At 45.6% G+C, this 144,179-nt stretch overlaps 2 protein-coding genes and 1 pseudogene across 7 annotated transcripts; 2 read left to right on the top strand and 1 right to left on the bottom strand.

Moving 5' to 3' along the window:
- Window positions 1-5,174: 5,174 nt before the first annotated feature.
- Window positions 5,175-5,907, top strand: LOC143843453 (peptidyl-prolyl cis-trans isomerase A pseudogene; annotated as a pseudogene).
- A 40,903-nt stretch (window positions 5,908-46,810) lies between these two features.
- On the bottom strand, window positions 46,811-50,475 carry LBX1 (ladybird homeobox 1). The gene is made up of 2 exons (XM_077349508.1): window positions 49,497-50,475; window positions 46,811-48,689 (listed from the first exon to the last, which is right to left on the bottom strand). The coding sequence occupies exons 1-2, from the start codon at window positions 49,819-49,821 to the stop codon at window positions 48,205-48,207; spliced, it is 810 nt and encodes a 269-aa protein (XP_077205623.1). The 5' UTR covers window positions 49,822-50,475; the 3' UTR covers window positions 46,811-48,204.
- On the top strand, window positions 49,511-135,120 carry LOC143843452 (uncharacterized). 6 transcript variants are annotated; one of them, XM_077349512.1, is made up of 9 exons: window positions 50,469-50,845; window positions 58,721-59,528; window positions 61,371-62,504; window positions 75,219-75,315; window positions 118,933-118,990; window positions 124,347-124,388; window positions 126,576-126,693; window positions 133,654-133,721; window positions 134,588-135,120. In XM_077349512.1, the coding sequence occupies exons 4-8, from the start codon at window positions 75,281-75,283 to the stop codon at window positions 133,689-133,691; spliced, it is 291 nt and encodes a 96-aa protein (XP_077205627.1). In that variant the 5' UTR covers window positions 50,469-50,845; window positions 58,721-59,528; window positions 61,371-62,504; window positions 75,219-75,280; the 3' UTR covers window positions 133,692-133,721; window positions 134,588-135,120. The 6 variants fall into 6 exon arrangements, 4 of the variants coding, with proteins under 4 accessions (XP_077205626.1, XP_077205627.1, XP_077205625.1 ...); XM_077349510.1 differs by having other exon boundaries at window positions 118,933-119,005; XM_077349511.1 differs by lacking the exons at window positions 58,721-59,528; window positions 61,371-62,504 and adding an exon at window positions 49,511-49,647 and having other exon boundaries at window positions 50,819-50,845; window positions 118,933-119,005.
- Window positions 135,121-144,179: the final 9,059 nt, after the last annotated feature.

The following is a 144,179-nucleotide window of genomic DNA, read 5'->3' as shown; positions in this document are numbered from 1 at the left end:
GTTTATTGTTGTGGCGTGTCTGTATTTTATTTTGAAGGGATGTTTAAACATTACCATAGCGATCAGAGAGCGTTAGGGCAGTGGTTGAGAGTAGAGGAGTAAACTACCCCCCACACAGACACACATACCGGGCCTCAGTAAAAGGCGTTGAGTGGTCCCCAGTGAGTGGTCCCCGCCATTGAGTGGTCCCCGGTGATAAAAAGGTTGGGGACCACTGGTGTAAAGGCAGGACAGTCTAAATACTTTTATCACCTTATTTACAGATGCCATTTTATTCTTTCTTGTCAGCCTAAATCTGAACTTCCTGTTATTTTATGTCCCATTTTCCTTCCATTCTTCAATGGTTTTGGAAAGTTTGAAATGTTCTTTTAGTTAAGAAGATCACACATCAAACTAAAATGAATATGGAAGCAGATAAGCAGGAGGCTTTCCTTTGTACAGGAATACTTTCTGTACAATGCCTGCTTTCTCTCAACACATGCACCCCATATGTTCACACTAATAATTTGTGTATGATTGAAAATGAGCAACATTTTCCACATTTCTGTACCTGCACTGTTGGCAGAATTCAGCACAGCAGCTGGCCTAATAGCTGATGCTGGCACATAGTCACATCAGATGTTATTTAAAATCTGCTACATTTTGTGTGAGAGGGAAGGTGGCCTGCTCTAGTCTGATCTAGTCAGATCTCGGAAGCTAAGCAAGATCAGTGCTTGAATGGGAAATGACCAAAGAAGGCTTGGCAGACGAATAAACATGATACTCCCTTCAGAGCCTTGATCCAGACGGATGGTGGCTTTCCAGGGTCTCAGGTAGAGGTCCTTTGCATCATCATGGGCAGAGATGACAGGGATTGAACTTGGAACCTTCTGCATGCCAAGCAGATGCTCTACCACTGTGCCATGGCCCCTTCCCAAAGGAAGGCCGTGGCAAACCACTTATGCTTCTCACTTGTCTGGAAGGTCTCTTGCTGGGGTCATGACTTGACAATACTGTACACTCACACACATTAGAGTGCAAATATTGCTTTTGTGCCTCTGCATCTGGCAACACCCATCATTCAGTAGCATCCATCCTGTTGTGAACTTAGACAGATTGTAAATGGGTGGGCAGAAGGGACTGTGTCTGAGCTTGGCTCTTGTGGCCCTTTCTTGCATGCCCAGGGAAACGCTGATTGCCACTTTGGGACCAGAAGGTAAAATTCTTCCAGGTCAGATGGGCATAGGATTCTGTCTTTTTTTTGGGGGGGGCATCATCTAGATATGGAATTAGGGTCACTGTGGGTGGGCAGGTAGTTGTGAATTTTCTGCATGAATTTTACTAGGGATGGACTAGATGGCCCTGGAGAACCCTTCCAACTCTATGATTCTAGTGCCTGTTTGGAACTTACTGAATTGGACACGTTACCCAGACAATTATGCAAAAACATGCAAAAAGTTTGTGATCCAGGTCAGAATGCTTGATGAACTCACTTGATAGCAGGGAGTCAGACAGGAAAATATGAGGCTAGAATATTAGAAAAAGAAAGCATCTAGCGTCTCTCAGTGTTCTTCAGCAAGTGCAAGATAACTAAGGAAAGCAGGGCTTTGGTAAGATTCTTGCTCCCCTCTTGGGTGTTTGGGAAGACGACAGACGATGAAAAGCACAGACTCAGGAAACCACTGCAAGAATGTTCATGTGCAAAACATTGTAATATGATTTGTAACAGTTTTAGGTGGAGTTGGAATTGTTATTGTTAAACTCTCCATTTGCAGTCAATTTGCTCTTGCAACAGATCATGCATCAGAAGAAGAGTTCATTTTTGTATCCTGCTTTTCACGATCCAAGGAGTTTCATAGTGGATTACGATCCCCTTCCCTTCTTCTCCCCACAACAGATACCCAGTGAGGTAGGCGGGGCTGACAAAACTGCTCTGTGAGAACAGCTCTAACAGAACCATGACTAGCCCAAGGTCACCAGCTGATTGAATGTGGAGGAGCGGGGAATGAAATCTGGCTCTCCAGATTAGAAGTTGCCGCTCTTAACCACTGCACCAAGCTGGCTCTCTCATTGCTCCTAATGTCCATGTGTGCAGGGTTCACCTGCTTGGGTAGGGAAGAAAGTTGTCAGGGATTCTTTTAAATGTTTTGTTATTTGGCCATATTTCCTTGGTTATGTTTGTCTGTGTTTTGATTTTTGAAAGCAGAGTGATTCACATTAAACGAATTCCAGATTCACTATTAGGTGATTGATAGACCTGTTCTGGAATAAATTATGCAAAGCAGAAAAACACATTTCCTTCATCTACATACTTTATGTTGGTTGAAGGGAGGTTTGTGATCTACTAGAATCTAGAGTGATTTAAATCAGGCCTTGGAGTCATTGAAGGAGAGGAGGAATGCATCATAGCTCAAAATCAAGACTTAGAAACCTCTGCATGAAAGAAGGACTCCTGGAAGACAGAGGGTGTGGAGTCTTAATGAAGAGCCTCTCTCCAGACTATCGGAGCAGGCAACCACTGGGGAGCCATGCCATGCAAATGTCTCTGCAGATGAAGAAGCCCCAAGAAGCACATGGAAGAATACTATGAGGCATTGTGTGCAACAGGTACAGGAGAAAGAACTGGAGCCCAAGAGAGAAACTAGGTGGTGTAAAAACCATTCCCTGCCTGTGGAAAGCCCTAAGTCTCTTTCTCTGTCTCTCTGTCTCTCTTTCTGTCTGTGTCTGTGTCTGTCTGTCTGTCTGTCTGTCTGTCTCTCTCTCTCTCTCTCTGCTTCTGAGTCTCAAGATCAGAGGGGTGAAGTAAAAACAGGCATGATTCTTTGTTTTAAAAAACTAAGCACCATCAAGATCCTAGTACAGCTCTGACTATTGATGGCCTCCCTGTAATTTTGAACACAACCGTGTCTCCTTTCTTTGTGTTTTGCTGGAATCACAACCTCTTTTTTACTTCTCCAAAATTGTTCTGCCCACACAAAGTTGTTCCACATTAACACTCATCCATCATACTTTCCCAGATTTGGATGCTGTATCTATTAATGACCCTTGGCCCCAATCCACCTCTTACTGGATATCCTTCTGTAGCTTTTCTGTCTACCCAGACTTCACCAAACAAAGCCCCTCATCTGTATCTGTGTTGCATCAACTCATTTTGCATTCTGTGGTGCAGAAAGAGGCTCCAGCTGAATGTTCCCCTTAGCATTAAGTAAACTTCCATTGGGATGGGTTTGGGATTTGCAGCAGCAGCTCAGCATGGGGCATGCATGTTAATTCTCATCTTCAGCAAGTGGGAGAATGAAACTCTGGAATACTCTGTGATAAGGACAAGTCTTAAAATAACCATTAAATTAAGCTTAATTCATTTTCACTTAATTCCTTAATAATGTCCTTAGCAAAATGAGACAATCATTACTTCCAAGACGAGGATGGGAAATGGTAGCAGCCATCTATTTGCACTAGCAAAGTCCTGGTTAAAAATGCAGATGCAGTGAAAATGGAGGGAGAGAGGATGCAAGAACCTGCAGCTTCTTACCCCATACTCCAGTCCTATGCTGTACGCGATTCATATTTTGTCTAGAATTGGCCATTCATCAGCTTACAGGCTATGTGTGATTCTTATGCCCAGACTCTTGTGGACATGCCATGCATAAATAGGTTCAGCAGCCTTGCAGATCGCAGCTTGCTTATTCCTCAAGAAGGGCTGAAGGAACTGTGGCCTCAGGCTGTGGACCCTGTTTGTGGAGTGCTTGTGGTGCGACCGGCAGGATGGAGCTGTCCTGAACCACCAGAGCAGATCTACCACCTGCAAGATCACGTAGGTAATCCATGGTGATGCTGCTGCCCAATGTCCGCGCTGACAGGCAAAGTGTTATTCCTCTATGCTGAGTATGCTGGTGTTGGGGTCCAGATCAGGTAAGAGCCTGGCTCCCTGCTTCCTGCACCACTCAGGCTGCTCCTCAGAAGAGGAAACCAAGCCAGGACACTTCACAAGAGTCTAAATTCTTTCTGCTCCTGAGAAAAAGGTGATACCAGAAAGCCAAACTCATGATATAAACTCTCCAGACATCTCTGTTCCTTCAACCTGGGCAAGTTATTACTAAGACAGCTGAACTGCAACAGGTAGTTTGACTGCTTGGAAAATGGCGGTTGTAGGAGTTGCCTCCGCTGCTAAGATACCGAGCTAGTTCATCAAGCAGCCCTCTACCTTCTTGGCTCACCCCACATGCTGTTGGCCCTTCACGCATGTTCCTCCTTTCCCTTCTCCTCATCTATCCATGCCCTTTAAATAGTTTGCTCTCTCCTGCTTGCTATATTAATTCCTGCCTTTCCCACCCTTCTGTTTCTTATTCATTTTTAATTAAAATCCATTCTATTAATTGGCTATTGTGCTGTCTGTTTGCCTCTGTTGCGGCAGAAGGGTCCCTTGTCTTGAGTTTCTGGCAGATGATTGTGCAGCCTTATCCTAGAGGTTATTGGGCATGCAGCCAACAATGTCAGGGTGAAGTAACTCAGTGGCTGAGCACAAGCCTTGCATACAGAAAGTCTCAGGTTCAATTCTGGGTATCTCATGCAACAAGGCTGGATAGAAACCTCTGCCTGAGGCCCTGGGAACAGTTTCTAGTTGGTTTAAAAAGTACTAATTTAGCTGGACCTCTGCGTGGACATTAGGCTGTTTGGTTAGTGGCTGTCCTTCCATCTTGCTAGGGAAATGTCTGCCATGATCCACTGAAACAGAGTACGTGGTGTTCTACCTGAATGTGCTCCAATGTGTCCTCTGTTTCCAGGCTATGACTCAGCCATGGCTTTACTGAACATTCTTGACTAGCAAGTGTTTCTTATTGGATCTTCTATCTCCATTGTCATCTGCTGCTGCCCCACCCCTCCTAATTTTGCTTTTTTAATGGTTTTGGGCAGAGGCCTGCCTTGAGGAAATAATGCACCTGCTCAGTCATTTCTTGCCTAACACCAGTGGAAAATCATGCCCCTGCCCTCAATGGCTGCCTTTTCCTGAAATACATGCCCCTTTCTACCTTGTTGAGTGGGATAAGGTGGGTGAAAGAGTTCTTGTTATCTTCCCAGAGAAATGGGCAGCAGAATGAGAGGGTCAGAGAGTGAGTTAGGGAGGAAAAGAGTGCAGAATATTTTGGAAAGCTGCTGCGCCGAGCTCGCCCCTGTAGAGCCGTAGCTGCTGGTGCTAACACCACCTCTGCTTTTATTATTTTTTTCCCTCCTCACTCGATTCATTCCCGCCATGGCCAATCCGATCGTCTACTTCGACGTATGCACTGACGGCAAGCCTCTGGGGCGCGTCACGTTCGACTTATTTGCAGATAAGGTTCCAAAGACAGCAGAGAACTTCCGGGCCTTGAGCACTGGAGAGAAAGGGTTTGGTTACAAGGGGGGTCCTGCTTCCACAGAATCATTCCAGGGTTTATGTGCCAGGACTTCACTCGCCATAACGAAACAGGTGGCAAATCAATTTACGGTGAGAAGTTTGCTGATGAGAACTTCCTCCTCAAGCACACAGGCCCTGGCATCTTGTCTATGGCAAATGCTGGCCCCAATACAAATGGATCTCAGTTCTTCATCTGCACTGCCAAGACTGATTGGCTGGATGGGAAACATGTGGTCTTTGGCCAGGTGAAAGATGGAATGAAGATTGTGGAAGCAATGGAGCGCTATGGGTCCAGGAACGGCAAGACAAGCGAGAGGATCACCATCGCTGACTGTGGGCAGCTGTCATAAAATTCCTTTGTCTTAACCAATCAACCATTCCTTCTGTAGCTGGGGTTAGCACACCACCTGGAGTGCTTTAGTCCCCTGTGACCCTTGTGTTCCTGATTTACTGCTGCTTTTTTATTGGGTTTCAATTTCTGCTCCCTCACAAGTCCAGCTGGACTGAAGACAAGTTTGTTTGCAAAACCAAAAAAAAAAAAAGAATATTTTGGAAGAAGGAGAAGCAAATTTTTCCTCCTTTACTACATCATGTGCACTCATCCCTTTCACACATTTTGCAACAGCTGATTTAGGCCTCGTTCTCTAGATCAGGGGTAGTCAACCTGTGGTCCTCCAGATGTCCATGGACTACAATTCCCATGAGCCCCTGCCAGCAAACGCTGGCAGGGGCTCATGGGAATTGAAGTCCATGGACATCTGGAGGACCACAGGTTGACTACCCCTGCTCTAGATGACCAAGTTAACTAAAGCCTTGCTCTCAGTGTTAGTCAGTTTACTGCAGCAGGTCCCTTCAAGAGAGCTCTCCTTCACAGCTCAAATTGGATTTAGGTTTTCACTCCGTGTCGGTTTCCAGTATCTTTTAGCGATAACCCAAAGACCAAATACTTAAATTCTGAAAGATTTCGAAGGAATCAAGAATATGTTCATTCCACTGCCCAAACTCTGCTGTGCTTTGTGGAAATCAGAAAGCCCACCTGCCCTGAAAACTGGAGAGGAAATGAAGTCAGAGGCTTGGGCTTCCCTCACCATGACAGTAAACAGGACACATGCACATCTAGGAGACATAAGAGAAATGAGCGATGGCAAAGAATCCAATCATCTTTCTCAAGCTATTGTCACATTGTTTATCCGCCCCAGTTTCAGAGCTGTTAGGAAGCAGTTTTTCCCATTGCCCTACAAAATCATGATGAATTTGTGTACCTTGTTGGAACTTCCCTGGTTTTTCTTCTCATCTTTTTCAAAACTGGTTTTGTTCCTAAGTTTGTAAAATATCTCAGTAGTGCCTGAAAAGCTTCTGTCTGTGTAGGGCTGTGTGTGTGTTTTCTGTCCACATGGCATACATTTTTCCCTACAGTAGCCATTTTATCTTCCTGCTTCCAAGGGCATTTTAATTTTTCTTTAAAGGAAATGGCACTAGAATATCATTATAGTGATATGACATTATACCATTGTGTGTGTATCATATTCTTTGAATGGCTATCTTTCTTTTATTTTTTAAAAACTAAGGTTCAAGCCCTTTCCATTGTAGAGATACGAGGAGAAAGGTATATACCTGCTTTGGAAGGGGCTTTAAATTAGCCTTTTTCAACCTTTGGACTGTGGAGTGACCTCTGAAAATTTTTGCAGGCTTCGAGGTAGCCCTGATGTCCCTCCAAGCTACCCACACAGAGAGTTTACAAAAACACATCCAACCAATCCCAAGATAAACTATTGACAATCCTATTTTTCCTTATGTCTTTCAGTCAGTTTTATGTTCCAATAAATTCTTATCTCAATAGCTCTCTACTTTTTGGTCCTAGCGGCAAGCAGAGCAAGCTGTTGCCACTGGGACCGAGATGCCAGGCTGCAGTGGTGGGCAGGAGCTAAGCCCTGTTCCCCACCCACCCCCAAGCCCTGAAGCAGCCCAGTATCCTGCTGCACCAGGCTGGGCCTGAGGCCAGGGTAGGCCCCTCTATCTCCCTCCAACCCACCCAGAGTTGTTGGTTATGTTATTATTATTATTATTAACAACACTACAACAGCTGCTTGTTAAGGGACTTATCCTTTACCATTTCTAATGACACCAGTAAGAATTGTCATTTGGTTTCAAATCAAGAAAGGATCATGTTGCTGTAACCTTGCCATTGCTTCCACAGTATGAAGCAGAAAGCAAGTAATCAAACACAAGAACTTGTTTGTCAGCTTCAGGTATAGTGAATCCTGCTTTTCCTGCTATAATAGAACTGAAAAGATAGGGAACAGAAACAATTACCATTAAATTAAGAACAGGTGCACAATGACATCAGAAAAGTAGAGAGCTATTGAGGTAAGAAGTTATTGGAACATAAAACTGACTGAAAGACATAAGGAAAAACAGGACTGTCAACTGTTTACAGCATCTATGACTTTTCTAGAGTTTATGTATCTGCCTTGAGGGGAACTGACATGCCATTCTGCATTGCTACCATATTTTCTATAAAAATGACAGATGAGGGCAGAGAAAATAGACATTTTAATTTTTCAAAGTTAATTTTTAATCACAAAATTATATTTTTCAAATAAACAGTTGAGCTGATTTCTCCCCTGAGCCTAGAAGATGAAGGTATACTGTTAAAAATCAATAAAACTAGAGTTTTATCCATTGACATCTGAGTTGTATTATTGTATTCATAGAATCAAGGAAGGGATCTCTGGGATCTTCTAGTCTGACCCCCTCCAGGATGCAGGAAATTCAGTGGTCATCAGCATTATTTTGTCCTGTTGGTGTATCTTCTGTGCAGTTTACCAGATAATACATTTTCTGCTCACCAAGTTGTCCTGTCCTTGAAATGCAAAGAAGCTTTTCTGGAAAGACAACAGACAGAGCCTTACATATGGATTGATCAGGGTTAGATCTCTGACCTCTCTCTAAAGACTTAACATATGTTACAGTTCCAATGCCCTCATTGCACTCAGAATGTTTATGTACATTTTCTAGAGATGGGTCCCATAAATGGGACCCATTTAATCCATCCTTTCTCTACTTTTTTACTGTTGGGAAATCCCTGAAACATTCTTCAAGTTTCAAGAAACCTCAAAAGTGGTACAATCATGCAGAATATGGTTGGGAAGCATAGCTGTGTACATGCCCACCCAGGGCCCCTCCCCTTCTCACTCTCTCCAGGCCCATCACTGACCCAGTTTGAGAGAGATGGGTGCATTGACATGACCATATATGGCCATATTACCCAATAAATGTTTAACAAATTTAAAACATTTATATTAAAAACATAACTCCTATCTATTCAGGAAACCCTTCCAAGACCAACAAGAAACCCTGGTTGAGAAAGCCTGCTTTAATCCATACAATTCCTGCATAGTATTTTCCTTTCATCCTGGAAACTGCAAAACTCGCTTGGGATGTAACTTTCACAGACCTGTAAAAGGAAGATGATTGGACAGGGAGAATTCATGACATCAATTTTATGTAGAAATACCACTGCAGTGTGTGTGTGTGTATCTATATGGTATTTCTATTTAAAAACTACATGATGTGAAATGTAACCATCTCTCACCACTCTCCATTTGCAATACTATCTTCTGACCAGGAGAGAGCACTTTGGTAAAGCAAATGGGCTGTAAAGTTATTTCTAACATTTTATTCGCTTGAGTAAATGCCTTATTCACAGGCCACTAGAATTCTGCATTTCACGCCTCCTAAAAGCTAGGAAGCCCCCCCTCTCCCAAAAAAAAGGCCGTTAGAACTCCCCAAAATGCTGGAATTATTTTGTTTAGGTTCATTTCTACCTCCTTGAAAATGTCTAGTATAGTTGGGGTAAGTAGGTAGTTTGAAGAGGTATTGCAATATATTTGATTTAGGACTGTGCTAAAAATAGCCAGATAAATGCAAAATCACAACACATTTGGGAAATAAGCAATCAATAAGCAAAGCCCAATAATTCCTACTGGAAGCAGTTTCTCATTTCCTCCCACATCTAATCCCAGAATTGGAAACCCTCCCTTGCTTGTCATGAAGTGTCCCCAGAGTGACAGGAGGAGGAATGGAGTACAGAATCAAACCTCTTTCTAACCAGGACACAGAAATGGAAGGGAACTGGAGCAAAAGGCAAACAAATAGAGGGGTGGGGAAGAGGCAACAAGGAAGGGAGGACGAGACTGCGTACTTGATCTGGCCCAGCAGCTTAAGTGTCCTTTCAGAGTTCCAAGAGGACTAGGGAACTATCTGAGCAGGAATGTTCTTATTCTGGTGAAGGAGCAGTCCTGAGGATGGGACTGAACTGACAACACTAAACTTTGTCTCACCTCCTGAAGGTGTGGGGGAACAGGCCAAATATGCTAGCTCAAGGGTGCCCTTTTCATGCTGCTTTTACTTAGCATTTACTATTGGGGTCAAATGTCACTGACAACAAATTTTGCTTTCGTATTGTTCCAAATTCCAGGATCTGTCATGCCACCAGGGAATTTGGGGTTGCTCTGGTATTGGGGAAATATCCAAGTTCACCATCCATGTTCACAATGAGGAAAATGTCAAGAGCTGATCTGTCACAGAATTATTTGAATTGTTCTTTGTGGGAGATGCTAATATCAGATGGGTCTTGCTGAGGTTAGTGGATTATCTGAATGGCATGATCTGGTGTGGACGGGGGAGGAAAACAGATTAGTTTGATCCACCATCAAGGGGTGTTGCTGTTTGTATGGGGTTTTATTGTTTTATTGTTAACGGATCTTCCACTCCGTGCATAATGGGCCTAGGAGGGGGGAAATGATGAAATCAACCAAGCTTTGCAAGCAAAGGGTGGACTTTGTGTGTGTTTTGTTCCCGTCTGCTTCTCCACCTCCTTCTTGTGTAGAGGTAGATGCTCATTCCCTTTTGAGTGCCACACGAAAGGTAGAAACATCACTGGACTTCCAGTTCTCACCTACCTCTGCCATGCAGGTCATGTGCCAGAGGTTTTGGTGCCTCAACCAGGGGAACACTGCCTCTGCCTGCTTGAAATCTGGCAGGGAGGCCCTTCCAACATTAGAAATCAAAGTCATACATAGGCAGAAAGCTATTTCCCACTGAAATCAATGCAAACAAATCAATAAAAAGAGGAAAAATCAAACAGAAGGTGTGTTTTATATTTTTTTCTTTATTAAGAAGAACAACCAAACCCAAAACGACAGGATCAAATTTCTCTGCCTCTCCCTGGTTTTTATTTTGCAGTATTTAAGTAGTACCGACAGAGGGCCCTCCTGCCTAAGATTTCAGAAATGCAAAACTGCTGACTCAGGAATGTCAACAGCATACTCAAAAGATACCCAAATAAGTATTGTTTTTAATTGAAATGTTGTGGTTTTTCAGGTACATTTGAGAATTATTTCAGGTTGAATTTGGCCTAGCTTTTGGTGGTTCTCTAAGCTTTTGAGAGCGTAGAGAACCATATAAATACTAGCTTACCTTTGGAGACTTCCTAATCATTCCAAGAACAAAGTCTTTGGGTCATCTATCCACTCCCATTTTAATAAAGTTTGCTTCTCTTGTCATAAAACTATAAATTACCTCCAGGACTCGCTCTATGCAGGCCTGCCCTTGTCCATGGCCCAGAAATTGCAGCTGGTACAGAATGCGGCTGCTAGGGTCCTCACAGGAATACCTTGGAGGGTCCATATCCAGCCAGTGCTGAGGCAGCTGCATTGGTTTCCAGTTGCATCCCAGATCAGTTTCAAGGTTTTGGTGCTAATCTTCAAGGCCATCTGCAATCTGGGCCCCATAAACCTGAGGGACTGCCTAATTCCTTATGCCCCCTGCAGGGCCTTGCACTCTATGGGTGCAAATCTGTTAGTGGTCCCCAGCCCATGAGAAGTTCACCTGGATTCAACCAGGGCCTTTTTGGTCCTGGCTCCGACCTGGTGGAATGAGCACCTAGAAGATCTCAGGGCCCTGACGGAGCTTTCACAGTTCCATAGGGCCAGGCATTTGGTTGAGGCTGGGGCACTTAAGATCAGGGGCCCCTCCTCAGCTTAGTCGAGGCAGCAGGCCACTTTCCCCTTAACATCCCTCTGAGGCACTCAGTGGAAGGTTCTTGAGCAGGGGAGAGGGAGGTGAGGTTTTAGTATTCACTCTGTGGGAGGGTTAGGGTTTTAAGGTGGGAAACTGTTTTATTGTTCTATTATGGGGTTTTATTATTTGTAACCTGCTGCGAGACAGCTTGCTGAGAGCAGCAGGTAAGCAATCGAATTAATAACAATAACAATAGTGAAGTAGAGGGTACATGCATTCTGGAACAACTGATATTAACTTGTAAATATGGCATTCTAGTGTCGTGGTCTTCAACTTTTGGATCAGGTCCCTCAGATGGATCGTTGTGCACCACCTGCTGGTTTGTAAGCCCCCCAGAGCCATCATATTTTTGGTGCTTTTTGTAAAGATCTGCTGCTTGTGCACCTGTTTACCACATCTCCTGGCAAGAGCAGCAGGAGAATGAGGCAAGAGTGAGGTCAGTCAGAGGTGGGCAGGAGTCCTGCGTGGCTCTATCTGTTGGCTTCTTTCTCACTAAGAAGTTCCTACTTGGATTTGGCATGCTTCTTGATCCAACCACGCTTAGTCTGCTGCCCGGAGTTTTGGCCTTAATGCCAGTGAGGTCATAACAGTGGCTCTTTCTCTTCCTGCCACATCATCTGCTTGCCTCTTACTGATTTCTGTTCTGTCACCTGGCATGTATGTGGGATGATTGTGTTTCCCCATCTTTATTACTGTGATTAGTGTCCTTGAGTCCAATATGAAAATCTAAAATCAAGTAATATTTTAAGCACTGGGTGGTGGGGGAAGGTTGGCAAAAATGGGCTCTCCTCTATCAGCAGGGATTTTCTACTGGATCCAACCTTCTGTCTGATCCTGTTATGGCTATTCTATTTATCCCTCCTAGGGTTGTAGCTCTGCTTTTCTGCTATGAACTACTAACCTTCTCTCCCAGTAAATTTAGAGCTGCATGACCTGGACTCTTTTTCTTTATGCGTGAAGAATTGCAATCGACCAGTGTGACCTGAATATGCAAAGCAAGATTATAAACTCAGAATCTCTTCACACTTAAACCCAACTAATTTTTATTAAGTAAGCCTATCTGTGAACTCTTGTTTAAGAAGACAGGAGCCTTCTGTGATAGACCAAAGGCCATTTAAGGTGATATTCTTTGCAAGAATTCTAATAATCAATATTCAGCAAACAACAGGCACTAAGTGGCCAACTAGGAATTGCCCAGAAGCTCCTTCACACACCCCAGCCATGGAGGAAAGGCCCCTGGAAAAAGGAGTTGCAACACAATACTGTGCATACCTTGTGCCACTGACTTTTATTCTCACAGGCTGCATGTATAAAAGGGAAACCAGTGTGGCTTGTGGGGGTGTTCAGAACAAGTATAACTGATTCCCCCCCCTCCCCAATGTGGATTGTAGAATCATGAACTAATGGGCTGGGTACCACTGTCAAAGTTGTTAAAGCCAATAGCTTCCACCAGCAAATAAATTAAAGACTCCTGAACTAAAAATAGATACATTGTCCTGGAGAAGACTCTGACCTTGATGAAAGCTCTGTGCTCCGAGGGCTTGTTTACATGATGATTTGTTCAAAGGCAACAACAGACCAGCATCAGATTTATTTATATGATCTGGAGTTATATGGGAGGTTAAAGCCAATTAAAATAGTGCCATAGACATGCAGGGCACGTTTTTTCCCTTTGAGAAAATGATCTGTACTGCTTAACTTAGAGCTGTGCTGGTCTACCATTTGGGGCCCCCTATGTCTGATGCCTCGATGACATAATCTCTTCCCAGAAGTATACAACCAAACAAGGCAAAAAGTCACATAGTGATGCAGGTTTTTGACTTCATGTTCAGCATTTGCCACAGTACAGAAGGGAACAGTGATGGAATCAAAGTGTAATTACCTGCTTCAGAACAACCATTTGCCTAGCTTCTAATACTCAACACTATTATAAATCAAATGTTATTCCTCTGAGAGTTTCAAAACTGGCTTGTAAGACATTACTGCATAATTCTGCATATGCAGAAAATTTGCCTTTGGGTTTGTTTGGCTCTCCCCCCCCTCCAAGTGCTGGGTGGGTGCTGCTAATTAAAGCTCAGAACAAGATAAACAAACAACTTCTGAGGGTGATTTGGAAGACAATCACAGTGCAGTCCTGAAGACGCTGGGAGTAACCTGCATTACACAGACTTGAATACAACTCTGAACATACCTCTTTAGGATTGCTCTTTAAGAAACTGTGAGCAAGCCCACAGATACTTCAAAGCCTTGCAGGGGTTGGGGGAGCTCCGAAATCCTTCAGCATAATCCTTCAGTTACCGAGCTTAATCTGGGAAGCCCCGCACAGTCCAAAATGTTATGCAAAGTTTCCTTTGCAAACTGTTAAAGAAATGTTTCCATACATTGTTGGTCTATTTTTTCTTGTCTTTTTGTCTTATGATGAAGCAAAAAACATCCCTCTCCAAAGACTTAGTATTAAATGCAAAATGGAAGGGAACCCCAGTCTTTGTGATTGAGCGATAGAATTACATTTTCCTAGAAACAGAAATGGGGATGTTGCTCCTGTTACCTAATAAAAGAATATAACGTAAAGAAATGTATAAAACTTCAGCACAGTGGTCCCACTCTGAACGGCTTTGAATGGTGGTATAGCTAATGCAAGCAAATGTATAGAACCTTAGAGTTCTACCTTTTGTACTTCCACTGTAATGTCAGAAGAAGTGTCACACTGGGGAGATATTTATGCTTCACAATTCCCACATCACCTCCATGCTAACTTAACTGTAATCTTGACGGATGCTTGGAGACTGGAGTAGCAATAACTGTGGTGGCATGAATGAAGCAGGATGTGATCGGAGAAAGGTGCATTCTATGGAATATCTTCAGCAAGGGCTTCTAGGATAGCATTGAGGTGGTGGCAACTTTTCCTGGGCTGGTCCTGTATTGTGATTTGGTACAGGGTCTCCTGGAATGGAAACAGTCATCCCCAAGAGAATCTAAAGAGCTGCACAATTGTCCAAACAAAAGCAGTTTTTAAACCAAAGAAGTGCAAGAGGAAATGAGTGTGTAAAGGTGTTTGTGGAAAGAAGAGGACCTATTCAGCACACAGCAATAGGTATTGGTTTAATTTGTTTACTGATAATATTTATGCCCCAGTTGTATCCCTGAGGATTCTGAAGGATAAAATTCTACATAAAAGAGCCACAGTTAGATAAAAATTATATTGTCCATATTAAAAACCAATAAAAGATGTCTTACCTGCAGGATAGTGGGGTTTATTTGTAGATGCAGTATCACTGTGCTCAACATAGTAACCATTTAAAAGGACAGATCTGCAGCATACATTAACTGAGCTTGAGTCAGGGGCAATACCCATATTTCTCACAATGCAAATACTTATACTTGCTGTTCTATTCCCTTTTTTTTTCTTTACCAGGTCATAGGCTCATGTAGCACATGGCTGGATTCAGTAGGTGGCGCTCTACTCTTATCCCAACTACTCTGAAAAGGCAGCCAGGGCACCTCTGCCATGTACTGTTGGTATGATTCTGTTACATTGTAAGTCCCAATAGTATATTAGAGCAAAAGTGATACAAAGCAAGGAAATAATCTTAATGGTTATTTGTGTGTGCATGCTTAGAATCAACTTAGCCTGGAGACTGAAAGTAAAATGAGATGCACAGAGCATTGTTAAGCAGAGTTATGTCCAATGGAATTCAAAGGGTGTTGCTCTGCTCAGGATTATCCTGTTATATATTCCGGTTATATATTTATAGGTGCTTCCCCATAAAAACTCTGATCCCCTTGATGGTAGAATGTTCTGTTGTAAGTAGAAAGAACTTGCCATCTGCATCATAGAAATATTTTTTCTCTATAAGAGAACAGCTGGGTTTTTATACCCCACTTTTCACTACCCAAAGGAATCCCAGAGTGGCTTACAAAACCTTTCCCTTCCTCTTCCCCACAGCAGGCACCCTATGAGGCAGGTGGTATTAAGAGAGCTCTGACTGGCCCAAGCTCCCCCATCTGGCTGCACATGGAGAAATGGGGAATCAAACCCAGTTCTCCAGATTAGAGTCCTCGGTGTAGTCTGCATGAGACTTTTTACCCCCACCCCCACCCCAGTTTGAATGAATCCCTCACATCTACACTACACTGAATTCAATTTCCATTTTAATCTGGGGCGCTTTAAATTTTACCCCTGCAACATGCATGATTTATCTGGAGTTACCCTACCTTTCCCCTGTGATATCCAGAAGTGGATACAAGCCTCGATACTTGAAAAACCAGTATAAAACCCTTGATACTTGAAAAATCAGTCAGATTTTTGCTTTTTTTGAATTAACTCCCATCTCCGTGCCTGGTAGCAAATCAGTCTTCCCTGATTGGCCAGGGCATCAGTTCAAAGACTTCCTGGTTCCTGGTTGCAGGGTTTGTCTTAAGGTGACTGCACTCCAGAAGCCCTAACTTCTCTCAGCAGAGATTTGCCTCTTGTTATTTCCCTCTCCTCTGCTGTCTCCCATCCTCTACCCCCACCCCTAGTTCAAGAAAAGAGACTCCTACTGCACTTGTCAACCCTCCTCATTCTGAGCTTTCCCAATTGAGTGCAGAACACTTTCTGTTTCAGTAGGAGGGAATAGAGAAAGACCTGAGTTTAAATTGATCTGAATTCAGGAGGCTCCACACCAGAAAAAAACAAAATAATTGCAGAATCAGCCCTCCACTCTTAACCACTATACCACAGCAGGCTCTCACTGGCCTCATAATTTAAAACTGTTGGTATTTCACTGCATGATACCAGCTCTTGCCAGCTCTGCTTATGTGACCCACTGCAATTCAATAGGGCCACTGAACACCATGGAAAAAAATGTATCTGTAAACACAGAATAGTTACTATATGACAGCAAAGAAATGTTTTTTCATGGCAGAAAAGTCAAGGAAGTGACTGAGGTAATGTACCCCAACCACCCACAAGGAAATAGCTTCATGCCCCACTTCCTGGGCAGATGAGCATTCTTGGCTCACCAGCATTCTTGGTCTCTCATTTAAAGTTTGGATTAAAAAAGGAAATTCTGTATTATTTATTTATTATAATTATATACCACCCTCCCCAGAGGTTCAGGGTGGTTTATAGCAAGGGTAGTCAACCTGTGGTCCTCCAGATGTCCATGGACTACAATTCCCATGAGCCCCTGCCAGCATTTGCCGGCAGGGGCTCATGGGAATTGTAGTCCATGAATATCTGGAGGACCACAGGTTGACTACCCCTAGTTTATAGTATAAGATGTTGCTGGATCTCAGCAGGCAGTTTTGTGACAATGGAACCTGTGACAATGGAACCTGTCCCCAGACATGATGAAGAATGTATACATACTTGTGAGTGAAACAGAAGAATGCTAATTTGAAGCTCAGTTGATTGATGTGCACACAATCTGGGAGAAGTTAAATGAATTACTTGTAGGACATAGTGGCAGGGCCCTCATCCCCGTAAGCCAGTCCTGTCATTCAGCTAATAGCATGCAGGCTTTCTAGTGTAATCCTGAGTCCACTAAAGAGCTCAAGAGTTGGGGTATCCCTCACAAGGGTGGGGGGGAATCACTATTTCCCCTGAGGGATTAAAGAACGAGAAGCTGCAGGGAGAAGCCCTCCTTTCTACAAAACTGTATGTTGATATTTTAGTTATGAGAGTTTCTTATACTGAGGACTGGAGAGTAGGGTTATGTTTATATACATTGGCTGTTAGTCTGTATTTTGATTGCTGTTGGGACGCTTTGAAATGGCTATTATATGCGATGTTCCCTGAGGGATCGGAAGACCTGAAACAGCAGGGGGAAGAATTCCTACCTCAGCAGCACTCCTGTCTGACTGGTTACATGCTGATCCTTGCTGCATATGCTCCATGATTGTTCCAAATACTAAGATAGTATTTTTCTATTCCCTCCTATTGAAACAGACTGTTTTATGTATTGTTCTCTGTTATAATGTAAACCGCCCTGAGCCTCCGGGGAGGGCGGTATAGAAGTATGATAAATAAATAAATAAATAAGTCTTTTGAATAGATTCAAATGGGTAGCCTTGTTGGTCTGAAGTAGCACAATAAAATCAGAGTCCAGTAGCACCTTTAGGACTAACAAAGATTTATTCAGGGTGTGAGCTTTTGAGTGTAAGCACCCTTCCTCAGACTATCGTCAGTCTGGACTCTGATTTTATTATGTCTTTTGAAGTTTGTTTATTGCTGTTTTCATAAATGCAAGTGTCACAAAGTGGGATCACACTGCCGTAGACAGGAACTCTCAGTTCTTTAATTAAAAATATGTATCTGATATTGCTCCTTGAATTAAATAGAAATTATACTAGCAGTAACAGTTATTAATTCCTCCTGAAACCAGGAAACTGTTCTGTGTATCTTCCTTGTGAAAAAGAAATAAATGACTTTAGTGCTATTTGTTTCCTGGGCTTTGTCATTCCTGACCCACTGGGATTTTCCAGTGCCTATGACTCAGGGTAGCAGAGTGTGCGAGGAAAAAGTGCTGCTTGTTGTTGTTTTTTGTTTTCCTGTTTTAAATGCATCAGGAGTCTTCACAGTATCAACAGGCTTGTGTACATGTGTATGTGTAGAGTGCCATCAAGTTGCAACCAGCTTCTTGTGACCCTAGCAAGGGGATTTGCCTGCCCTTTCCTTCTTCTACAAAGTCTTCCTTGGTGATCTCCCATCCAAGTACTGACCCTGCTTAGCTTCCAAGATCTGACAAGATCAGGCTATCCCATGTCACCTTCCCTCCATCAACAGACTTCTGATAGGGCAGGAAACATTCCTGGGGATCAGCCCTCCTTAATCACTGAGGATGCCCAAAGACACCCAAGGAAAACTCTTCTACTGGCATGAGACGGTATTAGAACCCTGACATGCAGTGCTATTTAGTATCTGACCAGCTGCTGATGTGGTGTGTGTCGAAATCATATTGTTTAATAAATGCCAGTGACTGAAATTGCTCAGTTCGGGATGTTGAAGGAAAATATAAAGTGGAAAAAGCCTAAACTTGAAATTTCACAGTTAGTATTTGGGAATTTGTGTTTCAGTCCAAAACTGTGGGAATATCACTAGAGAGAAGGCTTAGTATCTGCAGGGTGGGATTACTGGATTAGATAGTTTTTGGTTCCTCCCTTCCAGCTCCAGGATTTCACAGGGCAATTATGATCAGAAGACTCAGAATTTTTTCTAAAGGGCTTTAATTCTAGGATGCAGGTGGACCTTTAATCACTTGCAAAAATGCTGGATTTCTTGAGAGCCAATTACTACCCAGCCCCCCTCAGCCGCCATGAAAAAAGGCCAACCCATTAGCAGTAACAAAGAAATGTGGCCTCTGTCTCTAAATTGCTATTTGGATGCGGAGCAGGCTGGGAGAACAGTTGTTTCTGAATTTTCATTGCGACTTGATGGCTTTTTAATCTGGTAGCTTAGCTTGCAGGGTGGTTTGCAATCCTTCCCAACTTCCTTTCCAAAGGCATCTGCCCAAATCTGGGCAAGCAAAAAGCCAGAGCCCCTTCCTCACATTTGGCTGTAAATCAGCCCTCTATGGGCCTGCAGTGTGTATACCTGGTAAATTGTGGAGAGAAGCCGTCACTCACAAATCCATCCTCCCAGACACAGCGCCCCATGAATCACAGCGGCCATAAGAAGGAAGTTATTTGTGAGTTATAAATTAGAGCTCATGCAAGCTGCAGACAGCTGATGCTGTATTACCAGGGTCCAGGGAAAAGCTGCTTTTGATTTCCCCTCCCTGTTCCTCAGCCCAAAGATTTCTGTAAAGAGCTCACCAGATTTCCATGCCCTCTATATTCCCTCACACTCATCCTAGGCGACCATCCTATCAGAAGTCTTCTTCCATGAGAATGGCATAATCACCTCCTTTTGGAGAATGATTCACAGTTGCCTTGCATGAATGCATCTGCTTTAGTGCATAAATAATTTCTTATCTTACGGATCCTGGGGCTCAAGCAGAGAGTGGTGGATGAGAGGCCACAGTTTCAATGCAAAAGGGCCCCAGAATCAGAAGAACTGGGCAAGTCAGAGCAGGCCATAATGAAGGACCAGTGGTCTGCCAGGGTAGTGATACTCTGTATTCTTGGTGCTTGGGGGAGCAACAGCAGGAGGGATTCTGGAGTTCTGGTCCCACTGGTTTACCTTCTGTAGACACCTGGATTTTGTCCACTGTGTGAAACACAGTACTGGACCTGATGTGTCATTGGCCTGATCCAACACAGTTTCTCCTATGTTCATATTATCATCCACATGGGTGCAGGGGGTGGTAGTGCCTGGATTTCTCATCTTAGGAACCAAAAATATTTTGGGTTGTCTCTGAGCCCAAATTTGCCTGGAAGCCATACTTTTTAATCCATATATTATGTGCTGTAAGGAAAAACACTTTGCACATTCTCAGGAGACATTTGTCTTTATTATTGTTTCATCTGTGTCAGAACTTGCCAGTGAAAACCAGTTCTGAGGCTCAAGCTTGGCATAGATTAATCTATGCTAAGTGCAAAAACGTGATGAGTACTGAATAAAATGTTTCTGTATCTGACAAAGGGAATGTTGACTCTCAGAAGCTTATACCCTGGAATTTTTGGTGATCTGAAAGGTGCTACTGGATTTGAATCTTGCTGAACCAAATGTGATATTGATAAAATTATTTTGGTGTTCCAGTGCTAGATTCACAGGGGCAAGAATCCTGCCTCTATCCTCTTGCAAAAACAAAAACAAAAATGCCATGCTGGTTTTCATTCTGCTAATATGGAGTGACAGACTAAAAGTGGTGCACCTTCTACATTTGATTTAAAAAAAAACACGCCTACGACAAGAATACACAGTACACCTCATATTTACTGAGCTGTTCCTTACATTTGGCAGGCATTTCTGGCACAGAGCTCCTGATTTGCTTTTGCTCTCTGCTTGTGGCACACTATAAACAGGAAGAGTTTTAGTGCAGAGAGAATGCTGGCTCAGGGTGGCAGATCACACAAGCAAATTGTTGGGGCTTTCCCAGACCTACAATTATAAGATAGCGAATTTCACCAAGGACAGAACTATGATTGCAGGTTTTATGCCTGGGTTGAGCAGCATCAGGAGTGGCTCAACTCTAACTAGATTTTCTGCTATCCTTTCTTCCTATGTTGATTTCAAAATGAAAAGTGACCTTAAGTCTTAGTTGCCTGTTAACACAGGCTGGAAGATCCCACTCCAAAAGGCCCATATCCTAAACACATCTAAGCAAGAATTAAATGCCACTGCATTCTGTTATGCAGCAATTCAGCAGGACTAGTCATTTGGAATTGATTGAACTGTAAAACACTTTTCTGAAGATTATTAAGCCCCATTTGTGGATGGATGATTGTGATGTCTGAGAAAGGGAATCTCTAGAACTTCCTTTGAATACCCACCCCCAAACAGGCCCTATCTATAGAATTATACTTCCATCACACATATCTTGTATATAACTACATGCAACTATGTTGTGGGAGGTTAGCATACAGAAATATTGACTGGAACCATTCTCGAACTGAGTTATCTTCATCTCATGCACTTGGTCTTTCAAGTGACTTGCAGGGCCCCACCTGCTATGAGCCTCTGTGGAATCACCATCTTTTTTCCTGCTTTTCAGAAAGACATGCTGCTCCTGCACTCATATTGACAACAAGACTGTCACACCTCCTTTTTTTCCTTTGCACTTTCTCAGAGTAGCAAAGGGATGGTAAGGACAGGTCAAAGGATGCTCAAAAAACAACTGGGTCTAGACACTGTGGTTGCTAGTTGTGAGCAGGGGGACAGTTTTTCACCAAGCAGTTTGGATTTATGAGCAGTTCAAGCCTATTCATCCAGTTATTTTCATACGGCATGATATAGGACAATAGGCATGATTTCATACTTGCACACTCTCATACAGCTCAGTGGAAGTCCTTGTCTACCCCCTTCCCTACTGACCTGTTACTGTTGTCCACCACTCAGCAGCCAATCATATCAATGCACTGGGAAAATCCATTGGTCAGCCAATGGTTATAATTGAACACTGCATTTTTTGTACAAAAAGAAGTTTTACCATTTGATATTTGTTTAATCCCATGCTATTGAGTTATTTTCTGCATGCATATTCTCATATACCCTTATGGGAGTCGTAGTACATGCCTCCATCATTTAATTACCTAATCCAACCATCCATGACCCTGCAGAAGAATCTATTTCATCTAATGTACAGATGCAAATGAAGCTTACAAGGCAGAAAGAAATGAATCTGAACTACCACAGCTATTGCACAGGTACAAAGCTATTTGGCAGCTATTTGAGGCAGATGGTGGCAAGCAGAGGAGAATCAAGGCTTAGCTCATGAGTGATTACAGCTATCAAACCATGTATGCTGGCTTGTGGAACCTGTTCTCCACAATGCTCACAGCATCCTAGCCAAGTCACTCAGGCTAGACAGGGTTCCTATATGGCTTGGACCCTAGGCTTGTCCCTCCCTGGTGCAACTCCAATTATTTAGCCTACGATTCTTCCTCAACTTGATTCAACTTCCCCCATTGTCCTGGCTCCCCCTATTTCTCTCATGTGATTATGATACCACATACTTGCAGCTCAGTGGGTCCCAAGCTACCACTGGCAGGTTAAGTGCTGCTCCCAGATCTGGAAATATTGAACATTACTGGCCTAAACAAGATGGCCTGAACAGGTGTAACCAACTCGGTAATGGAAATTCACTGGAAAGCTGAATAAAAGCTTTCCAAAGGCCCATTTAGGCAGTTAGGTGGCACCAATTTCTGCTAATGTACAGGATAACAATTATTCCTTATGCTATAGTTCCAAACCAAATTGGGACCTGTTTGTGCATTTTAAAGAAAATGTCATCACATCAGATCATGTCACTTTCCAGTAACATGTCATTTAACTCCTGGTCTTTCTAGCTCAGGCACAAGCTTACAGAGAGAAAGCCCAAATTTCCAGAATATAGCAAGCATTCATCTATCATATTTCCCCAAGGAGTTCAGGGCACCATACCTGCATCTATTTTGTTCACACAACAATTCAACTTTATTCTCAATAAAATAGTCCATAAAGCACAACAGCTTTGTTGGGCTTACCCAGGCTGGGCACACAATAATACTCTGAGCCATGCTGAGCAAGAGTAGCTGGTCCAAGTTCACCCAGTGAGCCTCATAGTTAAGGGAGGATTTGAAACCTGGTCTCCCAGTAGTAGAGGCAGATACTCTAAACACTCCATTGTGCCGGCTGTCAAGCAATAGCCTGGCTGCAGTCTGCATTTTCTTTCCTTTCATCGTGCAGCTTGCTGCTGTGCCTTATTCCATGGAATATCTATATAATTTTAGAAAACAAAGTGATAGTATAAAGCAGCAGTCCCCAACCACTGGTCTGAGGACTGGGACCGGTCTGGAGATCAGTCGGTACCGGGCCATGACTCCTCCTCATCCTCCTCCCCGGCTGCTGCCTTGGGGGCTGCCCTGCCACTCTGCCACTGGCTCACCTTTGGTGCTCTCTGGCAGCCGCCATGGCTGGGGCTCCCTCTCAGCGTGGCACTGCGCAGCTGCTGCTGGCAACACCTCCCAGCAGGTGGCAGAAAGTCAGGGGTGGCAGCAGGAAAGCAAGTGGAGTAGGGGCTCAGGAGGTGGTGACGTCCCTTGGGAAAAGACTAACCCCCCCCCCCGGGCCTCAATAAAATTGTCAAGCATTGACCAGTCCCCGGTGATAAAAAGGTTGGGGATCACTGGTGTAAAGGATATACAAAAAGGAGAAAGGAATTATAAAACATAATTACTTACATCAGAAATAATGATATCATAGAGTGTATACAATGGAAAGCATTTCTCCCCAACCATACCCTTCATTGTAGTTAAGTACAATGGTACTTACTTACTTCTGTTGGGGTATATTTATATTCAGTATTTTTTGTTTCAAATTTCAAAACAAATCTGTTTTATATCTACTGTATTGGTTTCATCTTTACTACATATTTGATATTTTCACTGCCTTATTTCAAGTATTTTTAAACAGCCTTCTTATTGTACTGTGCTGTGTGATGATTAGGCCTGATGAGGATTGCCTACATAAGTGGTAAATCAACCAATCAACATGGGAAGGTCTCACTCTTAACACCGGTGGTATTTCCCTTTCTATTTTCCCCACTCAAACCCATTTCTGGGTTTGAGATGGGAACCACCCAGTCACCAGGGAGCAAAAACCAGAGAAGTAAAGACCTGATAGGGTCTGGCTTTGAGCTTGGAACAGGTATGGCTAGAGTCCTGATCAAGACAAGCAGAAAAGTTTGAGGAATGACAGGCCTTCCCTAAACCTGGGCTGCATGACAACAATGATGGGGGAAAGCCGAAACTGCTTCCAAAGCAATTCTTATTTCTTCCCAGAAGAGTCAAGTACATTATGTGAAGGAAGAATCCTTACTCCATCTTAGTACTCTCCGTTATTGGTTGGTAAAATATCTTTTTTCATAAGCACATAAGAGACAAACAAAAAATAAATTGCATAATGGTTTCTGCCTTCTATCCTGGCTTCTTGATGGGATCCTAGCACTGTGAAATGATTGTTTGTGTCTCTGTCAGACCAATCTACAGCTTCATTCATCACTTCCAAACACTTAACGGGAGATCTTCATGTTCACATTTGAAGCAATGTGAATGCATAAGAGAGTTTATCTGTGGAGATAAGGATTTCTCTTTATAGGACTACATGTTATATAGTTTTGTATTTATTAAGGACAGTGTTTCATGCAATATTTTGTTATTAGAGAATTATGGGAACCATTCTTGTGTGACTAAAAATGAGTAGCATAATGAATGGGTTTTTTTTAAAGTTTCATGGGGTCTGATCATTGGGATTATCTAGCTCAGCACCCTGACTTTTACAATGGCTGGTTCTGGAGGCAGGATTTCAATGAAATATTTAAAACAGAGATCACAGGTAAAGTCATCCAGTTACCAACCATGACCTTCCATTCTGAGGAGCTGAATATTCTGAAAAAATGAAATACATGCTTAGGTTTAAGTTAGTGGCAATCATAAGCAATGGTGGATGGCCTCTATGCATTCAGGTCTTTGGTAGAAGGCTTAAAACATTTACTTCACAGTCTCAGCAAATTGAATCTCCTCAGAAATAAGCGCCTTACAACTTCAATTCATACATCATTTTCTTCTGAGCAGTCCCATTCATTCCAGTGGGAATAACTGGGAACCATTTGATGTCAGATTGCTAATGGTCAAATGGTGACCTTCTGGCATAGCAATGGCATTCTAGTAACTTTACCATCTGTTTTGTGGCAGAGTCGATTTGGCAGTTCCTATAAAATTTCCTTTTTGAAGGTGCTTCCCTTTATTTGACCTTTGCTGGGTTTAAACAGACAATTTAGGGAAAGGGCCTCTTATTTTTCTGTTCCTAAAGGTCATTACTTGTACTATGTAAATTAACCGTAACTTTAAAAGCATTAATAATGGTAGACAGATCATTTATTTAAAGTAATTTTTATTTTTCAAAAAAGACAGATCATTTTAATTGTGCAGTTTTGAGCGAGATATTTGTTGAAAATAAAATTTGTTTTAATTTTAGTAGAAAACTTGGTTTATAAAATGCAGACAGATTCCAGTGAAAGGTTGTAAGGCTGCTATGCTGTGATCTTCTGGAATTCTGGTCAGAAGAAGTGCTCAAGATGAACATGAAACCTCATATTTTGAAGCAACTAGAACAGAGTGATCAAACTGGTCTTTTGTGCCCTGTCCCTGTCATAGAAGATCATAGGAATCAAAGAGACATTGGAAAATAACATGCTTTTCTTCTGGCAACTGCCCACACCTTCTTACGGAGACCTACTTTGCACTTAGAGAACCATTGCTTTAAACCAATTAATTAATTGAGAGTTTAAATGCTACAGTAGATTATACCAGGTTATAATTAGAAACTATTTAGCATAGCAATTTGTCTTGATCATATAACAAGAAAAAAATCATTTGTCATCTGGAACAGCACGTTCAGCGCATTCTGAAGAGAGATTCATACATAGATTGTTTACAACAATGGCATCAGTACTAAAAGCCGTTCACAGAAGCCCCAGCCAGCTCTCATCATTAAAATCAAATTTTAAAATCCAATCTTTTAACATTTGATTAATAAACTAGAGTGCAATCCATATCCTGCTGAAGCAAATGCTTAAATTCCCATTGATTTTAATGGCTCCAGATTGTATGCCTATCTTTTTGGGTTTTTTAAAGTGATTAGATTATCGCTTCAAGCCATAAGATAGGTGATTGGATTCATCAGTTAATCTCCCCATACAGCTAAACAAGAGTTACGTACCCTTCTGTATCATTTCCCCCTAAGATTAATGTTTATGTTTAATATTTATAGCTGGCTTTGATTTTCTGCTGTCTATAAAGATCACGTGCTTTAAAATATGGAAGTCTTTCTTTTTTCTGTTACAGTACATGAAGCTGTTTTTTTTTTCCTTTTCAGCTTTTGGAGGGCTTTCACTAAACAGGCATCTGTTTCCAAAGGGTTCCCATAAGCACCTCCGAGACTCAGTCTTGCATTCTAAGGAAGGCCTCCTCCCCATCCCCCCTGGTAAGCACCCTACATTTTACAGACTCCTGAAAGGAGTATTTTTTGTGGGATTTTTTTCTTTAAAGCTAAAGTAAAGGACTTGCCAGTGAGGATCGATACCATGTGAAAAGTAATTATTGAGGCATAAATTTATCATAAGGGTGATCACCAATAAAACATTCTCTTGGCGACATCTTAATTTAAAATCAAATTCAAAAGCTGCAAAAGGGAAAAAAATCCTTAACAAGCAGAAAAATAACTGCAGCCTCTGGAACACTTCATTATATGTTCAAAGAGAGTTCCATCATATTCCTAGGGCTCCGCTCTCTGCTGGACCCAATACCCCTGATTTATGGAAATGACTTGCAGATCCATAGATGTGCTTGGCACTGACAGCCTTGCGTATCACTCGTAATCCCTTTAAAGTATGCAAGAAAAATGATTCATGTCTGGCTGGAGCTGAAGGACCCTGCCTTTTTCAAGGGTCGCTACTCTGAGTCTGTTTAGGTGTACTGGTTTCCATAGTGATATTTTATTAGTATTAATGATGTTTTAGGCTAAGTTGGGGAGGGGAGCTGCTGTCTGCTGCACCTGTCACTATGATCTGCTTTATAACCAGTGAAGCAAGAGTTAAACCCCCAAAGGAAACACTGTGGTTCAGTATTTTGTTAGTTTGTTTGAAGAGGAATGGAATGAGCTACACTGGTACTTACCTCTAACACGCAGTGATGGAGCCATATGAGAATACGAAGTGTACGCATATTCAGGGGTCCCAGACTTATGGGGACAGAAGTACATCACATATCTGAGTGTGTGTGTGGGGGGGTGAGAACTGTGCCTGGAAATAGAGCAAGCAATCTCTACAGAAAAACTGTGTGAGGAATAGTATGGCTCCTTAGAAGGGGGTCCATTGTTAATGTTCAGAGAAGATTAAGATGAAGCAAGCAGAAGGCCATAAAACTTTCCCCACCACACAATATTTCCTCCAAAGGGTCTGCATTTCAAGCAAAGTGTCTGAGCAATGTTTAAAGGGCTCATAATACCCCTTCCTACACTCTACAGTCAAGACATCAGGGACTGGAAGGAATCCCCCGTTTGGTGATATGAATTTGGCCCTACGTTCATGGAACTGCAGCTTTCTCATAAAGGGACTGTCACAGTTGTCTGAAGGGGAACAGCAAAGCTTCCTCACTCGTTGCAAGAGTCCTACACTACAGGTTATATGCATCTGTGGTATTCACTGATGGCAGTGGGATTGCATCAGTCTCAACCCAAGTATTTGGTACCACTGGGTTCTGGAGAGCACATTTTTCAGGCTATTCCTGCACAATGGACAAAATGGCTCCACTCATCCTGTACGCATACAAAATGGGCTAGAGCCTAAGAGGAGGATCTCAACAAACCATCGACATCTGATACTATCTCCACGGCACTGAAGATATCCTTGCACTTCCTTAGGCCCCCTAATGGTTGACAACGGCCTTAGATAGCAGTGGACAGCTGTATTTCTTTATCTGCTGTTGTCACAACCAACTTATGGTATGCCACTGCCTGCACTGGTGTCATGACATTCCTATTCCCTGGTGGTCTTCCATCCAAATACTAGCCAGAGCTGATCATGCTTAGCAGCACCAAATCTGACTAGATAGGGCGTTCCAGGATAGGATAGTATATAGACAGTTGATTTTTAGTCCTCTTTCTCTAACAGAGGAAAGAATCAAGTGTGAATAATGAAACAGTGGCATATCAGCTGTTTGAACCTCACAACCAATAATCATTTGAGGGCATTTATATAGTTGCACTTCCTCTAAGCTCAGTACTCTGTTTCCCCTTGTAAAACAGTTCAGCCAAGATACGGCTGCTTGACAAGGGGAGTGTCTGATTGGAACCCAGGCCTCTGTGCCCCAGTTGTTTCAAAGGAGGTATTGCTTTGTAAGTGAGCTGTACTGCTTCCCCAGACAATTGGAGGAAGAGGGTAGTGGGCAAGCATATGAATAATAAATATACTTGAAGGTTTGGGGGAGTCTTAAATTATCAACACCTGCTGGGTTAGTCACAGGCTCCATCACCCTTTCTACAAATTTGGAAATCACATATACTGTGTGTTGTTTAGTAGATGCTAAAACATGCCTTTTCAAAATAGTCTTTGTGTAACTATCCTAGATGGAGGCTATAAGACTTGGCTGTATTAGTGGTGCATGACCAAATCTCATTTCCAGTTCCAAACAAAACAGAAGACCTTTCCTACAAGACAATGACGTTTCCTGCTAATCCTGTTTAATTAGACTTCCAGTTGCAGCTAAGTAAACACCATCTGATTATAGAAAATGCACACAAATATTAGGAATCACCAATGGAAGTTAGTTTTCTTGTCATTGTATAACTGCCCTGCTTTTAATTAACATTTTAGACACAACTTGCTTGAAGTGAATATTTTGATTAATGGCTAATTATTCCTATTACAACTGTGAGATTTAAATTGTTTCAAATTGTATTGAATTGGGAAGTGAATATTCTGTAATTGAATATTCAACTGGTCAGATACAACCCCCCCCCTCCACCCTTATAGATACAAAGCATTTAATTTTAGTTTTGGAAAAACAATCCTTTGCCTTATTCACAAAATGCCTCTAAATCAGGCTTTCTCAACTAGGGCTTCATGAAACCCTGGGGTTTCTTGCTGGCCCTGGAAGGTGTTCAAGAATGGGTGGGAGTTAATTATTATTTATATATTTTTAAATTTTAAACATTTATTGGGTGATATGGCCATATGTGATCATCTCTACCCATTCCCTCCCACCCAAAATGGAGAAAGTGGGAAGGGAACGGGCCCAGGTGGGCATGTGAACGGCTATGGTTCCCAACCACATTCTGCCACTTCTGGGTTTCCCGAATTCTGAATAATGTCGCAGAGGTTTCCTAATGGTAAAGAAGTTGAGAAAGACTGCTCTAAATGCTTGAAAGTCAAGTAACAACCACCCCAACGGTGCCCAACTTGCCTAGCAATTAGTCCTAAAGACACTGCTAGCCCTTAGCACTGTCCAGTGAGCGTGAGCAACCAGGGCCTCCCGGTGCCTGGAGGAGGGCGCAGCTTCCCAGCCAGTCCGCCAGCCCCGCCGCCCAGTCTAAGGCCGCCCTGCCGGGGCTGGGGCCCATTCCTCGGGAGGCGAAAGCTCCCTCCGTCGCGAGGGCCCGGGCGGCTGGGGCAGGGATTTTTTGAAGGGCGCGGGAGGGCCCAGCTCAGGAGCCAGGGGCCAGCCGCCTCCCGCCGTGGCCTGCAAGGGGCGCTTGGGATCGCCGGCGTGTTTCTTGGCGCTTGACGCGACCCACCGCCCAGGGGCCGCCTTGGGTGTGAGCCTTTAAGGGCGGCCACATCCTGAGGCTGCGGGTCGCCGCGCCTCTTCCGGGGCCTGCCCGCAGCCATTCGGAAATCACATTGGTAATTACCGTGAGACATCACTAATTTTGCCAAGCGCTCACTCCGCGCATGCGCCCTGGCTCCACCGCGGGCCTGCTCGGCGGGGGCGGGGAGGGCGAGGGCGAGCGCGAGAGGGGGCCGGGGAGACCCCCCCCCCCGCCCCACCGGCCGGCCTTCCCCCCCAGGCGTGCCCTTGGCCCCGCGGGCTTGCTCCGGGGCCGGTCCCGCGGGCCTTGCGCCCAGGAAGGGCCTCCGCGCGCGCTGCCTCTGACCCCTCCGCCGTGGTGGTGGTGGCGGCGCCCCCTCCCCCGCGCCTCACCACGTCACGTGGCCTTGCCAAGGCAAATAAAACTTTCTTTCCAGTAAATTTAACAATTAAAAATATTTATCGGGAGCAGATTTACGTTTGTTGTGTCTCCAGTCTTGGGGCATATTGGTAGACTATTAAGACTAATTAGCATCCTTTTCTGCATGCAGATTTACTAAGTTGATTGCAATATAACTCATCCCTAAAAGCCCCGCTCCCGCCCCTCCGCGTTCCGCGCTGCATAGCTGAAGGCGAAGCCCCCTCGTCTCTGCCGGAGCTTGCCAAAGCAGCTCACGTTAGCCGGGCCTTTTGCTAAGTAAACTTTAAAAATGGGAAGCAATAACCGTTTGAGTTAGAAGCTTGCAATGTACTAAAAAGGAAATATTACCTCGGGATCTTCCACTCTCTCTGTCTGTGTGTGCATGCGTCTGTGTGTGTGTCGGGGTGGGGGGCGGGTGGGAAGCCAAAGATCTTCTTGGCTGCGTGGAACAAACCCGGCTGGCTGTATAATCCTGTATATTCGTTAAAGCCCAGACTGCTCTCCTCCTCCTCCTCACCGGGGGTTCCAGCCGCATAACCACCCAGGGCCTGGCGACAGAGCAGCGGAGGTATGGAAACCGTCGCAGGCCGGGAACTTTTGCTCCGCATCCAGCCAACCAGCCCGCCCAGGGCCTCAGCTGTGCGCTTCCTGAATCAGGAGAAAACTTGCGCCCGGTTAAATTGCCTGGAGATTTTATAGAGCTCCGCTAGGCAAACACCTCCTTCCCCCCCCCCCCCCCCGCGGTCCCTTTTCCTTTATTATTTCCTGTGTAAAGCTTAAGATTCAACGTGCTAGGTCTACTTTGCATTTAAAATATTTAAGCCTTCGCAAACAAACCAACCAACAAACAAAAAAACACCTCGCCCCGCGCGAAGCTCTTTCCAGGTATCGGGGAGGCCCGTGCGATTATGCTTGGTTAAAGCATCCACTTGCTGGGTTATTATTAACACACTGGGAAGTATATAAGCCCCACAACTTTATTCCCTTTAATGAGCCTGGAAGAGCACGCTGCCCTGAAGGGTTTTGTTCATTAAAGATGTAAGCTGTAGGAATATTGTCTCATTAATTATCTGGTTTTAATTACACTGTTACCCTTTGAATCCATAGATATGGGGAATGGGGGGGGGGAGTTTACATCGCCCAGACCCTCATACACTCTCTAGAACAAGGATGTGTGTCTGTGCGTGTGTGTTTGTGTGTCCCCTCCTTGTTTATAAAGGTACAGGGGGGAGGGAAACTAACTCAAGCAGGATGTGAGGGAAGGAAGTGGTGGGTGGGGAAATTGTTTAAATTAAAAAGATGCCATGATAATAGAAAGGTACAATAGTGAAAGACAGTCAGATATTTTTAAATAGCACTTTTGTATTTCCTAAAGGGCACTACTTGTGACTGGCTTCCTTTATGGCATTGATAGAGCCATGTTTCCACTGCCCCCCCTTCCCCCCCATAACCAATGGAGAAGATAAACTAGGTTAGCACCTCCCCCATTTTCATGAAACCTTATTGTGGCTTGCTGTCCCTCAACCTTTTAACAAACTGAGATACACGTTCTCAGTTCCCAGCTCGGTCATAATTGCTCAAGTCATGGCAAAGCAGGCTTTCTCCAGTTAATTTTATTTTACTGTAGGCGTGTCCCCTATTTAGGGACATGGGCTACCTGGACTTCTCCCTCACATCAGCAAAGAAATATGTTAATGTTCCGAGGGAGGCGCCTTCACCACCAAAAACAGAAGCACCTTTACTCAGGGCTCTGAGGAGGGGGGAAATATACTAGATTTGCTAATTTAATAGGCATATCTCTCCTCCCCCCCCCCCTCACCCCCATAGTCACATCTCTGCAGATACTTGGTTAACCCTCTGGGGCAAACGCAGGTGTTGCTACAATTCTAACTACCCAGGTAGTTTGTCATTAATTACTCAGCGCTAAATTGTGCTGTTTTCCCTTTAAATCCCAGACATTTTGACAGGACGCATTAAAGTGCAGCCTGCTCAGGCTGAGAACATCATAAAAACTGGACAGGCAATTTCTGTTTTCACCAAATAGCCAGGCTAACGCGTTCTGCATCTTTGATTTTAATGCACTAAACTGGCAGCTAAGCAGCCAGGGACCAAAAATGGAGAAAGGGAGGGGGTGGCTATGTGATGGGGGGGGGGAGGAGACCCAAGCATACAATAGAAACCGGAGACTGGCTTAGATCAATACACTTAAGCGTTTTAGCCCCACACCGCTCCCCCTCTTCCTGAAATCCATTGCACCAACTGAATTATCAACTAGAATTTGATTAATATGCAAATCCGAGGCAAACAGCTCCATATAATTCTTTCAGTGGAGAGTAATTAATCAACAGTTAAAGCAAATTAATACATATATCAATTTTGTCAGGAACATGCTTAGTTCAATAGCCCGTAAAATTGAAGTTTGAAGTATTAAGGGGCTCTACAGAAACGTTATGACTAAAACTTTCAAATTGATCCTATTTAGTAATCAATCAAGCTCTCCCCTCGGGTTAATCTGTCTAATTTTTCATCTCAAATCATACACTTTAGTGGCATGCCATCTAGCAAACAGTCGATAAAAAGTTAACAAAAATGATAACGACTTCTGCACATAGGAAGTTGGGGGGGGGCGTAGACACGGCGAGAGCCCCCCCTCCGGCACGACCCCCCCCCCGCCGCTCGGCTTGGGCCCTTCGCAGTCCGAACTGGGGCGGTTCGGTGGAGCGGCGCTCCCCGGTCCCTGCCTCGCCTTTCTCTGCAGCCGCCAAAGTGGCTGTGATTTAGGACGCGGGCCCGTCTGGCGCAAGCGGCGTCGGGCTGGATGGATGCCTCCCTCGCTCCCCGCCCGCGCCCGGGGAAGAGGGGGGCGGGAGGGGAGGGGAGGGGGCGGCCGGCCCCGAGCGCGGGAAGCAGCCCCTGACGGATGGCGACACTCGGTCGATGACGTCACCCCTCCTGCGCTCCTCTCCTGCAGCGCTCGCTCGGAAACGGAGCTGTCCCGCTCGCGCTGGGCGGGGGTGCTTGAGGACAAGCAGGGGCCCTGGACGGAACTGACCTCCGCGTTAACCTGGCCACGAACGGGCCACATCGTCCCCCTCGTCCGGGGGGGGGGGCTGGAAAACTCTCACGGAGCAGCCCCCACCCCACCCCCACCCTCACCCTCAGCGGGAGCCGCTGGAGGAGGGGAGAGGGGAACACGGGCTCGAGGAAACCCGCGCAGGCGACTGGGGCTGCTGCCAGCTGGCTCTTGAAGGGGGGGAGGGGGGGCTTGACTGTTACCCTGCCCAAAGAAAATGGAAATACCTTTTAGGTTTTTTATACACATTCCAGACATCATTACTTTACGGAGTTCGTGGCAACTGTTCCCAGCCAATAAATAAATAGTATATGTTGTGCACTATGAAGTTACACGGAATTGTCCGTCATTTGGGTCTGGCAATGAACCACCACTGGTTTTGTTTATATTTTTGCTATTTGCGACATTGATCCGGTGTTTTCTGTGCAAATATCCGTTTAATAAGTCGTCTTCTGGAAGTAGTGATCTTTGGTCCTCACTTCTCCATCTGTAAAATGAGAATATCGATACCATTATTACTGAACGAAAGAATAAGCTAATTATCATAAAACACCCTTCATGGTATCAGTACTGAATGTTAAAAAATGACCAGAAAATATGCATCATGTATTCATTTCTAAGGATTGAGTGCAGCTTAGATGTATTATTCTTGTAAATATTGACTTTGTGCAAATATATGCAGATTAGATGCATATGGGCCTTTAGGTGCCTTTGGCACATTCTACACACCTTGGATAATGCACTTTCAGTGTGCTTTCACAGCTGGATCTTCCTGTGTGAAACGAATGGAGACCAAAAGTACATGCATGCATGCTTAGGATCCCATACTAAGCAAAATTATCTTTCTAAGTCTGGTGTACAAGTGTGCATTTTTTGAATTAAAAAAAAACACTTGTGAGTGAATGTTGTGGTTTACATGAAGAAAAACTCCAAGTTCAGGATGAGGATACAGATGTATTTATAGTCTGGAGACTAGTAAAACGCACCTCTTCCTGCTAGTTACTCTTTTCTTTGTCACCTTTCTTGGAAGACCTTCTCTTGACCCACCCCCACCCGCTTCGCATCAATTCCTGCTTATAGCGCGCCTACAATCGATTGTCTGATTACTGTCTTGGATATTGATAGATAAGGGAAAGGCGGTATTGTGCATGCATGCACTAGGTTGACGGTTCAGCATCACCTTGAGCAACCTGTGAAATGAGAGGGGAGGTTTTGTTGTTATGGTTGTTTTTAAAGCAAAGATCAAGAAGAGAGAAGCAAGGCCTCACTAAACCCTTCTTCCGGTGGGGTTTTAACCAACGGGCTGAAATTATGAAATCTTGATGCCTATATCCATTCATGATGGGATTTAGAATAAGACCTTTCGTGATCACTGGTATAAGGATTTCTTGTCTGGTTAGTCACATCCTTTAGCTAGGTTGAGGCCCTGACGCGCTTCTCTCTTTGGGTGGGGTTCCATTGACCCTTGCTAACTCGGTTAGAAGCCTGGGGGGGGGGTTATCCTGGCCCCAGCATTGCTGCTGGCTGGAGAAGGGGTTTAATGCAGCTGGTGGGGAGGGGGCTGCTTTCTTTAGTCCAGACTTTCCTCAGCTAATCTGGGTGCCTCCATCTGTGGCTGGGGTAACACAGAGACCAGACTCCTATGATGCACTCTACACGGAAAGGTCTCCCCTGAAAGTCAACAGGGAGCCTCTGCTCCCTAGCAGAAGCTTCCATTGTCTGAGTCAGCCCTTCTGCAGGGACCCAAGACCCACAACTGCATGGACAGATGCCTTCTTCTCCATCGCATGCCAGAGGGGGCCTTACAAGAGCTTACAAACTTCTGTCATTCCACAAACTATGTGGGACAGAATTGTGCAGGAGGGCTTTTTTGCTAAAGGCCAGAGTTCTATATTGCAATCAAACAGTTCAGAAATATTATTTTTAAAGGGAACAGCCTGTGAACAATGCCTTTGTTTATGGCAGGTATTGGTTTACTGTGTGTACCATTCTCACCAAAATGTTTTATACTTGTGTAATACCATTTTTTGCACTGTGTAACTTATACTGGTATACTGTCTAATACTTTACAGTTCGTTTCATATTATTGCAATCCTAGTTCTATTACCTTGCTTATTAGAAGTTTCCACCCTGTTGCCTGCCCTGATGTAACCCGCCTTGAGATTCAATGAGAAAGGTGGTCAAATAGATGCAACTGGTCAGACACTCTTCCCTCTGAATAGGAAGGACTTTATTCTAGGCCTGATGGAAAGTGCTTTGTCTACACAGTTATTCTGGTGTTGAAACCCGGAATTCTAGTGATAAAACCATTAAAGAGACTCGTTCTGCGTTTCTGGAGATCTCTTAGCTGCCATCCAACTTGAGCTTCATGGCACCCCAAGAAGACAACAAATAAAACCCACAATGCTTACCAGGAGGCAAGGAGTGTGGATCCAGTCCAAAGTATCCTAACTCCAGTTGCTGTTCACCATATCCTCTGCGACACCTAGAAAATGACTCCTTTCCATCTCAAAAGAGACGTCAGCAGAAATTCTTCAACTTAGGTCTCATCAATCAAAGACAACCCAGAAGAGCATTTTTTAAAATATGGACTTAGGTCTAATTAGGAACGGGAGGAATGTTTTTTACTAAGGAGGAAGGATGACTCAAACTCAGTTCTGATTAAAGTCTGCCACTCTTCACACTACACCAGCCTGGCTCTTTAGAAGAAGAAGAAGAAGAGTTGGTTCTTATATGCCGCTTTTCCCTACCCGAAGGAGGCTCAAAGCGGCTTACAGTCGCCTTCCCATTCCTCCCCCCACAACAGACAACTTTTAACAACTCTAAAACTTCAGAGACTATCATCCATAAGGCCTGCTATTCCATGACGCCTTTATAATTGGAAGGGTTGCATCTGACATGAATGGCTAATTCTTCCATTGGGTTAAAAAAAATCAAAACAAAGGCAGCAGTTCTTTAAAGGGGATGTTAAAATTTTCAGCCTACACAGGGGATGCAATCCAGTGTTTTCACAGTGTGGCCTGGATGATCAGCCTTCCACAATGATCCAAGGCAAACGGGTGCCTGACACTTGGAATGAGCAAAGTCAGCTTGAGGGGCAGAGAGAACCTGGTTTCCTCACAAGTAGATGCAGCTGGACAATCATCAGGCCCATAGGAAAAGGGGAGCACAGTCTGCAAAACATCTGGATGAATTCTCTGGTGATTCTCCACTGTTGCACTTTGTCACCAAAGCCCTTCATCACGAAAAATGCCCTTACCTTAAATGTCAGCGGCCAATTCTCTGTCCTCTTCCATCCAGACCCCCCAACCTGGTATCTTTGTAAAAACAATTTGAGGGGCAAAAATCTGAGGTGGTCGCCTGCTTAAGGACCCCCCCCCCGCCTCGGAATTCCGGGATCCATAAGGCAACAATCCATAAGACAAGAATCAGAAACAAGGGGTTCTGAAGCGGTTCCCGGACCGGCTCGTTGGACCCGGGAATTGTTGCGAGGCTGTGATGCGGTTCAGGAGGCCGCGATCTTGCCCGGTCTGGGAAGCGAAGCAGGGGCAGCGCTCGAAAGGGAGACCACCGAGGGAGACCCTGCAGAGGGAGGCGAGGGAGAACCATGTCCTCTGACTTGCCTTGCAGCCTTTGGCTGGGGGCGCCATTCGACGGCTGCGACCGGACGGCACACCACACACACACGGATTGTTGCCTTCCCTTGCCTCCTGGCAAGCTCTTTCTCCCGTCTTCTTTCCTTGACAAACTATGATGGCAGAAGTCCGACCCAGTTAGGCGAGCCTCCCGAGGCCTCCCCTCCCCCTCCCCCTCCCCCGGCGGGCAGCCCGGGAACCTCTCGGCTTTTGCGGCTGGGAGAATCCGCGCCCTGCCCCTCACAATCCAGGCACAGATCCACATCACTAAGGTACCCTTTATCTGAATATCGTCATTGGGCGGAGAAGTGATTTCTGAAAAAGAACCAAGGGAGTCGTCTCTGGAGGCTGGGATTGGAGGCCATCCAATAAAAATACAGATGGGGCCACTCAAAAGCTTTCCCTCGAATCAGCCCCTGAAACAAACCAGCTCCGAAGTCTCTCACCCAGCTAAGGCGGTGGCGGAGCTGCCCCCGTCTCCTGCGGGCTTGGCTCGCCCATCCTCCAAGAAATCCAAACTTGCCAATGGGGCTAATACATTGGGAAGAGAAGACAGGGTTTGCTGTGTTTTTGGTAATACAGTCTGTAAGCCTCTTGGAGGACCTGGGATCGAAAAGCTAGAGGGATACTGAATAAGTAAGCACACTACCGTACTTTCTGTCATCTATCCACCTGGTTTCAACACAGCGGCTTTGACCCTTTGCGGTGGAGCCTCTAAAATCATTAAAAACAAAACCAAGAAGCTTAGCCAAGGCAGACTAGTGCCCGCCGCTTCCCAGCTGTCCACTCTATGTAGTCTGCTGCCAGTCACAACAGAGAATGCCCGATCAGATGGGCTGTTAACAGCTTCATTCATTCATAAACCAAAGGCTGGTTTGTTGAGTTTCCTGGATGAATTTCCCGCGTGCTGTTTGTTCTTTTGAACCGGAAACGTTCCCCCTGCCTTCAGGAAGGCCCCCACAGCCCAGCATCCCTTTTAAGCAAGGCTTGAGTGGCAGCACACACCCCCCCCCCCCGTTCATCTCCAGTCCTTCTCCCGCAGAAGAGTAGGTTTGGAGGGAGATAACCTGTCTCTTTCGAAGACTCTTAGTGTGCAGAAATTGGACAGGGCATTTTTCCCTCCACCGTGTGAATAACCCTCCCTATAGACTAGTACTTACAGATCTCTCAGTTCTAGTAAAGAATGAATCTGAGAATCCAACCAGTAAGGGACGAAGACAAAATTAAAACTGACCTTTGGGAGTGCAGATCAGGTGAAGTAGGAAACATTTCTAGGGTACCCATGCAGACACACCCAGGCAAACACCTTGGGGAGAGGGGGGGAGTTTGGGATTTAGAGATGCTGTCATACATCGCCTCTTGTGTTGTCTGCTTACCTTGTCCAGTTTTGAAGAATCGCTGGTTTTCTAGGGTGCATTGAAAATAACAGTCTTTACAATGAAGCCGGTTTCTGCTCAGAAGAACCAATAATAGTCCCCTGGACTGAATCTGGACCTGGACAGTTTTACCTAGAAGTGCATCTGACCGACTCTGTTTTTATGTATTGGCAGTCCTAATTTGCATTTTTAAATCGTGACCTTTTATGTGTTCTTTTAGCATTCATATTGCATTTATTGTGTTTTTAAATTATCATTTTACTTTACATAAGCCAACTTGAGTTCCACAAGGGAGAAAGGTGGCTAACACATGAGTGCCTGACTGGGCAGGCATTTAACTTCTCCAGATGCCACCCACATACTAGTGAAGGAAAATTCTCAGTGGTGGGTCTCTGTGCCACTTTCGTCTTCCAGCCAAAATCTTGCCTGAGCGATGGGTTTGTTGACTATGCAGAAGCGCCTTTCGACACGTGCTACCTCTGCCTTCACGAGAATTGTGGGAAAGGAAGAGTTAAACATATCTGAAAGTTAAGTGAGAATGAAAGGTAAATGAAGAACCATTTTAAAATCACATCGAATATGAAGAACAGCAACCACAGACTAGAACAAGATCACCAGCCTATGATGATGATTTTGGTCACCTTTAATACAAACAGCTTAATGGAAAACCGAGAACTCTACAGTGCAGCAGTCCTGTGCAGAATTACCCTGGGGAGGAGGGCCACTTATTTCTGTTGGCTTAGGCTGGAGTAAAATTTCCTAGGATCAAGCTATTACTATTAAAATCTTAAGATACAAAATAAGATAATCGTTTGAATAAAGAGGTGCAATAAGTAATCGAGTCAAAATCAAGGCAATTGCAGTGCAGTACTAACAGATTTACAACGCACTAATCCTCTGATTGGCAATTCATTCTAAGCATATTTATTAAGAACAAGGACATGTCCAAAACCCACTGATCTCAGTGTAAAGTCCTTTCTTCCTAGAAGATATTCAGAATCAGCGTGTTAACTAAAACGGGCGCACCAGAAACATCCCGCAGCCCGGCTTCTCCTTGTCTGCAGACGTCCACAGTTGGATTTCTTATAGTCCTGTGCAGTTGTCAGGGGGCACAGGAGCTTTGTCGAAATAAAGACTGGCACATACTTTGTCGCAGCCTGTTGTCCAGGTGCGGGCAACCCATAGCTAGGAGAAGTCTAGGGTTTCTTCCAGCTTTGGCCTTCCTAAGACTGCTGGCGGTTGTGCAGGCAGCCCTCCTGAACCTTGCAGTAAGGTGAAGCCAGAACCCGGCATCCTGATCCCCCATCCTTTCTTTCTGGGAACATCACTCAGCCCCCAGACTCTGAATTAGGATGGAGTTCCAGAGGTTCAAACCAGGTATGTGTGTTAAAACAAACAAACAAACGAACTTTGACTTCAGAGAGGCCAGGCTTTCTTGGAGCCATGGACTCGGCGGTGCAGCTCGATGTGAGGCAGGGGTGGCTTCTTTTACCATCCATGCAGCCGGGAGAAGCCTCAACTCCATAACTGCTCCTAGCAAGGACCCCCTCCAAGACAGGAGCCTGTATTCAGGAGATAGGAAAAAAACCCACCAGTGTCTGGAAGGAGGGATGGCTGGTGTTTTCTGCTCCTTTAAAAATAGATCCAAGAAGTTCAATTGGCGAAGCTTTTCCTGGCCTCAAATATCATCACCCTAACTGTCTTGTCTCTGATGCTGATTGGGGGGCAGGCCAGAACACAGGGTACCTGCCTGGCTACCCTGGGCGATGGGCTGGGAGAATGGCTGGGCGGCGAGGTCCACAGGGCAAATAACTGGTGGTGGCAAATAACTTGTTTTAAAAATGCTGATCCTTACACATTTGGTGTAAATTCCGCAGTGGGTTATTCACCCCGCACAACTTTTGGAGAACCAAATGACATTTTCATCCCTAAAAACAGTCGACTACTTCAGTAATGGGTACATCTGAAGGGCAGGGTCGTTCAAGTAAACGTCACTCTGGTCACATGATCTGTTGCACAGATTCTTGGGGAGAATCTCAGTCAGTCTTGCCACGGGTACCGAGAGGTATGTTTTGCAACCAGACCCTCCACAAAAGAGGCAGCTGCGGCTCACAGCTTGTTCGGGGAGGGTTGTTTGGCTTTTAGGGGCGGTGAACGAGTTAATCGTGGGAATCAGCCGGTCGATGTTTTCAGCCACGTGTGAAACACTCTTTGGGCCACGGCCACTCTTCCACCGACACAGAATTACAGCCCATTCCCATTTCAACATCGCCAAGTCTTTGTTGACCTTTCTTTCAGGGACCGCACTCCTCCTTTCCCCTGGGCGGCACTTGCCTGTCATCGCTGGGACAGGCCACTTCCCTTACCAGTATCCCTTGAAAACAGTGGGCGTCTTCTTCTTTTAAAGGGCTGTGGGAGCTTCTGAACGTCTCCAAAATCTGACACTCTGAAGAGCGAATCGCCACGGAGAACACGGAGAAAAAACAGCCTCTGCCTCATTCTGTGTGGCATCCTGTATCCGGGCCGTAGCGCTGCGTCCGGCAGGCAGGATCCCTCGAAGCTGTTTCTCCTCCCGGCCCCCAGAGATTCTCACGACAGAGGAAACGCGGTCTCTGTGAGAGGGTCCCAGCCCCATTCTCCCCACACTCCTCCTTTCCTGTGTTTTAGATTTTTTTTCCTTCCCCCATAGGGGAATGTGGTACAGCCCGGACACAGGTTTAGCATCCAAGAGACGCAGTTTGGGCGCAGCTGCTGTTTTTATGAAGGAAACAAAGTTGTTTTACCATTCGAAAACACCCATTTCCAGTCAGCAGCAGGGCTTGATCTGGGTCGTCCTTTCCAGTTTCCTGTTCGTGTGGCTAAATTCCGATATGTTTCTTAACCTTTTTGAAAAGGGATGAAGGAAGAAGCCGCTTTCCCCGAGAAAGGTAGAGTCCCGTGCCTTTGGGGAAGGTGTACTCAGGAGCAACCCAAAAACAGGGGAGGGGGAGGGGGAGGGGGAGCTCTCATGGCTTCCAAGGGGACTTACTCGTGAGCAGACCTACTCAGTCTTGTTCCCTCAAGTCCAGTCCCGTGTTTGGAAGCAGCTGTTGCAATAGCCTCGGGAAGCTGCCCGCCGGCTGGACTTGCTCAGCCTTCCCTCCCAGGAGCCAGATGGGACTGGCTTCCGAATCCAGCGGCCAGTCCTGCGCAGGTCCTTCCCAGCCAGGTGAGGGGGTGGGTTGCTCTCAACTAGCCATGGCCTCCTCTGGCAGCGAGGGTCTTGGCTTCACTGCCCTTTGGAACAGGGATGAGGTCGCTTTTCTTCAGGGAGAGAAGGCCAAGCCCAGATGCTACAGAAATCCGGCCCCGCAACTGCAAATGTTGCCTTTCATTTAGACAGAACGAAAGTAAATAACCAAACCAATTACGGACCTGTCCTTATTTATGCAGCACTATTTATGTGCAGCTATAAATACGGGTATCTACGGCCCTCGGATTTTTCAGAGTCTTAACTATGCGAGTAGAAGCAAGGTAAAGTTTCCCCTGGACAATGCCACTTCCGCCCGTCGGTAAGAGGATTTCTCCAGAAGAAGGCGTCCTGCACGTAGGAAAGGAACAGCCCAGGTGAAATGCCAGGATGACTTTCTGTCGCAGGTCGGTTGGGAGGGAGGGGGTTTGGGAGGGGGCGGGGGAGGTGTGGAAACATTCAAGGATGCCAACCTCTGGAGTGGTACGTCCTCCCTTGATTCTCCTGCTTACATAAGTTGGGACCTCATTGCTATATTTTCGCGTCTGGAAAGAATGCTGGCCAAAGAAGGCCTCCCGTCCAACGCGGCGCAAGAAGATCCCGCCCGGTGCCACCGGCCTCGCTCCGGAGTCTCAAGGGATCCCGCCCTGGCAGCCCCCCCCCCTTGCAGGAAGGCTGGCGGGTGTCTACCTGCGTGGCCCGCTTCAGAGCCCGGCGACTCCCTCCCTCCCTCCCTCCCTCCCTCCCTCCCTCCCTCCCTCTGCAGACAAAGGGCATTCCTGTGCCGAGGCCCACTTGCCCCGCCCGCCCCGAGCACGCTCATCTATCAAAGGGGGAGAGGAGGCCGGGATTAAGGCGGCCCGGGCAACTGGACCCCTCCTCCGTCTCCTCTTGTTCGGGCGGCCCAAAGAGTAACGGCAGGCACGCCAGAGATCTAGGCCTCAAAAACGATCCCTTTGATGTGCGGAGACAGATGGGAGAGGTTGTGCTGCCGGCCCTGCGCATCTGCTTCCAGGCGTCCGCCATTCAAGAGGCAGCGGGTCGGGGGTCAGGATTACTTAACTAGCCAAAGGAAGTGGCCAGTCTCAGCCATCGCCCTTGCCTGGGCGGCCAGGCCAGCACCGGGAGGTTTCTGCCCGTAGAGACTGGCGGGCTCTTTGGGCCGTGGGCCTGGGCAGTGCCCAGGGGTAGTGGGAAGGGAAGGCAAGGGAAGGGCCATCCTTCCGCAAGTGACCTGGCGGGGCTCTGTTTCCTGGGGCCCTGGAGGCTGGCCTCTGGGCTCTGCTGGGGTCACCCACACCCACACCCCTCACTCGTTTGCCTGCGGGCTCGTTCCTTGGAGGCCGGGAAGGAGAGGGTGAAGGCGTCTTTGTGAGAGCCCTCAACTAGCGCCCTGGCCCCTGCCTCGGTTCACCTGCACGTACCCCGAAGAGAGGCTTCAGCTCTGCAGAGAACCCTGAAGCAGTCTACTCCTGAGTAAATCTGAACTGTCTAAATGGGTCCCTCTCTTGGCCAAGGTGGCCAGCCAGGCAGCCAGATCCCAGAAATGCGCCCTCAGAAGATCTCCTCCAGTGAATGGAGCCCTTCCGGCCCGTCCTGGAGCAATCTACTCGGAAGTAAGTCCCCCCCTCCCTTTTCCTGCCGCCCGTCATTGACTACAACGGAGGGTGAGGTGGGGAGCCCGGCACTGGCGGCGGCTGTGTGTGTGTGTGTGTGTGTGTGTGTGTGTACAGTCAGTGTGCCCACCACACACGCGGAGGCGAGCGGAAGAGTCGCTGCTGCGACTCCAGCCTCAGCCCCAGAATCGGGGGGGGGGGGGGAGGGGAGCGCCTTCCCTTCAACGGGGACTCATGCATCAAACTTCAATTTTCCGGACGATTGAATTAGTGATTTTTTTTTCCTCCTGAACTAAAATACACTTAAGTCTTTGGGATTAATTACCACGTTCTGGTCTCTCAGACGGTAGTATTAGTTATCGTTGCCACGTCTGACATCAACCCTGACACCTCATAAAATAAGGAACTGAATTTCACTGACTCAACCGTCTCCCCCGGCCCCTTCGGGAGTGGGCGGGGGGGGGGTCGCTGCTACCTGGGGAGGACGATGGGAACCGCGGCGGCCTTCCCAGGAGCCAGGGGCTCGCCTCGCCTCGCCTGCCCAAAGGAAAGCTGGGTCCCCGGAGAGGGATGATCCCTGTGGGAAGGGCGGCTGCGTGGGGAGGACACCCGCGGGGCTCCCGGGCCAAGGGGCGATTTGCCCCCTGGAAGTGGGCGGTGGGCTTTCCAGCCAGCCTTCCCTCCTCCCCCTCCCCCTCCCCGAGAGTCGAGGGGCTCCAAATGGCGGCGCGGGCCATGGGGAGATCGCCGGGAGTGCCCCCCCCCCCCATATCCTGCAGGCCGGCACGCAAGCCCGGTGCCATCTCGGAGCGCACCTGCTCCGGGCCGACAACACCCCGCGCGGATTCCGTCGGCTGAACACGCGCTCCCAACACGGAACCGGCAGCTAATCTAGCGCGTCCTACAAGCGCAAATGACCCCGGCCTGCCGCTTCGCCGAGCGCCGCCCGCGGAGGGTAAACGGCGCTTCCCTGCCCGTCGCCACCCCCCACCCCCCGCCCGGGGCTCCAGGCAGGGCAGCAGCGCCCGAGACCACCGGCTGCTGCTGGGCGGGGGGGGGGCGGGGAGGGAGCCGCAGCTGGCCCCTGGGGTCCCGTGAACAGAGCGCAGGGCCCGTGGGCCGGAGTGCCGGAGTGCGGCTGGGGGAGGCTCTGGGAGCCCAAAGCCCGACAGTAGCCCCCCCAGTTCCTGTCGCCACCGTCGCCGTGGCGGAACCTTCGAGCCTCTGCAGGCGACCCGCGAGGAAGAGTCCCGCATCCCTCGCAGGCGCCTTCCGTGGCAGGCCGGTCCCTTCCCGCTCAAGGGGCCCAGGGTCTGGCGGCCGGAGGGCCAGCCTCGGCCAGCGGCTTCGGAAAGATGTTCTGGGCCTCAGGCTTCGCCTGCACTCTCGGCCGCTCTGCTCTGGGGGGCCACCGACCGGGCGGAAATCAAGCTCCCCGCCCCCTGCCCCGGGGCCCGCGTTTCCTGCTCTCGGATCCTCCGGCCTTTTCCCGGAGCGCAGCCTGTCCAGGGGCTGAAGGGGTCACATTTTCTTGGCCTCTTTCTCGGCTTTAAAAGATCCCCTTGTCTTTCTTTCTTCTGGCCTTGCTAGGAGGGCGAGTTCCTCTTCATGCAGGCCTCTCAATCACAGAACTGCGCGCCCGGTTCAAGGTGCCATATTTCTTTTTTAACACCAGGTATCAAACATCACAGGGCGACATTGCCCCCCCCCCCCGCTCCGGCGGGCCCCTCCCCGCCGCCGCTCTTTTGGCCAGAGATAAAAGTCTCCCTTGCTCGGGGCTTTGTGTCGAGGAGTGATTTCATCCAATGTCCACTCCGCTTTGCCACGTCTGGGTGTCAAGATGTCTCTTGTTTCGCCCGCGACGGCCCTTTCCCCCGCTCCCCGTCTGTCTGGGGAAATATACAGCCCTTCCCATTCCAGTTGGGGGCGACCGGCGAGAGAGACAATCTCGCCTGAGACTGAAACATGACTGGGGTTTGTCTGGTTATAATTTTCCTGGTTTGTTTGGTCCGTCGAGGGGGACAAGTGCGAGAAGAGCCCGCGCCGAAGCCCACGCTGAGGAAGGGCCGCGGCCAAGGCTGCTGCTCCCCCCTCCCCCCCGCCTTTGAATTGAGGCCTCGCAGAGAAACCCAGAAAGCAACGGGGGCGGCGGCGGGTGTGGGGGGGGGGAGTCTATCCTGAGAGCAAAATCTCTTCCTCTCACCCCTTGAGTTCCAATTCAGTCTAGGCTGGAAAACCAGGCTCTAGAGGCAGGCCGGGACGCCCATACACGCAGTGGGGCCGCGGCGGCGGGGAGAGGGGGAGGCCTGGGCTCTCCCATCTCTCAAGGGCCAGCGGGGGCCGCCCCTGGATCGTGTGCCGCCCATTGAAAGGCTGCCGTGCTGAGGAGCTGGACGCGCCGTTCCCGGCGTCTTCTTTGTGGCCCAGCCAAAGGACGCGCGGCAAGGCTGAGCGAGAGCGGCTTGTTAGCCACGTGTGGCCCACTTGCGCCGGGGCCCTTCTGCTCCATCCATCTCCGGTGTTTGCACACAGGAGTCAATCGCTCTCCGAGTCCCAATGAACTCCGGCCCTGCTCTCCCCACACCCACCTCCCCTCTCCCTGGAAACAAAAACAAAACCACATTTCTTGCTTAACGGTGAAGGGGAGCGTTTCTGCAGCCTCATTAAATCCATTGGAAGACAAAAGAATAGAAGCTGGAGGGGGGGGGAGAAAGAGAATCTGGAGGGGAGGGAGGGAGAACAGATAAAGAAAACAAATAAAGCCCTTTAACTAGATCTTCACATAAATGTCACAGTTTTTCAGCCTTTACGATTCGCCTGCTTAGCATAAAAACACTTAAGGACAAGATTGAAGGCTTTGCGTGATATCTGGACAGAAGTCAAACAAATCCATTGCAAATAGACCCCCACCTCCCCTGAAAAGGGGGAGAGGGGGGAGGGAGGGAGAGAGAAAGACAAGCGCTCTCCCAAATAATACTAAAGAAAGTGCCTTTCATTGTAATTCATAGACTTGTTCCAAATGCCAAGAGAGAAAGGAGAAGAATGGGAGCCCCATCGAAAGGCACAGATGCCCCTGTGCAGGGGGAGCGCGGCGGTGGGGGCGGGACGAGGGAAGGGAGCCCGACTCCCATTATTGTGGAGTTAAACAGTGGAAGGGAGGGTTAACCTAATCCATCAAATTGTCTGGAAATTGTGAGGAAAATTCAAAAACCATATGGTCTCCAAGCGGTTTGGTCCTTTCTGCCGCGAAGGCGCACGCTTGTTTCAGCATGGCGAGCCACAGGAGGCCGAGCATGCTCCATTGTCGCTTGTCACTTCACAGAAGAGGCCTCATTTGTCCCCAGTTTTCATGCTTTACGCTAAAAATTACAACGCCATCCATTTTCAAAGAGGAGAAAGATTGATTTCGCCTCCGAGAAACTGGCCCTAAAAAACTCTACCCCACCCCCACGAGCCGCACGTCTCCCCCCCTCCCCATTGGAACCCAGTTCTTTCTCTCCTCCCTTTCTTTTTTAACGTGGCCACTATATACACCAGATTTGTGCTTCTCACATAAATTTTACCAAGAATAGGGAAACACACGTTGTTGGGTCAAAAAGGCAAGGCGCCTAGCGATTGGGAGAGGAGAGACACGTTTAGAAAGGCTTCAAGGGGGAGTGTCAATTAGAGGGGGGGGGAGATAATGAAGGAAGCAATATTTACCTGACCGGTTTGCAATCCTTGCAAGGGGCAAGTGGGAATAAACACGTTGTTTGCTCTGCCTCCCTCGAGTCCTTGCGTTTGTTTTCTTTTTATGTTGTCTTTGTTGACACTGGACAATCCCCCCAGTATTTAAAGCAAAGAAACGTCCGTTTTTCTCTGTCCTTAGGTATCATTCGAAAAAGGAAAGGGGTGTCTGTAACTGCTACATATGAAAGACTATACATATGGACAATATTTTACAATGCCATTTTTGGGATATACACAGGAACACAAGTAGTTCATGTTAATCAGTTTTATAGGCATGAAAAAAATAGCCAGGCATACGTCCACATTTGATTTCCCGTCCTCTCCTTAAGGATTTACTTCAAATATACACCACAAAAATCGACAATTGTTAGATGTCATTTGATGCCAAGTTGCTCCTTTGCCATCCCAAGTTCAGCTACCTGACTGTACCCAACAAAACCTCAGTGGACACCTCTCAAATAAAAGGGAAGCATTTTATAATTGCAGGAAGAAGGGGCATTTTCTATGATAGCTTGCATTCCCAAAGAAAACTTTAAAAAGTATATATTAAAATTGTAAAGGTTTTATTGTTTCGGAAAAAGACTCATCTGTACAACTCTAAGAGACAAGATAAAAAGTAACATTGTCCCCTGATGTGATTTAAATAAGCAGGCCTTTAAATTGTTTTTACAACTCAAAGAAAAACATTTTAAATCTGTACATTTGTATTTATAGCGATAATATTTCCATGTGTTGATGGTAGGATCTGTTTACTATTATTAGCAGTAGTTATTAGTATTATAATTTCGGTAGCATGCAAAACAATTATTAAAAAGAGTAAAAAATAAGTCTAGATTTCTTTATCTTAAAACCACCTTCATATAAAAATACGAAAGGTAGCTTTTTAATAAAACCACAACAATAGCAATAAATGGTAAAAATAGTTTTTAATTGGTAAAACGAGGCAGAAATCTTATTGGAGGCCAATTCCTAGGCGCTGGGAGAAAAAAGAAAGTATATATTTTAAACTTGCAATAGAATCCTTTCCTCCATAGTATTGGGGGAGGTGACAAAATAAAGAATAAACCAAACAAACAAAAAGAATCGTGCATATTGTAAACATGCGGGGGTGGGGGTGGGGAACTGCTAATCAAACCCTAACCTAAATCTCATTAAAGTTATTTTTAAAACTCCCCACCACCACCAAACATCTGTATCACAAAGCATCGAAGAGATGTGTCCTTTATCCCAGGGGTATGCCCCCTTTTATTTTAAAAAAAAAGGATATTGTTAATTTTCTTTTTTAAAAAATCAACCCTCTGAAATGAAAGTTACCCAATAGATATGCTTAAATATTTATACAGAAGCGATTCATAATTGCACCATTCCAAAAGTGATAGCTACCTGGTTTGGCAGCCGGTGGGCTATTCGTTCTTACTTTAATAATGATGAGAGTTTTTTGTTTAAAAAAATCTTTTTATGGAGCTTATTGCTTTTGTTGAAAAGAAACTGCGTTGTGGAGTTGCCGCGGGAGCTGAGTTCTAGATTCTCCCTAGAATCCGGCATGTTTTCCGGTGCTGAAGCGGAGGAGTCGGAGGGACAGTTCTCTCCTTGTGCGCGGGTGGGTGTGGAGGGGAATGCGCGCTGGAAGGGGGGGGGGGAGATGTGTCAGTTTCGTGGTTTGTTTTTGTTTGCGGGGCAAAAGAAGGGGGCGGGGGAGGAGGAGGAGGAGGAGGAGGAAGCAACCCCGCCACCACTCAGTCGTCCACGTCAATTTCCACGTCTTCATCTTCCGAGCAATCCTTGCTGCTGCCCGGCTGGTCCGTGAGAGGAGACGCCGGGGAGAGCTGGAGGTGGCCGCTGCCTTCCAGTCCATGCTTGGGGAGGGCGGGCGAAAGGGAGCGGGACTTTGCTCTCCCTTCGGGGGTTGCTTCCAGCTCGGAAATGGCCACCAGGTCCACCTGGCCGTTGGGTCCTAGTTTCTTGGCAGACTCCACGTCTGCTTTCATCTCTTCCAGGTCCCTCTTGAGCTTGGCCCTGCGATTCTGAAACCACGTTATCACTTGGGCATTGGTCAAGCCCAGCTGCTGGGCTATCTGGTCTCGGTCAGCGGGGGACAGGTATTTCTGGTACAAAAACCTTTTTTCCAGTTCGTAGATCTGGTGGTTTGTAAAGGCTGTTCTAGACTTCCTCCTTTTCTTGGGAGTCTGTCTCTGGCCAAATATTGTCATCCCATCCCTTCCTGCAAATAGGCAAATAGTTCTTTTCAGTCTCTCTCTCCCTCTCCCCCCCCTCTCTCTGTCTCATACGCACAAGGAAACGAACACCCACCTCTCCGTCTCGCGCCCCGAAGCTAAGATGGAAACAGTCACACATCCGTTGTCAGCCATCCCACTTCCCATCCACCAACAGCCCCCTAAACAAACACTTGTGGGTCCCCTCCCCCATTCAGAAAAGAAAAAGGGACCCTCCACATTCCCTTATGTGCATTTACCGGACAACTCCGTTAAAAAGTCCGCCGCGCCTGCCGATGCACACCCCGGGAGCAGAACCTTTTATCCGCCTCCCGGAAGGAAACGAGGCCTAATCTTTTCCGGCATCTTAACAGGGATCGAGGGGGAGGGGAGTTGTATTATTCTTATTTTTACCTTGGAAAGAATATGGTTCAATGGAGGTGGGGGGGGCAGGCTACTGGGCCCCCCAAATCAGGCTGGCCAGATTCCCCGCGCGGATCGCTTCATCTCCAAATCCGTGGGCCTGGGGGAGGGGATGTGCTGGTGGCCAGGGGGGAAATTGCCCGGTGCTGGCGGCGCCTCCAGCACATCCCTCTGCCAGGGCCCATCGCGGTCTTCGGGAGATGGACCGGCCCGCTCGTTCGCTGGGCCCTCGCCGCGGCCCTCCTGTCTCAAGCGAGCCGCTGAAGTTCTCTCAGCTGGTGCTCTCCACCAACGCAGCCTCCCCCCTCCCGCCCACCCCCCCCCCCGACAGCAGGCAGGCAAGCAGGCGGGCAGGCGGGTAGGCGGGCGGGCGGGCGGGCGGCGGGTCTTACCTTCGGCCGCCTGCAGGACGCTGACTTCCAGGCCCTTGAAGGTCTTGCTGGCCAGCTCCTCGAGGGCGCAGAGGGGCGAGGTCTGGGAGAGCAGCGCCCGGCTGGAGAGGGGCAGGGAGGCCGGCGGGTGCTTGTCAGCGGCGGAGAGCAGGTGGGCCGTCCCGCAGATGGTGTAACTTCTCCGCACCGAGGGCTTGTTGAGGATGTCCTCGATGCTGAAGGGCGTCAAGGGCTTGTTGGAGTTGGCCGGCGGGGGCAGGTGGTCCAGCGGGCTTCTCCGGCGCTCCTCCACCGAGGCCGCCTTGCCCTCGTCCTTGGAAGTCATGCTCGGCGGGCGGGCGCTGGGAATCCCTTCGGCTTGCCCACCGCGGCCACCCGGGCTCCCGGTCTTCCTGGCGCCGGCCGGCTGCCTCTTCGCCTCGCGTGACCCCCGCGCTCTGGGCAGAGAGCTCCAGCGCACGAAACCCGAAGGCGGCGGCGGCGGCGGCGAAAGGGGGGGGGGGGCGAGAGGCGCAAGCCTCCCCCAAGAAACTTCGCGTCCTCCTCAACTCCAGCAGGCAGCGGGCACTGGAGGGCCGCGGGAGGGCGGTGGGCGCCGTCCTTGGACGGCCCGGCTCTGCAGTCCTGGCTGGCAAAGAGGCGAGCGAGGCGCTCCCGTCCCACTTTATTTCTCTCCCGCTCGCTGTCCTTCCCAGCTGCTATTTTAGGAGACACCCCCCAAATCGTCCCAGATCTGCCTTTCACCCCCACCTCTCTCTCCCCCCAGCCGAGGGAAGAGCGCGGGGGGGGGGAGGGGAGCGACTCCTCCTGGGCGCGGGCAGCGCGAGAGGCGCCTCTTCCTCGGGCCGGGGGCTGCAAGAGGCGGCGGCGGCGGCGGCGGCGAGGTAATTGACTCTTGCTAACAAGTTATTGTTGATTGGGAGGCGATCCCTTCGCCTCAATGACACTTTTCGCCCCCTCGCCTCCGCCTGTCTCTTCCTCGCTCCCGCTCCAGTCTGGCCAATGCAGGCTCGCGCAACTTGGTTAGGCCATTAATTGGGAGGCGGAGGGTAGGTGGAGCCCACTTGAATTATCATGTCGAAATACACTTGTCATATTGTGTCCCCACTATTTGCTTGGACGTATATATTTTAAAATTACATTACAGCCGGGCTTTATTGCATCAGGATAATACAGCGCGGACGGGGGGAGGGGATTAAATCACCATCCCCCGCCGTGCTATCAAATATATGCTTTCTAGTTTCGCCCCCACCCCCACACAACCCTTTGATTAGGGTGGTTATTAGTCTTTTTAAATTTTGATTATTCTTCTTTTAAACCAGAAGCAGAAGAAACGAAAGTGTCACCAGGTAAGGGGAACATTTCCTTGAGAAGCTTATTGCGTGCGTGTGTGTGTGTGCGTGTAATTCCTTTCAAATGACATTCAGTTTAATTGTCCAAGTTAGGAGGCGGTAGGTTTTGTTCGGCTCTTGGTTTCAATTCTAGCAAAACTGGTTGCAGCAAAAGGCTCCGAAATGAACTTTTTGCATGGCGTGGTAGTTTTGGATATATGTTTGCTGAAGACTGGCTGAAGTACGGTGTGTCACTGTGGCTGCGGGGGAGGGGGGGAGTTTGGAGTAATTTTACAATAATTTATGTCCGATTTCTCTCGATCATTTGAAAAACAGCAACAATGTATTATTTGAACTATCGGGGCAGAAGTTTGCACTCCCCTCTTAAGAACATGGCGACCTCCAGCTTTCGAGATCCGCTAGAACAAAATACTCTGTGGTGCTTATTGATTCCTGCTGGGACCAGTCGAGTTCCGCATTTGTAATGGTTGAACGTACTGAGCTCAAGTCATTCTCATTGTCACCATCATCATCATCATTATGACTATTACTATTATGTAGCGCATTCAGGAAGCCGGGCATGAGCTTTCGGAAAATATATCATCCCTGATAATACCTAGAGGACAGCCGAGGGAGAGAGAACGAGAACGCGGAGTCCCCCTATAGCTCTAGCGAAATCCGTTTCTGCTATAACTCAAGCGCAAAGGGCCACCAAAGAACCGAAGGGACATATTTCATCTCCCTTAAAAACTCCAGATGAGCCTGACAGGGAAGGTTTCTCTCTCTCTCTCTCTCTCTCTCTCTCTCTCTCTCTCTCTCTCTCTCCCCCCCCACCTCCCGGGGCTTCACTCGCAAGCGGAACAGAAATGCTGCCCGGGGGTGGTCGAGGCTTGCAGTCTAGGAGGTTCAGCCGTCTCTGGCTGTCTGAAGGGCTCCCTGAGTGGCTGGAGGGGCGCAAAGGGTCTCCGGGACCCCAGCGAGGCTGGGGAGGGTTCCCACTGGAGGGCCGGGGGGAGAGGAGCCATTTTATTGTGACGATGATTCCTGCCAGAGAAGGAGAGGAGAGTCTTGAAGCGTCACGTTCCAAATTATGCTTATTATTTTCGGACAGTTGACGCTCCTGTATTCATTCTCCTGCGGGGGGGGGGGGGGGAGGACGACGACAAGGACAGCCCTTTGCAAAATGGGGAGCAGAACAGAGAGGCTTGAAACACGGGGATGGGGGAAGAGGCGTTGTCGTCAAGACTTTTGATTTATAAACACAGAGGGCACCAATGAGAAGATCATTTCAAAGGGACCCAGTTATTTATATGAGAACCTGCCCGCCCCCCAGACAAACCAGTGGCCGGACTGGCTCGTGCTGGGGTCGTGGGGCAGGGGTGGCCAGCAGCCTGGGGATGGCACCGTGTCTCTCCCTCCCGCCTCCATTTGGCGCGTTTGCTGCTCCGGTGAGGCTTCTCCGGCGACTACCTGGGATCGCCCTCCCCTGCCGCCCCTCCTCTCGCCTCCCCGGTTCCCCTGCTGGGCTCTCGTGCGAGGAAATCGACCGTTCCGGTGGCCAGCCCCCAGCCCCAGCCCCAGCCCCCCCCCCCGCGCTCTTATTTATTGTCTGCCCCTGAAACTTCATGTCTGCCGAGCTCCAGTTCCATCCATCTCTCCGACACCTCCTCCCGCCAGCGCGCAGTCACACGCCCAATATTTTAAGGCTGTTTTTATGGAAAGGACCGGCGCTCCGCATCCAACATCCCCAGCAAATCTGCAGCGAGTCCTCATAAAGCACGGCCTCTCGTTCCGGGGGACAAAGAAGCGGTCCGTCGCAGAGGCCCGCTGGGGCGGAAACCCAAGGGCACGGGCCCGGCACGCAGCCCATGCCGCCGATTAGTTACCCCTCAGCGGCGTTTAGCCCCGCGGTCGGACTTCCCCGCGGAGCGACCAAGGGGGGGGGGGTTCCCACACGGTCCACCCCCGCGGGGAGGCGGGGGTGGGGCAGGATTCTAACCCGGGCGGTGCCTGCAGGTAAAAGCAGGACGGCGCTGTCCACCTGGGCGAGTGGGAGCAGCGCCAGGGAGGGACGGGGTGGTATCCAGACTGGATCCAGAGAGGGGAGCCTGGGCCCTCCGGTCCCTCCTCCGGCTCCAAACCTGAGCCCTCGGCACCCGCACGCCCCCCCTCCCCCGGGACTCGCAGCAGGCGGGCAGGGGGGCACCCCCTTTCCCCTCCTCGGCTGGGAGGTGCCGTTTGTCCTCTGTCGATGCTGGCTGCCAAAGAGCAGGGAAAGGCAAAGGGCTCCTCTGCTCAAATCTCCCTCGGCCAGTCCCCCTCCCCTCTTTATAGCTCTCTGGGAGACTCTTTATGCAGTGACCTATTTTTAAAGGCCTATATTGGGTTATTCATCATATCAAACGCTGCGAAGAGATGAGGGGAGGGCCGACATGACCCTGGATCTCAATCGTTCGCTGTCGTTGCGCCCCCCCCCCACCCCTGCTCTGCCGAAAGGGGCTGTTTGCCTTCTTTTGGCTCCCTCCGTAGATGGATGCTTGGCGTCCCCATCAGCGGTGGGTCGCGGGAGGAAGAAGGTTCGGTGGGAGTTTCCGGTGGAACAAGCGGGATTCCGCGCTGGGGCTCCGTGTGCCTCTGTTTCCCCGGCGGAGGGATGGCTGCTGAGCTCTGACCCACAGGAGAGCTCGCCTCGGAGAGGCTGCCTCGGAATCCGGGGCTGGCGCCTAAGCCTCCACAACAATGGGAGAGCTCCAGAAGACCCAGGGTGACATGTCGGTTCCGGACTGCGCATGTGTGTGTCTGGGAGCGCTTTGATTGTACGCTGTCTGTGAGCTAAGAGATCGGAAGGGCTTCGCCGCACAGAAGCAGCGGGGGAGGGGGTATCTGGGGGGGGCACCCGTCCCTGTCCCCCACCCCACCGTGTGCCACAAACAAGGGCAGTCCAGTGGGCTAGCCCCTCGAGGCTTGAGGAAGGACCTCGGCCACTCTGTCCTCGACAGGGAAGGGCGGCGTATAAATACAAAAATAAATAAATAAATCTCAGAAATGGACTTCCACTTCATGGTCGTTAAGACCTGGGTGTCAATTTGATGCTGTGTGCATTTGAAATCCATAGCTCAACTTTATGGTCCTCAGCCAAGGTACTTGGGAGTGGAAGACGTCTCCTAAATATTGTTGCTGTGTACACATATATTAACAATATTACTTAAACATGGAATGTAACTACGAATATTAAGACTTCGTTTTCAGGGTCTGTCTTACAGGCCCTGGCACCGAGTGCGCCCACGCGAAGGGCCCTTAGAATGATGCTTAAACCTGCTTAAGCCTGTGGCTTAGGAAAGAAAGCGGATTTACGGGTATAGACTCTCCTTTTTAGAAAGTCTCAGCACTATCGTGCAAAGGTGCCAAAAACTGACTGCCTCCCTCCTTCCCTTCGCCTCCTACTAGTCAAACGAGCCTTTATTTAAGGGCCCTCGGACTATGCGGTGCGGACCCTATTTCTCTCCCGTCCCCGGCTGGCTGTTCCTCAGCTTTTATCAACGCGGGTGGGGGGCAGGGACAAGAATGGGCCCCTCTGCTGGGAGCGAAAAAAGTGCGGAGTTCCGGGGGGGGGGGGGGAGAATCAGCCTCTCCTCGCTGAGCAATCGCAATTCTGGGAGTTCCGGGGGAAGGAAATATGGGATGGCCACTTTCATTACCGATTTAACTCTTTAGGATCTTTAGGCTTCAAATAGCCCCTCTCCCGATTTGCTGACTTTCCCCCTCTGTATGTTGAGAAAGGTAGAGGCTGAACTGGAGGGTCCTACAAAGAGAAGCGAGGAAGGGGAGGGTGGGTGAATAACAAATGAATTATTGGGAGCTGCTCCAAGCACCGAGCAGATCTTGTTTGTTGGGGGGGGGGGGGTTGGTTTTGTGGAGTGTTTTTGCCCTACAATTCTCTAGAGCCTTTTCTAGAGTTCACACTCAGAGTTCACCAATAGGAAATACGAACCAACGAGTAGTTCTCGTTTCTCTGACAAACGATAAGAATTAGAACCGCCTTTTCCGAGAGGTATCGGAGAACCGCTACTTGGGTTGGCATGTGACTGAGCAAGGATATTTGGCATCGGTTCCGGCGTTAAGAAGGCAGCGGTGAGAGTTCCAGGCTAGGGCGTCACTGTGTGCCCTGGCATATAACTGTCTGAAGTGCCCTTTAAAAACGCTAGCCTCTGCCTTTCCATCTGCAAGGAATTATGGGAGAGCCACATTTTTGTTTTCAGAACGTGATTCGTCCAAGGGGCAAACTAAGTGGAGACAAGTACAGTTAAATTGTAACGAAGACTGCTCATGCTTATGCCTCTGAGAGCCAGCATTATGTGGTGGTTAAGGGTGGGGGGTTCTAATCTGGAGAACCGATTCCCCACTCCTCCACATGCAGCCAGTTGGGTGACCTTGGGCCAGTCACAGTTCTCTAGGGCTGTTCTCACAGGGCAGTTCTCTCAGAACTCTTTCAGCCCCATCCACCTCAAGAGCCAGCTTGGTGGTTAGGAGTGTGGACTTCTAATCTGGAGAGCCAGGTTCAATTCTGCACCTCAGCCCCCTCCCATGCAACCGGCTGGGTGACCTTGGGCTTGCCACAGCACTGAGAAAGCTGTTCTGACCCAGTAGTAATATCAGGGCTCTCTCATGTTCACCCTCCCCACAATGTGTCTGTTGTGGGGAGAGGAAAGGGAAGGCGATTGTAAGCCACTTTGAGACTCCTTCGGGTAGAGAAAAGAGGCATATAAGAACCAACTCTTCTTCTTCTCACTGGTTATCTGTTGTGTTGAAGGGAAAGGTGTTTGTAAGCTGCTTTGGGACTCCTTCAGGTAGTGAGGAACCAGGTATAAGAAAACCAGTTCTTTTTTTAAAACTGACATGTTATCAATAAATGCAAGACGCATCAGAAGCCAGGTAGTTTGCTCTGAACTTGTCATGGACAGATTCAGGAGTAAGAAAGGAAGGTTATGTATGTGAATTGGACTTATAGAAACTTTCTTTCAAAAATATTCCAGATAGATCCATTAGTCTGGGGTAGCCAAAACCACCTTAAAGGCTAGCAAACTTATTTCTGAGCCAAAGACCAGGACTGGAGGGGGGAGGGAGGAAGTGCCTAACCCAATATTTCATATTGCCAGTGCCAGATTGGTTTCAACTGCTTTGATGTAAGACATGGATTGTAGCCCAAAACTACAATCTAATGCACAGATTACTACTTCCTAGTAAACATGGCTGCTTGACTATGATCCCAGGGATGGTATCTTCTAGTGGGCATCAATGGAAAACACCAAAATACATGTACTGTGATTTGGCTTTTGAGGTGCAATCACTTCCTGGTGAATCTCATCAAAAATTGAGTCCTATAGCACCTTTAAGACCAACAAAAAATTATTCAAGGTGTGAACTTTCGTGTGTAGGCACACTTCCTCAGACAAAGGAAATGTGCATGAACACAAAAGCTCACAAAGTATGCCTGCACATGAAAGCTCACACCTTGAACAAATCTTCGTTGATCTTAAAAGTGCTATTGGACTCAATTTTTGTTGTGCTATTTCAGACCAACAAGGCTACCTACTTGAATATATCTTTATGATGAATCTCATGTTGACTTTATATGATGATGTTACATACAAGGGGAAAGTTGTGACTCAGTCCCAGAAGTTTCTGCTGGTCAAAGTAGACATCACTGACCTTGATAAAACCATGGGCTGACTCATTAGGCTGCTCATGTATATATGTGTTGATGATGAATCAGAATCTTAAAAATGGCAAAACAGGAGTGTAGCACCCAACTAACAGAGATAACAAGAATTGTTATGAGCAGAACAGGATTCATTCAAAGAACAATAATTCCAGTGCATTTCCATAACAAGACTTTCATTGGGAGGAATTCAGTTTCAAGAAGGCTTCAAAACTAAGCATTGGATATAACATTTTACAGCCTGGTTCACACATGTAGGAGAACTGAGTGGCAGAAAACTGAACTGGCAAAATGGGATGTATCATTTTAGACTTCAGCTGGAGGATGGGAGAGCAGGTTTGGGAAAGAACATAAAAGGTACTCTGCAAAGAGGACCAGAAGGCTATTATTATTACTGAACCATGAGAAAAGGTGGAGTGTAAATTGTTGTTGCAGTCTCATGATGTGGTATAAAATGTGAATAAGATAAATAAATTAGTTTTAAAAAGAAGTCATTCTGATCCAGCATCTGGTTTCATGCAACAGCCACCAAGTTGCACTGGAAGGCCAACAAACCAAGGTTGTCTTCTGATCCTGCCTTCCCTCACTGAGCCTTATTACCTTTAGGAACCACTGCCAGTAGGAAAACCAGCAAGGGCAGAGAGGAGGACTCCCCCTTTCTTCCTGACCTTTCAGTTTTCTAGTGGCTTGGACCTCTTTTAATAGAAAGGAAGGCCCTTCCCTGAAATCTACCACTTGCATTATCCCTTATAGCCAGTTAGTCTTCATTACAGGCCAGAGTCCAAACTGCCTGAGACCGGAGGAGAGCGGCGCTAGAACAGTATGGCATTCTTGGCGTTGCTTACACTGCACCTCCCCGGAATGCTTATATTGCCATTCTGCTCTGGTTTGTTTATTGCCATGCAAAATATTTCCCCCTAAGATCAAACCTTTTTTATTGCATAAAGACAGTGAGCAAAAAGAAGAGGAAAATGATTCACACTGTATGTCCAGTCCAGGCCATTATGCCTGAGTGTTCTTGTGGGCAGACCAAAAAGCCTTTCAGTCTGTTGGGAGTAGGACGTCAATTTCCAAGGCTCTTACTCTGGAACGATCTCACTGAGTTCAAGGCAGAATTTCAGTTTGCCAAGAAACTTCCTCAGATGAACAGATATTCATAATAGATAAAATAAGCATGGAAAGCAACTGCTTTAAGACCAAAGTCCAAGGCATACAGACAACACCAAATGAGACAGCCTCTGAGTAAACAAGGTCAGGATTGGGCTGTAAGGGCCTCAGGAACGCACATCCATAAAAGACATAGCATAGTTGTTCAAACTGATGTGGATTCCTCCTGATTTTGAAAAGACATTCTGAGCCAAATCCCTTTCCAGTAAACTTTCAGAAACATTAATCACTGCCAAAAATAAGAGGAGTAAATCTTTCATGGCACGAAGAGTGAAGGGACTGGAGACACCCCCCCCACACACACACACACAGACACACACCGTCTTTAGGGTTCTGGCCCTCACACGAACAGAGGGTTGGAAGCGCTTGAGCACCACCCTGCTTCCTACCACTGACTTCAATGGGACAGGTGGGTCTTCTGTAAATCGACTGCGGCTCAGATTGATAATCATCGGTCAGCTTTGTCTGAATAATGGAAGAGCGGTTCTGTTTTTACCCTGTCCTCTCCTGCAGGACTTTCCTTTGAGCTCCAGCTTAGGAAAAATGGAGGGACGATTCCTCCCCCCTGAGTTTTGCCAGGTATTTTTCTTGGAGCAGTGAGGACTGGGTTATTTTGCATCTTATTTAATGATGGAGGGAAAACTGGAGGGGAAGGGCAGACTGCATTCCCTTGAAAGGGGAGGAAAAAATTGACCTTGATTCCCTCCTCTGCTTCTCCCCACCCTCGGCCGTTCCTTGTGAAACCGGGGTGGTGGGGGTGGTGGGGGGGCATGAGTGTTATGTGCTGCCAGGCCCCTGCATCTTGCCCCGGTGTATTCCAGACTCGATAGAGGGACGTTTCATCTTGGCTGACCTCTGCTAGCTTTTGTCCGGGGAAGTGCCACCTGTCACAGAAATATAATTAAAGTCGGAGGCATAAATCATTCCAGTGTTGATCACCAAAGTAACTGCGTACAAGTGACACCTCTTTTCCCAGCATAGCTGATCCCCGCCTGTCTCCCGTTTAGTTGTGTCTGCCCAGCTGACCCGCCCAGACATGTTCTTCGGAGTTCTCCTGGCAGGACGGCGGAACAGAGAGAACACCAGCAACAACAGTCTAAGGCTGAAGACTCCTGCGGAATCTGGAGGAGGGCTGGAAGAGCCAAGGGAGAAACAAGGTGTTCCAGTCACCGAGGGCAGCCCGAGACAGAAGAAGCCTTGAGTGGGCTGGCAGAGGAAGAGCAGAGAGAACATGAATGCCTAGAAGAGAAGGGACCAGAAACAGACAGAAAGATCAGGCCTTGGAGCACTTATTTTATTGGGTGAAGGAAGTGGATGCAGAGACCTTTTTCTCCCTCTCCTTAAATACTCAAATTTGGAGCCACCCCAAGATGATCACTAGACTGAAGACTGACTGATCAGAAGCAGCACTTCTTTACTCAAGAAATAATTGGATTCACGGCCAGTGAAGATAGTGATGGCCACCAGCAGAGATGGCTTTCAACAAGAGCTAGGCAGATTGATGGCACCGGCCATGGTGACTAAAGGGAACCTCCGTATCCTGCGTTAGCAGCCCTTTAAATGCCAGTGCTAGGTGGCAACATCCAGGAAGGCCATGGCCTCTGAGCCCCGTTTGTGTGTTCAGCCCTCCAGGGCAACTGGTTGGCTGCACTATTGGGGGGACCATTTGTCTGATCCATCAGGGCTCTAGTCATGGAATGTTTGGCCAATGGTTGCTGTTTAAAGCTCAGTTGTTGTGGTCCAGAGGAGGCCTGACCCTCCTAATAAGAAAGGATGCAGGAAAATGCACCTGATCATGTGCAGAGTGTCTTTCAGGTACCAGGCTTTATTCATCCCACACAGCTTTATATCCTGACACTGTTGTTTTCCAAGTTAGGCATAGGGGTTCCTCGGGCATGCCAGAGGCACTGGCAGAAAAGCCCTCCACTCTGAAATCTGTGTCTTCAGGACAATTTAAAACTAAATAGAGCTACTGGCTAGGAGAGTGACAAGGCCCCAGGCTTAGCTGAACTGGACACAATCTTCTTTTCCCACAAATCACTGCATTTGCTACTGCAAACTGGAGAGGGTTTCAAAGAGCCCTTCTCCTGGCAATAGGATTTCATTTATATAGAAACAGACCAGTTGCTGCATCAGTATGACAGCAACAGAAGGACAAAAGTCTGTAAAGATGCAAAGGAAGCGCACTTTTTCGATAGATACCCACCGCTTCCTTCTCCTTCACCTCTACTTGCCAGGAGCCCAGTTGCCTCCTTCCTAACGCATCTATGCTCCGAGTAATGTAAAAAAAAAAATGCTCAGAGAAACCATTCCAAAAACCCACCAGAGTTTTTTAAAGAAAAGACAAGGCAGGAGCAGAACACAGGAAGCAGAATCTTCTCACCATCCACTCTTCTTCGTAAGGATGCTTTAACACAGCCTCAGCTATTTTGCAGAGCGCATCAAAGAGAGGCTGCCTTAGACCTGGAGCTCCAGCCACGAAAGGGCAGGCGTTCAGTTGAAAGAAACCCAAGGGGAGGAAGCCCCAAGGTTCGGGGAGTTCAGTGGTTTTCTCTCAATTGTGTCCAAGGAACAAAGCTAATTTAGTCCCTATGTTCTTTTTAAATAGTTGGAAGGGGGGGTAGTTTCAATGGGAGGGGGATTCCAAGCAGGCCCAAGTCCCTCTAATTGACCCGAAAGGGATCCTTACAGACCCTTGGCTTGGCTGGTCCTCCCCTACGAAGGCGGGGGAGGCAAGGGCGCTCGGTCAGGAGCAAAATCTCTCTCGGTGTCTAAACCCAGAGAGCTGAGAGTTGCAGACCCAGGCAAGGGCGCTCCGCCTCCGCCCTCCAAGCGACTGAGATGCAGCCTTCAAGAGAGTTTCTCGAATCTGCGCGCGCGCCCATCGGGCCGGGGACTCTGCTGTGTCCTCCCCGACTCACCGCGGCATCCTTGACAGATGGGTGGGTGGGTGTGGATGGGGGGGGGGGAGGGTAGGCATACTCAGATTTGGAAGTAAGCTCCGCTGAAATCATTGGGGCTTCCTCCCAAATTTTCCTTCCACTCCTTCACAACCCAGTGGCGGTGTGTGTGGGAACAGAACATGGCCTGCCAGTGGATGGCCAGCCAGCTGCTTGACACAAACGCTGCTCTTTAGGGCGTCACTAGGACTTTCACTTTCTTTTAGGAAATGCCTTTTGCAATCAGTCGCTCCTGGGAACGACCCAGTCCTTGCCGGTTGTTAGGAAGCTGCACTTGCTGGACTTGTTAGGAAACTGGCAAATATTGGCTGGAGCGGACGTGGATCTGATCCAGCCAGGCGCCTTCTGCACAGTCGCTCTTTTGGCAGTCAAGGCATAACTAATCCGTGTCCACAGATCCGGTGTGTGCATTCTTGCTTGGCATACTTACAACGGAGCCGTGGGCCGCCGGGGTTCGGACCTAGTAGCCCTTCCTGCCTCTTCTCCGCAGCTCTGGTAGTTAGAGGTATTCAGAGGACGTTCGTTTGTGCCTCCACTTCGGTTGGGTGGGGCTAGGGGAGCGGGAGGAAACGAGGTCCCCCCAGATGCACGTGAGAGATGCCGCCTCCCGGGTTTCCTCCCGCAGCCCGAGGGGACCGAAAGCAAGAGGCCCGTCTTCTGCCTTAATAACGCCGGCTCTTTCTTCCCTCTTCAATAGGACCGCCACTTGGGCCGGCATTGGCGATCCCGGGTGACAGAGAGCGGAGCAGCCCCTTCTTGGACCTTTAAGAAAAAACACCCCAAGGAAAGAGGCGGCACAAGTCTCCTCAGCGCCCAAATCCCGGAAGCGAAGCTCCTTATCTGCGGAAGACCACACAGACCGTCCGAATTCACAGCATTTCTCCTTAACGAAATTCGATTTCATCTGGACGGCGAAGGACAGCTTTCGAGGAAGCAGCTCGCTGTAAGTGGTAGGATTCCGGGCCTACCCAAGAGAAGCCAGAGCCGGAGACGCCATCTGCCTCTTGCTGCCAAGACAGAGCAAATGTCCGCCCTCAAAAAAAAATCTACACCTAATTTGCATTTTTTCGGACTACTCCGATCTCCCTGATCTCCCCGAATCTCACCCTGACCGGGATAGTGCAGGCGAGGCCGATCTCCTCAGGTCTCGGAAGCGAAGCAGGACCGGCCCTGGCGAGGACTGGGATGGGAGACCTCCGGGAGAAACGGGGGTCATGATGCGCAGGCGGGTAATGCAGACCACCCCCCAACCGCCCTGGCCTGGCCTGGCCTGGCTGCCAGACCGTCTTCGGCTCTCCTGGCTGCTCTGCCATACAGTGAAGGAAAGGCGTCTCCGGGGCTCCACGAGTGGAGGGGCCCTTCGTCGCCAAGCGAAGCACGGAGCAAGCCACAAACTAGGCGCGGATCCACTTCCTCAGTTCTCAAAGTTGCCTTTGCTCTCCCAAAGTTGCTCCCCGCCCGCCCCACCCCGGAAAAAACAACAACACAGCACGCTGGCAACCGCGTCACCCGAAAGGGCACTAGAAAGCCTTGCGCCTAAAAACGACTCCTTAGGACTGAGTGGCTTCTACCTCCTCACCAACATTGTTTCCCTGTCGCTTTTACTTCAGCCTTGGCTGGCAAGATCTTGCCCTTCTCTCTCCTTTCCTCGCTCTCTGCATCAAGCGGGCCGGGCCCGCCCCAAGTTCCTACGCTTCAGCCGATGTCAAAGAGCATCAGGTTCAGGTTTAGATTCTCTTCCGGCCCTGGGGCTGCGGCTGAGCTCGGAAGCGTCTCCTTCCCGGGCCGTGGAGGGCGATGCTCGGAGCCAAGGGGCTTTCAAGGGACGGCGGTAAGATCGCGGGGTGAAGGACGAATCCTAGTAGCGGGCGCCTCCCACGCTTCCTAAGGGCCCTGCTCTTGAGAGGACCTTGGCCCTCCTCTCTTGTAGCACAAGCACACGAAGCATCCGCACAGGGTTGGAATCCAGCACTTGAAAGACCAGCCAAGTTTTAGTACGCCCAGAATTCTTCTTAAAGGCGCCGCCGCCACTGTTCTCCGGCTTCAGACCAACGCGGCGACCGGTCTGAATTTGCTGGAGAGCATCCGTCAGGCTTAGTTCGCATAGAGAGATGTTTGGGATTGGGAGTGGCCAACGGGGAGACCAAAACCCTCCATGCCGCCTCCCCCATGTTATGTTCATTTGTGCTGCGAACACTCTTCCGTTCTGCACCCCGCGGCACCGCCGCTTGACTGACTCGCTTTACTGGGGCTCGCACGATGGCAGGAAGTCACAGCTCGGATTTCCCGGGCTTCTGACCAGAGTTTATTGTGCCTCTGGAAGAGCCTTTCCTGATACCAGCCCGGGCAGGGTCGTGGCTAAGAGCGGTGGCCTCTGGCCTGGAGAACCGGGTTGGAGTCCCCACATCTCCTCCGCAGGCAGCCAGCTGGGCGACCTTGGGTCAGTCACACTTCTCTCAGAGCTCTCTTGGCCCCGCCTACTCCACGGGTGTGTGTGTCTGTTGTGGGGAGAGGAAGGGAAAGGTCTTTGTAAGCCGCTTTGGGACTCTCTTTCAGGTAGTGAACAGCGGGGTATAAACAACCAGCTCTTGCGGTAGGGAAGAAAAGGCTGAAGTCCCGCGGTAGAGAAGCCCTTCTGCAAGGCTCGGGACTTCTGCACCTGAATCGATTAATTGCCCCAATCAATCCCTTAATGACAGCGCAAAGGCAGATTTCCTTAGCGGTGGTCATTGTGAAACCCATAACGGCGTTGCTGGAAATAATTGAGCTACAATCTCAAGGAAAAAAAATTACTCTCAGCTATCAATTCCGTGCGCACCGTTTAGTAGAGTTGCTGTGACTATTTCTGTTATTTTATTACAAAAGGATCAATGGACATGATGCTTTACCGAATTTCCTAAACAACAAGGGCAGGAGCTCGGCCTCAAGGAGCCTGCTACTGAAAGGGAAGCCATCTTTATCCCAAATTCCCCAACAGGTCTGACTCTAAACAGAAATGGATATATTAAGGCACCGATTAAATCTATCCTAAGACATTCCTAAAATCACCCTATTTAGAAATTTGGAGGTGGGATGGAGGTTGGAAAATAAAACATTAGGGAACTGATAAAGGGACAGGGCACAACCCATTTAAGGGTTAAAAATCTAAATAACAACAACAACAACAACAACAACAACAACAATAAGGTTAAACGCCCTCTGATATCAAGGGGCATAACTTTGAGGACATCAAGTTTAACGGCTCAAGGAATCTCAAACTTTTTAAAGACATCCGCGGGAAAGAGATGTGGCCAAATTGTGGTCCTCTCTTATCAGAAGCCGCCCCCTCTCACGCACTCCATGGACAAGCGCAACCAGTGTGGACGCACTTTGTGTGGCTGAAGTTCACTGTAAGCCCGAGTGGTCCTCCTTGTTCGGCAGCCTCAGAGGGCAGGATCCCAGGCGCACTTGCGCACTTTGTCCTCTGGGTCGGGGCAGGATAGCTTCCCGGCAGGTTTTGGCCCCATGCCTGCCTTCGATGGGCCGAAGGATAAGTCTGGTGCAGGATAAGTCAGACCTTTTTGAAAGCGCAGAGGGTGAATTTCAGTGAATAATATCTGGGATTTTCTTTCCCCCGTTTCTCCTTTTCCTTTTGTTTGGTCCCCTTCGGTGAGTGTAGTGCAAATTAAGTAGCAGGGGTGCGGGTGGGACAGCAGGGAAGCCTCCCTGATCCCCACGAGCTCTTGCTGGCGTTTGCATGGTGCCAAACTTCTGTCGCTCGTTCTTTCCCAAGACTGGACGCCCGGGCCTTTTCCGCAGGAGGGAGGGACACACACACACACACACACACACAGCTTTTTTGAGGAGGGGGGTTTGTCCTCCATTGCAGGCTGGATAACTTTCCTGATCTCCTCAGATCAGAGGCCACTTGTTGACCCACATCCAATATCTTTTCAACGTCAGGCTTCCACCACCCAACTAGCAAACCCCAGGGAGGACCGCTTCCTCCTCTTCTTCTCTCCTTTGCAACTATGGCCAACCCGAGGTCCTGGACTGCTACTGTTGCTAGGGGGGTGGACGGCTTCTTTTACACGGAATGCTAAGCCGCATATAGTTTCACGGAGGGAGGGTGTGTGTGAAAGAAGCGAAGATCGCAGTGCCCTCCCCCCCCCCCCAGTGCCCTGGACGGTTTCTCCGGTGCCCCCTGCCTCCTGATTGCCTGGGGAAGGCCGGTGCCCCGGGCATGGGGCGCAGGCAGGGCCTTACCCTCTGGAGAGTGTCTTCCCTGCTGCTCCAGAGGAGCTGCGGGGTGGGCCGGGAAAGGAAGGCCTCCTCTGCCTTCAGCCTGGTTATTCTAATACAGATCCCGATGCAAAATGAGCACTTCATTCCCGAGACCTTTAATATCGGCTTCCTTCAGCGGCTGTGAGCGCCCGTGAATAATTTATTCTGTGCCAACTGCAACTAGCATTTCCTGAAGAAATTAAAGAGTTTGGGGTCTGGAATGCTTTGATTTGTATTCATCTTCTTTGGGTTTAGGGGGCAGGAAGATGTGTTTGAAATCAATGGAAACTTAATAAACAGAGAAGGGGGGAAATCAAAGAAATAATCCAGCCAAATCTTCTTATTATAAAACAGCAGCTGTTAATAATTCAGGACGACCAAATAAACAAATCATTGAATTATATCGCAATATGAGAATTGATGCATTTCAGCGGCAATCCGGACAGACAAGGCAATAATATTTTATTTCACCTTCCAATAAATTATCTCCGCAAAAAGTTCTCACTCGGAGCAGCTGGGCGCATTGCTCACTTTTCAAGCGAGGGCCTTTCCCCGCCCCCCCCTACTCCACCACCTTAATTTTCTTTTTGCAGTTCTAACAACTCTAGTGATGAAATCAATTAAAAAGTAATATTTCCCCCCTCTTGCTGAAATAAAAGCGAGATGCGGGAAATAGAATTAACTGTCAAGATTTGCTCCGGATTTCATCATAAGTTCGTGGGGGCCGAGGCCGACCAACTTTTCCAGCTCTGCTTCCTGGGATTCTCTCGGCTAGTTTCTCTATAGCCCCCCCCCCCCACTGGAAGCAGCAATGCAATTACTGTTGTTTACCAGGCATTACCAGTTAAGCTCCCCCATCCCTGTACAAGCATCACCAATAAAGTAATAACCAGAAACTCACAGGCCCTCTCCTCCTTAACAAGTTTTTGAAAGAGAGCCGCTGCCTTTTCACCAGTTAAAGACACAGACCGACTAAGCCATGGGTAGTCAAACTGTGGCCCTCCAGATGTCCATGGACATCTGGAGGGCCACAGTTTGACTACCCCTGGACTAAGCCTTGTGGTCTGGCTGTCTGCACTGACACCCAACCCACATTCTTTTCATAGTCTTTATGCTCAGAGATGTACCTAAAAATTTGGAGATTCCCTTTCCAAGCATAGACCTGGCCAGTTAAACAAGCAACTCTTTCCCTGTGGACATAGTCCACAAGGGGCCTCTGCAGGTAATGGACAGAGTGATGATGGCTCATTAGCACATGAATGAAGAAATGAAGGGAGCTTGCACCTTCCCCCAGTTGGGACTGGGAGCTGTCCCCCAGAAGTGAGAAAGTGAAGCAAGTGGTCTTATTCAGAGAAAACAGCCCCTGGTGTTTCCCACCTCTTTGCTTCTCAGAAGGGTGGGCTGAAGTTGAGATAAACAAACTCATCTGCATTTCTCCTTTCCAGTCCCATGTCACTTTCCCAAACCAGCACATGTTTAGCATGTGAATGCTATGGCAGGCACCTGGCGGGATCATGTAGATTTCTTGCAATCCAGCTCTAACAAATTTTACTCAGAAGTAAGTATGTTCTGGAGAGGTCCCATGATTTCTGTGTTAGGTTGCCAAATGACCTGAAGAAAAATGTCCTGTTCTTTAAAAGAGCTCAATGCATGGAACAGGCAGTTCCTGACATGAAGCAAAACAACATCACCGGGTAGATAACTCACTATTTAGCCTTTGTTCAAAGGACAGGGCAGTGTTTCTCTCCAGGCCAATTGGCAACACTATGTTATTTATGTAGCTGCACTCTTGTACACTTCACCAAAGAGTAAAGGAACATGGGAAGCCAACGAAATATGAAAAGCAAAGCCAAGAGCTCTTATGTAAAAACAGAAACCAAACCTCTGCTCCAAAAGTTAACTGAGCCAAAAGGATCAGTCCTATGTATGTCTACATGGAAGTAAAGGCCATGTTGGCCAAGAGAAAACATTTGAAACAAGGTGAACCTTGCCAAGCTGAACTCCTGTGGCTTCTTGCTTGGGAGTAATTTCCATAAATGCTGTGATGTTCAGTTGATTTTACTCATGGATTGCGATCCAGTCCATTTATGTCCTTCTCTGTCCTTCCTCAACTTGAACATTATGAAATGTATGCTGGAACAAGTACACAAAAAAGCAGGACAACTCATAAGATTTTTCTTCATGTGGCTTAGCCCTCCCCCTTACTGCATGAAGAAAACAAAAGAAGCTGGGTCACCTTCCGAGAGCAGGAATTCAGAGTCGAATACAGTTCTCCCCTTTAAAAACCTTACTGCAAAATTTACCTCTTTTCACTCCTTTGATAACATGACTCCCTTCAAGAAAAATACAGCTGTTGCTAATCTCCTCTGGGAGCCCTGAGCACGCTGTTATTGACTTTAGACACAGACCATGTTGACAGGGATTTGGAGCTCAGAAGGGCAGTCAGACCAAGAATGCATGCAAATGGGTCTCCTCATCACAGCTGGAGCCACTGAAGGGCTCGGAGTTGGGGGCTATCCACAGGCTGGTGGTGAATAAAAATTATTCCATACATTTATATCCTGCCCTCCCACAAATGTGCTGTATATGGACTTCATATCACTCCATTTTATTCCCACAAAAACCTTGTAAGCTGAGAGAGAGAGAGACTGGCTGCATGCCAACCAGTGGGCTTCACCAATGAATACCCCACCATAATCAAGAGCCAGCATTCCAGCTGCATTTTCAAAGTCCCCCTATAGATAAAGAAGAGGTGGTTCTTCGCCCCCCCCTTCTCTCTGCCCTAAGGAGTTTCAAAGCAGCTTACAGCTACTTTCGTTTCCTCTCTTCACTCCAGGCGTCTTGTGAGGTGTCTGGGACTGAGAGTGTTCTGAGAGAAGGCCCAAGGTAGGAGAGACTGAGAGAGCCCTGAAAGGGATTGTGACTAGCCCAAGATCACCAGCAGGCTTTCAGTGGAAGAGCTGGGAAATCAAACCTTGTTCTCCAGGTTAGAGGCTGACACGATTAATCATTGTTCCACATTGGCTGGACTTATCCTAGGAAGATATGTTTCTTCCTTCCTGCTCTTCAGTGGAATAGTCCTAGGACACAGCAGTAAGAAGTGTGTTTGTGACTTGCCCATAAATGTAAGAGAACATAAACCTTTCTTCTAAAAAGTCAGTGTTGCATCACAATGCTGGGGCTAATAAATGAATAAAATAGGCCCTTCTCAAGGTTACATAGTCCACTGAGGTGGCCTCCTTGACAGCTAAATATCGAAATGTTACTGCTCTGTGAAATCATGTGGTTCCTTGGAAGTGGATAAGAGTTGACTGAGGGCAAAGAACAGGGATGGCAGACAAGATTCAAAGACCACTTGCCCAGCTTGTTTATCACTACCGTCTTTCCATTGCCATGTACAACTGGAATGAACATATTCCAGAGTGTGTCCTTAGTTCATTCCATTAAGCCCCCCAGGCCTGGCTGGCATTTTGCATGAACAGTGCATGCATGCAACCACACGCTCCAGAATCCCTTGCAATGACCTGGAGGTAATGCCTTGGATGTAGTGATAATTTTTGCTGATGAAGGTATTGCTATCAGTGGAGCATGACTTTCTCATTTTACAGCCAAAGATTCCTCCCCCCAATATGCTGCTCCTGGAGGACAACCCATCAGGAACAGCATGAAGGCAAGAGAGAGGCCAGCCATGATGCGGGGGAGTGGGCAAAAATCACCTCCCCCTCATCTGTGGAAATCCTCCACAAGATCCAAACTCATGAGTAGGGTTTATTTGAGAAGTAGGAGAGCATGAAAGACATGGTCTTGGCAGGTTGACCCAATACCCTAGTATGGGTACCAGTTAGTCCTGAAAAGATAGCAGCAATTGTAGTCCAACATTGTCAGCAGAGTAGCTATATTGGTGTGTTGCAGCAGAAACAATAAAGTTTCTTCCATCACCTTCAAGACAAAGACCTGGAGTCAAAACTTTTGTGATGTGAAGCAGCTTGTAGAACATTAAAATGTATGCCACAATAAAGCAATTTGTTTTTAAGGTGCCACAAGAATCGTTGCTGTTTTATCACTGCTTTAAATTTAGTTGACATGCCAAACAAAACTTGAGATCTTTCCGTTCTGAGTTTTTGAATAAGGTTCCACCCCCCCCCCCAAATTAGGGAGTTGCTCTGTGCAAAAGGTTGCCCTGTTTTAACATTATCTTACCATTTTTATATGGAACAGATTTTTGAATACAGCTTTCCCCATTTTTGAAGTGTTCTGTATAAAAACAAAGCAAAGCAAATTATATAGTCATGACAACCACTTTTGGGACCTTCCTTCAAGTGCTGATGTATAATCTATTGAAGAATTTGTTCTTGTCATATTTCTATGCTGCCTTCTCTCCAAGGCATTCAGTTCAAGAGTTTAGAATCTCAAACACGACATCCCAGCCATGGATTACATTTTAGTGAACCGTGACTTGGTGCTGTACAATGCAAGGAGTGTTGGTGGGGCTCAGCACCTATTAGCACACAACTTTTAAAGGTCTTAAATATCTGAGACCAACCTGGCTTAAGGATGATCCTCCGCAAACCTACCCAACAGCTTTTAATAAAACATCCTATTAAGCCTCTATTAAAAGGACCAATATCCCCCCCTTAATAGTTGGTAATCCTGCCAATTGAGGGTCTCTAGCACTTCTTTTATTTTAATTATTTAAATGGCTTCATAGAAATATTTTGGATCGGTGTCTTTCAATAAATGTTTTTCTACAGGATCATTAAGGAAGCCAACACTTAGTTTCCAGGGTTTTTTTTTTTTTGCATCTTTGCAGTAAACTGTGTGTGGCATTCTGGTGCTGCCCCATACATCACTTTGCACTCTTCTCAGCCTTTAAGTCCCATTGAAGCACATGCTGTAACGGCTGACTTTGAAGTGTGAGCCCCTACCTCTGCAAAAAAAAAAAAAAAAATGGAGAAGGAAAACAAGAGAAAAAGGATTTCATCACTTTCTGGCCTCTCTGAAAATTGTGAAAGCATCATATCTAGGCCACCCATAGATATAGTAGGGAGGTCTACATACTCAGAGGACTCTCTACTAATGCAGGAAAGTATGACTTTGCAGCTTAAGAAAAAATACCTCTAGAAACCAACCACTGACCAGATGGCAACTGGAAATGCTCTGGAAGGGATGGAATATTGAGACCCACTGAGTGTTAGTTAAAAAGGGAAAAGGTAGTGGCAGGAGAAGAGAAACCAGCCTGTTTGAGCACCTGAGAGAATTCTGGTAGAGGAATATTTGATGAGGGCTTTCCTAATTGTCTTCCACAAGCACCAGGTGTTAACACAACATGTTACAGGAAATAACCCAGCCACCTTCTCCTTGAATGCTTTCTGAATGAAGAGGACATAGTGAGGTGGCAGTCATGCTGCAGCATCTAAGTGCTCATGTTGGGTTCTGCTAGCCAGCGGGCTGTATGCCTCTATGGTACTGCAGTCATGGCCCCAGCAGCCCTGTTACTATGCTCCAGTTGGACATTGCCTCCTTCTTTCCATTATGGTTTTTATTGGTGGCCTGGGAAAGGATATTTCTTGTGATTCACACCATGAGATATTGTTGTTGCATGTGTTCTCATGGGGTCCCCATTAGAGTCTCTCATCTGTCCATTTGAATGCTTAAGGCAATCTTCAAACATGAATTAAAACAACAATAGATTCATAATGTTGGAAGGGACCTAATAGGCCATGTAGTCCAACCCTCTGTTCAGTAAAGAAAGTACACAGCTAGATGATTTCTGACAGATTGTCATCGAGCATCTGCTTGAAGGCCCCCAAGCAAGGAGAAGCCTGCCTTCCCCACCCCTGAGTAATTCATTTCATTACTATACTTTTATCATTAGGAAGTTTCTCCTGATGTTCAGCTGAAACTTTTATAACTTTTATAACTTAAGCCTAGTCATCCTCCAGGGTAATAGAGAACAAGACTTTCCCATCTTCCATGTAATGTAAAACTGTTTTATTCTTACCTTTTGTACTTTGCATGTTGTACTTGTCGGCAAGAGGGCATAGCTTGCTGTCTTATGGGGTTTAATAATTTTTATTATTACGCTGTAAACCACCATGAGCCAGCTGGTCCGGGAGTGGCGGTATAGAAATCCAATTAATAAATAATAAAGTAAATAAATAATAAGTAGAGGGAGGGGAAGAGAAGTTTTCTTGGAAAAGTTGAAGGAACTAAGATTGTATTGGTCTGACATATGCAAGACATACGTAATGGAGCAAGCAAAGGCTTCTCTGTTATGCTGTCCTGTTGTGTCTGTTATATTTGACAAGCCAATGAACACTACAAGTAGGATCAATCCAAAGGATGCTAGTGATCCTCTTCCTAAGATATCCTAGTTTTGTTGACCTGTTGGAAACTGATTTCTTTTACTCCCCATGTTAACTTTTTCTCTCACCTTTACTACACAGAATGAGACTTTAAGTGCTAGTTTTATATTGGGAGTAGCCATAGTTCACTACAGGATCAAATACACCCATAAACCTATGGAAAGCAGTGGATTTAATTACACTTAACTACTTGTTGGATCATGTCCACTGCGTGGGACTGTCATTTATTGTTTTTACTTACGGCATGTCCTAACAACAGCATTGTAGACAGGAGACCCCGGGATGGTCTGGCAACCGGGCAGGAGATGTTCAGAGTTGGTTTGCCATTGTCTACCTCTGCTTCATGACCTTAGTGTTCCTTGGGGGTCTCCCATCCAAATACCAGCCAGGGCCAACCCCTCTTAGCTTCTGAGATCTGATGAGATTGGGCTTCCCTGGAAGTAGTGGCATCGCCATTCTGGCAAGGATGGAAAGAATTTTGAAAAGCAGCATTTCATGAAGTGATGTATTCCTATCCACAGCACACACATTTCTCAGCCTCCTTTTTTGCCTCCCAGATTTTTGTTTTCCGTCCCACTCTCCATAATGTGGCAGAATAGATTAGGAAATTGATGCTCATTGATGCTCAGTTTTACAGGCTTTTGTGCTTATTCCCTCTTGTATATGTCTGGCTTATTATTCATTTCCTTTTAAGCAGTCCAATAATGAGCCTGCCCAGCATCCCTCTGCAGCTTGTCCTCCTTATATTGACATCTCATTACCTGCAGGATTTAGCTTTGACCTTAATTTGCACGGTTTTGCTCTCCCACTGGTATCTGAGCTAAACTCTCATACTTTCAGGTTTAATGGTTGGGGAGAGCAGAAAGGTAATAGAGAGAAATGCATACCCCCATGTCAAATAAAAAACAAAAGCCAACTATCCCCAAGGATAATAATGGCAAATTAAAGGTGGGGAACTCATCTGGTAGCAATCGCTTTCTTCCCTCATCTGGGAATGGCAATGGAACAAGACTATATAGGCATGCGTTTGGCTCTCTCATCTTAGGCTCTGGTACAGTCACTCAACCACACAACTTGGGGTATCTCTATCTTTGGAGCTTGTGTATTTGTATCTTTCGGAAAGTCCTAGAACTGCAAGTCCCACTAGGTGAGCATACTCTCATGACTGGATTGTGTTAGCGATGAATCTTTGGGTTCAGCTTTGGCCAGTCGCTCTCTCTCAAACTTTCCTATATCACAAGGTTATGGGGAGGAGAGGAGAGAACTGTGTAGACTCCCCAGAACTCCTTAGACACAAAAATAGCTGTGAAATTTGTGTTGCACATCTTCAGTAGGTGAGCATGACTATGATCATGCAAGATGCAAAGCACTGATATGTTTTGCCTGTCTGCCATGTGTGTCAAATCGCTGTCAAACAGCAGTTCAATAGCTCTGGAGTTTCATTTCTTGCCTTTGCATGGGCTTTTGCATCTGTGCCATAGCTGAGATGACACCATGTGGAATCCTGGATGGTCAAGGTTTGGTAATTAAATGGAGAGACTACATCTCCCATGATGCGGTGTAAATGTTCATGCATGAAATAACATGGACTTAAATGAACAGCAGATGGGAAGACTTTTTTTCTTAAAGCACTCTGTTTACATCTTGATTGATTCGCTTGCTATTTATATGAGTGGCTGCCATGAGGCATGCAGTGGCAATTGGCCTATGAGGGGGGAAGGAAAGTGGGACTCCCCTCCAACTGGGTGAGAAGGAACCTGTGTGAGAGCTGCTGATTGTCCTGCATGGTACTATTTAAATGCATGAGAAGCAAGCTGGTGAACAGGCTCAAAATAGTTGCCAACAGCTAAACCAGCTAATGAAAAACAGTCACCTGTTCATCACTGCAAAGCAGATCATGAACTGAACCAGCAGGTATTTGAACCTCCCCATCCTAAAATGTAACAAAGAGAGACAGCAGAGCTGGTACACAGGCAGGGATATGCCAGAAGAATGTTCAGTGGAGAAATGTTTGCATCTTAATTCTAAAGTCTATTAATAAGTTTTGTACAATCAGACAGCATAAGAATTGTATTTATGCCATTATTAGGCACTTGCCAGATGAATGTCTCACATCCACTTATGTTGTAGCTACCATTTCCCCTCCTGATGGATTAACATAATGTTCATCATGTGCACTACATTGTATGTATCATCCTAATAACAGCAGCAGCAACAAGAGTAACATCCCTTCCTGTGTTTCCTTGCCAGTCTCTGATTTAAACGCCTAGGGCTTCCCACTGACCATTGAGCCTCATCTTCTAATGACTGATAGCTTTGCATTTAGGGTAAAGGTAAAGGTATCCCCTGTGCAAGCACTGAGTCATGTCTGACCCTTGGCGTGATGCTCTCCAGCGTTTTCATGGCAGACTCAATATGGGGTGTTTTGCTATTCCCTTCCCCAGTTGGCCTCTTTAAAAATGCGAGAGGAAATAAGTACAGAAGGATGACTGGCTGACAGACTATTTTGGCTATGTCAGGCTACAGTTGTAAGGAAGAAGATAACCTGGTGCACCCATGATGACAGTAAAGATGCTGGATGTTGGAATGAATGCTTGTGAGAGATGCCATCCTTTGCAGGCAACAGATTCTGGCCTCTGTCCTTCAGGTCAAAGTATCATCCCCATTTTGAGCTACTTTCTTCCCCCAGTTTGTCTCCTCATCCATGCGGCAACATGGGGGTGAGAATCACTCTTGCTCCCAAGCCTTCCCCGTCATTTATATCCTCCCCCATCAAGTCACTGAGTTTGGACAAAGCCCTTGGTAGACCATCATGGTTGTTTCAAGCCCACTCACAACTCCCCCACTGACTTCTAGTTACTCCAAACACAGAGCAAGCATAATTTCCCTAGGAGCCCTGTGCTTGAAACAGGAGACACGAGATACTGCCTGCAGTTCTCAAAATGGCATCCCCCATCACCCCCGGCACAGGGCTGTTTGCAAAACTAATCAGGATCATAAATAATAATTAATAAGAAGAAATAATGAATAATAAATATCAGACACCCCATGGCCAAAAGCCCCTTGGGACTTCACACTAGTCTAATTAACAATGTGCACAATTTACTGCACAAATAAACTACAAGCAGGGATCAAGAATTCCCAAGGAAAATGACAAATGGGGGAGGTGGAAGTGTGAAGAGTTGTCAAATACTCACATTAAAGGCATTTTCACACTCTTACTTCACACTTAAACCAGTCTCTGTCCTTTTGGGCTCTTTCTTTATCCACTCCTGAGCCCGTGAAGTTTGTATTTGAATGTGTGTGCACACATCTACATCTATGTGTGTATCAGTCCCTAGAAGTTACATCAGAAAAACTGGCATAAATTTGGAACAATGGGAGTCTTTCCCCACTGGGAAAAAAAATCCAACATTAAAAAAATCTATACTATTTAAAAAAATTACTGCCACTATTTTAATAAGTAGAGGATCCAATTTTGCAAGTGAATTTATATAATAATGAGGAAATGACTAAAATTACATGAAGCTCCATAGGCTGAGAATTTTGCAGGTAACATGCTTATATCCTTTTCAATCTCCTTGGATTATATGTGAGGTGAATTCTGACTGAAGCACTTTGATGTTTCCTACAGAAATTCATCTTGAGAACAGCCATGCATTGAGCAAATCTGAACTTGCATAGTACATGCCTGGCCACTGCTATCTGGAGTTGCTTTGGCCCATTCCAAGAACTAAATCCTCTCATTTAGCAGAGAAGAGGCATTTATCTCCCAGAGTTGTGGCTGTGGACATTTATGTTAGCTGATTTGTATCAACACAAGATCATTTCCTTTTTGTACCCATGCAGTTGGATGCATCCTTTAATTGACCAAATCATATAGAATGTGTTATCTGCTATTCGTTCCTCTCCTTCAGTGCTTGTGCAGTCAGTGTGAGAAGAGGCTGGAAGAACAGTGATCACAAGACTAGCTGAGTCCATGGGCAAAACCAGAGGTACACTGAGAAACTTAAGGTATCAACTAAAAAAAAAACATTTCCCCTCTTTTTATTTGGTGACTTTTAATACTGGAGACAGCAGTGGTAGACAAGTGGTAGCAACAGAGAGAAAGTGCATGAAACACATCTAATTCTGTGAGAAAATTGTGCATAACAAATGCATTTGAATTTACTTGAATGTACCTGAATGACTTGCTGGCAAGTAGCACATTAAACAAACTGTTGGGTGTTTGAATATATCTGTTATTGAACTTCATAAGACAAAAATGTATACTTAGATTGGTTCCACATAGATCTATCCAAGGCCAACTACATGACTCCTACATCCACCAAAGACACAACAAATTTATTAAGTTGGTGGTAGACTGAGTGGTGGGTATAAGGGAAGCTTGCTTTGCCAAGAATGTTCTGCTACTAACTGGCTGTAGCAATGCCAGCTTCCACTTGATTCACCTCTTGACATGTATTTTGAGCAGTTGCAGGGCATAGCATTAGTTCTTGAATGTTCCCTCATTGTCATGATATCAGAAAAAACTGGCCTTGTTTTCAGGATAACAAGTAAATGAAAAACAAGTTGAATTATAAATCTGAAGTGGGTGTTAAAGATTGTTCGATCTTTTACTTTTTTTTTTTTTTTTGCAAAACATACCCCCAAAGTGAAAAGCTGGGAGGCACAATGTATGTAGACTGAAGGAAAATTCTGTCTTGGGTACACAGTTATGATCAAATCATACGCTTCCTCTCAAGAAGACCAGGGTGACACACCCATAGTTTCATTCATTTTTCTCCATAACAACCCTCTAAAGGAGGTTAGGCTGGTAGTCACTAATCTACTGAGATGGGCTGTCATTAGCAGCATGGATGAGAGGGGATCTGTACCCAGATCTCCTTGGCCCATATCTGACATTCCATCTACACTGGCTTGCAATGGAGTGTTTCTCCAGAGGGAAGGATTTTCAACTGTGAAGTGTTACTTTCTTGTCTTGCCTCCACTTCTGATACAGTCCAGTATGTTCCCTGTCCATGAGAATCATCTGGTGTATCTAAACCAATTACTCTCACATAGGATGATAGTACTCTGCTGTACATGAAATCGTCTCATCCAGTAACTATGCATTTTGGCTAACTTTGCCCAGAGGCCAGATTTGCATGTGGGCAGAAGGCTCAAGCCATGGGAGGAGAGTGACTAGCTGTACGTAGAGAACCAGCATGGTACAGTGGCTAAGAGTGGCACCTTCTAATCTGAAAAACTGGGTTTGATTCCACACTCCTCCACATACAGCCAGCAGAGAGACCAGTTTTCTTAGAGCTGTTCTTGCAGAGCAGTTCTGTTAGGGACTGTCTGTTGTGGGAAGAGGAAGGGAAAGGTATTTGTAAGCTGCTTTGGGTAGTGAAAAGTGGAGTATAACAAGTTCTTCTAAATTGCTTTTGACTTTTGATTACTTGAGACACAATGTTCTTAATCTGCGGACAATTGGGGTCACCAGGGGTGAGCAAGTAGACTTGTATGGTCCTTCTCCTCTCCCATTTCTCTTTGTTTCTCAGCAAACCATAGATTGCCATCACTTTAAAACCAAGCAAAACTCATAAAAGAACATACATTACAAAATGGTGTGCATATTACAGAACTCAAAAGATTACACGTGATTTTGTGCTGCACACTGCTATCTATTTTATGATATTAGACAACTAGAGACCTGTATGACTAGTTGCTATTTTTTTTTGCATTGAATATATGAAGAGTTCTAGAATACTTAAAAGTTTGTACAGTGGTACATGACAGTGAGGTCTAATCATAGGGATTAGAAGAAGAAAGAAGAGTTGGTTCTTATATGCTGCTTTTCTCTACCAGAGGAGTTTCAAAGTGGGTTACAATTCACCTCCCCCCTGTGAGTTGCATGAGGCTGATACAGCCCTGATATTACTACAGGGTCAGAACAGCTTTATCAGTGTTGTGACTAGCCCAAGGTCACCCAGCTGGCTGCATGTGGCGGAGGAGTAGGGAATCAAACTCGGTTTGCCAGATTAGAAGTCAGCGCTACACCAAGCCAGCTCTTTGGAGGGTCAGGGGGGTGTCTGCAGACTGAGGTGGCTACTTGCAACTTCAAGAAACTATAGTTTGGGTGAGGTGTTGATAGCAAGCTATGGTCTGCTGAAAACCAGGATAAAGTGGGAAAGAACAAAAGGCAAATAAGAGATGGGAAGGCTCCAGCACAACAGGAAAAGCTTGGCTTGGCCATTTCCAGCAAACTGAGCCTATGACTCAGCAAACTAAGTCAATGGGAAACTGAATGTTCTTCACTAATATCGGCAAGTCATCTTTTGTGCTCAGAAAAAGAGTCATTAGGATTCCAATGCTGATGATTTTCAGTGAAAGAGGGGAGAAAAGTTAGGTCAATAAACATACTTCTTTGGAGGCAGTCATGTTTACGTTCACAAGGCAGATGTTATATAGTCAGTTCAGTTCACTACTATAGCCATTATGTTCTATTTATGTTTCACTTTATTGTTTGTTCGTTTGTTTGTGGAGGGTTGTTTTTTTTACATTCCTATTATTGTTTCATTCTGGGAGAGGAGGAGGATATAATATATTCATCTTTATTATGCAAAGAAAAAAACTTGGTGTGAAGCATTTAATAAAATGCTGCTTCTTCGCAGCCAGAAGTTATACAGTTAGCTATTCTTACATTAATGTTCCTATTAAAAATGGCTGATGGCTGCACTGACCAAAATGGACATACTGCTCAACAAAGCTGGATGTGGCACTTTATAGACTCCATGATTTTATGATGAAACCGTCCGGTTTGACAGAGGCTTGGTTGGCATACATGGCTTCCTGTGCTGCTTGTTCTCTTTGTTATTCTGGTTTTCAAGAATGATCTTTGGATGAAAAAGAGCACTCTTGGGACTTAGAACAGAAAATTTCTCATTTTGGAAAGCGACCAAGGATGGAAGAACATACCACCATGCCACGTGGTGGCAGGCAGCAGTATAACTAGATTCCAGAAATGTCAGATTCATTAATTGAAGGCAGAGCTGTCAGTGAGTATTAACTCAGGTGGTCAGGGCAGGTACCTTCTTGCCACAGACTTTGTCACAGTCTGTTTCCTGAAGATGAAAATGATAGAGTGTTCTGTTGGTATTCTATACTGTTGGAGCCATTCTATACTGTGATACTGTGTCTGCTAGAGTATGGGGCTTGTTGTTGTCATCAGCCATTCAGTCATGTCTGACTCTTGGCGATTCCATGGCACAGCTGTTACCATGATCCCCAATCCTGCACTGCCTCTCTCAGCAATGCGATGCTCTGGCTGGTGTCCACCCTGATTGCGTCCAACCACTGAACCCTTTGCCGACCTGTTTTCCTTTTCCCAATGACCAATCCTAGCATAACTGCTTTCTCCATTGAGTTGGATCTCATGATAGGGCCAAAGCAAGTGAGCCGGAGTTTTGTGATTTTGCCTTCCAGTGATGTATCAGGCTTTATGTGTTCTAGTATTTCCTTGTTTGTGACGTTTGCTGTCCATGGAACCCACAGAAGCCTTCTCCAACACCACAGTTCAAATAAAACGATAATTCTCTTGTCCAATTTTTTCATTATCCAATTTCACAGACATAAGTGGCTATTGGAAATATGATAGATCTAACTAATCTACATTTGGTAGTCAGGCCTATGTCCTTGCTTTTCTAAGTTCGGTTCAAGCTTGTCATTGCTGAATGCCCCAGAGCAATTCAACATTTTATTTCCATACTGAAATCACCACTCACACCAATTTGTAATGCAAGAAAAATGAATTTTTGAACACATTTGATTTCTTCACCATCAATTGTTTATTGTGACATGTCTGTTTTTTTGCAGTGGTCATTATTTTTGTCTTGGGAACATGGAAAGCCCACAGTTTAGCTATTTCTTATCTACAAAATTCCTAGTGTGTCTTTTGGCAAGCTTTGGTTTCAGTGTGAGGACACATTGGTTGTCTGAGCTCTTTGGAAGATACAAATGAAATAACCTTCCTTTTTCTAAACTCTGTTGTATCTATATCAGACTGAGGCTCTGAAGGCTGGTTCTCTCGTTGGACTGATTATGCAGTCTTGGTGTGCATGATTGCAGGGATGCTATTGTGACTGTCAGAGTTGTTCTGCCAACCCATCTTGAAATCTACCCTCCCATTTTCTGCAGTATCCAGAGAGAATGGACATGTCCAAACATGGCCTAAGCCATTGGTCTCCAACCTTTTTATCACCAGGGACTGGTCAACACAATTTTACTGTCTGCATTCTCCATTCAGTTTCTGTGTCCCTGCATATTTGTGAAGTGTCTGTGTTTCTGAGATGCTGTAGGGAAGTAGGGAAGAGGCAGCTAGGAGAGATAATGGCTGAGCAATACATAGCTAATAGGTATTTTGCCCACCTAGAACATTTATTTATTTATTTATTTATTTATTTATTTATTTAGTTAGTTAGTTAGTTAGTTAGTTAACTTCTATATCAAACAAGTTATCTTGGGGCAATGTACAACATTTGGTCCATAGACCTCATTGCATCACCATAAAACAGTAAAAAATACATAAATATCCAGTAAAATTGGAATAATTTAGTCCACGTATGCGCCACATAACATCACCTCTGATTAGCGTCTCTGTTCATACCTTTCCACCAGACATTACTTTGCTAAGGTAATTAATACCCACAGTGAATAAAAAATCCCAAGTCTCTGTGCAACTCTGAGGAGGAGATTCACCCTCTCATTACAGCTGTTAGCTATCTTACCGTAACTATTGACTAGTTTCTTATTTTTTGTGCTTAATCTTGATTTCACACAACTACCTTTCATCCAATACTTCCTGTATTCCATGATGGTGTTTTGTTCATTCCTCTTACATAAAAGATCTTCCTACTGAGAAGTCAATTACTGTATCAGAGGAAGTGAGCTCTATATCACAAAAGACTTTGATAGTCTGGGACCTTGATACTTGTGGGCCCACTTATTCCTCTATGCCCTTCCAAGGAGACTATGCTCCAGCACACAAAATCTGCTAAAGGTCTGTGGCTCCAGGGAAGTAAAGTTGTCCTCAGCCAGAGCCAGGGCTTTCTCAGCCTGGTAGAACATTCTTCCAAGCAAGGTCAGGGCCCTGTGGAACTTCAAGCAGTTCTGCAGGGCCTGCAAGAGAGTTGCTCCACCAGGCTTATGGTTGGGGACTGTAGAACATCAATGTAATTTTCTCTCTCCACACATATGGACGTATACAGATGGGCATATTCAACAACATCTAGCTGTCACAGGAACATCTTGCCTTAGCACGTTATTTTGCCCCCACACATGTTTTTTGAGAAAGAGTGGCATGTTCCTAGGCTTCAATTCATAGTGCTTATACTGACTTTAATAATTTTAATCAAATGCCATGACTATGTCTTATGAGTGTATCTCACATGCTGTAAACTGCCCTGAGCCCTTGGGGAAGAACGATATAGTAATGTAATAAATAAATACTATAATAAAATGTTGTTCACCTTTAAGGTGCCACAAATATTCTGTTTATTTTTGCTGTGAAGGGAACTTCTATCTAATGTGATAATGACTCCTGGTGGAGGATTTGAAGTCTCTCATTGACTAAATACAGTCTTTGGGATGTATGTATGTGTGTGGGTGGGTTATTCATGTATGTGCCTACTTGTCTATTTACAAAGCAGGGAAAGAGTAAATGAGCGTTTATTTTTACAAAACTGGGAAATTAAGGTATCTCTCTGTATGGAGGGGCACCTTTCTGCCCATTCAGAACCCTGGACAGCAGTCTGTTGGAGCCAAATCATGGGTGACAAAATCCACAGACGACTGGGCATTTCTTTGCTTCTCTGAGTTAGTAACGCTGAAAGGTTCGCAGGGCACCTGCAGAAAGCTCAGCAAAAAACATAGCAACAATTTATTCAAAGTTACCTTTCAGACTTTAGACATCCTTGCCTCTCTTCACTGGATGTCCCTTTCCCCTGTTAAGCCTTCTTTCCAGCTAGCAACACAGTAGGGATCTAGTGCCACAGATAAATTGTTTCATCATAATTACAGAGAAAAATAATTTTTAGAGACATGCCATAATGTCATTCAAGAATCCAAACAAAATTATTAACAAGCAAATTGAACCCAACCCAAACCATAATGAAATATCTGGGCACATCCTTATAATCTTACTTGGGCTCTGCTCCTGAAGGCCTATCTTATTGCAGTGCAGAAATGTATCATTTCTGCCTAAATCCACAGGTGCATAGAAAGCTGTAGGTAGAGATAATTCTAAATGAATAATCCTCAGTATAAACCAGCAAGATTTTCTTTGCAGTTACAAAGGAACAGAAATGTATGCTTCCGTTGGAAAGAGTAACATCATATCCTTTATTGTTTTAGTATGCAATCAAATCCCTCATCACAACCCTATAATGTAGATCTGTTTAATACCCATTTCACCAGTGGGGAACTGTGAATAAGAAATAATGACTTGCTCGAGGCTTTCCAGCAAATTTATAGCTGAGCTGAGCTAGGATGAAACCAGGTTTTCTGGATTCAAGTCCAAAACACTGTCTATTGGATCACACAGTAAATTTACACTGTGGGTAGTGTCTGCATATAAGTCTCTTAAAACAGAGCCAAGCATGTCTGAAATCCTTGCCTTTTGAAAGCATGAACACATACATGAAATCATCAACCATGTTTAGAAAAATGACTAAGTGGCCAAGAACATAAGATAAAAGGTGCCAATCAGAGAGAGAGAGACAGAGACAGAAAGACAGAGAAAGAGAGAGAGAAAGAGTCCAGCAGCATAGTAGTAGGCAGAAGAACAAGGAATGGCCCAACAGAAACTGTATAAACTGTAACAAAATCCATTCCTGTTGAAAATCTGGGCAGGATATAAATTGAAAATGTGTATATAAAGGCTTGAATGGTGGCTTTATTCAAGAGAAAGGGATGAGCTGTCCAGGACACAATAGGGAGAGAAATAACAAGTGCCAGTGAAGCTTGCTCAAATCCAAGCCAATGACCTCCCTCCCTGTGACCCACAGCGGCCCAGGTAACACTGAAATCACAGTGCTTGGGGAGTGAAAAGGTGAGATTGAAATCCTACTGTAGGTTTCTGGGCCAGCCTGTGTAGCTGTCACTCAGATACAATAGGAGAGCGATCACAGAAAAAAATGTGTATCAGCATTCACAAGAAAGCAATTAGCCTTGGTCTCACACATTGGTTGGGTTCATGGCCTAGCCACGCAGGTGTGTGTTGTATAGACCTGAGAGATAAAAGCTCATATTCAAAGGGGAAATTGGGGGCCGGTGGCATCATATGAATGAATCAAAAACTATTTGTACTCAGTCTCAGGCTGTTCTGAGCCTTAGTACTTTTGCAGCTCAAGGGCTCTGCATAGGACTGCGCTTTCTATGAGCTTGTATCTGAGATGAGATGTAAACCAGAAACCTTTCATATCACAGCTCATTTTCTCAACACCTATGTTACCTTGATTTCTAGAATACATAGTGATAAAGATTTTTTCTTCCTTGTTGAGAATTGTAACTTTCTGGAACTCCATGAGAAAACATAGCATATAAGGGTGGCAGAAGTCTCATGATAAAATGATGGTTCGCATGATGTTTGAAGTTTCCCAGAAATCTAAATGCAGGCTGTTACCTGAAAAATATATCTTGAAGGGAATTGATATATATATATATATACACACACACACACACACATATACACACATATACACACATATACACACATATATATACACACACACATATACATGTATGGGTGACACATATATATATATATATACATATATACACATGCACAAGAGGCTGGATAATGCAAGATCATTCTACCTATTTTTATGGCATACTTTCCCTGGGAAAAACCTTTTTTTTAAATAATTATCACAATTCAGATTACACTCAAGGAGATTTGGGGAAAATATTAGAGTACATTCAAAACTCACACATAAAAACATACAGGTTCCTAAGAAATGAATTTATTAACTTATTAACTTAGGCAGATCATGAGTTGATGGGCAGGAAGGGATGTGCCAGTGTTTGTCCTTTGTGGCCCTTCCTTGCATTCCCAGGGAATTGCTAATCACCACTGTGGGATGGTAGGTGAATTCCCTCCAGGCCAGGCTGAATTCTGGAGATTTTTCATGGGGGGATCACTTGGGCATGAAACTGGGGCCACTGTGGGTGAGCAGGTAGTTGTGAGTTCCTACACTGTGCAAGGGGTTGGACTAGATGACCCTGGAGGAACCTTCCAACGTTATGATTCTATGAAATAAAAGGAGGAAGATGGAGGAATATTGGGCAATAATAATATTTACCTAATCCAGGAGAGCTGCAGGATGGGGGGAAAGCCCCAGTTAGTATTGCAGGCTGGATTTTGTGGAACATGAGAAAGAAGATGGTAGGTTTCTGATCTAATTTTATAGCCAATTTTGCATCTAAAGGGCATAGGAATGGGTGACAGAATTAAGAAAAGAACTGTCAAAATGGCTTATGTGCATTCATGGTTGAACTAGGCTCGGCAATGAAATTATTGTGGGCTTTTCAGGTATGTTTCAGGTAGTCTTGAGACATTGGCTAGATTTGCATACTGGCCAGGAGGAACTGCTGGAGGTGGTGTCAATAGAACCTTGATGTACCAGCTATTGTGAGACAGGTAAGGAAATATTATTCCATCAGAAAGAACACAAAGCTAAAAACTATACAGAGTTGTTACGAGGAGATTGGCCATTGAGCCAAGAGTCATTGCAGTCCTCTGTATTGGGTGGGGAGGAGAGGAGACAGCCTTTGCCTTTCATGGTGCAAATTAGTTGCATAACTCTGATGACAGCCAGGAAGTCTCTTGTTGGAAACCTGTCTCCATACATAGAGCCTGCTTTTGGACTTATTTCTGGCATGTAAAGCATTCTGGGTAGACCATCTTGCCTTGGACATATTTTGGTTACAGTGCAACAGAAATGATATGGAGGTTTGGAGCCACACAACCCCACTGGCACAGTAAAGGGCTTATCTGGGCTCACAACAAAGCAATCGAAACAGATTTCAGATACAGGTGACATTTCATCTCAATGCTAAACCAGGAGATATTTTAGCCGAAGACATTCTAGTATTCCTGTTCTATGGAAGGGATGAACTTAGAATGGAGTTATAAAGCACTTTTAGGTTGACAAGACTTGGGAGTTCAAAAAATTTTCAGGCCAACATACCAGTACTGGTAGTGATTATTACTCATTAGTCCTTCTTTCTGTAATCAGCATTTCATTTCTTAAACAGTGTGAACTTAAAAAGGACAGTGAAGGCCATATTTTTATGGGAAAAACTGAAGCGAAAGTACATGACTAGAGTAACAGACCACTGTCTTTTTGTAGATCCATAGCAGACCCATCACCAGACTTCATAACTATGTGTAAGCTCAGAAAAATACATTTAGTGCTACCTGAGAAACAATACTTTCATTAAAAAAAAGAATTCTATGATACCAGCACATGTTGAAAGCAATGGAATTTACAAGTAGTTCACTTTGACCGTATTATTTTCTAGCTCTTATGTTTGCAAAGCTGACTTTGAAACTGTGCAGGCAATATCTGATGAAACAGCTGAACCAGGGGGTGGGGAAAGGAATCAATAGGATTTCCATTGGCCAGGAGCCATGAACTCAGTAGCTAGCACAGCTTTCTCTGCATTCCCCTAAGAAGAAGTAGAACTAGTATAAATTATGTAAATAAACAAGTATATGCAAATTTCCTCACTAACACTTCTATTTACATTACATAATTCTTTTGTGTAATTTATTCTAAGGGCAGAATTCAGCTACCTTGGTTCAAAATTCTAGACACCTTGGTTTAGAATTTTAATCTTTAAAAACAAACAAACAAACATAGATTACCAAGCATTCACCAATACAAAAGTGCACTTTATTATGGCAAATCTGTGGACCAAAACAGTTTGCAGGCACATGGGGCACCAAAGGAGAACCACTCGTCTTGATGACGTCAATAGTACCCACTAACCAAGTTGAGCTCAAGAGGTTCCATTGATTTCAGTGCGAGATTTTTTTTAGTCTTTCCTAAAATTTCCCATTGAAATAAAAAGTGGAGTCAATTAAAAAAGGAATATTTAGACAGCCTTATGTCAATCAGTTTATAAATAAGACCTACGTGTTCTTTTTCAGGAATACGGCAGTGCTTGTTTTTTTGGACAATTAAAGCCATTTGGGGACAGAAACCATTACTAGATATGGCTCCATTTCTGCATGAAAAAGGAACAGGGGATAGAATTCTGAGGGAGACGTACTGGCAAAGTCCCAGGGCCTTGAATCCCATCAAACGGGGAGCCCCATACTAGTGCTATGAAGTCCACATCACCACATTTAGCCGGCCTGTCAGTGGCAAGGATTGCAAAAGAGCAAGCAATGGCTGATTTATGCACCAGTGTCTCTGCTCTATTCCAGCAGAGCTGAAGTGCCGGTTTTCCTGTACTGGGCCCCATCATGGTGTGAGATTCTGCCAAAGTGCGAGTGAGATGTGCGGTGGGGAGGGTATCAGGGGTGGTATTGTCTACACGCAAATGCTCAACTTTATGTACTTTTAACTAGAGGTGTAACAGATGGTTCCGTTTCAGTCCAAGCAGTGGAGAACCGTGCCCATTCTGCCTGTAGCCAATCAATCCAGCCACTCTGGGGGAAAAACTGCAAGCTGGGCTTGGAAGCCTGGCTGCCAGCAATCCAGAGGAAAAGCTTTTACACAGGCTAATGTGGTCGGCTGCCATGTGAAACTGGGGAAACGAGGAGGATGGGATTAAAAATACATCAACGTAAACAACCTCATGCTGGGCTTTGGTCAGGAGTAATGGCTGGGAGACGAGAGGAGCAGCCACCATTTGGAAAATTAAAAAATGTGCTTTGGCCCAAACCATTAACACCCGATCATTTTAAACTGGCAGGCATAAGGGAAAGGGAAATTAACGACTTTATGAGAAGGGAGCTGCCAATAGAGGAGTAAAAATTTGATGTTGCACAAAATGGCTGTAGCAGGTTGTCTTGGCCTTTTAAATGCTTCAGCATCTGCACATGGCTTCTGGAGCCAGCCTGCGCAGGAAATTGGCAGAGCAAAGCCAAGCCCTGCCCTCAGCATCTCTTTGTCTGCCTGTCTGTAGTATAATAACTTTTGGGAGCAATGTCAAATCCATTCAAATATTTCAGCAGATGCCCTGAGCATCAATGGATAGATCTCTCTCTCTCTCTCTCATTCTCACTCTGGGTTTTGGACATGCTTAAAAAAATATCATACACCAGTGAAAAACTTTAATCTGCTTGCCTTGTTACTTCCAGATTGCAGGAAGACTTGCGGGTAGATGGGGCATGCTGGAACTGGATAGTAAAGGGGGAGGATGGCAAACAATGGCAAACCTGTAAATCATGAAGATTTTCTACAGGGCTGCAAGCAGGACACAGCCCACTGGGTATTTATGATGGTTCACCAGGGGTTCAATTGCCTGGGACTGCAAAAGAGGGCATGGTGGATGCACCTGAAGGCCATGAAATACAACTAATGGCCCGCATTCTGCTTGGAGGGTCACAAATTGAACAGGTGACAGGTGACCAGACTGGGTTATAGCCTGCCACTTCGAGACCTGGAGTGGGTGTTCTCCAACTTACAGTCCTGGGTGTAAACCACATTGGCTGAATGTTGGTGTCTGCAGGAAATAAAAGCTACTGTCCTGTTGATTAGGCAGTGGCAGAAGACCAGACTCCTCATGATTATACTGGGTCTGGCCAATCCAAAGTCTTCATAGTGCCTGCCAATCACACAGTCCAATGTTGCCCACCCCAAATCCATGCACTGCCTGTAGAGAGCTTTGCTGCCTGGGCATCATGATCTCTAAGGTTGTGGACTGACCAGAATAAAAACAAACCTGCCGCCTTCTTTCGTCTTTCCTTTCAGTTGCCAGATCAATTAGTGGCAGGGCTTTTTTTATCCCTCATTTTCTGAATGTATACCTGCAGAGTTTTAGCAAAGGGTCCATTTTTGGGCCCAGAAAGAACTGCTGTGCTCTGCTTCACTGTCAGACCTGCCCTGAACTCTACACAAGACTCAGAGGGGTTCTGCCAGCCCAGAGACCCACCGTTTGATTTCATAAGTTGGCAGCCCTTGAGCTCATGAGGCCAAGTTCCAAGCCAACTGAGAAGTCCCTAGTCCAAGCTGTAGAGTCCTTAAGCCTGCTTCTCTAGACACATTGCTAATGGCCTGTACAGTACAGCTCTTGCAGTGCCATCATATGCAGCTCTTTTTGCCACTCTCTGGAGTGAATCTGGTACTAAACCACGGATGCCACCTGCTCTTCATCCAGGATTCTTCCATACAACTTTATGCTGCTTTTGGGGCTTCTAGCAGTTATTGCTGTAAAATGATACTTCAGCAGGACATTAATAAACTTTCCAGCATCACTGCTGTATGAGCAGAAGACTTTTAAGAAATGATCCTCAGAGTTCCCTGAAGTTTGGGGTAATAATTTAAAACCACCCAGGTCTTTTCTGTCACTTCAAGTTCTAATCAAGAAGTGGTGCTTATTGTACTGAATATTTCTTCTGGGTGCTCCCTTTGTTTATATTTATTTATCAAAAGTTGATTCACACACAAAAATATACTCTTATCTGCATTGTCACCAAACAATATGCTATAAAATGGGCACTCTGGGCCATATTATATAGATCAGCACCTTTGATGTTGCAATTTCATTGCAAAAAGTTAGAATAAAAATATTCTGCCTCAGTTTTCCATGATTTGGGCTATAAGCCTAAACATACTTGGCTACAAATCATTTCTGTAAAAAGAATGTGATATTTGACAAAGCATATCACTACAACGCAGAGAGAATGTCTTCCCATCAGCAGGCAGCCTTGTTCAGATCAATGCTTGTAAAACCCTGTATGGGAAGGGTATGTGTGTGCACACATCGGTGTATGGTCATTCTTCCAAAACCAACAAAAAGGTTTTGCACAATAATCCACAAAATAATAGCAATTCAATCAGCAGAAATCAGTTTAACTGAATTTCTAGAATGAAAGAAGTTACTGGGCAAAATGGTTCAAAGTTTGTCTTAAGTAAGTTGTGGCTTGAGCTACATGATTGCACATTTTCTAGCTCAGTTGAATCTAGAGTCTAGGTTCTAGACATTGTGATAAGACAGAGCCAGAGTATTCAGACAATGGCCTTGTCTGTTTAATAAAGTTGTGATTATAATGTGCACTGGTTTGGTTTCCTAGTAGTCTCTAATATTCTGATTAAACCACTGATGAACTTTTAAATTTCCAAGTGACTCAAGATCCCCTTCCCACTTAAAACATAATCTGTGACTGCCCATGTAGCATAACTTTCTGTCCCATGTTATCAATTAGCACATATCAAGAACCAGTTTCTTAAGTGCTGTATCTCACAATTCCAAACAATACAACTGCCTCACATCAAAATACTGCAAAGAAAGTTGTTGTGGGCACTTTCAGAAACTTTGCTTTCATGATCCTTGAGTTGTTACTTTTCAGCCATGTAAGTGACAGGAACACTGAAACGGGTGAGGGATGATGCCAATAAATGACAGCCCATTCAGCCAAGAGACATCTGAGAAGCATGTCCGCCCATTTCCAAACCCTCCCCCAACCACTTGCAAATTCAACATGGCTGTCAGGCCATTCCTGACCTCATTCATCAATTGACACAGTAATGCGGTGCTGATAGGAGAGCACAGACAGAGAGAGGGAGTAAGCGGAGACGCAGTGTCTCTGAAAACTGAGAGGATGGAAGGGGGCAGAGAGCAATGGAGACATCTGACCTGGACGCTGGGACAGCAGATAAATTAGATAGAGCATAACCCCACGGAGATGCATGCTCCAGCTCATGCAGCAAGCATTAAGGATGAATTATTTTCAAAGTAACAATTCACCTCTAACTGGAAGGACAGGGACCTGCTGACATTTTAACTGTGACCGGGGCCTGCTGGTGCCCATCCCCTATATACTTTGAGAGATGAGACATGGGGAGAGAAGAACCAAATGAAAGCAAAAATAGCTAGAGGTCCTTCTGTTGAGCCTGTGCTTTCATGAGGGTCAAAGCTGAACTCATCAGAGGCAATGATTATGCTAATATTGGGCCAAGCAGAAAAGCTGGCTTTTTGTGCCCTACTTTTCACTACCAGTTTCCAGGTGGGACCTGAGGATCCCCCAGAATTATATTTCATCTCCAGACAATAGAGATCAGTTCCCTTGAAGAAACTGGATGCTTTGGAGGGTAGGCACTATAGCGGTATACTCCACTGAGGTCACTTCCCACCTCAGATCCTGTCCACTCCTGGCTCCATCTCCAAATCCTCCAGGTATTTCCCAATCCAGTTGGCAACTCTACCCAAAGGAATCTTGAAGAGATTTACAATCACCTACCCTTCCTCTCCCCACAACAGGCATCCTGTGAGATAGGTGGGGCTGAGAGAGCTCTGAGAACTGCAACTGGCCCAAGACTACCCAGCTGGAGGAGTGAGGAATCAAACCCTGTTCTCTAGACTAGATGCCACCACTCTACGCCATTATACTGTATGGGCTCTCAACCCCCTTTTCTCCCCTCCTCTCAAGAGGCTGCAGCCCTGGCCCCAGCCTGGAGGAATGAGCTCCTGGATGAGCTGAGGGCCCTGTGACAGCTTTCAGCATCCTGCAGGGCCTGTAGAATGGAGCTCTTCCACCGGGTCTATGGTTGAGACCAGCCCAGGAAGATCTGATAACCCCCCGGCAGAGGAGAAGGAAGATCTGAATTGGGAATTTCCTACCAGCTGACTTTGCTGTGGGTGATGGGTCGGCACTTGGGGTTCCCCCTTGAGACTGGATGATAGCTAGCTCTATGGGATTTGGAATTGTTGCCACCATAGGTATTTTTAATAGGCATTTTAATGGGACTATATTGTATATTTTATTGGGGCTTTTAGTGTGACCCGCGACAAGCCAGCTTGCTGAGAGCGGTGGGGGATAAATTGAAACATAAATTTAAAAAAATAAAAATAAAACATACCAGTCTGGAATGGGAATAAAGATCACCAGGACACACTTTCAAGTAAATGTGTTTTGGTTTTGTTCCAAGCCTGTAATTTCCTACCAGGCTCCACATAGCACAGCTTTGCCAGGCAAGGGACCTGCTCTATAGATTTTACCTGCATAACAGTAAACTCTCCAACATTCTCCCCTACTTTGGGGAAATGATGGAGAACTGAAACAACCTGAAAGACTACAGATTCCTGCCCACCCACCCCAGTATGCCAAAATGAAGCATAAAAGCCCCACAGGGATTACTGCTGTCCCCCACCCCATTTGATGCCAACCACCTTTGAACATTCCACACACCTTGGGTAATGCACTTTCAATATACTTTCGCAATTGGGAAGTGCATTGAAAGTGCATTATCTAACATGTGTGGAATTCATGAGCAGCAAGAAGGGTCTATGAGACTCGATCCTGTCCACATACTCAAACCAAAGTAATTTAAATTAATGAAACAATTATGATAGAGAGAGGTTTTGGATATTTCTCAATTATAGATATTATGAAGAAGATACACACTGGGAAAATATTAATATTGAAATTATTGAAGTAATGCATTGAGAGCTTAGTGAATATAGTACTTTGGCAATATCTCAGAAATATGACATCACATTTTGGGGATAAAAAGTATCCCCACTCTTCCGATTTCAACCAATGCAGTTCAGGGTTGGTGTCACGGCAGGCTTTAACACCACAAAAGTGGTCTCACATAAAGCTTCACTGAAAGCAGACCCAATGTGCTCTGTTGCCTGGTTCAGGTCATACAAATCATGTTTTTTCCCCCTTTTAATGGTCCCCCCAAATGATGTAGCTTCCTTATGAGTTAGATCAGGATGGACATATCCACATATGATTTTGGGGGGCAGAAGGGGTGTGTGATCTCCTTTAGTACATCTGATCCCACATTGTTTTTCCTTAAGTGCTGAGGCCTGCATCCTTCCAAAAATGTTTACTAAAATAATACAGTGTTCGGTCCCATTGCTCAGTCTGACACATTCTCACTGGGGAGGAAATACAGGGGCACCTTATACCAAACCAGACCATGACTTCAGGCAGATAGTGGGATTGAACACAGGCTGGACAGACTGGTGAGGCCCAGTTGAAATCAGCCAATAGCTATTTCTCACTATAACCTAAATCACAGGATTTTTTTAAATGAGAGATGCACTATTCATGTCATCCTGAGGTCCTTTCAGAAAGATAATAATGATGATAATGACACAGCCCTCCTGTTAGGCAACCAGGACAGAAGCCTACTGGAAGTGGGATCTTCTGTAAAGCAACCAGAATAGGGCCCTGATTCAGAAAACTAGTGCTGATAGCAAATATTCACTTATTGCAAGACAAAGAATGAAACAGTCGACCACATGGTCAGTTCCTGCAGTAAAATTGCTCAGACTGACTATGAAGACCCCCATGATAAATTGCAGCTATGTTGCACTGGAATATTTGCAGGACGTATGACATACCATCATCCCAAAATTCATGGGAGCACAAATCATTGAGAACGATGAAACAAAGATTCTTTGGGACTACTGATTGCAAATAGGGAAACACCTAGAGCAGGGGTGGCCAAACTGTGGTGCTACCGATGTCCATGTACTACAATTCCCATGAGCCCCTGCCAGCATGAGAACTGTAGTCCATGGACATTTAGAAAGCTACAGTTTGGTCAGCCCTGACCTAGCAAAACAAAATAATCCCAGGAAACAGTAGAATAGAAAAGGAAGAAGAGGAGAAGATCCGAAAATACCAAGACCTATAGGTAGAGTTAGAGGACTTGCGGTAGAAGAAAGTTACCATTGTGCCAGTTGTCATTGGAGCACTTGGAGCAGTACCCTGAGGTCTCAAGAAACACCTAGGGATTTTGGGCATTGAGCAAAAAAATACCAGCTCAGCTCCAGAAGACAGTGTTTTCTGGAACAGCAAGAATCCTAAGAAAAAATTGGCTAGATATCAATTAGTATGATACCATCTACCAGTGAAATATCTGACAGTGACAATTCATAATAACAACAATAATAACAACAATCTGTTATCTTAGCCCTTCTTCCTGAGATCCTATAAGTGGAGAAGTTATATGTCAATGCACTCTGCTATTAAAATTTGACACCTCCCAGCTATAATACCATCAAATGTTAGGAACAGCAAATTCAATACTATTTTAATTAGAAATGTAGTAGGCGGTCCTCTGTGCTATGCAGAGACCATTCTGACAAGTACATCTTGCTAATTCTCCAGTCCTATTTCCTGCTGCCCTGAGGATATTCCACACTAATACAGACCTCAGAACATTATTGCTCGGCTGAAGAGATCCGTTTAAAGGAATGGCGGCCAGCCATCTGCTAAAATTCTTACTTGTCAGCATCTCCTTTGTCCAGAAAATACTTTGACATGCTGCCCTCCAACAGTTTCAAGCAGGATATTTTTATACCCGGCTCAGCCTCAATGGATGACACTTCCTTTATCTTCTCTTGTTTCACCAACAGGCCTATGCATTGGTCAGAACCAAAGGCTCTCACAGACTAATCAATGTGATTAAATGATTGATCAGCCATCCATGTAAAAATGAAAATTTGAATTTTTAACCAGGCTTCTGCTGGACGTGATCCATTCAAGAGAATGTTCGATGCTCCTGGCATTGTGGTAAACACTGGATGCACGTTTATTGGTTTAGGCAATGATTTGACAGAAATGGTAAATGGTTTAGCTGTGGAATTATTTTCATTAAAGTTCTTCAGGTGATGTCACCGTTATTGAAGTGCTCTGGTATATCTCTTAAGAAGTTAATTAGTCAATTAATGGGTAAAAGCAGGACAATTAATTGACCAAATATTTCTCCTGGTTGACATACCTATAGTGCAGTCCTAATCAGAGTTATACCCTTCTAAACCTATTGACTTCAATGGACATGGATGGGTATAATTCTGTTTAGGACATGGTAGCTGAGGAAGTGTGCACGCACTTGAATAAAATTTTGTTGGTCTTAAAGATGCCGTTGGACTCTAAATTTATTCTGCTAACGTACTGGTTCTCACCCCCTTTGTTTCCCCTTGCTCTCCCCTGATCTAAAGACATTAATAACTTCTAAAAATAGCAGCTATAAAAGCTGGTATATAAATTTTCATCTTTCTCATGCCATGAAAACTTAAATGCTACTATTTTCCACAACATATTAAAAGGACAGAGCAGCTCTGGGGATAATATGGATTTACAGTACCCTGTCTGGCTCATGTGCCATGCTGGGCTTGAGAAGAACCAGAGGATTCCACAGATTTCAATTGGTCTGTTCCATTTAAGAATGTATTTAGTCCCATGAGGGAATGTTCCGTTATATTGGAATGGATATCATGCTGGCCAGCAACTAGTGAATGCTTCTGCTGAACAGCTGACTACAGATAATTCATTGGACATGTCTGTGTAACAAGTTTATATCTATCTAACTTTGATGACTTCGCCTAAAGAATCCTGGGAGTTGTAGGTTGGCAAGGATCCTGAGAACCCGTCATAGCATTATCCTTCTCATGTTCCCTGGAGCAAAGGCATGAACAGTTGAAATTAGTGAAGCAGATATTCCCCTTGTATTCTTTGCTAGTTACATATGAAGCTGCCTGATACTAAATGCTGTTTTTATGTAGGCAAATTGTCAGTGGGTGGGCAGGTAGTTGTGAGTTCCTGCATTGTGCAGGGGGTTGACCCTGGAGGTCTTTTCCAACTCTATGATTCTATGATTCTAAATGAGACCATCAGCCTATCAAAATCAGTCTACGGCTCAGACTGGCAACAGATCACAATAGAATTCAACAAGATCTGAACACACTGAAAAAGTGGGTGGTTGTGAACAAGATGCAATTCAACAAAGATAAGTGCAGAGTTCTACATCTGGGTAACAAAATGAGAAGCATGCATACTGGATTGGAGAACAACACTTCTGGCTATTAGTGCACTTTAATAAGATCCTGGAAGATGGGTGGACTGAAAGGTAAATGTAAGCAGTCACTGTGATGCAATGGCAAAAAAAGAGGCAAAACACAACCAAAATTCCAAATTGCAAGATATAATATACAGCTTGGTCTCTACGCCTTTGATAATCTTTGCTGCTCTCTTCTGCACCGATTCTATTCTTTCTACATCTTTTTTTGAAGTGAGGCTTTCAGAACTGCACATGTTACTCTAGGTGCAGCCTGACCAATGCAGTGTACAGCAGCAAAGATTATCAAGGGCGTAGAGACCAAGCTGTATGAGGACAGATCAGTGACTTGGAAATATCAAGTGTGAAGAAGAGGAGGTTGAAGGGGGACATAATTGTTCTCTTGAAATATTGAAATGAAGATTGGGGCAGATAGCTGTTCCTGTTGGCAACAGGGGACAGGACTAACAATAGTAGGTTTAATTTTGGGGCAGAAAGGTGCCAGCTAGATATTAGGAAGATTTTTTTTATAATAACACTAGTTCAGCAGTGGAATTGGCTGCTTAGTGAGATGCTGAGCACCACTTCAAGCAGCAGCTGGATGAACCCTTATCAGGGATGCTTTAAGCTGCTCCTGCATTGAGAAAAAGGTTGGACTAGATGTTCTGTACAGCATCTTCCAACTCTTATGATTCTATGAGACAGCTGAATTGGCTGCCAGTTTGTTTCCAAGATCAATTCAAGGTGTTGGCTATGACCTCTAAATTCTTCACATCCTTGGATCCATGAATCTAAAGGACTATCTCCCTATATGTGTCTATGTGAGCCAACTACTATCTTCAAATAGCCATCTGATGGATACCCCACTGCTTGGAGTGCAAGCTCATAGCTATGGGGGTGGACAAAGGGACATGGCCCCATTAATCACTTGTCATGCCCCCCCAATCAGCGCAAGAGGTTGTAAAAACTGTCACAAGATTTCTGCCAATTAGAGGGGAGATTTCATTCCCTCCTCTCACCTCCCACCCAGGCTGTACCAATGAGAGAGGGATTCTCCTTCCCTCTTCCTGCCTCCCTCCTAGGCTGTGCTAAGGAGGGACAGAGTCTTTTGTCTTCCTCCCACTTTCTTCTCAGACTAGCTATCTGGATTTGCTTTCCCCGAAGCACACGACACAGTTCTTCCCCCACTTTACCTAGCTAGCTTCTACCAGTTATGGATTCCTCCGATATGCAGCATTGTAGTACATTAAGGTAGAAACTTTCTTTGAGGGGGTTTCTATTTTAGACCTGGGTGCAGAGTATATCTGTAAAGGGAAGCCTCCTCAGGTTCCCCTCCTAGCTGCCTGAAGCCAAAAAAAAGTCCTCCTTCCCCTGCATGCCAGTCAGGCTGTAGCTGTGAAGGAAATATATGTGTGCACCTATTCACTAGGGTTATGAACCTCACATTGGGAAACCTGGGGAAGGTAGGAGGGTTATCAGTCAGGTATAATACCATAGACTCTGTCCTCTTTTTTTCTGGGAAAGTGGCCTCTCTACACCGGTGATAACATGTAATTCTAGGAGACCTCTGGCCACTACCTGGAGTTTGGCAACCCTATTTCATTCCAGTCTGAGTGTCTACAGTTATCCTTAAATCCTGATAACAAAGGATACAGTAGACTCCACTTTTAGAAAGCCACACTTCTGCCCTAATTGCTGGTTTCCATTTCTTTGCCCTCTGCCTTCCTTCACGATTCTTTGAAACCTTGGACTCCATCTCCATTTCCCACTATAGTTAATCCGATAGCAGATGATTCCCCTGTGGCCACACTGAGCTTCAGTGGGTCTCTGCTTGGAAAGAATCTTCCACCCACAGGCCACAGCTGAGCCTAGGCTCTTCTCCTCAGTGTGATGACCCAAGCAAGTAAAATGGGTGGCTCAGGGGCTCAGGGGTTCATGAAAGCTATCTATGGCTTTCACTGCCTTCTCCTTAAAACAAAAAAACAAGAACAAAAAGTTGTGGCAATAAAAAACTGTCCACAGTTACACCGTGAGAGGTTTTGGCCCATGATATGATTCCACAGCTGCCTTGAAATCTAGTATCGAGTTTTAATATATCCACAGGAATTTTTATCCCATTTGGTTCATTCTATTTTATTTTATTTTTATTCTGTTAACTTTATCCTATTGATTCAAATGTGTTTTCATTCCCCCAGATGGTCCCCTTTTGCATTTTTTTTGAAGAAAAGGTTTGTGCTGGAAGCAATATATAACAAGGCTTGGCTCTGAAATCCACCAGGACTCTGCTCCCCCTCCCAACCGAGTTTTCTTGCTTCTGGATTCTCTTTTCTTGCTTCAAGACCATGTTTTGAATGTAGAAAGGAACAAATAAATGAGAACATAACTGCTGAATGCAGAAAGAAACCCCAAAGGTCAGTGGGTTATAGGTATGCAGATGACAAGCTATATGATTCTGTTGATGCAATTGCTGTTCCTGGCCCATTCGACACCTGCTGTTTGCTTTCGAACATTAATAAAAGCTGTTAAAATGCCACCATATTGACATTCTGCTGCTTGTTTCCTGGGCTGCAGCTCTTTGGCAGACTTGCTGAAGTTTCTGCAGCATTAAACCTTTCTACATTTGCACCTCTCTTTTCTTTTCTAAAAGCCACTGGATGCCGTGATCTTGGCTTCCATCCATCTTGATGCTTCACCTCCCTCCAGATTTTAACTAGCACTCCTTTTCCATACAACACTCAATTAATTAATTAATGGCATTGATTGTCTCACAGCCTCAAAATACCTTACAGTGATCTTACAATTTCTGAAAACTACTTAAGAAAGTTAAATTATTGAAATTACAACCGTAATAGTTGTTGATGGATTAAAAAAAAAGAATTGACACATTTTTGCAGAGGATAAGTATATCAAGTGAAATGGCTGCTGAGTGAAACCTCCATATTCCAAGGAAGTATACCTCTGAAAACTGGGAACAAGAAAAGGCCACCATACCTCAGTTTGTGACTGTTCAGGGATATAACCTTAGGGTCATCCTAAGCAGAGTTATACCCTTCATTGAAGTCATATTAGAAGAATAACTTTGCTTAGGATGTAAGACTGGTCCCTTTGAAAACAGAATGCTGGACAAGACAGCAATGCTTTTTTAAAGTTCTTGTGTTTGTTAGATGCTACATCTTCAAAATTGCTATGTGTGCCCTTGCTAGAGAATCCTCCCCTCCACTGATGCACGGTCGCACCGAGATCAGACAGATTTTACTTGGTCTGTGCTCACAGTAGTCCAATGATTGCTTCACCACTTTTACCACCTTACCCTCCAGCCATTTGTGGCAGCTTGGCAGTGGCACAGTGCTTCACATGGATATTATGCCTCCATAATGAGTGTATTGCTCCAAAGTTGAGAGCAAACCCCATATGTTTCTCATTCATTATTTTTAACCCAATTAACATGACCAAATTGGATATTGTGAATGTAGGTTGAGTCAAGTGTGTGTTCTGGCAAGTGTCTGTACATTTATTTCACCATGTGGCCATTTTACAAGTCAACTGACAATTACCAGAACTGAGTAGTCAGAAGTTCTAGGTAACCACATTAATCCAAAGAAAACTCTAAAAACAAAACCCATATAATGTCTTTATTAAGATCAACCAAAATGACCCAAAACAATCTAGCAACACCTTAAAGACTAATAACATTTGTGGCAGGATATGAGGTTTTATGAGACATGGCTGAAGAAGTGAACAGTGACTCACAAAAGTTCATACTCTGCCACAGATTTTGTTAATCTTCAAGGTTCTTTAAGGTACTTCTGGACTCTTGCTGTTTTCTACTACTATGGAGTAACAGGGCTACCCATCTTGCTCCGTCTCCAAAACAGTCTGTGAGCTTTCAAAGCCTCTGGACTGATGAAGAATTCTGGAGAACCCAAAACTTGGCACACTGTGTTGTGAAATCTGGGCTGATGTTAAGAAAAGGCATTATATTGTAAGCCGTGACTTCTTTGAGTAGTTAAAAAAAAGGTATTATATTGTTACTAGATCTGGTGTTGCGTATTGAGTAAGAATATGAATTGTGATCCAGGAAGTCCCCCATTCTCATTGCCGCCATAATTGTGCTGGCATGTTACAGCAAAATAAAGCAGAAATCCCGTGACATCATAGAATAATAGAGTTGGAAGGGACCTCCTGGATCCAACCCCCTGCACTATGCAGGACACTCACAACCGTATCGCTTATCCACTGTAACCTGCCACCCTGTTGAACCTTCACAGAATCAGCCTCTCCGTCTGATGGCTAACCAGCCTCTGTTTTAAAAAAGACATCTGCAAGCAGTATAAGTTTTCACAAGTCAACCCAAACTTCATTGGATCAATCAGCTGATACAATGGGCCATTCCACACTGGGATCCATGTAGCAAATTGTTTGCTGAACGAAAAATCGCCATTTTAAATAGTGGAATTCGTCGTTATGCATACCTGCCTTTGTAGTGGAATCCAGTTGTGTTTCTATCGTTTCCCACAGGGTTCCGGTCTCGGCAAAAATTGCTAGAAAGGAAGTGCTATTGCTGAGCTGTGTCCTGCCCCTGGCCGTCAAGCAGCCAATGGGCGGCCGTTAGCATGCTCCTAAATAGCCCCTTTTCCTTTAAGGAAGGTTTAAAAAAAAACACACCCGTTGCAACGAATATGAGTTGATTCGTTGCAACGGAGAGACCCATCCAGCTAGCAGGTGATGTTTGAGCTGCCGTTTCATCGCTGCCACGCTCCCCCCGAGTGAAAAAAAAAATCCCCCCCCTCACGGGCGCGATTTTGGGCCGAAAACAGTGTGAAAAATAAAGTGAAAAATAAACCAGCAAACGGGCCTCTATGATGCTTGTGCTTGGTGACTTTAAACAGAGGGACTGCAGTCGGGGAAGCCTCACTGGGTAAACGAAGGCTTGCCGGTGCGTTGATCTCTGCTCGCTCGGAGAAAAAAAATGGCGATCGCTTCGCCGGAAGATCAGAGGAGAGAGCCAGGGGGAGGGACTTTGCAGAAACCGCAACAATGGTAACGCACAGAACTTTCCCGCTAGTGTTGCAGATTGGTTGCAGGAGTGTAGCACTTTCCGGAGGGTGAATCCACTTTTTGGGATTTCCCTGAAAGCGCTACAACGAAGTGCTTTTTGCGGATCGGTTTCAGGAGTGTTGCAGATTGTCAACGACGTTGTGCATAACGGCAAAACTGTAGCGATTTCAATTAGTAAGCATTGTGCTATTTTGGACGAATGCGGAACGGCAAAATGAATTCTGACTCACTAAACCTTATTCTGAAATAAAGTGTAGGGTGTTACTGGACTTCAGGCTTATTTCATTTTAGCCACAAACTCATCAGATTCCCTGAGGTGAACTGCTACTTGCTGAGTCTTGCCTTAATTTACAGAATAGGAACAAATGCTAGCCTGCATTTGAAAAGGTTACTGAGATAAGGTATAAGATGTGATTTGAACACTGTGATACAGAATAAATAGATGGTGATGATGCCCTAAAACTCCCCAGAATATCTGATAAGTTCACTGGTCAATGTTGACTGTTCTTTGAGCTAGTTATATCTCTTGTACTAATTACTAATTAACACATTCAATCAGCATATTGAGAATGTTGATTGATTTGGCCATGTTTTCTAGCAAGCATTCATAGTGAAGCAATGACAAATCATAGAATCATATAGTTGGAAGGGGCCATACAGGCCATCTAGTCCAACCCCCTGCTCAATGCAGGGTCAGCCCTAAGCATCCTAAAGCATCCAAGAAAAGTGTGTATCCAACCTTTGCTTGAAGACTGCCAGTGAGGGGGAGCTCACCACCTCCTTAGGCAGCCTATTCCACTGCTGAACTACTCTGACTGTGAAAAATTGTTTCCTGATATTTAGACTATATCGTTGTACTTGAAGTTTAAACCCATTACTGCGTGTCCTTTCCTCTGCAGCCAAATAATGCAGAGATCCTTTGAAGTCATACTCTCAAAATATCTTGGGGTTTAGTTGGGACATCATGTCACTTAGTGACGAGGGACTGTGCCGGGAAAGGATGTAGTATCATGACGAGAGAGGGATGGAGTGCTTTAAAAACTTCCCACTGAAAATGTGCTCCCAGCTTGTATCTCAAAATGTTGTTGGCCACACACTGCACTCAAAAGAAAATAGAAACAGCCAGCGATAACCGTAGAGGAGTTAAGCAGTATCTCCACCACAACATCAAATAATGTTCCATGTTGTAGCACAGCTTTTTTTATTATTATGAGACATTCAGAATATGAGGGAGAAGTGAGGGAAGAACCAAGACAAATATTGTTGCTTGTGAAAAGAATTGGAACATAGAAATAATTACCAGAAATTGCCAGAAATAATTACCAGTTACCAGACATGTATTCAGAGATCCATGGAATTTGTAGAACACTGGATAAGACTGGTAGTGAATATTTGGTGTTCTTTGAAACTCTTCATTTGTTCAGAAAGAATACCATACCCCAACAAAACCGTACTAGACTCTAGCTCCTGGTCTATTAATAGCTGCTTAGCTGGGAAGAATTTAGCAGAGGAGGGCAGCTTCTTTTATTACTGTGCAAAGTTTGTGTTGAAGACACACAGAACCATCTTTCCAGGACAAATGTGGGCAACCCTTTCAGCAAGGGGAACTATGTGCTCCTCAGTTTGGGATTGCTCCACAAAACAGTCCCAACCTGGGAGGCCTATAATTTGTGGGAATGCCCTTGGAGATATAATTTAGAAGCTTCGCCCACCACAAGCTAGGAGGTTCATGGGGGTTCACCAGCTTTATTCTTAAACTGACTGAAGAAAAGCAGGAAGTTTTTCTAGCTTGATGAATTAGGTGCATAAAATCCATGAAAGGATCATGAGTGAAGAGACCTTTCCCTTTTTTCATGGGGATAATATTTCATGATTCAGGGAGTGGGGATGGGGGAAACAATTAGCCATTTGTAATTAACTCTTTTCACGGGTATTTTGTTTCTTTGTTCTGTGATGCTGCTTGGAGCTGCCTGGAGCCAATTTCTAAAAAATGATCTACCAATGTTGACAGAATTTTTCCCCCCTCAGTAATTAATGGCTATTTCAAAATATGGTAAGGCAAACCAAAGTTCTCCAAAACAAGACACTGGTGGAAGAGTAGGACACCCTCTGCAGTATCAAATTAATTCTCATAAAGAAAGGGACACAGATCTGGCAGGATACAAAGCAAATTGTATTAACCCCACTGCCATTGCTATAAAACTGTCCATTACACAGTACACTGTGGCAAAACAGGGTGCCTGATATGTATCTCACTTCCTCCTGATGCTATAAAAATGGTTGTATTCAGTCATGGTCATTTTGACCTGGAACTAAAAAAAAAAAATTTGACCCTGGTCCTCTCTTTAGCTGATACTATAACTTCACTGAAAAACCCTTAGATCTTTGTCAGGATTGAGCATGTATTGCCTAGAGTGATATCAATCAAACAGGGTGGTGTGTTAGTGTTAGGACTTCACATCTTTAAGCTGTGTATTTTCCTGGCCTTGCCAAACTAAATCCCTAATTCAGGGTTAGGATGAGGTATTCTTCAGGTTAGCCTTTATATTTATGGCCATTTTTTTATACAACTTTGGGAGTTTTATCCTCACAACTAGTGGGAACATGAGCACATGGTGATGTCAACCTTTTCTATTTGTGTGAATTTTCAGACATACTTTATTTGGACTAATAATTGTATAAAACCCTCAGGCCTCTATGCCCCTGTGACGGACTGCATTTTTTAAAAGCCTGGTAGTGCTGCACAAACAGCACTTCACAGAAACAAAGAGCTCTGAGTGACAGGCTGCTCCAAGTAATCTGATTGGTTAGCATCAGCTGAGCAGAGAATGACTTGAGAGCTGAGTGCTTAGGAGGCAGACAGATTTCAGTCTTGACTGAGTTGAGACTAAGAGTCTCATTTCAGCCCTAGTTGAGAAGAGTTCAGTACTGACAATTACAGAATTCTGTCCTGACTGAGAGCAGTTTAACACAGACAGGACAAATGGGGGAATGTAGACAAAGACTCCCATTTGGGCCAAAGCTTCATCATGAAGATTTAAGTCACTCTGAAAAGTCTAAGAAACTCTCATTAGAACCCCATAGTTTATCCCTTTGAACCCCATAGTTTATCTGGCATTGAGGGAAAGCAGATTGGGAAAAAGGTCAGCAATTCCTTCATCCTCAGTGTGCATGGCTCCTCTGGGCATAGCAGGGGCTCTTCCAGTCTGCGCAAGCTGGTATATGGTTGTCTGTCTCAGAAGCATTTTCCTTTGCCAGGTAAAGGACTTGTTTGGGGGCCTCCCTGCCTCCTGCTACACTATCTTTCTTACTCTTGCAATGCCCAGTCAGTCCTGCAGAGCTGCTATAAAACATAAATTAGTGAATCCGGAAGGATGAACATGCTTTCTTTAGTCACTACACAAAATAAGGTTGTTACAAATATTCCCTACCCCCAAAGGAGGCACCCTGTTCTAATCTGCAGTAAAACAGAGAAGAGCTCTATCCAATATACCTTGATTCACATGTTTCACGCACAGAATTTTTCATTTCAGGAAATGGTAGTGGAGTACTCATTCCTAGCCTACTTTAGACAAAATGTCTTATTCCCCTCCCCTTACAATTTGGTTTTCCACTGGTTATTGTTTAAAATACAGAGATTATGAGGTCAAAACATTCACAGCCAATATTTCCCCTAATGAAAAATGTAGTCAGGCATAAGTCAATGATCAAATCCATATGCTGAGTGTTCCATGCTACAGTGATTTCCATCAGACAGGACTTCAATAAATCTAATTTTGAAAGAAATTATATGCATCTGATGCTGTTGTCTTACCAGCTGCCACCTTTGTGCTACTCTTTTTCCAGATTTCAGTCTCTGTGCCAGGCAAGCTGATACCATGATACAATATCCAGCCTCAGGATATGAAATAAAATCCACCAAGCATTTCCTCCAGCACCTTACATGGGTTGCTGAGCCTGCAGCACTCACCAAAAGATGGCCTACAGGATCACAAAGAGTGTGGGCCAAGCTAGCCTGGAGATATTATTTATTTATTTGCACAATTCAGGGTGGCCCATGATGAATGTGACAGAACAAGGCAGCAAGAACTCAACATCCTGCGGAACCCACGGCCACGAGACACATTGTGAAAATCAACTGATGCAATTATACAGATTAATCGAGACTAAAATCATTGGTTTCTGTGTGAGTGGGCTGGTATTGCAAGCCCATTTTAGGCTTTGGCAGGGACCTTCTGAGGCTTCTGAGAGAACAGGCTGTGAATGTGATCCGCAGCCTGCCTGTGGCCACACTGCAGCCAAAGTGGTCAGAGCCAGGCAGGGTCCAAAGGGAGTGGACTGGTGGCAGTTGGGGAGGGAAACTCCTTCCTGGGAAAGAAAGCCTGTGAGTATTGGCCCTGTTCTACTGCTCTCCCTAAATGTTTGGAAAATCCTATAACAGGACATCTATGACAATATTTCATGTCTTGTCTTTGTGATCAATAGAACATTTTCACCTGCCATTAAATATATCCTTCCTCCCTTTGCATGCCATAGATCATCCTTTCAAGTGCTGCTGCCAGGAGACAGGATTCCGCTGACTATGGAGCAGCCTTTTAAGTATTGCAACATTAGTTGGGTGTTTAAATGCTACTGGTATCCTTAAGAGCCAGCGTGGTGTAGTGGCTAAGAGCAGTGGACTCTAATATCGAGAATCAGGTTTGATTCCTCCCCTTCACATGCAGCCAGCTGGGCATCCTTGGGTCTGTCACAGTTCTCTCAGAGCTCTCTCAGCCCCACCTTCCTCACGAGGTGCCTGCTGTGGGGAGATGGAGAGAAGGTAATTGTAAGTTGCTTTGAGACTCCTTTGGGTAGTGAAAAGCCGGGTATAAAAACCAGGTCTTCTTCTTCATTAACAGAATACAGCATTGGTTCAAACACACACACACACACACACAATGCCTAACTGTTTTCTTGGCTCAGCTAGCTTGGTGTAGTGGTTAGGAGTGCAGACTTCTGATCTGGCGAGCCGAGTTCGATTCCGCACTCCCCCCACATGCAGCCAGCTGGGTGACCTTGGGCTCCCCACAGCACTGATAAAGCTATTCTGACTGAGCAGTGATATCAGAACTCTCTCAGCCTCACCTACCTCACAGGGTGTCTGTTGAGGGGAGAGGAAAGGGAAGGCGACTGTAAGCTGCTTTGAGCCTCCTTTGGGTAGAGAAAAGCGGCATATAAGAACCCACTCTTCTTCTCTCCATAATCATATTATTAATAGATATAAACTGCAAACAACTTATCCAGTTGAGGAAGACTGGACAGTTAGGGAATGGGAGAGATGCTCTATTAATGTATCCTGTCAGAATAAAGAACAACCTATGCTGAGGTACCTCCTGTATTACAACAGCTCCCAAATGCTACTCATGCCCCACTAATAAAGCCTCACCCTAGACTTCTTTCTCAGAAGAAAAAAGATGGTATCATGAAGTTGTTCAGTAATTTCAGGATGTAATTTCTAGTCACCTCCAGGCAGAGAACTGAAATGTCTGGTGTGGAAATTCAATTGTTTCTGTGTTAGCCATGCATGTGAATTGAGCAATAGTCTTGAGTAGAGGATAATGGCTGGAAAACCAGGGCCGAAATTTAGATGCTTAAGTAGTACTACGGCCTAAGATGTAAAAACCATTCACAGCATTCTCAGCTTTGGACTAGCCACATTACTGTGAGTGCCAGCAAAAGAGTACAGAAACTGTATGTACACATTGCCAGATATGGTGCTATGACTGAGCTATAGCAGTCATTCCAACTGTATTGTTTTGTCCACATGGATAAGGCAGTTGCAAATTATTGCTATAGTCCAATATAATGATCATGTATCATTCAATGGTGTATCCATAGAGTCCTCGGATTTTTCTTTTGTACTTCAACGTTGTTATTTCTGGGTAGGAGAGCTGTGACTTTCCCCACAAATGTATTCACTAGCTGAACATAGCTTGTTTTACAATGGTGTTCAGAAATTAGTCCATTTCTGTGTCTGTTTAGTTCAGCAGTGAACAACTTAAATGCTGGCTGAACATATTTGCATCGAGTATTCACAAAACCGGGCATGTGCAAAAGCTCTGCTGATGCAAACAAATCAGCTGTCACTAAAAAAAAAAACTTAGAAGGACACCAAATGGTAGGATTTTTTAAACAACGGGATTTATTTATGAGTGACTTATATGATTTGTGACTAATTTACCTGTCTATTTAAACAACTGCCTGCTGAGCTCACCAGCAGCCCAGGAAGGATGCAGAAGCAGAATTCCACCACGCAGTGTGAGAACTTGCCAATTGTGTGATTGTTAGGAAGTAATAGTTGAAGCAACCTGACAAACAGCCATGAATCAGTTGACGAACAATCCGTTGAAAAATGTTTGCAACCATCAGGACATGAGCAGAACGAGTGGGTGTTTGGACATCTCTAGTTCTGGGGCAGTCAACTGTCTAGTCCGGCCTCAATTTTGCTTCTCATTTGGAAAAGCTGCCTCTCAATGACTATTGCTTCAGCTGGCACTTTTGTTGCCTTCCTTGTGTATTGTTCAGATGAGGGTTGAGTTGTTCAGAGCTGCCTTGATATGGTGAACCATCCATTTTTATAAGTCTCTAGGAAATCATCAGACACACTTGTAGACAGTAGAGCTGAATAACAGAATGGATGCAACTCTGTTTTAGGCACCACTTAGGTTGGATTATGTATGATAGCCATTCTCCAGAAGTCCCTGCTTTGAAACTTTCTAGCTCATCTTCTCATGCCTGAACTACTTTTTTGGCCCAATTCATTGTACATTTTCCAGCTGCAGCCTCCTCTTCCATGGCTCCTCAACCTCATCTCACCTAAACCATTGCTGGGAATGGAAGCCCACCTGTTAACATTGTGTTGCTACCCTTTCATTGTTCTGAAGATCTGTTCCATCACTCTTTCTGGTTGGATTAGGATCATGGACCTCCAGTCATTGCTGTCATTGAACAGTCCTAGGAAACAACATCTACCTGATTCCTTGCTGTCCCTTTGCCTAGACAACAATGCTTCCAGCACACAGATTGTTCTCCCTCATCCAGAATATTTGTAGTCTCCTGGGTACTTGTTGTTTGCTTCTCCCTCCCTTCTTTCTGCCATTCGATGCCCCCCTCTCTCCATTTCACCAGCTGCAAAGCAATTTTGAAATCAATATTTTTCTCCTCCAGATTGTAATTGTGTTTAGGTGAATTAGGCTATAGATCAGGGTGGGATTAGTTTATAGATCAGCTTCTGGGCTGGATGCAGCTGATGTACACACATTAGCTCCCCATTCCATCTGTTTGGCCAGTGTCAGTGAATGGAAGCCTATACAGCAGCACTGGGTGGACAGGGAGGGAAGAGAGCAAGCTTGATTTAGCAGACAGAAATGTCCAACACATAAGACTTGCTTGGTGCTCTCTGTGTAGGGGGTGTTTGTTTTATGAGTCTCTGTGGAGTTTGGGTGTTCTGGAATAAGGACTTTCCCTCAAAATAAGTGACATCTAATAGCCCTGAGGGTGAAACTAGGAAGACTGGAGATGTGTGAAACTGTAGAGAACATGGGCATGGGGGGGGGGGAGAAGGGGCTAACCGCTCTTCAGTGTGCCAGGAGAAGACATTCTGCCTCCCACTACTCCTGTCATGGCCACCACCATTTTCTCCAGCTGTCTTAAAGCTGAAATTCATCTTCAGTCTGGCATCTTACCATTAGGGCCTCTGGTGGCCTTTCTCAGCAACGGCAGGCTGAGGGAGCTGCACACCTAGAAGGTGCAATTCGGGAAAAGCAGTCCGATTTTGCTTTTCAGGATGAGGAGAGATTTTGAAGTAAAGCTGGGGCCGTTTCCGCATGGAGGCATTAAACCTGCGCCACCTCCTGCTTGCAAACGTGCAGTCGGAAGCCTGACAGCAGATCCCTTCCACATTTTCCCTCCACCTTGCCTTGGCTTTTTGCCTCCTGATGAGATGCCAAGGGAAAACAAAACGAACTCCCACCCTCACTCCTCAGCTTGTCAATTACTGCAAGCCATCAATCCCAGCACAGTGGTTGTTTTGGGGACTCAAACTCCCTTCCCCCCACCAAGAGCCCTGAAATTAACTTTTTTTAAAAAGGCATTTCCGCATTGCTATGTGGGAACACCACAACAGAAGATCATTTTAAAGAAAGCAACACTTCAGCATTGCTATGGAGAAATGCCACAACAGTAAAGCATCCCCTCCCCTTTGGGATTCTTGGAGTTTTGGTCTTTATTTAAGTTTGGGTAGATATGTGAGAGGCTGGCCATGGTAACTGGACCCGATGAATGATTTTGTATAAACAGTAAGGCTTAAAAATGAGAAGCATAGACACTTAGCTGATCAGGGAAGGGCTGCTTAATCTCATGCCCCTCCCCCTTTCCCCATTAAAACCCAAACACCAGAAAACACAAACAAGGATGTGTCTTGGCTACCCAATCCCAAAACAGACAAGGACAATGAACAGAACATTTTATTTTAACTTGAGGAATGTAGCATTGTGGTCCTGCAGCAATGTTGACTGCACCATTTTGTTTTTTAAAAAATTATCATGAGCAGGAAATGGAGAGGGGAGGGTGGCTGCGAGGGTGGGACAATGCTAGCGAGGCTGTCACACATTTCTCCCTCCACATTGGCTTGCCCCTGGTTGCTCCCCGATGTGAAGCACAATAAGTTGTGGCAAATCCAGTTTTGGTGATTTCCCTCACCACGAGGCAAATCTGGCCAAACCTTGTGCCAGCCCCTCGACAGTCCTGGGTTCCTGACGATGTCACATGGAAGCAGCACTAAAACCCACCAGCAACTAGAGGGTATCCCGGGACAAGTTCCTCATGTGGAAACGGTCTGAAATATAACCTGCACACTACTAGTTGGCTGTGGAAGAGCTCATCACCAATGCACAGCTGTGTACTATCAGTGTCATGGGATGGTTTTACAGCACCTTTGTTTCAATGTGTGGTAGGATCCAGAGAGTGGTGTAGAGAATGACTGCAGGACTCCAGACAGTGTCCTTTTGAGGGCAAACGACAAAAACATTTTTCTGGTTGAAGAAGAATGCTTGTATTTCCTAGCAGATGCACCACCTACTTCCTATTGTGCTGAAAGAGCAAATAAGGATATACCACAGCACTGGAAAAATGGCAGTATTGTTTCTAGATTACCCTTCACTGACACTCAATACACAATTTACAGCACGTGCAGGGAGCATATAGAGAGTAGGATTACACTGGATAGCCCAGACTGCATCTACACATGCTTGCCTTAACACTGGTGCAGAGCTTACTGCATATAAATTTACTATGTCTAGATGCTGCGCCAATCTGTTTGTCAAGTGATTCCTGCTTCCTGCATCTACTTTCCTTTCATGTTTACATGGCTACTATAGTGAGTTTCAGGGAGGTGTCAAAGGTTAACATTTAGGTTTTCAGAGCAAGATCCTTTGGGCCATTACTCAAAGCCCAACACATGTTTTGCCACCCCATGTACAGCACACTCAGAAGATTCAGCCAATCAGAGCTCCCTATCAAGAGCGCTTGTGGGAGGCAAAGTTTTGTAAAAGCATGTTTGTCACATTCACAGTTGACATTTTTAGATCAGTCTCTAGGCATGATATGCAGTATCAAGTGCTGTCAAGTCACAGTCATATTATGGTGACCCCATAAGGTTTCCAAGGCAAGAAACTAATACAGGTGGGTTGCCATTGCCTTCCTCTGCACAGTGACCCTGGAATTCCTTGGGGGCCTCCCAGGCAAATACTAACTGGGGGCAACCCTGCTTAGCTTCCAAGTTCTGATGAGATCAAGCTACCCTGGGTCACCCAGGTCAGGCCTAGACTTAATAACAATTCTCAAGAAAAAAACAAAAGGCTTCTCCATGCTGGCTCTCAGCATCTCCAAAACCATTTCAGGCAACTGCTTCATCAGTGTCCACCTTGGGGTGAGTTTATATCGAAATGCCTAACGTTTTTTCCCCTGTCATGCAAAGTTGTTTCTGATTTGTTTTGGTTGGGTCCTAAGGTTCTTAAGGCAATGTTGGTCCAAGCCCACCAAATGAGCTTCAGGATTTACCAGTGCTTTATAGTCTCAGTAGAGATTTTTCTGAAGCCAACACCTGTTCTTCTCCTCCTTCACCAGGGATTTGGAAAGGCTGTTCTCAGTTTGCAGTAGAATGAACAATGTTGTCAATTCAATGTCTTCATTTTCCTTCCCTCTCTTTAGCACAGCCTTCCACACTGTTCCTTTTCCTGTCCAGGACTTGGAATGGACCCACTGCTGGCCTTTTCCCAAGCTGACCTTTGTGGGTTTGTGTGGTCTCCCTTATTCTAAGAAATATTTCAGAGCACCAAGTTTTATCTAACATAATAATAGGCTTCACTTCTCTCTCTCTCTCACACACACACACAAAACTACACAGCGTCTGTTCCATTTTGAACGGACACCCTAGGCTCATGGCATGCTGGGACTGAGGCTTCCTCAAGCCTTTCTCTTTAGTCCTGTCCCATGCTCACCCCACCCCCCACCATTTCTTCCCTATTTTGGCACCAGGGCAACACAGGCTGATTTACTCTAATTAATGATGCCACCTGGGCTGGATTTCATTAGCTTCAATTTACATAACTGACTGGCTCTTCTCAGCCCAAGGCCTCAGGCCCTCCATGGATCTGCCATCCTGCCAGTGGTTAAGGATGATTCTCCATAGGCCTGATTTGTATCCCAACATGGCCAATCCAGTACTTTTCCATTAGGCCTCATGTAGTTTAAATGAGATGCTGCCTCCACAGAATGCCAATCTCGACTGCTAGCTGAGAAAAACAGTTTCCCTCCTTTAGCTTCAGTACACCTTCTGCTTTCTATAATTAGCAGTGTTCAGGTCTGCCACTTCAGGGGTTTCCCTTTAAATAATTCTCTCCCTGCCTTTATTTTGAACAGGCACGCTGAGAAAACAAACTGCAGCTAAAATAAGCCACTCTGTTTAAATCTGAGTAGCCATGCATGACATATCAGAAGTGAGGAGAGGCATGTGTTCAACAGAGGCAGCTCTCTGGCTCATTTTGCTTTGATGGCATCTTGTTTTTTTTCCTGCATGTTTCCCCCCCTAGCATCCAGTTATTTCAAGGCAGGGGGAAGTTCCCTCCCTGAAGTGATATGGCAGAAGGGAAATGAGAGGCTACAGAGGAAGAGACAAGGGATAAAAGATGCTGAATATTGTGCCATTTCCTCTACCCCTGAGATTTTTTTCTTCAAAATATCCCATGTGACATAAAGCCATTTTTTTTGACAGATGAAATACAGACAGAGCTCAGGAAAATGCTGCCCCCCCCCCAGTAAATGGATAGTGAGGCAGTGACATGACTTGTCCCTGGCACCCTGCTCTAACTTTCCTACGTAACCCTGTCTCCATCTCCCCTTCTCTCCTTATGCAGTTAGGGCCAGGCTTTCAGAGATCACTTTCCACCCATAAATCAGCCGGGACAGATAGCTAGCTCACTTTTACCCCTCATAAATCCAGAGTGATTCCAAAGGAGTCAGTGGAGTTATTTTGGATTTACACCTGGTGTAACGAGGACTGGAATCTGAGATTCAGGACCACAGTTTCCAAAGGGAGTTCTACTCCACATCTACAGTGTGTAATAGAGAAGAGAATCAGACATTTCCATCCTAAGCGGAGCTACACCCCTCTTAGCCCACTGAAGTCAATGGGCTTAGAAGAGTAAAACTCTACTTGGATGGCACGGTGAGTGTCAGTTCCTTTTGATACCTGCCAGTGCCAATCAGTACAACTTGTAACAGATAATACTTGGTGTATTTCAACCTCTAAGTGCTTTACTTAGTGTAGTGGATTGGAAACAAAAGAACCCAGTAACTTTTCCTCCATGCAAACATCAAGTTGAATGGAGATTAGAATCTGAGCATCTTAACGCCTATTGATTCCTGTGGACTTCTGAACAAATACTTGTCTTCTGATCTGGCAAATCAGAATCTGATAGAGTGTGCCAGTAGATAAAATACTGAGCTTCAGAAATGAATGTATGGGCTATTTCATTTATTTTTATTTTAAACATTCATAAGCCTGCCTTTCTTCCTGCATTGATGGATTCCAAGATGGGTAATAACATAATCAGCATAATAAAAGCAATATTTTAGAAAAACCGTTGTTTAAAAAAGCAACCAGCAAGGTTGCTTTCCTCTGGGAAGTGGTTCCAGAGCAGGTGGCTGGCAATAACATCCCATCACTACCACCCAGTAGTAAAATGCACCCTGGCACAGTTGTCACACAGGTACATAGTGGGTCTGTGTCTCAGGCCTCAATGAACTTTAATGGTAATCAGTTGCCCTTGCACTGTCTCTGGAAACAAACAGCTAACAAGTAAAAGGAGCTCAGAACAGTTGTCATGCACTCCCCAGATACAGCCCATAGTGGCACCGCGGCTATAATGCCAGATTAGGATCTGGGAAACCAGGTTCAAGTCCCAACTTTACACTAGAAGCTTGAGTGAATTTCTCTGTCTTAGCCTAACCTGCCTCATAGGGCTGTTTAGAAGAGAGTAGACCTATGCTTAAGCCACTTTGGGTCCTCATTGGGTAAGAAAAGCAAGGAACAAACATGTAAATAAATAAGCTGCTACATCCTGCAATGGAAAACCACTTTGGAATACCTCTTGCCTTGCTAACCCATAAGTCGCCTGCAACTTGACACCAAAAAAAAAAAAGGGAGGGAGGGAGAGTGGGTGGGAAGGAATTCTGCCGCAGTTAAAGTTTCAAAGTCATGTCCCCCGTAGAGCTTTACGTTCTGCGGGAGAAAATCTATTGGTCATCCCCGGCCCTAGGGAAGTACGCCTGGCCTCGGCCAGGGCCAGGGCCTTCTCGGTCCTGGCCCCTGCCTGGTGGAATGAGCTCCCGGGAGAGCTGCGGGCCCTGCGGGACCTTCCATCGTTCCGCAGGGCCTGCAAGACGGAGCTCTTCCGCCAGGTTTACGGTTGAGACCAGGCTTAACATCTACGCCCCCCCGGGACCTGAGGATTGGGATTAGACACAAGTACCATCAGTATCCCCTCTCCACTTGCTAGGGGGGGGGAATGGGTAGTTGATTAGCCGCTCTTGCCAGGTAGTCATTAACTATTGACATGTTAATTGGTTTTAATGTATTTTATGGGGTTTTATACTGTTGTAACCCGCCACGAGCCGCAAGGGAGTGGCGGGAAATAAATTCAATAATAATAATAATAATTTTCAAGAGCAGCCCCATTGTGAGTGCCCCCTTCTGCTTTGGGGTTCCTCAGGACTTAGCACTGGGGACGGTAGGATGCTAGCCAAACACCACAGACCTCTCCCGTGGAGTAACTCTCCTTAGTCTGTCTATGAAACCTTCCTTTTATTTCCCACCCTGATCTTTCCCCCACCTCCTCTCTTCTTGAGGAGCCACTCATCCATCCATCCTCATTCACCCAATAGCCCCTACACCTGGATCTGGCCTGGCCTCACCTGTTTCTCTGGTCCAGATGTCCCTCTTCAGTCATCTGCTGGTTGAATCCCGTAGATTCTCTTGTTTGCCCTGGACAAGCAGCTTTCCCTGTCTCCTTCCAACAGCTACAGACCGGATAAGTCTCTCAGCTCTGGTGCCTTGGTAGCTAGCCTGGGCAAGGTGGTCTCATGTCCATGCACCCACACAGTGTTACAGCAACTGCCCCTCAAGGTGAGTGTTGCGTTGATTATTGGAGCCAGGTTTCCATGTGATATGCAGCCAGTAAAATACACTCTTAACCACCTAATGCTCTTGTTTCTCTAACTGGAGATGAGGGTCCAGCAAAACTTGAAAGCTTTTCATTGAGTTCTTCAGGGAGAGCTTTAATCCAACTACAGCTAGATGCAAAACTCCTACCAAAACATTTGCCAGCATCATCTCAGCCTTGTTTGGATTCATCTCTAGCTTGTTTTCTCTCAGCATCTTGACCACAGCTTTCTTATGCTCTGGCCCAGCATATTTGGACAAATTGTTATCTCTAAACCAAATTTCCCCACCTGTAAACTGAGACTCAGAGTGTCCTTCTTTGAAGAGTGGTTGTGAAGATAAATCAGGTAAGAACATTTGTAATTTGCACACTAGAGAAATAAATCTGGGTTTGAGAGCCAGTTTGGTGTAGTGGTTAGGAGTGCGGACTTCTAATCTGGCAAGCTAGGTTAGCTTCTGCACTCCCCCACATGCAGCCAGCTGGGTGACCTTGGGCTCGCCACAGCACTGATAAAACTGTTCTGACTGGGCAGTGATATCAGGGCTCTCTCAGCCTCACCCACCTCACAGGGTGTCTGTTGTGGGGAGAGGAATGGGAAGGCGACTGTAAGCTGCTTTAAGCCTCCTTCGGGTAGGGAAAAGCAGCATATAAGAACCAACTCTCCTTCTTCTTCTGAATTCATAATTCGGTTTATAGATTACACTCATAAGTTCCTCAAGATTCCCTGTGACCAGATACAAAACACGATAAAAGCGAGGACATCATTTTTCCTGTGAGATTTCTCTGACTCTATATCTGGTGAATGTAACAGCTCAAAAGGATGTGTCTTTCTGAATATATGTGTGTGTGTGTCTGTGTGCACGCCTCTGCTATTCTGAAAATTATCAGAGCAAGCCGCCTTTTATTATTTAGTGTAATTTACTCTTCTCCCATTGGATTCCTTCATCCGTACACGAGGAAACCAAGTGGAACTAAACCAAATAGAGGATTACGGAACTTCAGCAGGCGATGGGAAGCGAGGAAGCAGTGAATGAGGCCAAGCCCTGCACTGAGCAGGGGGAAAAAGGAGATGACGAAGCCAGTGATGCGCTAGTATTTAAAGTGCTGATGATGGATGAGTGTCATCCTGCAGTGGAGAGAGAGAGAAAAGAGGAAGAGGCAGGAGGGAGACAATCCAAACACCGCAGCAGCTTCAGGGCTCCACTCCACACCTGCCCTAGTCCTGATCCATTTGGTTATGATTCTTAGGAGAAAATAGAGTTAACTCTGACCGTGTGCAAAGACTCTGCCGTTTTCTGCAGGGGGGGGGGTGGCGGGGAATGGAACTGGCATCACTTTCTTGATCCGGCCATGATTTTTATCGCTTCCTCTCCCCATTGCTTCACTAAAACCAACCAATATGCTAGAACGTGTTTCAGCCACAAATCCCTCTTTGTGAATGAGTCAATCTGCATTTCTTCTTAGCAGAATGCCAAGGTGATGACTGTGTTATTGCACCTGTACAGAGCGCATTTGCTGAGAGCAGACATACTGATGCCAAAATACACTCATTGCAACTCCCACAAGGCAGCTTGTGCTAGTCTTTTATTCTGGCAACTCATACAAGCCAGAACCCTTGAGCCTTCACAGGTGGCCCCTTGTCTTCTCACATGCATTTGTGGGTGCTGAACAGTTCCCAGAGCTGAGACCTGCTGCAGTCAGATTCCCTCTCCAGCAGCTTCTGTCAGCCATGAGCTCCAACAGAAATCCTCAAGGCTATTGGTCTGCCTTTAATATATCAGAGAGGTGTGGGGCTCTCAAGATGGCTTCTCTGATTACCTCCCCCCCCCCCCCCCAGGTGTTCATGCTGTGTCTAAGCTGAACTCCTGGTTGGTCCACAGGTGGGTGACTGTTCCTTTACCTGGGGTGGCCAAATAGCTTGAACTGGCCCTGCAGGTTCTGTGCCTCTCCATTCCCACAGCTTTCAGACAAAACCCATCATCTGCTAGTCAAAAAACAAAAGCCATATTTTCTTTAGGGCATGCTCCGTAGCTTAATATTCATGCACTCTTCAATATAGCAAAAGTAATTCTGGCTTCTGTAATACAACTGGGTACACAAACATGGAGATACAGTAAGTTAAGGAGAACCCAAACCTGATGCATCTCTAAACTGCTGGAAGTGCAAAGGGATAACGAGCAAGTTAAATATTCTTTAGTGGTGGGTCCTGACCTTATTCCAAGACATTTCTGTCAGCAGAGAAGGGGGAACTAAATATGATTCAATTAGTATTTGGTTCACCCAGTATTTTTTCCATCCAGTGTATCTTGTTTGTCTTCTTTTCAGTCATTAGAATCCATCTTAGATCACTGGGAAATAATTTCAGTCAGCTCTTTATTATAAACAGACCAGTGTCTTGTGGCACAGGTTTTTATTCTAGCAGATTCTTTCATGATTAGAGAGCCAACTGTGCCAGTCACATTCCGGCAATGAACATTTATGCTAGAATAAAAACTAGACACTACAACTAGCACAGCTACATCTGTGGAATTATAACCGTGTCCTTTTTTATCTCTCTGTTAGGCTGTCCTTTAATTCAGTGGTTCCCAACCTTTTTATCACCGGGGACTGGACAACGCTTGACAATTTTACTGAGGCCCGGGGGGGGGGTAGTCTTTTGCTGAGGGAGATCGCCGCCGCCTGAGCCCCTGCTCCACTTGCTTTCCTGCCGGTGCCCCTGACTTCCCGCCGCCCACTGGGTGGCACTGCCAGCAGCAGCTGCGCAACGCCACACCAAGGGGGAGCCTCAGCCATGGCGGCCGCTGGAGAGCACCAAAGGTGAGCAGGCGGCAGAGTGGCACCAGCCGGGGAGGAGGATAGGGAGGAGCTGCGGCCCGGTTCCGACTGATCCATGGACCGGTCCCTGTCTCCGACCAGGGGTTGGGGACCACTGCTTTAATTCAAGCTGGTCACTTTGTTAATACAGGCAAGCTGTTCTCTCAGAGGCAGCCTGATCTTTTCCTCACCAGATGTGCTGATGAGAGAACTTTGCTTTTTTTTCCATAGGAATTGTTCTAAGGAAGTATAGGACAGAATAAAGTGCATGCCCTTTCCATGATGTTTGTAAGCCGCCACACATCTTTGGAAAACAGCGGGATATAAATTCAATAAATAATGATGATCAGACCTGATCATGTCCACCAAACCCAGCCTGCAATGGATGGGCAAAGGCATCATTTGCAAAGGCAGTACAGACAAGTCTTGACAAGTCAGCAGGTGACAGTCAACCACGTCCACACTAACCCCAAGGCCCAGCAGCTCATAGTTTTCCCCTACCTCGGATAGCAGCTGTTTTACTGTGCACAAAAACCCTATGGAACAATTGGAAAAGGCAGAGGAAAGAAGGCTGTTTCCAATTTAAACTGCAGGGGGTATTCAGGGAGGCAGAAGGTAATTTCTCAAGCTGGAAGGTGTCCAGGATGCCAGGATTTGCACACATGAGATGCCTGGGGTCTCAAGAGATAAACCCTCAAGTCGTGCAGGCCTCCTGCTGTGCTGCAACTCACTGAGTAGCAGTCAAAGAGAGCAGCAAGATTGGTTTGGGACACCGAGCCCACAAGGTGGCCCATCGTTCATGGAGGATGTGGGGAAGAGGGCATATCATGAATGTGCTTCACCTTTGCCCCCAGAACATAGAGGAGAGAAATTTTGTGGTTGTTTTGTCCTACTGTCTACCCCAGCCATAGGTAATCCTTGCTCTCTACTGCAAGTATACTTATCTTGAGAGAACAATTGCTGAAGAGGAGCTGGATAGTGGTAGATCATGGAAGCTGAGATACTAATATTTTCTTGGAAAAACATGCACAACTTCAGGACCTTCATTTCTAAAGCTCCAAAGTACAAAAAACAGGGGGGGGGGAGAACAACAGCTTTCACATATTGCTTACTGTCTACTAGTTTAAAATTATATTTTGCTAATTGCTTTTAGATTTCTCCAGTGTTTCTAGTTCCTTTCATTTGGGGGCATAATTTTTTTCCTGAAAGTTTTATCTTTTTCTAGAAAAATAGAAACTCTTTTCCACGTTATTAGGGAACCATTTGGGGGATATTGTATTTTTTTAGAAATGCCTACATCTTGTTTACCAGAGCTATGACCCTTGGATCATAATTTGTCTCTTTATGCTGACCTATTTGTCTTCAGAATTTAGTGTGTCAATACACAAAGAAAGGAGTAAGTCATTGATCCTATAAAGAAACAGCAATACAACGTTGGAGGGGAGTTGTGCTCAGAGCTCATACGAATGCAAACCAACTGTTCTAAGAATATCTTTGGCAATGGTTACTGAACCTGCAAACACTGACATCCATTTTGTGCAGCAAAATGTGGAGTCAACAGCAATGAGTAGAGCAGCCTGAGCATTTTATCCTGGGGAGACTCTTACAAAGAAAGAGAAAGAAAGCAGAGAGTGTTGTCAGGAAAATGATGTCGGGGCATTTAAAGAAAAATAGTCACAGTGGAATGGGGGGGGGGAAGGCTTGACCCTGATCCTTACCCAATGTAAAGTTGTCAGGGATATAGACTTTTATGCCACCCTTTTGACTAGTGTTTTACACACACACACACACACACACACACACACACAACAGGGTACATAAGTGAGAGCTCTGCTTCTTATAATTCTGTATAGCATACTGGGCATCTTTCAGCTTCTACCATGTTCCTAATCTATAGCCATACTAATGTTGGGGTTGTGTGCAGACAATGCACTAACTATTGGATTGGCCCTCAGTATGGATAGCTCACTCCCCTCAAAAGGGCCAATCAAAAGACTTGCTCACCCTCCTCTTCCTTACTAGTGACTAGCCTACTAATACATATTCCAACTGGGTGCCACAGATCAGACATATTCCAACTTGATCACTCCTTGATCACTCACTGGAATAGTGAGATGTTTGTCTCACCTGTGAGGTCTTCACAAGGCTCTGAGTAATAAGTTCTTCCAAACCTATTCTTTATCTCCTTCTTAGTTTGCCATTTCCCAGATGCAGAGTGGCCTTCTGTAGCTCTAGATGCTCACTCATCAGTTCCAGGAAATACCTTACAAATGTCTTGCAGTTGTCCAGCAACATCTATGTATTTATCTTCCTCCCAGATCAAGAATGATTCAGAAGGAGGAAGAAGCAAAAGTCTTGAAGGTCACCAAAAGAGAAAGCTTGCAAGCACGGTTGAGTTCTACAAATACAATGCACAGCCAGGAGAAAGGGGAGCTGGTATGATCCAGAGGGAAGGGAGTAGCAGAAAACCTAAAACACAACTAGAAAGTAAGAGAGATGAACATTTTCTGTATAGTCCATCCTTCAGCATCTCTATTGTATCTCAGCAGTAGGCAGGATTATCTGATAAAGCTGCATTTCAAAAGGGTATCATTGTGTAATAGTACAGTGCCCATCAAAGTCTTTATTGTAAAGGGGATTAAGCAACCCCTGCTACTTATTGCAATATTTTACAGTCCAGGTGGTTTAAAAACCCTCATATATAAAAAATAATGTCTTCAGCCTTGTGGTACTCATGAAAACCTGGGAGTTAATTCTTCCCTTCGTGTTTCCCAGAAATTCTTTAAGGCTAGGTGGTTATTGTTGTTGTTGCTGCTGTTTTTTCTCACCCTGGTATCTGCTCCTACGGCTGGTAGCAATCCACTGCATCATCCCCTTGTCGAGTGCCAAGGCAGGACAGTGGATAACGAGCAGCCAGAGCCATCTCTGAGGCCATCCATCATCACTTGAGCTCTTTGTTCTGACAGCTGTATTTTGTCTCCTAATTTTAGAGCAACACTCCATCAGGAAACCAGGAGAAGAGAGGATCCTCAGCTTTTGATTGAAGAGGTAGGGCAAGCAGATGTATCCTCCAAACCACCTCAGGATGCAAGATGGCCGGGAGTCAATGTCCTCCTAATTCCTGTCCTGAGCTCGAGAGGCCTTCTGGTCATGATGCACCATTGTATGTTGTGGCTCTTCTTTCTGTTTCAGGAGCATTTCCCTCATTAACAGCCATAAGTAAAAAGAGCAGTGCTTGATCAATACCTTGTGTATGTTTTGAAAGTGTTTGTTGTCTTGGCTGCACTTTGGGGATCATATATAAGGTTTATTGATCGAGTGGCTATGTTTTGAAATGAGGGTGATCATGCAGCTGAATGGCGGGTAAATACCTGTCTGGGATGCTTAAGGTTGTGGCTACTTGCCAGTCCCAAAGGAACCAAGTTCAAGACCTTTCTGATTTCTTCTATCCCCAGAAGCAGCAGTAATACCATCAGGCCACACATTCATTTGATCTCAAGTCTTTGTTTTAAGAGATTTGGGAGTATCCTATGCCTAAAAAGTTATACCTGCTGGTCTGCCTTTGATTCCCCCCTATGACATCTAGCAAAGTATAATGATTTGTGAGCCTGTTTTTCACCCATTCTAAAATTTTATGGTTCAGCAAGACTTATAAAAGATTAACAGTAAAAGTTTTCAAGTTTGTTCTGTGTTTGAAAACTGATCCCGTGCCCTGTTTCCTCTTTTTATCTCCAAACTAACAGACCCAAATGGACCTGTCTTTTAAAAGAACCTCCCTTCTCCCCCCCCCCCCCCCGTTAAAATACCCAAGGTGGACCCTGAGGAGAAGGGCATGGTTTCAATTAATGAAACTATATGGGGTTAAGCTCCCTTCCCCATGTCACCCTGATCCAAATTCGGTACCTGTAATTTATCTTTGAAAGAGAGAGATCCATGATCTTTGTCACATCTGTTGAAGCCCTCGCAGCTTGCCCTGCTTTTTGATCCTTTCTCTTAGTTCTTGACTTCTGCATTCTTTATTGCTGCACTCCTGCTTAAAGTTCAGGGCACAAAATAGTTGGGGCCTAACAGTCAAAGGATCAATAAAATGGAAAAGGATCAGACCAGTGAACTTCAGCCAACAAACAGGTCTAGCAAACAAACCAAGCATATATGAAGGGATCAGATGGCCAAACTGGAGGCATTCAAGTCGGATCTGATAACAAGCACAAGGCATGAGAGAGGCTGCAAAACGTGAGCCAATTCCCACTGAGACAAATGGGGAGTGAGATTTTGTCACTTTCCCTGTGAAAAGTCACGTTTGCAAAGGGAAGCAATGAAACCTAAGCCTTGGATCAGGTTCTCAAACATTCATGGGCAAGGGTCTGAATTCTATTATGGACAATCAAGAAACTAGCCCTTTTTCACTTTTTCCGTTGCCAAGAAAAATGCAAAGTGTCAGAAGGAAGAGCTTGTCTATGTAACATAATGATCTTTTTTTTTGCTTGGTTGTAACGGTATACAAGGTGTTTGGCATCCAAGGCGGTACAAATGCTTGAGTGCTCATTCCTGCAAATGTGAGCATTTCCAGCTGCATAGGACAGACATTTGGGTAAGAGCATGAAGAAGAAACCAGATGTCTCAGATTTGAGAGAAGCTGTGGAGATAAAGCAATTTCCCTAAATGGAATACATGCAAAACCTTCCCGTTTCTTTTACTTTAGTAGTGGATTATGCTGTCTGTCTATTACAGTTTCTCCTACCAAAACTGTGTGGTGGGCTAGGCTGGGAGAAGATAACCGGCTCAAGGTCACCCAGTGAGTTGCATGAATGAGTTTCATGACTGAGTGGGAGTTCAGTCTCCTGAATCTTAGTACAACACTCTAACCACTTCACCACACTAGATCTCAGTATTCTATTGATAAGTTTCCATTCCTAACTGCAGCTGTAGCACTGTCCATATGCCCAGATAAGTGTGGCACATGGGGTGTTAGGCTTGTCCTAAATGGTTGCTGCCCTTCTCTGTATGCAGCCTTAGACTGTGATCCAATGAACTACCAAAACCAGTACATTTTGAGCACCAGCTCTGAAATGACAGAATTCTGTGTAGAGATAATGCTGTCTATAAAGGGCTGCCCTTGAGGAGTGTTCTGTTACTTCAGTTGGTACCGCTGCCACTAGAATGTTGACTGGAGTGAGTCATAAGGTCCATGAGGCCATAAGAACCATCTCATTCCAGTCTTGACCCATCTGCACTGGCTCTCGGTTTGTGTCTGGTCACAATTCAGTCATGGTGTTGATGTTTAAAATCCTATATGGTTTGGGACCAACATTCCTGAGAGACATCAACCCCCCCCCCCTTATGAACCTAATTGACAACTAAGATTATTTCTTTGGGGGGGGAATTATAAGGGCAAGAATAGAGAAAACTGGAAGCAACACTAAATAAGAATTTGATGGTATAATAGAGATGGGGAAGGAACTTCTAAATGGTAGAAGATGGGCAGGAAGAAGACTGGGATATGTGGAATTAGGATATTCCACGTACAGAGAGATGGGTGAAGGGTGGAGCCTGTTCGCGTTATGGTAGCTCCGGTATAAGTGGGATGAAGCCAAGCTGAAAATAGTCACAGTGACAAGGGAAAAGAGGCTCTCCCTGCCTGTACTATCAAAACTTAGCAGCAACTGACCTGTTCCACTCCAGCAGTGAAATGGAAACTCTTGCTGATAAAACTTGCTCCCCTGGTCAAAGAAGACATTGCTTTCCTTGGCTGGGACAAAGAGGCCGCCTTGGTTTCTGGGCCTGCTTTCTGACTGTGGAGCAGCAGGGAAAGGAAACAATGAAAGAATGCAGCTCTGTGGGCCTCTATAGTCACAGGCTAGCTTTTCCCTACACTCCCTTCTCCTGCCTCTCTGCAAGGTGACACTGTAGTCTCTATTTCACCAGCTGTACTGCCACCAGGAATGCTTTAGTCTATGCCTCTCACAGTGCCTAAAAAACCTGCCAACACTTACTGAGAGGAGGAGAAGTGTGTTTGGGAGATGTTGCCTAGAGCATACTTGGTAGCAATATTATTATTTTATTTACAACATATGGACCCCACCTTTCTGATCATACAATTTAAAATAACATCTTGAAACCACTAGAATCAACACCCCCTCCAAACACACATCATTAAAACAAAATATAGTGTTAAAATATTTACAAAACATAAAATCAGCAATTAAAACACTAAGAAGGACATATTCTGGAGTGTTGCCTGTTGCAAAAAAATGTGAAACAAAGTTTGAATTTCAGATCCCAACATATCAGCTTACCGGGTTGCAAATTTTGAGGTTTTTAGCAGTGGGTTTTGTATTTCATGTGCCACAAGGAGAACCAAGTATGGTGATGAATTTCATTTAGCCCTTCCTTATGCCTCTTCTCACGGCCACAAGTAACTAAGAGTGGTGCTGACCACAGAAGAGTCTCGCAGTTTCCTCCCTGAGAGAGTGGGAGGGAGAAGAAAGGAGATGTTTACTCTTTGAAGTTAATGGAGTGACTTGATGTGTTAATGGGCTATTTACCAACCTTCCCTCCTCTTCTCTCCTTTTACAAGTGAACATACTTCAGGACAGCAGAAGAAGTCTGCCTCTGGCTGTCCCCTACTATTCATTCCCACATAAGTGAACTATTTTTTAAAACGATCTCCAAGAATGAATGATGGAAAATTGAACTGTGTGATTTAAAAAATGTTTTGTGTTTTAATGACATTTTTCTGCTTTCAAAACTTTCTAAAATCACCAGCAATAACATTTTCCTGCAAAATTAAACTACAGTGAACAGTGGGAGAAAACTAAGAACCCTCACAAATGCAAAGGAAGCATTTTGTAATATAAGACACATTGGGGAATATGATTTGTTTCATCAGTTCCTGTTGTTGAGTATGTTGAGTATGCCTGAGTATATGAGCAAAGTTATGTTATCTCTCCTATGTTGTTTATATGGGTGGATCAAACAATGACTTTTTTGTGCCAACACAAGGCTTATCCCCCAGTTATAGCAAACACCCACCTACAGCCTAGTCTAGGAGATGCATTTATGAGCCAATCTGTGTGAAAATCAGGACTGGAGAACAAGGAACTGGAAATAAGAGATGGGGAACCAACATTCACCTCATTATAGGAATACACGTCCTCAATCATCCTCCACTTCCTGGGCCACATTTACTGGATCATTGTTGCCTCAGTCAGAAAAACCCTAGACTTCCCTCCCAAATGAATAAAAAGTGCAATATACATCCAGTGCCTGGATTACATTGAACATGAACAGTGGGAGCATACATGTAACCAAGCAATCTGCACCCCAGTCACAATATTCTCCCCTAAAATTTGTTCCTTTGGACTGGGAAAATGGATCCAGTTTCTACTAAGTGCTTGGAAGCTTTCTTTGGGGAAGCAATCAGCCCAAGCCATTGCAATGGGTAATCAAAGATACCCCACGAGTTTCTGTCCCTCCCCACCTATGCCTGTGTCATATCCCCATTCAATCTATTATACAACAGGCATCTTCTACAGCTGCTCCCAGGTGAACGGGCAGCTCCATTGATTGATGGGCATGTGTTTGATGAACATGTGTTTGAAAGTGTATCCTTCCTTTCTGAAGGCAGATGCTACAAAAAAAAAATCTGAGGCAGCCTTTTGGATTACTGTGAAAATCCATAGAGCTTCACAGGCTGTTATCGCAAAGCTGTCCACCTGTGTCTAGCCACAGATGGGGGATTGTAAAACACCATGTGAGAGATTTAAGCAGGTTTCCCTTCGTGCTACGGTGATAGGAGAAATGGGTAGATTAGGAAGTAACACATTGGCAGAATTAAACCTGTACCATAAATTATTCCATGGAGGTGAGAGGAGAAACAATGGGGAGATGCTCCAGTGCCTGGTTAGTCACTAGACAGTGTAGGAGGAAGAGATAAGGGACAGTTTGGAGCACCCAGAGGGAAAAAAAGGCATGGGATTCCTCTTTTGGGTCCCATTCAGACTGTTGTTGAGCACAGAGGAGGAGGAGGAAGAGGAAGTAAATATGGCCAGAAGAAAATATGGACAGGCCGAAAGTGGCATGGCACCAGTGTGGGCAGGAAGTCCACCTCCCACCCTTGTTGAGGATCTACAAAACACCTGTGCAGCTGAGGTACAGGACCTCAGTAGGAACTGTGGGCTTGCAGAGCCAGCTGTCCCAGTTCTTCTGGGAGGAAGCCTTGGCATGCAAGATGACCCAAGTCAAAAAAGGCTGGCTGACTGCTTTCCACAAATGCCAGCAAGAAAATAAAGAAAATGGTGTAAGGCAAAAATCCGTTTATTGCTTTGTAAAGTTCAGTGTCTTATTCCAATAAATGTGTTTACAATAAAAAATGAATTGTTTTTTTCCGACTTAAATATATCAGGAGCCAAAACAGGGACCGGCTTATAATTTGCCCATTTTCAAGGTAAGAACCTTTTCCTCAGTGGCTATTCTCTCTCTAAACTTCACTATTCACTTGAATCAATGTCAGTTTTTTTCAAAATGAAGAAAATCACCTATGGCTATATGCTCATGCATTTCATGGAGGATCCTACTCTCATTAATTATGTCTTCCTTTCACTGAGCTCTCTGTTTTGAGAAATATACCAACAGAAGGTTAATATTGGACTTCTCCACAGTGGCTGAAGTCAGTTTGGAGCAGACAAACCATATTTCTGTTGACTTTTGCAGTAGTTACAAAGCCCTGGTGGGTATGGCCATTCCCCACAGTACCCACTCAGTTTCCTCTGGAAAGCCTTGATGCAGGGCATAGTCAAGAATGTTTCCCTGTTGTTTCTTCAGAAGTGGACACTTTCACAGGTACCTCTGAACATGGAGATTCCATTTAGCCCCTTTTAAAGCTATTAAAAATAGCTAGTATCAGAGTTACTACAATAAGTATTTTGAGGCTTACACTGAGATGCTCTGAAAGTCTTTGGCAAGGGGTTTAAGCAGTCTTCCAGCATTTATTGCAATGCCTAATTTCTAAATTGAGACATGGAAGAGTTCACATTGGACTGAAATTCTACTTTCTCCCACTGGGGCCCTCATCATACTCTTCTTTTGAATCAAATTGGTTTTGCTTATTCCCTGATGAGGGAAAGGAACCAGACGCTCTCATCTTGCTACTTCCCCTGTGCCATGGCTAAGCCCAGCTTTGAAGGCAGACTTCGGGGTTAAGCGGTCCGAGAGGCTCTTTGGATTGAGTCCAAATCCTCACTCAGCCATGAAAATCTGAGGGTGGTCTTGGACATGCTCATCTCCCGTTTGTCAATCCCATCCCGCTTATTCGTTTCAGCGATTGGCTGCTTCCTCCTGGAAGATGCAGAGGCTCAGGGCATACAGAGCAGTTGGGCCGTTTTTCTCAGAATACATTACCAACTTTGGAAAACATCAGAGAGACAAGCCAGGATGTAAATATCTGTGGAAGAAAGGCTTTTGTTTTCCTGGTTGTTCATGTGACCATGACCATGATTACATGTTAATCAAAAAAAAAAAAGCCTCGCAGTACAATGCAAGGGCAAAAGGAGAGTGTGGCCACACATCCTCATTTGCCCCTAGGAACCTTTGGGGAAACAGTTTTGATCTTTTAAAAGAAATGTGTCATTACATTTCCCCCTTAAAATGATGATTTCATTTCAGAATAGGTCGTTTAAGAAAGAAGAAGAGCTGGTTTTTATACACTGCTTTTCACTACCTGAAGAAGTCTCAAAGCGGCTTACAAACACCTTTTCCTTCCTCTCCCCACAACAGACACCCTGTGAGGTAGGTGAGGCTGAGAGAGCTCTGAGAGAACTGTGACAGACCTAAGGTCACCCAGCTGGCTGCGTGTGGAGGAGTGAGTAATCAAACCCAGTTCTCTAGATTAGAGTCTACTGCTACACCATGCTCACTCTCCTCATACACAATAAAAGCTTCCGATCAACAACAAACGTCTCATCCAGTTTAAAGATTTACAGAGTCACAATTAATACATTAGAAAAGAGATGCAGAAAACTTAGGCTATAACTGAGTTATATGAACTCTATTCTTTAAGAGAAAAGGTACTATTTTTTTTTAAACTTCCCTGTGCAGAAGAAAGCACCTAGTTAAAAAAAAACAAAAAAACCTAAGAATGGCCCTAATTCAAAGGAACTTACTTTCTGGTAAATTACAATTGTAACCTGAAACATTCAGATTATGAGGTTTTCTTTTTTTCTTTTTTGGCTCTGTGGTCAGGTACTGGAAAAGCTACTGCCAGTGCATTTTATTTTATGAAAACCACTAATTTACAATTGTGCCACTGGTAAAAGGGTTCTCACTCTTTACGAGAGCTGCTTCAAATGGAAAATGAGAGTCTAATTTGGCTGCCTCCTTGTCCCCGGAGCTCCTTCCACAGTCCCTCCCAATCTCTTCTGCTGCTCGTTCTTCCCAAGCGCTCTCCAGGAACAAGCCTTCATTACAGATAAACAGGAACTAATTAGATTTGGAGTTGATGATGTAGGTGACCTTTCAGAGTGGTTTGTGCGGCCTTCCTAGGCACAAAGCTCACTCTTAATATTAGCTGGAGTTTATTTACAAAAATGCGGGACGTGCAACTGCAATTAAAGTGTTCCACTTTCGCACCATTTAGGACTTGTTCACACAAGAAGATTCTTCTCTCATGGAGCAGCCCCTGCCGTTCTTGGGCAGGCATTCTAAAGGAGCAGTGCTGTCGGAAAAGATTGGCAAGGCAAGATGGTCATTGAAAGGTGAGTCCAAATTCCAGGAATTGGCGATTTTAGGCAAGTTGTGAGGTTGTGAAGCTGGTGTGTCACTATGATCTCATGGCAGAATAAGAAATATACAGCTGTAACTAGTAAGATATCAAGGGGAACTTTAAGTGGAATTTTTCTAGAAGGTTGTTAGCTTCCTTTTCTTACTACAATGCCTTTGTCCTCTACAGAGTAGCTAAGAATTCTGGAATATTCTGTTATGACTGCATTTCCCAAAGGGAAAACATCATATTGGTGTGTGCAAACCAGGCCAAACGCTTTCCTGGGTTACCCTTAAAGAGGTAACTGATGTTGTTTGCTTATATTAATGTGAATGCACCTTTGAGAAGCTGGGACTTTGATTGGAGGAATAGCCAGAATGGAAGGGTCATTTAGCTCTTTCTTTTCTTGCTGTTTTTTTCCTGTTCAGAATCACCCTGCCTGCTGATTCCCCCCCCCCCCCGGGGTGGGATTTGAGTAGAAAAACAGTTTGAAGGGAAAGGAACAAGAGGCTTTCTCTGCCTGCTATTCCTCCACTCAAACTCGCAGCCCCTTGGGGCTGCTGCTGCTGTTTTGTTTTGTCATTTAATTAAAAATCTGTGGGAAAGATACATGTGCGACTTGCTGTCATGCCTGGTGTAGGCCTTATATGCATGCCTCCCTACTAGTTGCCTATTCACCTGGATGGTATGTGACCTAATTATGGTTCCTACATTTTGAATGCTCATATACACATCCTCAGCTGCATTCTCTCTCTCTCTCTCTCACACACACACACACACACATATGCTCATGCATCTGTGCATACACTCAGACACATGTATACAGTCAAGCACATACACAGGGGCTATGGGGTGGCCCCTTGGACCATGGACAGCAGCCCCAGCTCCTGACTTGTTGGCTGTCAGTCAATTGATTTAATGTCATGGGCATTGAGATGGGAGATGGGGGAGAGCGGTGGCTGTCACCGAGCAGATGTTGATACTCATCTGATGAAGCTGTTAATTTAACTGGAGTTTACTGAATGGCAATTAGGTGGGGCCTCATTACCAGCAACGAGCAGTGCAAAGACACATTATCGAAACCCAGGGAAGGAGAAGGCAGAACATCAGGGAAATGGTGCCAAAGTGTCATTTAGGATCTGGAGTTATGCATCTGAACGCCCTCCGATAGGCTGGCCTCCCAAATGATCGCAGCTGGAGTCAGGCTTCCCAGGCTGACAGGCCTGCAGGTCTTGAGATAAGAGACTAGCAGAGGACTCTCCGTGGAGGATGAAAAGCAAAATGAGAGTCTGCCTGTATAATGGGAAGGCAAAACAGCCGGGTGAGGAAGCAAGCACCACATAGGATGAGAGGGGAAGGGGCACTCCCTGGCCATGAGAGCCATGCTGTAGATCAGGGGTAGTCAAACTGCGGCGAATGCAGGGGCTCCTGGGAATTGTAGTCCACGGACATCTGGAGGGCCGCAGTTTGACTACCCCTGCTGTAGATGGTCCGGGCCACAATGGGCTGGGGCTACATTTTGAACATCTCTTGCACATAAGTTTGTAGTTCATTCGGTCTGAGGCCCCTATGCTGCACCACATTGGTGGGGCCCTTTGTTTTTCCTAAATGTGTAAAGTGTAAAGTTTGGTCTGTCTGTCCTCTATCCCTCCCTTTGCTTTCTCCTGCCCTTTTCCTAAATGAAAGTCCACTGCTTCTCCTCCCAGTGACTAAGATACCTGTAATCTGTCAACTACTAATTAGGCCACTACAAATTCTCACTTTTCTTGCAATCAAAAACAAACAAACAAACATGTAGCCACTGTACTCTGAGGCCTGCAGTGTGATTTTTATTAGACATTAGTATATACTTTTGCAAATTGTCACCAACCTAGGGCATTGCAAAAACAAAGCGAAAGTAAAACATGAAATAATTTTAAACACTATTTTGCAAATTTTTGTCCAGCTTTTCTGACTGCAGTAGCAAAAGTAATTGCCATGTCTTCTCTGAATAGCAAATTTTTCTGATTTCCAAATCATGGAAAGAAAAATCATTCTGTCCCCAAATGGCATTGGTTGGTTATTTTTAAATAACTTTCTATGGAGTCTGAAATATATAGTAAATAATTCAGAAATTCTTCAGCTTGACCCAAGACAGGATTCATCTCTCTGTTCCAAATACACTGCAGGCTTGTTTGACACAGTAAAGAAGAAAAAGGTTTGTTTTGTTTTTACAATGGAGATCAAAGAGATACATTCAAAGCTGGGGGGGGGGGTGTAGGGGATGACTTTATGTACCACACTCACTGTGAAAACTTAGTGGCATTTATAGCTGCTAAGAGTTCTTGAATGCCAACTTCTGGGATCCAAAACATAAGGTTTTGATTGCTTGCCCAAACTTTCCAAATCAGTTATAGGAAGATAAGGGGACTGAAATTACAACCATGAACTCTTATGAGACTTTTGGAGTGAGAAGTTCTCCAGCGCACAGATATGGCAAATGGTCAAAATCCTAGGCATGGATTATTAATCAGATTTTCAATGAAGGGAGGTCTTGAACTATCTTCTGTTTTACACATTCTCCATGTATTTCTACAGGAACTTTAATCCTGAAGATCTAGCAGAGCTTCCCAACAAGACCAGAGCCCATTCCGCACACATAGGATAATGCACTTTCAATGTGCTTTGGCAGGAAAATCTACTTCTAAAGTGCATTATCTATTGTGTGCAGACTAGGCCCAGGACTCATCTTTTCATTGCAGTATTTTGCTTCACTCCTCCCACTGAAACCTATTTGATACCCTATACCCCAGTGAGGACATCCCAGATCGGACATGTCATGTTCACGAGTAATGAACAGTTAAAGAAAAGGAAGCAGAGGGCTAAGCAAATTGATAGCTTTCACAATAGAGGGGAGGTTACAGTAGGGTCACCCTACTTGTGAGCAGTATCATTTTTTCTCATTTATTTCTTTATAATTCAGTTTAAAGCCAGCCACTCCCATGCAGTGGCTCATGGCCACTCAAAACATCTACAGGTCCCCCCACCCAAACTAGAAAGTTGAACCTACCTAGGGATTGTCAATGTTATTGTTTTGTTGAAATGCTGTTCTAGTCGGTATATTATATCATGATTGTTATCCCTTATACTGTTATATGTTCTATGTATATGTTCTACAATGTATGGAAGGCTGGTGTAAAAATCTAAATAAATAAATAATATAGCATAAAATAAAATGTCGGGTAGCAACAATCCCCGACAATAAAACATTAATAAAACCTAGGTTTTCTGGATTGTTCATCAGTATTCATAAGTTCATATGGAGTCAGCAAAGCCAAGTTTGTGGATGGTAAATCTGAAGTAAACTCTGAAGGGCATAGGATGGAACTGTATGAATGGTCAAAATGGCTTGTGACCAACAATGCAGGGTGAATACAAAAGGATACACAATGGGGTGGATGGGGCCTGACTTGGCAATGGTAGTCCAGGGACCTGTCTGCCCACAATAATGTACTTTCAATGCACTTTAGAAGTTGATTTTCCTGTTCTGCACAGGAAAATCCAGCTGCCAAAGCACATTGAAAGTGCATTTTCCAATTTGTATGGAATGAGCCCAGGAAAGACAAGTAAGAAGAATCATGGTAAATAGCTCACCAAAGACACTGTCAGTGTGCATGTGCAGTATGTGGGGTATTGGCCACATTTGGAGCACTGCAAAAAGCCCCGTCTCATTGTCAAAAAGAACAGAAAGTGGTAGTTGTTCACTGTATGTATTGTAGTATTGTTACTGTTTTTCCTGCATTGTTCTCCAATTTTGTAATTTTTATGCTATAGTTCATCACATATAGGTAAAGGTAAAGGTATCCCCTATGCAAGCACCGAGTCATGTCTGACCCTTGGGGTGACGCCGTCCAGCATTTTCATGGCAAACTCCAGCACCTTCCCCAGTCATTACTGTTTTTATCCCCCAGCAAGCTGGGTCCTCATTTTACTGACCTCAGAAGGATGGAAGGCTGAGTCAACCTTGAGCCGGCTGCGGGGATCAAACTCCCAGCCTCATGGTCAGAGCTTCAGACAGCATTTCTGCTGCTTACCACTCTGCGCCACAAGAGGCTCTAATCACATATAATACTATTTTATTGCTCGGTTTTTAAACTGAGTCATCTGCCTTGAATTTCAGCTAGGAAGGTAGACTATAAGACTGTTTACGCACTGGAGGTTTCATGCCGGGCTGCAGGCTGGAGTTTTAGTTGTGGCAGGTTGCCCCACCTCTTCCTGCAACCACACGGGGGAGCATTTGGCCCAGTGCACCTCATCCACCCCCAATTAGTGTTCCTGCACGGGAGCTGGGGCAGTGAACTTCCCAGTGCATAAACAGTCTAAGAGAAGCAAATAAACAGACAAGTCAAAAGGATTGAGATGTGAACCATCCTCTTTACAAAGAAAGGCTAAAGCATTTGTGGTTTCTTAGTTTCACAGAGGGAAAGTTTGATGGAGGCAGTAGCTATGGCTTTAGAGAAAATTAGACACATTTATGGTGGGTGGATCCATCAATAGAAATGATCCACGATAACAAAATATTATCCTCCAGGCTCCGATGCAGCATTCTTCTGAACCCAAGATGATGGGGACTTGCAATGAAGAAGGGCTGTTGTCTTCAGTCAATATTTATGGGCGTCTGCCTAGCTGCTTTGGTAGACTCAATGCTGGAGTGGATGGAGTGCCAGCCTGACGCAGTGGGACTTTGGTTACACTCTTATGAAAGTGGCCAGTTGAGGGAAGTGTTGTGAAAGAGGTCACACTTTCCCTGCAGCCTCTGTTCATGGCTTCTGGCAGCTGCCACAGTGACATGTACTTGGCTTACACATACCTGCCCTTTGCTGAGTAGAAAGAGTGGGATTAATTAACTGATTAATTAGATACTCCTTTCCCCCTCAGCATTCACAACATGGGGAGCAACAGAGAATATAACAACAAATGAGGTTCTTTCTCCTTTGATTTGGCTGAGAAAAAAAATGCATGGGGTACATTTGCTTCACTTTCGTTGACATAGAGAAGGAACGAGTAAATTCAATGTATGTTTAAAACTAAGCACTGGTTCCCTTCCATGGGATGATGTGCCAGCCAGCTGTATAACTGAGTTCACTGAAATATAACACAGATTTGCATGTGGCAAATGAATCAACAGTTAATAATTTAGTTCCTTACTTTAGCAGCCAGTTCTCCACGCTTACAACAATGCTGCAGTGCACACGGCTATTTCTAGTTTAATGCTGCAATCCTGTGTCCCTGGGAAGAATTGCTTTTGAAATCAGTGGGGTTACTTCGGAGTTGAGCCACTGTTGGTGCTGCAGTTTGATCAGTCCATGCCTTTGTCTTGGAAAGGGTTTGTATTGAGGCTTCTCCTGCAATTATTCATTTCCAATCACCTTCATTTCTAATCACCTCTTTTGGTGCTTGGAATTTATTTCAACAAAAGCTAGGTGGATTTTTTCTCCTTAACAGTTGCTTGAAATGTTAATCCATATTTTCATTTGACTCAGAGATGTTTCAGAGCTGCTTAGAAAGGAAACAGGTGTTATTTGTTGGATGGAATATATACACGGCAGAATTTTCTTTTCTTCTGATAGAACAGATCGTCATTTCCAATCATTTGGTCAGCATCTGACCTTGCAGACATGCTTTGCTTTGGGTGCCAATCACCACTAATCTATAGCCAACCATGCAAGTAAGGAAAATGAAGTGCACAAGTTCCTTTAAAAGAGGTGGTGATTCCCTGTGATCCTTGTTCCCACTGCAGTTCACTGATGCCTCCCTCCCAATTTTCTTCCTGGGGGGTGGGGCTCAATGGACTCATAGTGGAGAGTCTGCAGTGGAAGGTAGAAACAGCAGAGACTGCCATCCAAATAACCATCCAAAGTATGGTGGAATTCAGTCCAGTGTTTCCAATCAAAAACATCTCCCAAGGGTCTAAAAGGGTACTTTGCCTTTGATTTGACTGAGGGAAAAAATGAATAGAAACATTTGCTTCACGTTGGACCAGATGACCCTAGAGGCCCCTTCCAACTCCATGATTCTACGTTGGCCGGTGGAGAACATACATGTGTGGCCAGTGGTCAGACAAAGGCAGTGCAGTTGGAACTGATAGTGTCACGTCCCTTAATGACCACCCAGCCCCATTGGGGGGCAGAGCTCAGAATAGGAGGTTGCCTCATGCAGATGAAAGGGCCAGTGGGGGGCACAGGCAGCTGCAAAAGGAGACAAATCACACTCTTCCTGAGGCCATCGCAGTTTGGAGAAAGGGTATTGGGGTGGCAGAAGACCCTCCTCCCCTCCACACTGTGGTCCAAGCCAACTTTGGCCCCTACGGTTCCATTGTGAAGCTGCAGGAAAAGTGGCTTGGGTTGGGGAATCCAAACCCAACTCATTAAAAAACATAATAACAGTTATTATGCCCATAGGCTTAGACTCACAGGCACATCAATGATGCAGTCCAATGATAATGGACCACTTATGGAAGCACACCACTTATCCCTCCCTGGCTACCACCATCATTGCTGCAATAAGGACACTCCCCATTTCCTTTGCAGTGATGGCAGTTGGGGTGGGGGAAACATGCTAGGTCTGGACAGAAGCTACCCTACTGGTTTGGGTTGATGAAGCCAATGACTCTCATCAGCACTCTGAGTCTTGGTGGAGGCACTCAAAGCCCTGTGTGAAAGGGGAGTCTGTACCCTTTCCAGACCATTATAGGCCCATCGATAGTCCTCGGGGATGGACCCCAGAACACACTTCTGGCTGGTTTGGGTGATCACCCGGAATGTTAATTGTGATTAACAAGACCAGCCAAGGTACTAGTATTTTTATCTTGGCACATCCACACCTAGGTATGCCAGGTAGCATTATCTGGCATTTGATTTGATATGAGCATATTGGTTACTAGATTAATTCTTGGCATTTCCTTTCACCATAACAGCCCCAACATGCTCATTCCAGAAAGACTCCAAGATCTAGCATTTCAGTATTCGATGGTCAATGGAAATGGTGAGCCTTTGTTTTGAATTTCCTCCACCTCTCTTTCCGACTAGGGGTTGGAGAGATGCTGCAGCTGGGGCATGGAGGCAGTGGATACCCTTCTAGAATATGGCTTCAGACAGCAGTAAAAGGTTTTTGGTAATCTCACTTAGAAGGCAGGGAGCCACTGCTACTGCACACACGGAGACACACATTCCAGCTCAGTAGCTGCTCCCATTCATTTCAATGGTGCTTGTGCAGGCGACCTTCCAGTCCAGCCCCGGGTGCTTTTTGTCCTTGCAGCCCTGAAGACAATGCAGGGGATCAGTCCAAGACAGTGCAGTGGGGCGGCAGTCCTGTGCGGCTGACTCTCAGCTCCTGATCACCAGCGAATCCCCCGAAGGACTTGCCGGCTATTGTCCCAGCTCCCCCTCGCACCAATTAGCTTAATTCATTTTTCCTCTTGCCTGTTCTCGGCCTGAGGAGGGGGAGGGAGGGCTTAAATAAAAGGATGAGAATAGTCCCTACTTGACCTCTCTTTTCCCCATGGAGTTGGCAGGCGAGGCGGGAGGAAGCCGTGAATAAAAAGGAACTCGTGTTTACAGGAGTGATTCTCCCATTAATAGTAGCATATGTTTGCATTTATTTAAACCTGCAGGGAAGAGTGTGTGCATGTGTGGGTGGGTGAGTGGGTGGGCAAAGAGGGGGCAGGGCGAACCGCCGCCGTCGCAGCAGCAGCAATATTGCACGCCGCACACCAGGTGCTTGCTGTCAGCCTGAACAAAAAGGGGCTGTCAGCATTCTGTGTGCTCGGAGGCAGGGCAGGGGGAGCTGGCAGCTTCCTGTCATCCTTGCCTTCTGCCTTCATGCTCAAACTCTTGTCTTCCTCCGCACAGGCGACCGGACCAGCCTGGAGGCCAGCGAGCCCCACTGTCTCGGCTCCACGCAAGGCCAGGGCATCTGCTCTCCCCTCAGACGCACTGGGGCCTGGTTCAGACTCCAGCATGGAGGCACCTCCCCTCACCCCTGGAACCGAGCCAGATGCACTTATACCCTGTGGGTCACTGTGGTCCCAGGTTTTAACAACAGCAGCAGCGGCACCTTTATTGGTGTACCGAACAGCACTAACAGATCATACAACAACCAGAAAAACACAGCAAATTAAACATAAGATGCTCGTATTGTTGTTGGTTCCATTTGTTCTGCTCCCCTCTCCACTTGTGAGCCCTGGGGGATCAGTTCAGTACCTCTGCTCCATCCAACTTCCTTCTCTAGGAGGTGTTTTCTGGCTTCTGCTCCGTGTTGCCATGACCACTTGGGTTAGGACTAGGGGATGTGCATTTTATTTTATTCAGTATTTACCCCATTCTTCCCCTTCCTCCCTTACCCTGCTAGATCAGTTAGACCGGACCCATGGTTTCCCAATGAGTTTCATGGCGAGTGGGGATTTGAAACCTGGGCCTCCCAGGGCCTTGTCCTATCCTCTAAGCTAGGAATAGTCAAACTGCGGCCCTCCAGAGGTCCGTGGACTACAATTCCCATGAGCCCCTGCCAGCAAATACTGGCAGGGGCTCATGGGAATTGTAGTCCATGGACATCTGGAGGGCCACAGTTTGACTACCCTGCATGACTACCCCTCTAGCCAGGCAATATTTTGGGGAGGAGTGTTATGGGTGGGGTGAATGATAAGGCTATGAGATGCTGGGAGGTGGAATATCCTAGGCTATGGATTTGGGGGTAGGTGGGGGAACATAAGCCAGTTTGCAGGAAGACAAAACTAATCCACTGATACAGGCTCACATCATCTGGCCAAGCCAGCAAGGCCAGCCAGGGAAGAACAGACCAGGAGTGGGAAAACAGGACCTCTCTGGGTCTGAGCCCTAAGAGCTCAGCCTGTTTCCAGCACACAGCCAGAGTGCCTTTCCTACAGCTGCCAATGCCCCTGTCACTACCCCAGTCTCTAGAGACACCAGACAACAACCAGGAGGTTGCACACCATCACAGGTATACCAAAATGTCACGTGTGAGAAAGGCAGACTATAAGCAGAGTGAAATAAATAATCTTGGCCCTTTAAAGAGGCACCCCTCTGGCTGGATCCCGTAATCCATGGGTGCAAGGACTGTGGATCCTTTTCCTTGTTTCCTTCCCCCAGCAGTCCTTTCCAACCCCTAAAAACCTGGTTCTCAGGGCTGCAGAACCTGCAGAGATTAAGAGTCGCACAAGTTGTAAGGGACCATGTCGGGGAGAAAATCACCATCCTCCTCCTTTGATCAGCATAGCTCCTCCTGACAAAAAGGACCTGCCATCTTGGTAGCTTTGAATGAGATGGGGTGGGGGGAGTAGCACACTGGATGAGGAATATCAGCTGGGCCAGGGTTGACTTCCAGGCTGCTGGGTAGAAGTCTTCAAGAAGACAAAGAGATCCTGCTGTTGTGGGATCTTGCCTAGGAAGGAGATAAGAATTGTAAGTTAAGAGGATTCTGAGGCACTTTCATCTTAAAAACTAGAGCATTGAAATTTCTGGCTGGAAACCAGCTTCCTCCATATTTCAATCGCTTCAAAAATGATTCAGTGATCCCAACATGGGGCCCAGGGTACCACAGCATCCACTGTTTTAAGGGTATTATTCAAATATTCCTGAGGTGGTTGAGTGGTCACAGGAATCATCACCTTTGTACAGAGTGCTGCATCAGGAGCTGCTGCCTCCACCATAAGAGGACTCCTGGCTTGGAACCTCCCCTAGCTGTGAATAGATTCCATGGCAGCCATGTTATGGTAGAATCCATTATCCTCTTACAAAATGCCAAAAATGTTCCCATGCTAAACAAAGTTGCCATTAGAAAAGAAGGAGAGAGGCTGGAGTTCATAACTGCAAAAAAGCTCATGTAACAAACAATAAAACAGACCCCATGTAAGGCAACTGTGCTATATTTCATAGGAAAGAGAAAGCTGAAACATCTGTAGGAAAGTCTGAGGTCATCCAGAGGAAGACTGAGTTGTCTGTAGACAAGAGATGTTTGCATCCAGAAAAAAATGGGCCCATCCTGACTCAGATGTTGCTTCCCATGTATTATTATGCCCGAAAAAGTAAGTAGCCCTTGGAGAAAACAAATCTCTTTTGACATCACACACGGACTATCTGGTGAGTCTGCCCTACAGAGGCCAGCACTGCATCCTCACACTGGCTTCTATATTACAGGATGAATGTGAATTGTAGTCCCAGATAACTCCACTAAGGGGATCTAGGAGGGCTCCTTCACACTTTGCAGTTTTCTGCTCGATACAATAATTTTACTTTGCAACCAGTACTCCCACTAGAATCCACACTTGACCATAAGCATGATTTTTCTTATGCAAAGATCAGTAGTATATTTTTTGGGGGTGGGGGGAGAAGCAGAATGTCACATAGACCAATTATGCACTGGGAACTTCACTGCCCCAGCTCCCATGCAGGAGCACAAATTGGGGGCAGATGAGGTGCACTGGACCAAATGCTCCCCCGTGTGGGTGCAGGAAGAGGTAGGGCAACCAGCCATGACTAAAACTCCAGCCTACAGCCCAGCATGAAACCTCCAGTGCATAAACGGTCATATGCAGCAGCCATGAGTTTCCACGTGGTGAACATGTACCTTTTGAAAATGTGGGGGGAAATCCAAACCCCCAAGCTGCTGTATGCTGCTGAATGCCAATGGAAGCTAGTCTTCTCCCCCCCAAAACAACAACAACAACAACAACAACTGTTCCACAACTCCTCCTCCTCCTCAGTGCTTCAAGAGGGAAAAATCAGTCCTGGATTCAAGTAGTCATAGAATCATAGAATCATAGAGTTGGAAGGGGCCATACAGGCCATCTAGTCCAACCCCCTGCTCAACGCAGGATCAGGCCAAAGCATCCTGAAGCATCCAAGAAAAGTGTGTTTCCAACCTTTGCTTGAAGACTGCCAGTGAGGGGGAGTTCACCACCTCCTTAGGCAGCCTATTCCACTGCTGAACTACTCTGACTGTGAAAAATATTTTCCTGATATCTAGCCTAGATCGTTGTACTTGAAGTTTAAACCCAGTCCTCCTGCTCTGAAACATTCTAAAGGCTAATTTAATGCAATTGCTTAAAATCTTGATATCCTTCTGCTGACAAACCTTGCCATCAGTTAGAAAGCAAATCCAACCTGGCAGCTTGCTTCAAAGATTCTTCTAGATAGAACAGGAGATTCTTCTAGAACAGAAGATTCTTCTAGATAGAACAGGAGAATGCACATGTGCATTATGGACAAGCCACACATGACATTGGGGATTTGTGATCAGATCCCTGGACACCTCATTGAGCTGCAAAAAACAAAAAACAAAACTTAAAACAACCAATGGGGACAATTTGGAACGGGTCCATGGCATTGTGGAAGGGAGGTTAACTTGTGCTGCATGCTATTTTCCTGATTGGAAATGGCCTCGTGGGTTGTTTTGTGCACCAGGAGGGAAAGAAAAGAGAGAGACCCATGTTGTCTCTTTTTCTTTCTTTCCTTTGCTTAAAGTGCTGTATGTGTGTGAGTGGGGGGGATTTCTGAGCAGCAAAAAAGCACGAGGGGAAGAAATGCTTCTTGAGCACCACAGACCAATTCAGATCTGTGTCTCCTTCCTTCTTCCATTATGGTTGTTTTTGTAGCCCTATGAAATGTATGGGCATCCAAACAGGAACCCTGGGAGTTTGGCACTTAGACCAATAGACTACCAGAGCTCTGCATTATGGCTTCTGTGCAGATACCACTTCGGATTGTTCTTCTGTGTTGCTGATGGAGACAGCATTAGATGCTTCTCTTGCCATTGGTAGGGCTTTCATATGGATTTGTGTTAGATTTTTCAGTGGCATCTGGTATGGTGACCACTTGATCTTACTGGATCAACTACAAGACTGGGTAGGATGAGTAAGGCTTGCAATCTGGTGGCTTCATTCATATCTAACTCAGTTTCCATCACCTATTTAGAATCAGTTCCCTGGAATTTGATATCCAGTAAGATATCAGATGGCTCTACTTTGGTCCCTCGACTTTTCAGTCATTATATCAGGCTATTCATTGAAATCATGAGGCGCTTTGGGGTTGGCTTCATCAGCAAACTGGTGAAATACAGCTCTGTATGTTATTAACTCAGCATTCCAAGTGGCCATCTCCATCTTGAGCCAGGTCCTTGATGCAGAATCATGCTACTGTAATCCCAAGGCAGGAATACAGTAGCATGTTCTATGCAGAGCTGACCCTGAAGATCACCTGGAAACATCTCGTGCAAAATGACTGGGGCCAATTCCTATGGCAATATTACATTTTTCTTGTACAGTGTCTCTGTGTTACTTGTTTGTGTCCATGTCCATATCTTGGGGTTTTGTTTTTACCCTTTAAACCCCTACATGTTGTTAGGATCACATCTCTGTGGGACTGTCTTTCCTCGTATCAGTTGTGCTTCTTATAACAGCCTTGTGTTGGTTTACGTTATTGTTGCCCATACATGGACTTTCTGCGCATTTCACCTACTATATGGAACAGCCTTTACAGAGGAAGCTGGGAGGGCTCTGACTTTGCCAATTTTGGAAGAAAAGATAAGGCAATTATTTTTCAGAGGGCATTTGGGTGATTTTTCTGATGGAAACACAGCCGTTGGAAACTTTTGTGTGGATCGGATTTGTGATTGATTTGATTTCTGTTGCTTTAATTACACAGCTGTGATTGTATTTTAAACGGTTAATTGCCTTTGGGCAAACGCCACCATCCTCTGTGGCTTTTGAAAAGGCAAGGTCGGCTAGTAAGATTGCAGTGAGCTGCCATGTTATGTGCTGCAGCTCACCCTGTGGTTTGGATCATTCTTTTCTCTGCCAGCACGAAGAATCCAAAACGAAATGTTGAATCAAGTTGCTCCACTTGCCACGACACAAGCACTGAGCATAAACCACTGCCCAACTGCCACTGCATACAAATGGCTCATCATATGACAACAGATGCCTTGGAGGGTGATTTAAAGCTACCTTCACCGTGAGGCCTTAAACTAGATTATCTCTGTGACCTCATCTGGCCGTAAAACCTGTGAATGTATCCAACATTTGTCAAAGCTAATCCATAACTTGCATTGGCTCTGCTACTTGCTTTTGTTCCGTCACAAGGTCCTCTGGATGTGCAAGTGATCTTCTTTGTCATAATTTTTTGTGTTTGTTTTTTGCAAGGCCCTTCTTTTAAACCCTCTCCTTTCACCTCCCAAGCCTGTTTTCACCCCCCCCCCATGCATTGGATACATTCCTGGCTTTCTCCTTTTCTTCTTGCTATGCTCCGAGAAAAGCATTTGGGTAGCATTGCCCTTGTCATATAAATCCCACCATAATTCTCTCGTTCCTGTTAAGCAAAAGAAAATAAACGTGTACGGCTGTTACTGGAAGCCAAGCTGTGGGACTGCTTTAAATTCTCTTCTTATTGAGTCTGGGCTGAAAATCATTCAATTCTGCTGAGGACACAGATATGCGTTTGCACGCACACCCATGGGGGGGGGGGTTGGAGAGCAAGAGGCAGGCGTATATAAATATCTCCAGCTCTCCAGATATCCGTCAGATTTATTCCTCTGCCAAGCCTGCAGAAAATTGACTTGTTTCATGGAGGCAGGCTATTGACACATTACCGCAAGGAGGGTTAGGAGAGAAAGCCGTGAGACCGGCGCCCCCTCTATTAGACGATAATGTAATCAGCAGTGTGGGAAATGAGTGTGGGTAAAATGGCATCGCTGACATTTATATTAGAGGATATTGATGGTGGGAGCTGTGACCGCATCTATCCTACCTCCCGTTTGCTAGGATTGACACAGACGGCTCTTGTTTGGCTGGATTCTCTCTCTCTCCCTTTCTTCTTAGCTGGGTGGCTGGATGCTGTCACAGCAGATAGATAATTGAAAAATGGATCTCACCTTTCCAGCAAACAGGAGTGGTTCAGGCAATTACTGCAGAGGTTACCTACTCAGTCTGAAGGCTTCGTCTCCGAGAGAGATTCAGAGGAAATTGGATTTTACATGGATGTTTTATTCTGGCAGCAGTTTTAGTATAAATAAAGGCAAGGAGACAGAGAATAGGTGTAAGGATGAGTGAGAAGCACACAAAAGGGACTTGACAGACAGACAGCGTGTGTGTGTGTGCATGCATGCGCGTGCGCCTGGGTGAGATTAATATACCCGTTTCCAGCCCTCTAGGGGATTTTTGGTTTGTTGTGCATGGTATGTGCACACCTCTTTCTCTCTCTCTTTCTCTCTCTCTCTTTTAATCAGAGGCTAAAAGAGGTTAACTTCCTCAAGGCCACATAACTAAACCTGCCCTTGGAATAAAAAAATGAGAGTGAAAATTCCCAGAAGAATAAAAAAGTGGGAGGGAGGAGAGACAATAAGGAAGGGAAACAGAGCCCTCATCGAAGGCTCATGAACAGTGAGTGCCTCCCTGTCCCCCCAGACACATCTCTCTATCCACCATCCTAAAGACTGAACCCAACAAGGACCTGAGCTTTCATGCATCCCACTGAGAGAGACAAACTCCGTCACCAACAGAGCAGTACTGTTTGCAGATGGATGCAAGCAGGGGCCTGGTCCAGCCACTCAGGGCTTTCAAGAGGAGATTGGGGAGACAAACTGTTTGCTGCAGTGGCCCATGCAGCCAGGGAAGGCCCACATTTGTTTCCATTTGGTATTTGGCCTGTGACTTAGAGATGAAAGCTGGGAAGAGGGACTTGAATACACAGCCCTAGACAAGGGTTAGAGAAACGTAGATGGAATGGCAAACTTCCATCTCCAAAAAGATGCCACAATGGATCCCCTGCACTGAGCTAAGCATTGCGGTGCAGATGCCATTCTGGATGTACATCTGCTGCCAGTCTCCCTGTGCTGCTCCTGGTCCAGCAGGAGACTCAGTGCGCAAAAATCTGTTTCCATGTGCTGATTTCACTTGCTGTGTCAGGGCACTGTTGTCTAAAATGCCTTTGAGTAAACAGGTGAGGCTTTATTTTTCAAATAAGGTTCTTTTCACAATTTTCATGCCTAGAAAATTTGCTTACACAGTCAGTCTTTCCCAAACAATACTTGATTGCTTGTTCTTCTGCCCATTTACCAGACGAAGCCAAAGAATTAATATCTGCTGTCGCTGTCCCACACAGTATAAATTGCATTAAGTCCAAGGTTTCTTTCCTGAGCAGCAACAACAACGCATATAACACGCCTGTGTGTATCTTGTCATTTATACTGTGTGGCTTTGCATATGCATGTAACTTAACATCGTAAAAGGAAAGCTCTAAATAACATTTTAACAAAAAAAGGCAAGCCCTCAAATGTGAACTCACATGGCTTGTTGGGGATTAAGCCTCTGCACTTCCCCCCCAGCCCACCTCTGGGCCTGTGTCCCTAACTTATTTCTTGGCCCCACCATAGTCTCTCCGTGGCCTTCTCATCACTCACTTTCCCCACTCTCCTCTACCTGTCCCCTAATGTCGGCACTGGAGATTTCCATATCTCTCCGGCTGATTAAATCATCTCTGACACGTGCTGTGGCAGCTGCAACCTCATGGGGAGAGACTGTCTCTAGGTGACTCTCCCCACTCTCCTGCTGGGCCGGGGCAAAAAGCAAAGAGAGGTACAAATGGGATCGTGGCCCAGGCCAGTCTCAGTTCCAGGAGAACAGCTGTGTTAGTTTGCTGATTGGGGGGGGGGGGGCGTAATCTTGTGTTAGAGACTTGTGTTAAAGACTAACAGATTTATGGTTGCAGCCGCTTTGGAACTGTCCTATGTGTAACCTGCTCTGGCTAATTTGCTTCCTCAAACTTATTCAAGACAAAAGCTGGACTTTTATGGGGTGAAAAAAGCATGCGAACACCCAAACTTTTTGCACAGATTTTTGCACCTGCTGATGCCATTTCCCCCATAAATTGGCTGCTGCTTCAGCATGGCTTTTTCACTGTAACAAACATGATGAATTCCCAGCCAATCAGGGATCACACTGTACTGTTCACTTATTGTATTTATAATCCTTTTTTAACAGGAACCCTCAAAGGAGCTTTAAAAAAGGAATACATGTGTGAAGAGGCTAATTCTATGAAGGTTCAAGGGGGTGGCAGGTTACAGTGGATGAGTGAAAGGGTTGTGAGTGTCCTGCACAGTGCAGGGGGCTTGACTGGATGACCCAGGAGGTCCCTTCCAACTCTGTAATTCTATGATTCTATGTACAAGGGGATGAAACTTGGCCAATGGGAGGGACCTTGCTCTCCCTCCCTCCCTCTTTGGTTAATGAGCTGACTGCTGGGGAAGGGGCAGAGCGCTGGTGGGCCAGTGAGGCCAGCTGAAGGGGCCTCACTCTATTCTGCTGTGCTTAGGGTTGCCAGATCCAGACTGGGAGACCCCTGGAGATTTGGGGGTGGAGCCTGGGGAGGACAGGGGCTCAGTGCCAAACAGTCCATCCTCCAAAGCATCCATTTTCTCTGGGGGAACTGATCTCTGTAGTCTGGAGATAAGCTGCAATTCCAGGAGACCCCCAGGCCCCACCTGGAGACTGGCATCCCTAGCTATGCTGCAGAATGGCTGGCTGCTGATTCAGGTAGCCAGCCTCCAGGTGGGGCCTGGGGGTCTCCTGCTATTAGAATTGATCTCCCCTGGAGAAAATGATTGCTTTGAAAGGTAGACCCTGATGAGGTATTTCCCCACCCGGAGCTGGTCACCCTCCTGCTGACGGAACCAACTGACATAGAGAGCACAGTTATATCACAAGCTACAATTGGCTTTGTCACAATCAATGAGGGCAAACAAAAGTTCCCTAATTCAGGCTGGGCTTCCCTCATGCATACAGCCCAGTGAGATCTCTGTTACAGGCTACAAATGGACAAAAGAGCACCCATGCAGATTCCATGGCCCTGGTGGACAGGCAAGCCATGCAGCACCTGTTGAAGATCTCCAATGATGGGGCTCCTGACACACCTTCAGGAAGCCCATGAGTGGGAGCCATGAGAAAAAAGCCCCAGACTCTGGTCACTGCCAGGCAGAGAGAGCAGCCAACAGGTGGCAGCCAGAAGGCAACAGCTGGCACATGGGAAGGTACTGGAGGAGAAGATCCTTCATGCATGTGGACTATATAGTGAGCTTGGCCTGGGGAAATTGTGATAGATCCGCTATGTGCAAAGGCTGCCTGCATAGCCTTCCATCACTTGATGTGATGGGGTCATTATGCAATGATATGCATCCAAGGCTTCTGTGCATATTTCGTCAGGTCTAGCATAGCACTGAGATCATGCTGGAGAGCTGTTTTTGGTTCAAACTAAGGCTGCCAACCTTCAGGTCTCCTGGAATTACAACTGATCTCCAGACAACAGAGGTCAGTTCCCCTGGAGGAAATGGCTGCTTTGGAAAATTAACTCTGTGAGTTAAGCCCTGTTGACATCCGTCCCCTACACAAACACACCCCTCTCTAAGCTTCACCAACAAATTTCCAAGAATTCCCCA

Source organism: Paroedura picta, chromosome 8 (assembly GCF_049243985.1).
Source record: "Paroedura picta isolate Pp20150507F chromosome 8, Ppicta_v3.0, whole genome shotgun sequence".
Lineage (NCBI taxonomy): Eukaryota > Metazoa > Chordata > Lepidosauria > Squamata > Gekkonidae > Paroedura > Paroedura picta.
This window is presented reverse-complemented; position numbering and strand designations above follow the sequence as displayed.

Coding starts and splice junctions, on each gene's coding strand:
- LOC143843452 (XM_077349511.1), top strand. CDS start 75,281: ATGGGCAAAACCAGAGGTACACTGAGAAACTTAAG. Junction 75,316..118,932: donor GGTACACTGAGAAACTTAAG/GTATCAACTAAA, acceptor TCCTAATTTTAG/AGCAACACTCCATCAGGAAA. Junction 119,006..124,346: donor AAGAGGTAGGGCAAGCAGAT/GTATCCTCCAAA, acceptor TAAATATATCAG/GAGCCAAAACAGGGACCGGC.
- LBX1 (XM_077349508.1), bottom strand. CDS start 49,821: ATGACTTCCAAGGACGAGGGCAAGGCGGCCTCGGTGGAGGAGCGCCGG. Junction 48,690..49,496: donor CGTCCTGCAGGCGGCCGAAG/GTAAGACCCGCC, acceptor GCCTATTTGCAG/GAAGGGATGGGATGACAATA.